At 33.3% G+C, this 144,179-nt stretch overlaps 4 protein-coding genes and 2 non-coding genes across 9 annotated transcripts; 2 read left to right on the top strand and 4 right to left on the bottom strand.

Annotated features, from left to right (window-relative positions):
- Nucleotides 1–25,524: 25,524 nt before the first annotated feature.
- LOC128041055 (uncharacterized) lies at nucleotides 25,525–27,291 on the bottom strand. The gene is made up of 2 exons (XM_052630357.1): nucleotides 26,139–27,291; nucleotides 25,525–25,817 (listed from the first exon to the last, which is right to left on the bottom strand). Exons 1-2 carry the CDS (start codon nucleotides 27,289–27,291, stop codon nucleotides 25,525–25,527), a joined length of 1,446 nt encoding a protein of 481 aa, XP_052486317.1.
- Nucleotides 27,292–54,563: 27,272 nt separating this feature from the next.
- Nucleotides 54,564–61,300, top strand: LOC105767011 (PTI1-like tyrosine-protein kinase 3). Its single transcript, XM_012586544.1, has 3 exons — nucleotides 54,564–54,682; nucleotides 54,772–54,848; nucleotides 61,017–61,300. The coding sequence occupies exons 1-3, from the start codon at nucleotides 54,564–54,566 to the stop codon at nucleotides 61,298–61,300; spliced, it is 480 nt and encodes a 159-aa protein (XP_012441998.1).
- Nucleotides 61,301–68,102: 6,802 nt separating this feature from the next.
- On the top strand, nucleotides 68,103–73,712 carry LOC105766009 (protein NSP-INTERACTING KINASE 3). 4 transcript variants are annotated; one of them, XR_008196308.1, is made up of 11 exons: nucleotides 68,103–68,945; nucleotides 69,269–69,401; nucleotides 69,489–69,560; nucleotides 69,707–69,850; nucleotides 69,952–70,023; nucleotides 70,162–70,221; nucleotides 70,309–70,406; nucleotides 70,497–70,643; nucleotides 71,497–71,838; nucleotides 72,454–72,971; nucleotides 73,113–73,253. XR_008196308.1 is itself a non-coding variant. In XM_012585305.2 (11 exons), the coding sequence occupies exons 1-11, from the start codon at nucleotides 68,843–68,845 to the stop codon at nucleotides 73,434–73,436; spliced, it is 1,878 nt and encodes a 625-aa protein (XP_012440759.1). In that variant the 5' UTR covers nucleotides 68,106–68,842; the 3' UTR covers nucleotides 73,437–73,712. The 4 variants fall into 4 exon arrangements, 3 of the variants coding, with proteins under 3 accessions (XP_012440759.1, XP_052487600.1, XP_012440758.1); XM_012585305.2 differs by having other exon boundaries at nucleotides 68,106–68,945; nucleotides 70,506–70,643; nucleotides 72,454–72,845; nucleotides 73,113–73,712; XM_052631640.1 differs by having other exon boundaries at nucleotides 68,107–68,930; nucleotides 72,454–72,845; nucleotides 73,113–73,712.
- An 11,812-nt stretch (nucleotides 73,713–85,524) lies between these two features.
- On the bottom strand, nucleotides 85,525–86,246 carry LOC105767010 (uncharacterized). Its single transcript, XM_012586543.1, has 2 exons — nucleotides 85,914–86,246; nucleotides 85,525–85,836 (listed from the first exon to the last, which is right to left on the bottom strand). Exons 1-2 carry the CDS (start codon nucleotides 86,244–86,246, stop codon nucleotides 85,525–85,527), a joined length of 645 nt encoding a protein of 214 aa, XP_012441997.1.
- Nucleotides 86,247–98,676: 12,430 nt separating this feature from the next.
- LOC128041454 (small nucleolar RNA R71) lies at nucleotides 98,677–98,783 on the bottom strand. Its single transcript, XR_008196476.1, has one exon. It is a non-coding gene; the product is annotated as a small nucleolar RNA R71 (small nucleolar RNA).
- Nucleotides 98,784–104,834: 6,051 nt separating this feature from the next.
- LOC128041438 (small nucleolar RNA R71) lies at nucleotides 104,835–104,940 on the bottom strand. Its single transcript, XR_008196460.1, has one exon. It is a non-coding gene; the product is annotated as a small nucleolar RNA R71 (small nucleolar RNA).
- Nucleotides 104,941–144,179: the final 39,239 nt, after the last annotated feature.

The following is a 144,179-nucleotide window of genomic DNA, read 5'->3' as shown; positions in this document are numbered from 1 at the left end:
TTTTTCTTCTCCTACTTTCAGCTAAAGAAGATGAAGGCTAATGTATTTTTTATGTTTTAATTAACATATATATTAATATTTAGCCATTTACTTAATTAACCTTGGTTTCTAAAAATATAATATATAAACATTAAGGTTAATTTAGTCCATAACCATCCACTATCTATATAGTGGGTTAATTTCACTTTTAAGCCTCCTAATTAAAAAGACAACCACAAATAGATGCTTTTAAATTAAAACCCTAAATTTTTATTTTGCGCGATTAAGTCCTTTTTATTAAATTGAGCACTCAAACGATCAAATTTTCATACGAAATTTTTACACATAGTAATTCACATACAGAAAATACCATAAATAATTTTAAAATATTTTTTGACTCGAATTTGTTGTCCCAAAACCACTTTGTCTGATTAGGGTCAAAATCGGGATGTTACACGAGTAACCTGATGTCAATTTAAAGGTTTAGCCTAGACAGGTAACATGACACAATTATACATATCTATTTTTAGCTTCAATGATAAATTGTTGTATCGAAGATACCTGTGACATAAGTTTAGCTCAGGCAAGTAACTTGATGTCAATTTAAAGGTTTAAACCAAACGGCTAACCTTATATACCTAAGCTCAAAGACAAGGATTAGTGGAAAAATCAAATAATTCCATTAATTCTCTTGATTCCCATAATTAAGTGCTCTTAATTTAATTTGGGTCTTATCATCTACAGTCGTCTAGTTCCATTTTAACTAAGTCTCAACTCAACTAACTATTTACCATACTTAAATAATAATCAAATCTAAACAGCTGCGAACTTACTAAGTTCGCCAAAACCATCTAAAATGGGCAAATACTAAACAGAAGAGTCCGCCAAACTACAGATTACGCCAAAACAAAATGTTTCCCATACGGTGAATACACACAGAGTTGTACACTTAATAAAAAAATGCTTTACTTACTCACATGTATCCCCATTTTACCAAAAAACATATCAAACAGTAACCAAATACAGAGACTTCACTAGGTGGGCTATTACATTTCTTTTTTACAAATAATATTGGAGCTCCCCAAGGTGATATATTGGGACATATAAAGCCTTAACCTAGAAGATCTTGTAATTGAAATTTTAGCTCTTTGAGCACTCTTGGCGCCATATGATAAGGAGCAATAGAGCTAGAGTTGTACTCAGGTAAACTTCAATTGCAAATTCAACCTTATTATCAGGAGATAATCTTGACAATTTTTTTGGAAACTCGCATGCTATTCTAATCTTAACTGTCTTGCTTTCATTCGAATTTGAGTTAATAACATAGGTCAAATATGCATTACAACCATAATTCAAAAGTCTATTAGCTCAGATCGATGAAATGATACGAGTAGAATCACTTGATTTTACGCCTTTAACTTCAATAATTTCACCTTTATGGATCAAAATAGAAAACTTATTCTCACATAAATCCAAGTTTACATTATGCTCGGTCAACTAATCCATTCCCAGAATTACATCAAAATCAACAAAAGACATGATTAACAGATCAATCAAGAATGACTTATTCTGAACCTCTAATGGACAACGCCTACACACTTGGTTAACGAGCACAAGTTGTCCTAAGGGACTTGGGAAAACTATTGTTACACTTGACAATTCAAATTTCAAATTTCTTGATTTCAAGAAACTAAAATTAACATATGAATGTGTAGAGCCTAGGTTAATTAAAGTATGAACGATTGTAGAACATAAAAGAAATACACTTGCTACAACATCATCAATAACACCAACCTCATCTCTGGTTTAGACCACATAGGCTAGAGCATGAGCTCTAACTTTGGAATGTTGTGCTACAGAATCAATTTCTTTTCTTTTACTACCCCTCACAACTAAGTCAACATAGGAATTTCCCCGAGCTCTAGTCGCAGGGGCAGATCTCTAAGTTGTAGCAAGAATATCATTAACATTTCTAAAGCAATTTCGAGCTAAATTCTCTAGGGATTCGCATCGAAAACATGCTCCTATCTTTTTCAAGCATCCATTTTTGTGCCTCTTACTTCAATGCTCACAGTTTGGGATATTGGCATCTCTTACTGGACCCTCAGTACTGCTCACTGATACTAATGGTTGTCTAACCCGGTCTTTCTCTAAGCCGACATTCTGTGGAGTTGATCTCTAAGACCCTCGAGACTCCCTAGCTCGCTTAGGCAGAAGTTGCGAACTAATGGTCCCAACATTTTTTTCTGAATTCACGAAAACTCTCAACTTTCTTATCCAAGCTCATAGCTTGCTCAACCATCTTTGCTCATTCAACTAGATCAACAAATAATTTAAGTGTATGTGAAACTAGTTGAACTAGAAGCTCATCTCTCATTTCTCAAAGGAATCGCTTGCAACTTTCTTCTTTAGTTGGTACCAGTTTGACAACATACTTGCTAAGTCACAAGATCTCTCATTTATAATCGGCTACCGACGTATCTCCTTATTTCAACATCATAAATTCCTACTTTTGAGCTTTCAGATACAGTTCACTAACGTATTTCTTTTTAAACTCGGACTGAAAGAATGTTCCAGTAATCTGGTTAGCTAGCACATGTCAGGTGATAGTTAGCCACCATTGATATGCCTCTTCATTTAAAAGAGATATTGTGTAGGTGACACACTTAGGCGGTGAACATTTTAACTACTATAGAACTCACCCTTTTGACTCCAACCAATTCCTAGTAAAGTAAACGTGAATGCCTTTCAATCCCTTAAGTTCAAGTGCTCTATGTTTTTACAACTCTTTTATCAGGGCTTAGCATATTGAAGCTATTGGTGTAGCTTGCGAGAGCACATTCCCTATTGTGCAAAGGAAATCCTCAATACCTCAAACCTCCTGGCGAGGTCTACTAGACTTGTTTTTGAGTCTAGTACTGGCCAAATCAACACATTGTGCCTCGATCTCTATTTGATTCTCTCACTCAATGAAGTGACTGCTACTGTTTACTTCTTCCTCAATAGCATCTCTTGATTCATCAAATGTATTTAACTATAAAACAAAACAATACATAATTAGCATCCAAATCTTGACTCAGACTCAACATCACATTGGCTTGTACCATTAGAAGGTGTACCATGATTTATAATATTCCAGTGTCGTGGGCATAGTCCACAAATTTCGTAAAAGAAGAAAGGAAGTTCCCTTACTCACCCTACTAGAATTTTTGTCAAATCAACACTTGCATTATGAGGTCAGGCCACTGAAGCAGAATGAGCTTTAAAATCATTCAACTAATTCAAGAGGTCATTTTCCCGACGACCATTTGGACTCAAATCTTGTAAGCAATATCGAAAGACATTTATAACTGAGACAATTTCTACCAACTCTAGTATATGCCCCCTCCTCAGTCATTCGTATTGTTCCTAGGCAACTTGGGAATCGACTGGCTGACTTTGTGCGCAGATGCTTTCCCAAGTAAGGAACCAACATGTACGAAAGTCGAACCCAGTATCAAGCTTGTAGATAACTCTCACATATTTGTCTTTCTTCAGATAAAGATTCAAACTCCAATTTTGGATTATGGGCTCACACCCTTGCATATGCTATAGTGGGCATTACCAATTGAAGTATCTTGTCTTTTTACTTTCAACTAATAAAACTTCTGCAATACGCCCAACATCGATGACTCATTGTGCATGCAACAATCAATGAAAATGGCCACCAAAGTCCACCACGATAAGGCCGATAGTTTCCCTGGTATGATACATACTCGTTGAGCACCATACTTGATAGACAACATATTAGTCTTTAAATTGGTTTGCTCATTTCTAATTAGACTAAGGATATGTTTAAGTTCGTCTACTAATACAAGTTGTCTTTCTATATTACAATCCGACCATGTAATACCTCTTAGTATTAGTTAAACATTAGCCAACTAGCAAGCAACATTTGCTTCCATTTTGCTTTGCATGCAAAAAACCATTTGAGGACAATAATATAAAGTATTAATGTAATTCATGAATAATTTTATTAACCAATCTGTTCAAAAAATTACAAGTGTTCTTAGACGAAAATACTACACTTAGGGCATCATATCCAACATTAATTTAATTATTACTTATGCTTGAATACAATTTGATATGTTAATGGAAATTGGCATACAAGACTATTGAATGAATTGGAATTTTGAAAAGAAGTGAGATATGCTTACTATGTTATAACACATTGTACGAGGTATGATATGTAATTTCAAATGGTTCTGAGGTATGATATGTAATTGAAAATGATTATAGGGCATGATATGTAATTGAGAATGATTACAAGGTATGATGTGTAACTATGAATGATTATAGGGTTGAATTTGCAAATACACATAGTTGATGCCTATGTGAACTTAGTAAAAGGTTAGGATACAATTGGCAAGCCAATAGGGTCTTATGTTCACTTGTATGGAATATGTGACTATACGAATATTACTACAAGTTATATTGAGATCCAACATCTGTTGCAAATCATTGAGTATTAATTGTCTCTAGACTTTTGTGTGGTGGAAGAATTTATTTAGAAATGTTTATACATTTGATACCTTGGTGTAGTGTAGCTTGAGCTCCTATGAGCTATCTAGTATGGTGTAGTTCACCCATGTATCCGAATCCATTTAATTAGGGTTCTATTGAGCGAAATTCTTAATTTGGATATTGCATTCGAAAAAGGGAAATGAACTAATTTGATATGTTACTATGATTGTGATTTAAATTGAAATGGCATGATTTTGTAATTTGATAAAGATATATATAAGTGAGATGGAATAGCATGATTTTGTCTGAATTAATGATATTCTTGATATGTTATAATGTCTAACCTATTTGGATGTCAATGTTGTCATCTGTCTAGTTATGACATTATGTGCCAAGGTTAACCAAATGTATACCAAAATTATGGTAGCTAATTTGCTTATATATGATCAAAGTAAGCCATGTATTTTCCATTTAAACTTACTAAGCATTTACATGCGTACTTTAGTTGTTTCTCCTACTTGTAGATCTTCAATTTACGGACTCTCAAATTCAGATATTTGCGTATGTCACACTATCAACGAAATAGTACAAATATGTTCATTTTGGTTCTAAAGGTTGTGGCATGAATATAGGGTCATTATGTTATGGAAATGAATTGGTCAATTTGATGTGTGTGATAAAGATGTAACTGTGGTTAACATCGAACTTGTTTGATAAGTTTGATGTATGGTTTTGGGTCATGTTTGGTGCCATTAAATGTGATGGTTGAGGCTTGCATAATTTGGATATATTATGGATTGCATAGTGAATTTTTTTAGTAAGTTAGGTTAGCAAATGGCTTCAAAATGGTTATGTTTTGGTCATGAACTTTATTCTATTAGAATGATCTTTTCCAAAGGTGATATTGACTTGATTTGGCCTGAATTGGCATGATTTTGAATTGGTAACATTGGCATTTGCATAAGTGAAATGGGATGTATTTGTTGGACACATGAAAATTGTACAACATGAGATTCTTATGAAAGCAGGGGTGACATCGCGACTACCTATCCCCAACGTTACGCATAGGTCAACGATGAGTGGATGTCAAGACTTTAAAGTCGCGACATAAGTCACTGAGGGATAATGTCATGACGAGAGAACTCTGATGTCGCAACATCAACTCGCAAGTTTTGAAAACTTTTCAATTAAGTAAATAACTGACCTTTATTTAGTAATAGAGCTTTTGTAAGCTCGAATAAGACCCCAAAATGATTTTACATCTTTTTAAAATGTGCTTTATACCTGAAAGCATGTTGAAATGATTAAAATGTATTGAAATTTGTTATAGTTGCTCCGGCAACAAATGTAACATCCATTAGCTTGGACCTAGCGATCTGGTCAGGAAAGGGGTGTTACATGTACTATTTTTCCCTTAAATGAGGTTTTGTCCAACTAGGCTTTCCTGATAAGATTTTTAATGAGACAGCATGTTATGTGTATTATAGATAAGTGTACTCTTTTTTCTTCACTAAGAATTTTTTTCCCACGAGGTTTTTATCTTATTAAGGTTTCAAAGAAGCATATTATCTACCAATGGTCATCCAAGGGGGAATGTTATAAATATTTTATTATTAAGTAGATGCCCATCAAGATAAGTTTGACGTACTTTAGGAATCTAATATTCATTAGAAGTAGACTTTTATTATATTTATAGTTATTGTGTCTATAAATATAGACCTTGGAGAAGTATTGTAAAACATCCTTATTGATGAATAAAACACAATCTCTTTTTCTCCAATTTCTCTAGTTTTTTTTTACTTTCTTTGTAATTTATTTGATAACACTTATTAATTTTCTTTTGATATATTAAATTGCATTTTAAGTAAATATATTTAAAATTTTATCCTAAATTGGCCCATAAACTCCAACAACACTCTTGAAAGAACACTTATGCTAATACTTTAAAAAAAATAAGTACTTTTAATTACCAAGTTTTCTAAAATATTATTTAATTTATATGTTTTCAACTTATGTGAATATAATCATTGATTAAATGATAAAGTTACATATTTTATGTAATTAAATTGGTTAATTTATGAGAATGCACCACTAATTTTGCCATATTTATTGAATTTTGTGCAGGAATGCAATTTGGGACTAAATAGAAGAAAAAGGAAACAATTGGGCTACATTGAAGAAAGAAGCAAAGAAGGAGCGCCAAAGAAGAATTTTTCCAAGATTAATTAGCTGAAATTGTTGACATAGTGGGAGATTATTTTAGGATATTTTTTATATTATGGAATATTTTCCTTGATTTTCTATACTAGTTGGCTCTTAATTTAGCAATGCCACTAGTATAAATAGAGGCTACATTGTTCATTTTATTCATCAATTCATAAATCAAGCTTTCAATTAAGTCTTTCATTAAGTGTTTTTCTTTCTTCAAGTATTTTTCATTTAGTTCATTTATCAAGTTTTTAATTACCAAGTTTTCTATCAAGTTTTGTAGCAAGTTCTTTTTAAGTTTTTCATCAAGCCTTTTCATAAAATTTTCCATCAAGTTTTTAATCATTTCATTTTTAAAATTAAGCTTTTATCTCTTGCAATTCAATCTTTCTTTCTTTTTTTTTGGTAGCAATTAATTTCCAACCTTGCGTCACCTTCACCACTCACTTTCATTTTTTTTCATTTATTCAGTCTTATTTAATTATTCCAATACCAACATGCCCCAAACCTTAGCCAACTAAACCCATTTTCAGCTTTAGGCCGAAATTAGCCTCATCAAAACCCGTGAGTTACGAACCCGAGCCATTTAAATCCTAAAATTTTAGTACTTATTACTTCTCCGGATTAAGAGTATGATTTTGTCAACTCACAAAGTCAGATCAACACTAAGTCAAAAAAGACGTCGTTTGATTTAGTGTGATTGGAGGTACAGTTGGAATTCCGAAAGGAACGTTTCCAATCAGTTTTCTGTGAACACATTGGCGTGCCAAGTGGAGATTGTTGTTTGGTTCCGTCAAGGGAAGTAGTAATCGAATTTAAATGTCCTACGCGGTTGAGGGTATTGGTTCGAGCTAGGCTCTTCTAGAACGCAAAGCTGCAAGAGTTCTAAATCACGAACGTTTCATAGTTGTTCGATCGGTAAGGGTTAGTTATTAGACGTCCCATAACTAATTTACACAAGGAAGAGTTGGTGTCCGAGGCGTCCTTGGTAGCTATAACTAGCTTATTGGAAAAGAGGAGTTCATCTATTTTTGAGGATCAGTTCAAAGACGAGAAAAATTCGTGCCTAAAGCTGAGTTTATTCTAATTAATTTTTTCTTAATATTTATTTCACTGTTTTTATTATTCTCTTTTCAACTTTTTCTTTTCACCCATTTTATTTATTTATTTTCAGGACTTCAAATTTTATCCCCCCAAATTTCTTGGGCACGACAGCTGCCCCGACATAAATCTGGTCAAGAGAGTAACAATTTACAGTAAACCAGTTTCTGAGGGATTGACCCTACTCCCTATACTGCATAATTTGCAATTTAAGGCGTAGGTTTATATTGGTGGATTCGACACCCATCAATTTTGGCGCCATTTCCGGGGACTGGCAACACTCACAATTGTTTAAATTATCTTCATGACCAGATCTTCATCCAGAGATCTCGAATACGACCCAGAGATCGAAAAATCAGCACGAGCACGACGAAATGAGACAGAAGCTCTTAAACGTGCAAGTAAAGCAGAAGTTGAGCTAGGACAAGGGCTCTTAGAAACCGACGTTGAAAAGTTGAGACTAGCAATTCCTGCAGAGGCAATTCGACGTGGGAAACAAGTCAAAGTGGTTGAACCTGAGACCGAACCACTTCCTGAAACAAAAGAAGCAGAAGACAACCTCGGTGAACCAGAAAGGATGGTTAACCTAACCATTGTCAACAAGCCGCTGCTCCCAACGAGCAAACACCGTTATGCATCAACTATCCAATCGGAGAAACCCTATTCGAGTTGAAGTCAGGCCTAATTCATATTTTGTACACTTTTCAAGGCTTGAAGAATGAAAATCCACACACTCACTTGAGATAATTCCACATGGTCTGCTCGAGCATGAAACCTCAGGGAGTAACCGAAGATGAGAAATTAAACTTCGGGCCTTTCCTTTTTCTTTAGTTGATACAACAAGAGAATGGTTATTTTACTTACCCCTCGGTTCTATTACAACGTGGGATGACTTATCTCGTGTTTTTCTTAATAGATTTTTCCCAGCATCGCGAGTAGCTGAACTTAGGAGAGACATAGTGGGAATTCGCCAAATGGAGAGTGAATCGCTCTACGACTATTAGGAACGGTACAAAAAACTGTGTGCAAGTTGTCCTCAACACGGTTTGACCAAACAATCACTTCTTCAATATTTCTACGAGGGTTTCCTCCCTATGGAAATGAAGATGATTGACGCTGCTAGTGGAGGGGCAGTTGTCAATATGACTCCTCAAAGGGCAAGAGAACTGATATCCACCATGGCGGCAAATTCTCAATAGTATCGGCCAAATTCAAAACCCACGAGACGGGTTAATGGGGTAAACGTTTCATCCTTAGAAGATAAATTGGATAAGCTTACTAGTATTGTTCAATCTATGCTTACAGAAAAGAAGAATCTGACCCAACTGTGTGGAATTTGTACTACATCTGAACATCCGATGGATTTGTGCCCAATCCTTAACGAAAATTCAACGGCACATGTTGACGCTGTCAAAGGCTTTCAGGGACCTCCACAAAGACGCTATGATCCTTTCTCTAACACCTACAATCCTGGGTGGAAGGATCATCCCAGCTTGAATTATGGAGCTAATCCCCGATATAATCAGTCATACCAACCGAGACCTTTGCAACCAACGCAACCGCCACCCAAGCCGAGCACATCTCTAGAAGCTATTGTGGAAAGACTTGCCGTCGATGCTGCAAAATATCAACAGAGGACAGATGCATCAATACAGGAGTTAACTAATCAAGTTAGTAAACTCTCGATGGCAGTTAATCGTTTAGAGTCTCAAGGTAAATTACCTTCCCAGACAGAGCCGAATCCTAGGCAGAATGTAAGTACAATAACTCTTCGTAGCAAAAAAATTATGGAACCAGTTCCCGACAAAAGTCATGGGCAAGACAAGAAACGGGAAAGGCAGATCTTTGATCCAAAAACCAGCCCGAAATTAAAAATTTAGAAACCAGTTGTGATGCCACCTCCTTTTCTAGGGAGGCTCGCAAAGGATAATAAAGAAAAAGAGGAAAAAGAAATCCTCGAAATGTTCAGAAAGGTGGAGTTAAATATCCTTTTGCTCGACGCTATCAAACAAATCCCTCGCTATGCAAAATTCCTCAAGGAACTGTGTACTAGCAAGAGGAGGTTAATAGGTAACGAAAGAGTACATGTAGGAGAAAATGTCTCGGCAGTACTGCAAAAGAAAGTTTCGCCCAAATACAAGGATCAAGGTATGTTTGCTATTTCTTGTGAGATAGGTAATCTAGGCATTAAGAAAGCCATGTGTGATTTAGGGGCTTCCATTAATGTTATGCCTTATCCTATTTATAAGTTGATTAACGCGGGTTCTATAAAAAAGACAGGAGTAATAATCCAGTTGGCGGGCAGGTCAGTCGTCTATCCCGAAGGATTGCTTGAAGACGTCCTAGCTAAAGTTAACGAATTAGTTTTCCCTGCAAATTTCTACATTATTAATATGGAGGACGATAACTCAACTAATTCATCTGACATTTTACTTGGAAGATCATTCTTAAGTACCGCAAGCACAAAAATTGACGTTCGGAGTAGGACACTGACAATGGAGTTTGATAGAGAAATCGTGAAATTCAATGTCTACGAAGCTATGGGTCATCCTAACTCACTATCAAATATTTCTAGCATTGATATTATAGATTGTTTAACTGAATCCTATTCTGAGTATCATGACTTTGTTGAGTTGGAAACTATCCTTTACAGAAGCATTGACATGGATGTTTTAAGTCGTCTAGAGGTAAACACTTGGAGATCCGTTGCGAGAAATTATCAAACACTTGGAGACGCAACCATCATTGACGAATCGAGGTAAACAATTTGAACTATTACCTTCCCAAACTACAATGTTGCCTTTGATTTTGCAGCAACCAATCTTGGAGCTTAAAGCATTACCAAACCACCTCAAGTACGTCTTTTTGGGAGAAAAAGACACCTTACTGGTAATAGTGTCAAACAAACTAACCAGAGACGAGGAGGAAAGTCTAGTTCGAGTTCTAAGGAATTATAAGGAGGCTATTGGTTGGACAATAGCCGACATAAAAGGGATAATTCCATCCACTTGTATGCATAAAATTTTCATCGAAGATAACACAAAACCAAAAATAGATGCTCAGAGACGCCTTAATCCACCCATGATGGAGGTAGTGAAGAAGGAGATCCAGAAACTATTGGATGCTGGAATGATATACCTGATCTCCAACAGTGATTGGGTTAGCCCAGTTCATGTCAAGCCCAAGAAAACTAGCGTGACAGTGGTGAAAAATTCGTCAGAAGAGCTAGTTCCTACCCGAGTCCAGAATGGATGGAGGGTTTGCATCGATTACAGAAAGTTGAATGCAACTACCCGAAAAGACCATTTTCCACTTCCCTTCATCGATCAAATGCTCAAGCGATTAGCAGCGGAAATTCAAAGCGAAGAAACCTGAAAGTGCTTTAAGGTCAATGGTCAACGATTGAAACCCTTTTACGAGAATTTTAAACACACACAGTTGGGGAGATTATTCTCGAGGAGCTCAGAGCTTGAATAACAGGTCGTCAAGCTAAATGACGTTAAACAAAGCGCTGTTGGGAGGCAACCCAAATTTTTTTCTCCCTTTATGCAAATAAATTTTTTGGTAAAATGGAAAATGAAAATGCATGTCGAAGATTAGTTCTGTCTAAGGAAAGACTTGGTACTTAAGTATGTCCATTGTGACTCACCTCTCTTTCTTGGGAACTTACTTGGCGCATTTATCACGACTATTTTACCAAATCTCGTAATCTTAGTTTTTAATAATTTATATCTCGAGTTTATAGCTTGGCTAATAAATTTTTAAAAAAATTATTTTTCCTATTATTATTATTTATTTTTCCTATTTTATTTTATTTTCATTTTTATTTTTGCAGGAAAACATTCCAAGACAAAATTAAATTCCACATGTCAACCCACAAAATTCTTTTTATTTCAGCCAAGGCCACTCTACCTACGAGACCACCCTCCACGACGTTGAAATACATGGGGAGTTTCTTTTTCTCTCTTTCTCCTACTTATCTTTACTTTTATTCTTTAAATTACATTGGGACAATGTAAAATAAGTAGGGGGAGGGAAATATAAATTGGTTCTAATTTGCTTATCTGTCATCGCTTTTTTTGCATATTTTCGGTAAAAGGTAAAATTTTTCTTTTGATGGTACACTTATGGTTTGAGCTATTTAGCTATTTAATTTTTCCACATGAAAATTTTTAATAACCTAGACTTAGTGGGTAGGAAATTTTTGGGAATTATGAGTTTGCTTGAATGCTTACCTTTTATCATATGTCAAATCTTTTCAACAAAAAAAACAAAAAAATAAGAAAAAGAAAAAATAAATATAAAAAAACTCCTCTGATACGAATGTTAAGAGTGAAAAATTGGGATTGTACATCGGGCTGAGTAATCGGAACGTGGTGCTTGGGTTGTCATCACATCTCACGTAAAAAGGTTAGTGTGGCTGCCCAATTTCTTTGCACTCACTCCGCTAACAAGTTATCATGAGTAGGGCGAAATAACCCACTTAGAGACGTCCGAATTGAGTAACCGGAACATGGTGCTTGGGTTGTCATCATGTCTCACGTCAAAAAATTCGAAAATGCCCTAAGTGCAAAAATAATAAAATGAAGGGTAAGTCTATCAAGCTCTAATAAATTCCAAAATATATTTACTTACTTCTTAGGCTAGGCTATTTGAGATGTTAATGTGCTAGGATTAAATTGTTGAATTGTGCAAACAATGGGGGTCAAGTCCTATTTTGGAGAAATTTTTTTTTTGCAGATACATACAAAATGCTCGAGGACTAGCATAAGCTAAATAGGGGGGATTTGATTAAATGCTAAAGTTACATATTTTATGTAATTAAATTGGTTAATTTATGAGAATGCACCACTAATTTTGCCATATTTATTGAATTTTGTGCAGGAATGCAATTTGGGGCTAAGTAGAAGAAAAAGGAAACAATTGGGCTAGATTGAAGAAAGAAGCAAAGAAGGAGGGCCAAAGAAGAATTTTTTCAAGATTAATTAGCTGAAATTGTTGACTTAGTGTGAGATTATTTTGGGATATTTTTTATATTATGGAATATTTTCCTTGATTTTCTATACTAGTTGGCTCTTAATTTAGCAAGGCCACAAGTATAAATAGAGGTTACATTGTTCATTTTAATCATCAATTCATAAATCAAGCTTTCAATTAAGTCTTTCATTAAGTGTTTTTCTTTCTTCAAGTATTTTTCATTTAGTTCTTTTATCAATTTTTAATTACCAACTTTTCTATCAAGTTTTGTAGCAAGTACTTTTTAAGTTTTTCATCAAGTCTTTTCATAAAATTTTCCATCAAGTTTTTAATCATTTCGTTTTTAAATTAAGTTGTTATCTCTTGCAATTCAATCTTTTCTTTCTTTTCTTTTGGTAGCAATTAATTTCCAACCTTGCGTCACCTTCACCACTCACTTTCATTTTTTTCATTTATTCAATCTTATTTAATTATTCCAATACCAACATGCCCCAAACCTTAGCCAACTAAACTCATTTTTAGCTTTAGGCCGAAATTAGCCTCGTCAAAACCCGTGAGTTACGAACCCGAGCCATTTAACTCCTAAAATTTCAGCACTTATTACTTCTCCGGATTAAGAGTATGATTTTGTCAACTCACAAAGTCAGATCAACACTAAGTCAAAAAAAGACGTCGTTTGATTTAGTGTGATTGGAGGTACAGTTGGAATTCCGAAAGGAACGTTTCCAATCGGTTTTCTGTGAACACATTGGCGTGCCAAGTGGAGATTGTTGTTTGGTTCCGTCAAGGGAAGTAGTAACCGGATTTAAATGTCCCATGCGGTTGAGGGCATTAGTTCGAGCTAGGCTCTTCTAGAACGCAAAGCTGCAGGAGTTCTAAATCACGAACGTTTCGTGGTTGTTCGATCGGTAAGGGTTAGTTATTGGACATTCCATAACTAATTTACACAAGGAAGAGTTGGCGTCCGAGGCGTCCTTGGTAGCTATAACTAGCTTATTGGAAAAAAGGAGTTCATCTAAAGACGAGGAAAATTCGTGCCTAAAGCTGAGCTTATTCTAATTAATTTTTTTTAATATTTATTTCACTATTTTTATTATTCTGTTTTCAATTTTTCTTTTCACGCATTTTATTTATTTATTTTCAGGACTTCAATTTTTATCCCCCCGAATTTCTTGGGCACGACAGCTGCCCCGACATAAATCTGGTCAAGAGAGCAACAATTTACTGTAAACCAGTCTCTGAGGGATCGACCCTACTCGCTATACTGCATAATTTGCAATTTAAGGTGTAGGTTTATATTGGTGGATTCGACACCCATCAATCATTCTATTTTTAAATGTTTTATATCAATATATAATAGTAAAAGCCTTTGGTATTGAAAAAGAAAAAGATATCATGTATGTTTGTCCTATAATGATCACAAAAATTATAAAAAAATTGCGTAAATTGTACCATTAACCATCCAACTAGTAACGTGTTTCTATTTTGGTCACCAAATTATTTTAAAAAATCAATTTTACTACTAATGTTTTAGATCATTTTGTTTTAGTCACTCTCTATTAAATGATTAATGGAAATGATGATGTGGCATTTTCTAATCGGTATAATAACACATTTAGTCATCGGTACTTACACATTCTATCAATTTAATCCTAATTCTAAATAGTTCAATAAATTTAACCCTTCACATTTACAACTTCTATCAATTTGATCCTTAAACATATATAATTAAATTATTATATATTATGAAAAATAAAATTTATAATATTATTTGTGTATATTTTAAGGAAATATTATATTATTTATATGGTTTCATTTACTCAAATTTTGAAACTTGTTTTTATTAAAATATTTTTTCCTTTGATTATCAAATATTAGGGCTTTTAATAATACACTTTCACATGAGAGCCCATAAATTTCCCTTCTTTGTACGTCTCCAAGTCTCCAAGTCTCCAAGTCGTAGTATGGAAGTTTCATTTCATTTTATTGATACCTTTTATTTATTTCTTTATTTTTGCATAATATATTCTCTTATATAGTTTTGTGGGGTTCATTTTAAAGTAGGTTTAACCTTTTTGTTTATTTATGGGGTTAATGGATTATAGATTTTGGTTCTTTTAAAGTGCAAAGTTTTAATTACTTTGGTTAGAGATTGGAGCTTTGAATTAATTTGTGGATGGGCACATTTTAGATTTTGATTTGGAGTCAAGAATTGGAAGGTGAATTTTTTGTTTGTGGATCCTTTTCTGTGATTTTAGGTGGGCTTTTAATGATAAAATCTGGGTTCTTGGTTGTTGAGTGTTTTTGTTGTGTCCTTTTGGTGGGGAGAATCGATTATTTATATGGCACGGTTACTGTTCATGGAATTGATGTTCTAGGTAGACTCCATGCATGTCGACACGTATGTTATCCTAGACTTAACACATATTCGTTGGTCAAGGTGTTCGGGGTCACACGGCCGTGTGACATAGCCTAGGCCATGAAACAATTGAACAAAGGGACACAAGGCCATGTCACAGCCAGTGTCTCCACCCGTGTAAATCACTAAGTTGGGTCACACGACCATGTCGCAGGCCATGTGCCAGACTGTGCAACTCTCTAACTTGCGACACACAGCCATGTGCAAGGTCGTGTAACTCACTGACTTAATATTCTAGGAATTTACAAATGACACACTGCCGTGTCGCCAGGCCGTGTATGTCACACGACTGTGTGAAAACCTGTGTCCTAGGCTATGTGACAGCCCGACTCCTAGGCCATGTGATCCATAAATTGACCCCAAATTCAAGCCATTTCAAGGCCACACTACATCTAACCAACCATTCCATTTCTACACACATTTAAGAGACTTAAACATCACTCAAACACTTATAAACATACCATTTCAAACATCCAATTTCACCTAACCAATATGCCATTCAAAGGCACCACATATGTATATCAAAACATCATTAACCAACAAATTAATATGACTATATTTCAAGAACAAAACCTAGTTGAATTATCTACCACATGATATCACAAATGACCATTTCCAAGCCATCACAAACATACCAAAAGAGTCCTATATACAAGCACTTAAGAATGGCCAAAATGACCAAACTTGACAAAGCATTAAAAGTCCATCAAACCAAACATAAACTTCAAAAGGATATACATACCAAATCAACCATTAACACATTCATGAACTAGCATTACAAAAGATCCTATACATGTCATTTATAACCTTGGCAAACGCTCAAAAACTACCGAAATGGTTGTTGGATAGTGTGATTGATCCCCGACAGGCGTCCAACCGATCGAGCTTCTGATAATCTACAAAACAAAAGAAAGTAATTACGTAAGCAACTAGTGCTTAATAAGCTCGTATGAACTCAAACATAACTTACCATTTTATTATCACAATTTATAGAATAAGCATAATATCATTAGCAACACCACAAGCTTAGTAAAAGCCTATACAAGCATCATCAACTTCTAAGTTAGTAAGTTAATCAATGATATATATGAATCCAATCATATAGTAAGTAGATTCCATATATACATCATTTAACTTACCATGAACCATTTCAATTGTATACTTACCATGTCATTTCCTTTACTTACCTTATCGAAACCATTTTTTTATTGAAAAACAAAAATTTTAGTTGTCGATAAAAAACGAAAAATTTGGGAGTCGCCACTGATCTTTTAAAGAGGTGTGATCGGGTCACCTTGAAAACTGTTTTAGGTCTACAAATTTTGAGAAAAAGGTTCAGGAGTCGGTTACGTACGAGGAAGGGTTAGCACCCTCGTAACGCCCAAAATTGGTACCGAGTTGATTGTTTAATGTCTTAGTGTTGAGAATTTGAAGAGATTTTAAAATACGATCCTTTCCTTTTTTATTAATGTTAATTTTATAAAAGATGCGTGGATAAATCGATGCAGCTACCAAAGACCTCCTTGTCTCAGAGTAATAAAATGACACACCCAATACATTAGGGCACGACATTTTTAGTCCTCGAGAATAAGTTTGTCTTTTGATTTTCAAAACTTGTGTGGTGAAGTTTAAAAAGGATAATCAATTGCTTTAAGTTAGATGAAAAATCGAAACCCAATACGTTAGGGTACGATTTCTCAAAATTCCGAGCATTGAATATTGCCCTTATTTTTTTTAAATCCTCATTTCGAGGAAACGACATGTCACATCCAATACATTAGAACACGACTTACCGAATTCCCGAGAATGATTTTTAATTTATGTATTTTGATTAAAGAAAACTTTTGATTATTTAGATTCAACGAGGAAAATTGGAACCCAATACATTTGGGCTCAATTCTCTCGAGGATTCCAAATGTCGAGTATATGTGTTATTTTGAAAGGCTTTTGTATAAAATGATTTTGATATTTAAATAATATGAAATGTAACCCTTTAAGCAAATAAAATGCGATTGAATGATAATGTACAACGTGAATTGATCATTCGTAAATTTAAATACACACTAATGAATACAAACAATCAAGAATAAATTTAAATGAGCGTAGCAATAATAATTTCATACATTATGTAAATATCAACCTTGGCTAATAAGAGGAAACTAATTGAAAATCAAGCAAAATAACACTAATGAAATATACAAATTTAAACATAATTTAAGAAATAAATATAATATGTATAAATTAAAAGGTTAAAATAAATTTGAATAAATTAACAATGTTGAAATAAGTTGAGATAAATTAAAATGTTAAAATATTGGAAAGAGATAAAATATCTATATAATAATATGAAATTAACATTAGGTTATGTATGTTTGGATAATGAAAATAATTTAATATGAAATATATACGATATAATATTATTATATAATAGCATTATATAAAAAATATTTACAAGTCTAAAAATATGTAATGAGTGAATTTAGAGGAAATATATTATAGAATAAAATATATTAAAATGTATATAAAACATATCAAATTTACATGAAAATATATATATATGTGAAAATTTAAATAATGATACATAATAAATTTTGAATAATAAAACATGGTAAATTTATATAATATTAATGTCAGATTCAAAATAATAATATATTATAATATTGAAATAGTATTGATAATGAAATTAAAAAATATATTAAACTTAAATAAGAAAGAGAGTTAGGTTTTATTGGACAAAATTGCATTAAATTCGAAATAAGAAGGAAAAGATGAAAATAAAGCAGAATTGATGACCAAAAAGGGCACGCGGGAATAACATGGGGGCTAAAGAGGAAAATATCCTCAGCTCCAAAATGTTGCGTTCGGCATGGACCAAAATGAAACCAACTACCAATTATGCTGCCCAAAATTAAAGAAATTTAAGGGATCGAATTGAAACACAGCGCAAAACAAGAAGGGCTTGGCGCGAAAATATCCCTCCCCATACCAAAACGCGCGGATCTAGCCGCGGTTGGATTGGGTCATCGGGTTGCTGGGCAATGGTCAATACGGCACCATTTTGGAGCCACTGATCAGGCTCTAAACAGTGTCGTTTCGTGCGTCATATGAGGGCCAAAACAAAACCTTAAACTGGCAGCATTCTAAACAGTTTCAGCAATTTAAAACAACTAAGCCCTCCCTTAGCCGTTTTAGGAACCAAGCCTCCGTCTGTCCGACCCCGATTCATGCAAAAGGGAAGAGAACTTCATCGGCGCCGATGACAAGGTAAGATCCCCTCTTTTCTTCCCTCTTTTTCGTATAGAAAATAGAAAGAAACAAGAAAAATAGTAAAGAAACGCAGAGAAAGAGAAAAAAGAAAAGAAAAGAGAACCACCTTAAAAAAAACTGATCTTTTCCTTTTTTCTGATTTCCTTGTATTGATCATGTATGTATGTAACCTTTACAAACGTTAAAAAAACCTTATCTAGCCGAATCGAAAAGAAAAGGAAAAAATAAATCAAAATACATATATTTTTTCTCTGCCATCTTTTCCTATTTTCTGTTTTTTGCTCCCTTTTGTTTTTTTCTCTTCGTTTTGCTGCTTGTTTGTGTGTCCTTCTTACAGGTACGGCGTACGGGGGCCTACGTGGAGGTACAGAGGTGGCCGTACGGAGGCACGCGTGGCGGTGCATGGCGACGCGTATGGGTGAAGGCAGCACTCGTGGCTAATGCGGCGCTGGATACTGTTAGGGTTTTCTGTTTCCACATTAGTTCGGCTAGGTTAATTGGGTTTTGTTTTGGGCTAGGTTAAATGGGTATTTGGGATCTGTTTGGGTTATTGGGCTATCTGTAAATGGACTTAGCTTGTATTTTGGGTTTGCTGGACTGATGGACTTTTAATAATTTTGTTTTTATTTTTATTTTTTATATATTTTTTGTTTATTTTTTGATTTGGGCCGGGCAAAATTAGGGTATTACAGCTACCCCTCATTGCTCGTTGTTGTGTAACGGGAACGGAGCAAAGACTAAGAATGACCAATTTGTCTGGTCGTGCTAGACCTTGGTAGTTTCATTCCAACCTACTGCATCTTCAGAGGTATAGGAATTGGTGCTTTGATACACTCCATCGTAACGTCAGAGAGATAGGATTTGTAACTCGAACTTTAAACTGTTTAACTGCAATGTCGGGGAAGCAAGATTCGTTGTTGTAGCTTCAATATGTTCCACTGCACCGACTTGGCAGTAAGATTCATTATTGCAGCTTCAATCTTTCTAACTGCAATGTTGGGGAAGCAAGATCCGCCCTTGTGGCTTTAATCTTCTCCACTACACCGCTTGGGAGATAAGTTCTGTAATTTCTTCGGTCTATTCCACTGTAATCTCAGGGAGATAAGACCTGATGCGATCTACTCTATTGTAAATTCAGAGAGATAAGATCCTTTATTTTGATCCGCTTCACTGTAATCTCAGGGAAATAGGATAACTGGCTTCGATCTGCTGCACTGTAAGATCTGTAATTCTTCGGTCTATTCCACTGTAATCTCAAGAAGATAAGACCTGATGCGATCTACTCTACTGTAACTTTAGAGAGATAAGATCCTTTATTTTAATCCGTTCCACTGTAATCTCAGGGAAATAAGATTACTGGCATCAATCTCCTCAGCTGTAATCTCAGTGAGAAAAGATCTGTAATTCTTCGGTCTATTCCACTGTAATCTCAGGGAGATAAGACCTGATGTGATCTACTCTACTGTAACTTCAGAGAGATAAGATCATTTATTTTAATCCGTTCCACTGTAATCTCAGGGAAATAGGATCATTGGCTTCAATCTGCTCCGCTGTAATTTTAGGGAGATAAGATCTGTAATTCTTCGGTCTATTCCACTGTAATCTCAGGGAGATAAGACCTGATGCGATCTACTCTACTGTAACTTCAGAGAGATAAGATCCTTTATTTTAATCCGTTCCACTGTAATCTCAGGGAAATAGGATTACTGGCTTCAATCTGCTCCGCTGTAATCTCAGGGAGATCAGATTCACCATTTTTTATTAGCTTCACTATTGCTTAGGGAAATAAGATCTGGAATTCTCTGATCTGTTCTCTGGGGAACATGACCTGTATAATGACCCTAATTATGCTTAATGATTAGGATGGCATGATCAAAATGAATCAAATGCTCCTAACTAGACATGTGTGAATGGTGTTTGCATTAATGCAGAATTTTATTTTTCTGAGAATGATTCCGCTTTGTCATTACTTGAGGTTTATTAAGGGTTTAACACTGACGTGCTTACAACGCCTTCTTGCTTAACCAGCTTTTCTGAAGAAACATCTAGCCAGGTTGCCCCTCCACTGTAAATCTCAAAGTTTAATCCATTAGGGCGCAAAAATTGTACCATCATTCTTGCACTGCAACCTGAGGGTAGAAATATATGTGGTTTTTATCACAATCCTCTCTTATCACAAATCAAGGATATAGGATCTAAAATTGTTTTGGTTCCCTACACCATTCCCAGGGTGTCGTACCAAAAACTTATGTGCAAATGAAGGCTCTCTTCTCCGAGGTAACCTCTTTCTCTTGCCAGATGATTATTGTTTGCTTGTTTATTTAAGCTTTGTCATTAACCGACATCCTATCATTTTGTTCAATCAATGCATTTGACAACAAAATCCAAAGAGAAAGTCCAAATTTAGACTATTCCTTCTCAAATTTCCAACCTTTAAATTTGGTGTGTTCTAAACAATAGTCCTGTTTCAGGTTCCTATATTATTTAGAAACTTTTCAGAGTAATATGCAAAACTTCCTTTATGAAAGTTTTATTAGTCCATTAATCACTATTCCAATGCAACATGCTTGCAAAAAATGGTCATAATAAAGGATAAGAATAAAGTTGGTTGTGGGCATAGCTCAAAATGAATAAATTATCACAAATAGTAAAGAAGGATAATAAAGAAATTGATTGGGAATGTATATCTTGGAAAAGAAAAAAAAAAGTATTCCAAGAACAACAAATTCAATATAAATAATAGGAGAATTGGGTGCCCCGGCTATCGCAGCTTCAACTTCTCTGAACAAACTTTCTGAAGACCATTTTGATTTTGACATGTGTTTAGGAGATCTACAGTGCTTTGTCGATGCCCCAAGATGTTGCCTACCCTTCCCTGTTGATTCAGGTATAACAAGATTACTACATGCCCAAAGATTCGAGTTGCTCTGATCGCTTCATGCCCCAATCTGATCAATATTTGAGCAGCCCTTTTTGGGTTTTCAACTCAAATCCCCTTTGGCCTAAGGTGCCCTTTGCGGGTTTTCTCCTTAGCCTCTCCATTTTTACTTTTTTATTTTTCATTTTTTTAGGAATCAAAGCGCCCTTTGCGGGTTTTCACTTTGGTCCCTTTCCTTCAAGTGAAGTATTTCTTGACTGAGTCTGAGTTTACAAGATTTGGCAAGTTTTTTCCATCCATCTCACTTAGACTTAAAGCTCCACCAGAAAAGGCCTTCTTTACAACATAAGGACCCTCCCAATTTGGCATCCATTTTCCTCTAAAGTCCTTTTGTATAGGAAGAATTTTCTTCAACACCAGATCCCCTTCGTGGAATTCTCTGGGACGAACCTTTTGTTATGACCATGTAGGCTTTTAACCTTTTCCCTTCTATTAAGTTCAACTGGTCGTATAGAGACTGAACCCATTCTGCTTCATCCAATTTCAATTCAGCTAATACCCGAAGAGAAGGAATCTCCACTTCAATGGGTAAAACAGCTTCCATCCCATAAACTAAAGAAGAGGGAGTTGCCCCAGTAGAGGTCCTAACAGATGTTCGGTAAGCTAAGAGAGCAAATGATAGCTTTTCATGCCAATCCTTGTAGGTTTCAGTCATTTTCCCCACAATTCTCTTAATATTCTTATTGGCCGCCTCCACTACACCATTCATTTTTGGGCGATATGGCGACGAGTTATGGTGACTGATCTTGAACTGACTACAAACTTCCGCTATTGTGCTATTATTCAAATTCAATGCATTGTCGGATATGATTTTTTCAGGCATTCCATATCGACAAATGATCCCCTTTTTCAAGAATTTACTAACCGCCGATTTCGTGACATTTGCATATGAAGCAGTTTCCACCCATTTGGTAAAGTAATCGATGACCACAAAGATGAAACGATGCCCATTCAAAGCCTTCGGTGATATTGGCCCAATAACATCCATGCCCCACATGGAGAATGGCTACGGAGCAGTCATGACGTGTAGAGGTGAGGGAGGTACACGTATCTTATCTCCACAAATTTGACATTTATGACACTTCTTGGCATAGCTAATGCAATCTCCTTCCATAGTAGACCAATAGTATCCAAATCTCATGATCTGTCTGGCCATTGTAAAACCATTTGCATGGGTTTCGCAAATGCCCTCATGGACTTCTTCCAGGATCTTTCTAGCCTCCACGGCATCTGCACATCTTAACAGCACTTGATATTTCCCTCTCTTGTACAACACTTCCCCATCTAAGACATATTCAAAGGCTATTCTTCTCAGTGTTCTCTTGTCATTTTCTGTCGCTTGATCAGGGTATTTTCGATTCTTCACATATTGTAGTATACTCTGATACCAAGGGTGATCATCTTTTCCCTCATCTTCAATATTGTAGCAATGAGCCAAAACTTCATATATGCTCATCTGAATAGGCTTCATGATTTCTAGTTTGTTCACCTTAATCATCGAGGCTAGAGTAGCCAGTGCGTCAGCCATCTGGTTTTCATCTCGTGGGAGATAACAGAAAGTGATGTCATCAAACTCATCAATCAATTCAAGAACCAGCTCTTTATAACTGATCAATTTAGGGTCTCTGGTTTCCCATTCTCCTTTAAGTTGGTATATCACCAATACGCAATCTCCATACACTTTTAGCACTTTGATTTTACGTTCAATGGCTGCACGAATACCAAGACTGCCCCAATTCCATTACCTATAGCATTTGAAGCGCCATCGAAATTTAACTTCCATATGTGGTCTATTCGAGGGTTTTCTTCAGTGTTTGCCACATACATTAAGTCCTCATTTGGAAAATTGAAGTTCAAAGACTCATAGTCCTCCAAGGCTCTGCTGGCTAGAAAATCAGCTATTGCACTTCCTTTTATAGCCTTCTGACTTACATATACTATGTCAAATTCAGAGAGCAGAATTTGCCATCTAGTCATTCTCCCATTTAAAGCAGTTGATTCTATCATGTACTTTAAAGGATCCAAATTTGAAATCAACCAAGTCGTATGATACAACATGTATTGCCTTAGTCTTCGAGTTGTCCAAATTAAAGCACAACACAACTTTTCAATGGACGAGTACCTCATTTCACAATCAGTGAATTTCTTGCTGAGATAGTATATTGCTCTTTCTTTCTTTCTTGTTTCGTCATGTTGGCCCAAGACGCATCCCATGGAATTGTCAAACACCGTTAGATACAATATCAATGGCCTATCTGGACTAGGCGGTGATAGTATTGGAGCATTAGCCAAGTATTGCTTTATCTTGTCAAAAGCTTTCTGACATTCCTCATCCCATTCTTCCGGATTATGTTTCTTCAGAAGAAGAAATACTGGATCGAATTTTTCAGTCAATTGTGAAATGAACCGAGCAATGTAGTTCAACCTTCCTAGGAAACCTCGGACCTCTTGCTAAGTTCTTGGAGGAAGCAGATCATGTATTGCTTTAACTTTATCCGGGTCAATCTCAGTCCCCTTCCTACTGACTATGAAGCCCAACAACTTTCCTGATCTGGCTCCAAATATGCATTTTGCTAGGTTGAGCTTGAGCTGAAATTTTCTAAATCTTAAGAATAATTTCCTCAAGACTCGGAGATGATCTTCTTCAGTTCTAGATTTTGCAATCATATCATCAACATAGATCTCAATTTCTTTATGCATAATGTCATGAAACAGGGTGACCATTGCCCTTTGATACGTTGCTCCTGCATTCTTCAATCCAAAGGGCATTACTTTGTAACAAAATGTTCCCCATAGGGTAATGAATGTGGTTTTCCCCATATCTTCAGGATGTATCTTTATTTGATTGTATCCAGAAAAGTCGTCCATGAAAGAAAATAATGAGTAGCCAGCTGTGTTATCTACAAAAGTATCAATATGTAGCAACGGAAAATTGTCTTTTGGACTGGCCTTGTTAAGTCCTGATAATCCACGCACATTCGTACCTTTCCATCCTTTTTGGGAACAGGGACGATGTTTTCTACCCATTCTGAATACTTGACCTCTTGTAAGAATCCAGCATCGAACTGCTTTTGACCTACTCTTTTATTTTCAACACAATATCAGGTCTCATTCTTTTGAGCTTCTGCTGAACTGGTTTACAATCTTCTTTTATAGGTAAACGATGTACCACAATGCTAGTATTTAGCCCTGGCATATCCTGGTATGACCATGCGAAAACATCTTTGAACTCACGGAGTAACTCGATGAGGTCATGTTTTGTCTTTACGGTAATATCAGTTCCAATTTTCACCTCTTTTCCTTCCTCTAGGCTCACAATTTCTAATGATTCCTTATGAGGTAGGATTTGTTTATCCTCTTGTTCCACCATTCTCAACAAGTCTGGAGATACACCACAGTCTTCGTCATTTTCAAAGTCATGAGATCCTTCCAAACACATGTCTTGCTCAAAAAGAGACTCCGTGTTTGAAACAACATCACTCATGTCATTGATATCTAAGGACCTATGGGGATACACCAAATAATATACAAAAATATATAAATTTATGAATAATTATTTGTAGAATCAGGTTTTAAATATAATGAAAAAATCATTTGGAAAATATTTACTTGCCTGGAAAGAATAAAAAAATAATTGCTCGAAATGAATGTAAAGATGTATTTTATTACAATAATGATATTCAGACTTAAGCCTATTTCACAAAGGATTTTTTATCATTCTTAGGCTAAAAACAACAAGAATGTTTTAAACATTACTCTGAATAAGCTCTAAAGACTACAGGTATTTCTTCCACAGTCCAATTATTTAGCTCACTCCCAGGATCGTAAGGGCAAATCTCCAGCAAGGTCCTTCTTTCCATTGTCTCTATAGCATTGATGTGAACATTTTCCAACATTTCTTTAATGCTTTCCCTTCTGGACACCCCTTGCTCAGGGTAAATAAACTCACCCGACACAAAGGATTTAGATATGTGAGGAAAGGTCAAAGGCTCCCATTGACTTCCTCTTCGCTCAAACGTGCCCTTCTTCTCTCCTGTCTTTTCTCTGCTTCTTTCCTCTTTTGTTTCATATCTGGCTTGTAACCCAGGCCAAAACGATCAAACTTTTCCTTCAGCATGGGTGCTTCAATCCTTCATTGAAGGTATTTTCCCAATCCTTTCCCTGGCGAAACTCCTCTTCCTACCATCAACTGTAGACCCATCTCGGTAGTCTTGGATATCTTTGGTACCGGAATTCTGTTTCCTTTAGTGATAAACGTTACGTTCACAAATTCCAAAGATCGGAAAGAACATTTCACTGCCTCATCATTGGTCTCTACATAAGGTGTATCACCCATTACCATCGCAATGATATCCTCCTCCGCACTTATTGTTACCAATCGGCCCTCTGATATTAGCTTCACCTTCTGATGTAATGATGAAGGTACTGCCCCTGCCGAATGTATCCATGGTCCCCCCAATAAACAGTTGTAGGAAGGCTTAATATCCATTACTAGAAAGTCCACTTCATAAGTAGTTGGGACAATCCTTCATGGTATTTCAATTCTTCCTATAACCCCTCTTTCCGTTCCATCAAATGCCCTTACTATATTTTGGTAGGCTTTCATATGTGAACTGTCCACAGGTAGTCGATTAAGAGTGGACAAAGGCAATACGTTCAATGCGGATCAATTATCGATCAAAACCCCCGGTAATGTGTCCCCCCGACATCGGGTAGTAATGTGTAGAGCTTTAGTAGAACCCCTACCTCCAGACGGTATTTCATCATCATTGAAGAAAATAAAATTGTCAGCACTTATATTATTGATCAACCGATCCAACTTATTGACTGAAATGTCATTGGCCACATATGTTTCATTTAGTACCTTCATCAGTGCATTTCGATGTACTTCTGAGCTTAAGAGCAAAGATAATACTGAAATACGGGCTGGCTGTTTGTACAGTTGCTCCACAACACTGTATTCGCTATGTTTCAAGAACTTCAAGAATTCATTTGCTTCTTCTTCTTTTATTGGTTCATTAACCAATGGCTCAGATTTCACTGCCTTCCCTTTCCTTTGTTCTACCATCAAAGTCTTTTCTCCTGGCAATTCTGCTTGAGTGTCATAACTCTTACCATTACGTGTATAAAAACCCCTTTCCTGATATTCTTTTGCCATATTGCCCTCAACTTTTTTTCCTGAGATTGTCACATTGCATCCGTAATTCCACGGGACCATTTTGTCATCCTTATATGTGAAACTTGACGGTTTCGTGATTACAATTTTTGGTGTTACCTGAAACCTAGCCTCATTACTCTTAGGGCGTGAGATAATGACCACAGGATGATTTATTTTCGGAGTCCCTGTTCCCAACTTTGTCGCACATATGCTCATCCTTTCTTCTGTATCTTCATAGAACCTCCTCTCCTTGTTATCCATCATGCTTTGAACTAAAGCCCTGAATCTTTCACATTCTTGGATTTCGTGCCCTGTTTTATGGTGGAATTCACAATAATTTCTCATCTCATACCCTTCCTCAAAATCTGAAATAACTAACCCTCTTTTTGCCATCTCTTTCCAGACCTGTTTCAATGGAGTTTTTACTTCAGCAATGTCAGTCTTGACTTCTTCCCCCATACCTTCGCTCAACATATTCACTCCCTTATCATTATGATTGAGCAACGGACTTTCTGTGTTGGGTGAGTCATCAAATTTGACAACACCCAATTTGATAAGTCCTTCCACTACCTTCTTGAAAGCAGTATAATTTTCTATTGAGTGTCCTGAAATTCCCGCATGATAGTCACAATGCGCGTTCGTGTCACACCATTTTGGATACGGGGGTTGTAGAGGATTCAAGTAACAAGGAGCAACAACATGTGCATTAAATAAATTCTGGTACAACTCTTTATATATCATTGGAATGGGCGTGAACTGGGGCTTCTCAGTATTTTACCTCATTCCTCATTCCTCATTCTTGCTTCGATGAGCCTTGTTGATTAGCAACCATCTTCCTTGGTTGAATCACTGTAATTGATTTGTTGTATGCATTCACATTGTTTACTTCACTTTCTCTTTTCTTTGGAACTGGCCTTCGATTATTCTCCCCACCATCTATTTTTCCACTTTTAATAGCATGTTCAATCATTTCTCCATTCATGATTATATCCGAGAAACTCTTTGAGGCACCTCCTAACATGTGCATGATAAACGGCGCCCTCAATGTGTTGATGAAAAGCATCGTCATTTCTTTTTCCAAAAGTGGTGGTTGAACTTGAACTGCAATCTCTCTCCACCTCTGTGCATACTGTCTAAAACTTTCGTTTAATTTCTTTTCCAAGTTCTACAAAGTGATTCTATCAGGCATTATTTCAGATACATGACTATACTATCTCATAAAAGCCTGCGCCAAATCCCTCCAAGTGCTGATTTTGGTTCGGCTCAATTGGCTATACCATTTAGATGCCGCCCCAATGAGGTTATCCTGAAAATAATGTATTAATAGCTGGTCATTCTTAATGTACCCAATCATTCTCCTACAGAACATTGTAATATGGGCTTCAGGGCAACTGGTCCCACTAGACTTCTCAAATTCTAGCATTTTGAACTTATATGGAAGCACTAAATCCAAGACCAGACTCAGATCTTTTGCATCTATTCCACGATAACTTTCAATGTTTTCTATTGCCTTAAACTTCACTTCAATCCATTTCCATTTCTCCTCAAACTGTTTCGGTAATTCTTCCTTTTCTTTATCCTTCTTAGCTACTTCATCAAAATCCGGGACAGCAAGATTAACCGGGTTCTCGCCAGGGTTAGAACCTGATCCAGCTTGGGAGTTCATCGGTATTAGAATATCAATTTGAAACCGCTGAGGCCTTATTGAAACAGAGGATCTACGCGGATGCGCCTCAGTCGGAACCTGTGCATGTGGAGGCATAAAGCCTGGAGGATAGGTGGGTCCATTCTTGTCTTCTTCGTCATCATTAATCATAGGACTTTTCCCCTTATTTATTCCTTTAGTCAGCAATTGCGTCAGCTCAGTCATCATGTCCTTTTGAGACTCTAGCATCCTTTTTGTCATGTCATGTTGAATTTTTTCCAATTGCTCCTTCATTTGCACCTGTAACTGATCCTGCATTTCTTTTTGAAGTCGCTCCAACTTTTCCAATCTTTGATCCATAATTTTTTACTTTGCACGGGTACCGTAGTGGTGCTTGGTTGATGAGTTTTTGTTGGTTTCCATATTAACTGTAATGATTTTAACCAATTAGGGTCTTTCGATGGACTTTAATGCATATGATGCAATGTAATGCAATGCATGAATGCAAAAAGGCGTCGATTCTGATTCAATTTCATTTAGAAAACTTTACTAGAAAACAAAATTCTTTACATAAAATAGGTTACATATATGCTCTTGCCCTAATGCTCAAAACTTTAATTTTCTTAAGTAATGAAGCTAATTCCTGTCATTGACTTGATTCCAGATCACACTTTACGCTCAGTGCAACGGCTTGTACCGCCAAAGTCTGTAGGTGATCAGCTACCTCCCGGATTTGAACCACGGCTTCTCCCATGATACGATCTCTATTTTCAACTTGATTCTGAAGATGGTAAAGTTGCTCACTCTAACGACTTTCATTGGTTTCCAAGTACTCAGTTCGGATCTCACAACTTCGCAATGCTGATTCCAACTCTTCTATTCTTCCTTTCATTTCTTCGATCTTGCCCAAGCTTGCCCTCAATTCCATCGCAGAATTTCGACTTTGATACTAATGAAGAGATCTTTCTAACTCAGCCACTCTATCTTTTAGTTCGCATTTTTCCTTTTGGGTTTCTGACAAACTCTTTTCTAAAGCTCGATTTCACGTCTGAACCTCTCGAAATATCTTTCTCATCCATCAGCCTTGATATTTTCTTCTCGAATCTCTTGACGCCATTATTCTGGAATTTTCCCTAGCCCAACAGTTCTTATTGATAACCTCAACTTCTTGTAGTCTGTCTTCAAACTGTCCAAGTCTTCCTCATCCTTGTTCTTTCCTTTTCTTAATTTCTCAGTCTCTAACTTTTGAAGATCCACATCTAATCCCAAGTGCATCTTTTCTTCTTCCAGCTTCTCGATCTTCTTTTCAAACTCTGTATTCCTCTTCTTAAAATCTTGCTTCATAATTTCCAATTCGGAGGGAACAACCCTCAAATGTTCTTCTATTGATTGACTATCTCCTTGACTTGGCCTTGGGATGTTATCATTGATTCTTCTAACCCACCATTCATTATATTCAGGAGTCATTGTGGGGCCTCCGGCTAATCTCTTCATCTGTCGAGTTTGGTCCCATGCACTAGTTATCTCTTGAATCTTCTTTTTATAGCCATTTTATTTATACGAGAATTCGAACTCAACTAAGCCTTGGGTTGCAGGTATAAACTGCCTTGACCTGTACTGTCTTAGCACCATCAATGGGGCATAACCAACAGCTCCCCAGATTCCAAGTAACGGGACCCAATCAAAATTACCACATCGGTACAAGATCTCATCCAGAAGCAACCATGGGGCTCTCCACTCGACGTCCTCCTCATGAAGATTTTGAAGAATGACCAACCATTTCTCTTCCGATAAGTCATCTCTCATTAGTGTAGCTGCTATCTCATTTAACGGTGAATAATTTTCAGAGAAGACTCGATGCGAAACCTTATCAATTTTCCAAAAATGACTGTGGAACCATGCAAGTAGAAGCTGCACACACCCGATGAATCTGCCTTCACCCGCCCTTCGACATGCATTCAATGACCTGAAGGTTTCTGCCAAAATTGCTAGAACTGGTGTAACCCTCTTATCAAGTCGGTCAAAGAGATCTGAGGTCACCTCATCTACGTGCCCTCGTGCCTTAGGGAAAATTACTAGCCCATAAATGCTCAGAGCAAAGGCATCGACCCTTTTCCTCTTATCAGGGTGCTCCAAAATCAGCCTTGTAGGCTTTTCCAAGGGATACATTTGCTTTCCCCCTTCTGCTTGATCCGTGCTGTGACCCACTACTCACTCATTCCAGTGATGTTCATAAACTTCTTTATAAAGGTTGGGACATTAACAGCTCTAGAGTAGACTTTATCAACTTGGATCTTTGGGCAACGTAGCAAAGCTATATATTCTTCTATAGTGGGCACCAAATCAACCCTTCCACAGGTAAAAGAATCATACGCGGGGTTCCAAAAATGAGTGATTGCCCGGAACAAATATACGTCTACCTTAATGTCGAGTAGATACGGTAAATCCCCATAACTAGAGTTGAACAATTGCTTAGTTTCGTCATTCCAATGGTCTCATATTACCTTTAATTCCTGAAGGCTATTTTGCGTTACACTGATACGGGTGTAGTCCCATAACTCCGACGTGTACCCCTCGGCTAGAATATCTCCTTTCCCTGATTGTGTTTTCTCTGACCACACACAGACAGCACAATTGTCCTCTACTTTATCAAGAAATCCGTTCTCCATGCCAAGCTTTCTAATTTAGTAATCGAACTTGAATCGACACTCTTTTGAATATGAAATGACATGCAAACATAACAAAAACACCATAACTTAGTTCAACAAAAAACGTAACTTTAAGTAAGTAAAAAAGAATCAAACACCTATCGGGGCAATCGCTAGGGTTTCCGCAGTACGATCAAGGATGGGCTCCTAGGTTTTTCTACATGCAACTCGGTTCTAAAGTTGAGGTACCCAAACTAGCAGATTCCTCGATCCTCGCCCATTATAGGCTCATACGGCTCGAGTTTGGTTCAGGGGAATACATTTCCCTATAGCTGCACGGAGATGAAAATCTCACGAAGACATAGGTACGGATGTATCCCAGAAGCGATCCACTATCCTGCACGGAGGTGAAAACCTCACGAAGGAATAGCTTCTCACTCCCACTTCAAGGGGTAAGACCAGAATAGCCTTTATGCAATATGATGCAAAGATATTAAAACTCAATTTACAGTAATCATACAAACAAATGCAAAGAGGATCGTAATTTTTCAAATCAAATTTTCAATTTTTGTCAATAAGACAAAAGACAATCAATTTTGCGGCTTGACTCTCTAAATGTCCCCAGCGGAGTCGGCAAGCTATCGAAACCATTTTTTATTGAAAAACAAAAATTTTAGTTCTCGACAAAAAATGAAAAATTTGGGAGTCGCCACCGATCTTTTAAAGAGGTGTGATCGGGTTTTAGGTCTACAAATTTTGAGAAAAAGGTTTGGGAGGCGGTTACGTACGAGGAAGGGTTAGCACCCTCGTAACGCCCAAAATTGGTACCGAGTTGATTGTTTAATGTCTTAGTGTTGAGAATTTGAAGAGATTTTAAAATACGATCCTTCCCTTTTTTATTAATGTTAATTTTATAAAAGATGCGTGGATAAATCGATGCGGATACCAAAGAACTCCTTGTCTCAGAGTAATAAAATGACACACCCAATACATTAGGGCACGACATTTTTAGTCCTCGAGAATAAGTTTGTCTTTTGATTTTCAAAACTTGCGTGGTGAAGTTTAAAAAGGATATTCAATTGCTTTAAGTCAGATGAAAAATCGAAACCCAATACGTTAGGGCACGATTTCTCAAAATTCCGAGCATTGAATATTGCCCTTATTTTTTTTTAAATCCTCATTTCGAGGAAACGACATGTCACATCCAATACATTAGGACACGACTTATCGAATTCCCGAGAATGAGTTTTAATTTATGTATTTTGATTAAAGAAAACTTTTGATTATTTAGATTCAATGAGGAAAATTGGAACCCAATATATTAGGGCTCAATTCTCTCAAGGATTCCAAATGTCGAGTATATGTGTTATTTTGAAAGGCTTTTGTATAAAATGATTTTGATATTTAAATAATATGAAACGCAACCCTTTAAGCAAATAAAATGCGATTGAATGATAATGTACAACATGAATTGTTCATTCGTAAATTTAAATATACACTAATGAATACAAACAATCAATAAATAAATTTAAATGAGCATAGCAATAATAATTTCGTACATTATGTAAATATCAACATTGGCTAATAAGAGGAAACTAATTGAAAATCAAGCAAAAATAACACTAATGAAATATACAAATTTAAACATAATTTAAGAAATAAATATAATATGTATAAATTAAAAGGTTAAAATAAATTTGAATAAATTAACAATGTTGAAATAAGTTGAGATAAATTAAAATGTTAAAATATTGGAAAGAGATAAAATATCTATACAATAATATGAAATTAAAATTAGATTATGTATGTTTGGATAATGAAAATAATTTAATATGAAATATGTATGCATATAATATTATTATATAATAGCATTATATAAAAATATATTTACAAGTCCGAAAATATGTAATGAGTGAATTTAGAGGAAATATATTATAGAATAAAATATATTAAAATGTATATAAAACATATCAAATTTACATGAAAATATATATATAAAAATGTGGAAATTTAAATAATGATACATAATAAATTTTGAATAATAAAACATGGTAAATTTATATAATATTAATGTCGATTCAAAATAATAATATATTATAATATTGAAATAGTATTGATAATGAAATTAAAAATATATTAAACTTAAATAAGAAAGAGAGTTAGGTTTTATTGGACGAAATTGTATTAAATTCGAAATAAGAAGGAAAAGACGAAAATAAAGCAGAATTGAGGACCAAAAAGGGCACGCGCGAATAACGTGGGGGCTAAAGAGGAAAATATCCTCAGCTCCAAAACGCTGCGTTCGGCATGGACCAAAATGAAACCAACGACAAATTATGCTGCCCAAAATTAAAGAAATTTCAGGGATCGAATTGAAACACAGCGCAAAACAAGAAGGGCTTGGTGCGAAAATATCCCTCCCCATACCAAAACGCGCGGATCTAGCCGCGGTTGGATCGGGTCATCGGGTTGCTGGGCAATGGTCAATACGGCACCGTTTTGGAGCCACTAATCAGACTCCAAACGGTGCCGTTTCGTGCGTCATATGAGGGCCAAAACAAAACCCTAAACTGGCAGCATTCTAAATAGTTTCAGCAGTTTAAAAAAACTAAGCCCTCTCTTAGCCGTTTCAGGAACCAAGCCTTCGTCCGTCCGACCCCAATTCATGCGAAAGGGAAGAGGACTTCATCGGCGCCGACAACAAGGTAAGATCCCCTCTTTTCTTCCCTCTTTTTCGTATAGAAAAGAGAAAGAAACAAAGAAAACAGTAAAGAAACGCAGAGAAAGAGAAAGAAAAAGAAAAGAGAACCACCTTAAAAAAAACTTATCTTTTCCTTTTTTGATTTCTTTGTATTGATTTTGTATGTATGTAACCCTTACAACCATTAAAAAAACCTTATATAGCCGAATCGAAAAGAAAAGAAAAAAATAAATCAAAATACATCTATTTTTTCTCTGCCATCTTTTCCTATTTTCTGTTTTTTGCTCCCTTTTGTTTTTTCTCTTCGTTTTGTTGCTTGTTTGTGTGTCCTTCTTATAGGTACGGCGTACGGGGACCTACGTGGAGGTACGGAGGTGGTCGTACGGAGGCACGCGTGGCGGTGCATGGCGACGCGCGTGGGTGAAGGCAGCACTCGTGGCTATTATATTTGGATCTTTATTAGGGTTTTCTGTTTCCACATTAGCTGGGCTAGGTTAATTGGGTTTTGGTTTGGGCTAGGTTAAGTGGGTATTTGGGATCTGTTTGGGTTATTGGGCTATCTGTAAATGGACTTAGCTTGTATTTTGGGTTTGCTGGATTGATGGACTTTTAATAATTTTGTTTTTATTTTTATTTTTTATATATTTTTTTGTTTATTTATTTGATATGGGCCAGGCAAAATTAGGTTATTACATACCTATTGAACCATCTAGAATTACATCGGACACTGGGGAATGTTCACACATAGTGTGCCTTTCCATATAACCATAACCTTTTATTTTCAATAGTGTTCACAGGAGCTGTGAAATCGACCTGCTCACACGAGTTGTGGGTCAAAATGTTAGCTACACGATGCTACTCACACAAGCTATGGAAAATCTGTAACAAATGCAGGACCTCAGCCATCGGAAGGTCATTCAAGACTAGCACCCGATACATGAAATCCCTAATGACATATCATTCGTATCCTATGAATTCTTAAGGTTCAAACGGGATTTGTTATTTGTCAATTACTAAAACGTCGATACAATAAAATTTTGAGTCTGTTTATATTAACACAACATAACAAATAATCAATTTAGCTATCATTAATACGATCATAATTCCTACGAACTTACCTCGATAACTATGGTCGTGGAAGTAGAATTTGAAACTAATCTGAAGCTTTCGCCTTTTCTCGATTTAAGTACGATTTTTGTTTACCTTGATCTAAATAGATAATTTCATTCAATTAAGTACTCAAGTATTCAATTCAATCCATAATTCATGTTTATATAAAATTATGAAATTACCCCTAATACTTTAACTTTTTTAAATATTAGCCCTTAAGCCCATAACTTGAATATAACTCATCTTAACCTAAATCCATATTAACCAATGCTACGAGGGACCTTGAAACAGCCCATAATTACCAACATTTCACAACAAAACCCATGGATTTACACTTTTAACAATTTAATCCCTATTTCAAAATTCATCAAAAATCACTTAACAAAACAAGTTTGTTTAACAACCAATATTAATAATCTATCAAATAACTTTGAAATATATTCAAACTCAACCATGGTAAGTCTCTCAACCTTTAACAATTTTGCAAATTAACCCCTGGGATAGCTAGATTAAGATAAAGTGATAACAAAAACATAAAAATAACTAAAAACGAAACTAAAATCACTTACATGCAAGCCCTTCACTTAGTCAAACCCCAAAGCTTAAAAATGGCTATTTTCTTGCCTTCAAAACTGATGAAGAAACTCAGTGATGAAGATGATACTTTTTGATTATATTAATTAAATGTTTATTTATTCAATTACACATTCAACCTTTAAAAACTATTAAAATTTCATTAAAACCTATCCATGCACATCCACTAGCATGCAATATGGTATATTTACCAACAACATCCTTCAATTTACCTTTTCATAGCTATTTAACCTTTTTAACTATTAGATACCCACTTTTGCAACCTTTACGATTTAGTTCTTTTTACTTAACTAATCATTTAAACTTTAAAATTTCTTAACAAAACTTTTATACGATCCTAATATAATCCCTTAGGTATTAAATAAATAATAAAATAATAACTCGCTCATCAAAATCATGGTCTCGAAACCACTCTTTCTGACACCACTAAAATTGGGCTATTACAGCTCTCCCTAAAGGATTTTCATCCCTAAAAATCTTACCAAAAAATAGGTTTGAGTATTGCACTTTCATAGCTTCTTCTGGCTCCATGGTAGTTTCATCGCTCCATGACGTTGCCAGACAACTTTAACTAAATTTATACGTTAATTCCTTAACTCTTTAATTTCTCAAGCTAAAATTCTGATCGATTCTTCGTTGTATGACATATCTGGCTGAATCTCAAAATCAACAGGTGAAACCACGTGTGAAGGGTCTGATCGATAACGTCGTAACAACAATACATAAAACACATTGTGAATTTTCTCTAATTTCAATGATAAAGCTAAACCGTAAGCTACCGGCCTAATTCTCTCGATGATTTCATACAGCCCGATGAATTGTGGACTAAGCTTCCCTTTTTGACCAAAATGGTGAAATTTTCTCCAAGGCAATACTTTTAAGAACACTCTGTTGCCAACTTGAAATTCAATGTCTTTTCTTTTCAAATCCGCATATGATTTCTGACGATCAGAAGTAGCTTTCAAACAATCACGTATTACTTTGACTTTTTCTTCAGTTTCTCGAATCAAATCAACACCAAATAGCTTTTTCTCACTCACTTCAGTCCAGTATAATTTAGTTCAACATTTCTGACCATACAAAGCTTTATAAAGAGCCATTTTAATACTCACATGATAACTATTATTATATGTCAAGTCAACCAATGGAAGAAATTTATCCCAACTACCCTCGAACTAAATACAACAATGGAGCATATCTTCGAGTACTTGTATCACTCGCTCAGACAGACCATCGATCTGTGGATGAAATGTTGTACTAAAATATAGTCGAGTACCCAGAGCTTCATGTAATTTACTCCAAAATCGAGAAGTGAACCGTGGATCTCTATCGGAGATAATAGACACTTGCACACCATGCAGTCTAACAATCTCAGAAACGTATAGTTCTACCAACTTCTCAAGTGAATAATCTGTACGTACTGGAATGAAATGTGCAGATTTAGTCAAGCGATCAACAAAAGCCCAGATAGCATCTTTCTTTTATTGAGACAAAGGTAATTCTAACTACCAGTACATTTGTTTCAAATCACCGTACATCTGTTTCAAATCACCAATACATATGTTTCAAATCACCGAACATTTTATAACTACCAGGGTGTATCAAAAACTTACTGCTGTGAGCTTCTTGTAAAATCTTTTGTATAACATTAGAATTCCTCGAAACACATATTCTATTTAAGAAATACAAAATACCATCTGGACTAGCATGAAAGTTTGAATCAGTTATCGTTTCAATCTACTCCTTCTTAGTAATAAACTCTGAGTCACTATTCTGAGCTTCACAAATCTGTTGTAGCAATGTCTATCTAGATTTTAATTCTGCTAAAATGGAACCATCATCAATCAATGACAACCGAGTGTTCAAAGCTCGCAAAGCAAATAAGGAATTTCTACTTAAAGCATCGACAACAACATTAGCTTTTCTTGGATGATAATCGATGATCAAATCATAATCTTTTAGCAACTCCAACCATCTACGTTGTCTCAAACTTAATTATTTCTGTGACATCAAATACTTCAGGCTTTTGTGATCCGTGAAGATATGACATTTTTCTCCGTATAAATAGTGCCGCCAGATCTTTAAAGCAAAGACAATAGCTGCAAGCTCTAAATCATGAGTCAGTAATATTTCTCGTGTGGTTTCAACTGACGAGAAGCATAAGCCACCACTTTATCTTCTTGCATCAAAACACAGCCTAAACCATTCAGTGAAGCATCACTATAAATCACAAATTCTTTTTCGGGTTTAGAATCAACACAGGGGCTTCGATTAATAACACTTTCAACTGATTAAAGCTTTGTGACACTTTTAAGACCATTCAAACTTGACTTCTTTCTGGAGTAGCTTTGCCAACGGTGTAGAAATCATCGAAAACTCTTTTACAAATCTTTGATCATATTCGGCTAGACCCAAGAAACTTATTATCTCTTAAACATTTCTCAGAGGTTTCTAGTCTACTATACCTGATATTTTACTCGGATCCACTCTAATACCACCTGGCAATACAATGTCTCCCAAAAATCCAACTTCTCGGAGCCAGAACTCACACTTCTTAAATTTAGCAAACAACTGTTCCTCGTGCAAAGCCTGTAAAATTATTCTCAAATGCTATGCATGCTCAATTTCATCTTGGCAATAGATCAGAATATTATCAATTAATACAACTACAAATCTGCCTAGATACGATCCGAATATTCTGTTCATCAAATCCATAAACACAGCAAGTGCATTGGTTAAACCAAATGGCATAACTAAAAATTCATAATGCATGTACCTGGTTCTAAAAGCAGTCTTCAGCACATCCGAATCTCTAACCCGTAACTGATAATATCCAAAATAGAGGTCAATCTTTGAAAATACTGTCCCACCTTTCAATTGATCAAACAAATTATCAATACGCGGTAAAAGATTTTTTTTATTGTGACTTTGTTAAGCTGCCTATAGTCGATACATAATCACATTGACCCATCATTTTTGTTAACAAACAATACAGGAGCACCCTAGGGAGAAAAATTAGGCCGAACAAAATCTCTATCTGTTCACTCTTACAACTACACTTTCAACTCTTCCAACTCTGTGGGTGTCATTCTATACAGAGCTATCGACATTGAAGAAGTTCTCGGTACTAACTCAATTGGAAATTCAAACTCTCTGACCGGTGGTGTAGCAACGTGCTTTTCAGAAGTCTCAAAAATAGTAGTTTTAGGGCCACAAATCCAGCAAGTACGTTCGTAAACATTATTATTTAATATTTACGAGTCAAATATGGTTTTAAAAATGTTTTTGATATGGTAACTTATATTATATGAATGATTAATTAGGTTCAAGTGGTAAAACCCTAAAGTTAAGTGGTTTTAGAAATTAAGGTATTGAGACCTCGTTTATAAACTAAACCGTAAATATTTTTATAAATATTTACGGAGGTGTTATTAAGGTTGTATTAAATTTTCGTTAATAAATTTTAATATTTGGATAGTTAATTAAGCAAAAATGACTAAACTGTAAAAGTTGAAAAGTCAATCGCTATTAGTTTAAAGGTGTTAATTGATTAAAGATTTATAATTTGAGGGCCTTAATGGATAAATAAACCATCCTTAAGATAGTGGGACAGTTTGATGCTTTAATTTCTTTTAATTTTAATTTTTATATGTTATTTTATTATTAAAATAAAATAATAATGTTAAAATTGGAAACATGAAAGTATTCTTTTTATTTTTCTTCTTTCTTCAACCGAACCCCATTGTTAAGGAGTCTAAAGCTTCGGTCTTGCTTTGTTTATTTCATGTAAGTCCATTCTTCATTTATTTCTTGTAATTTTTATGTTTTTAGGATCATTGGAACTAAGTCTAACTAGCTCGTACCTTTGTTTTCCAAACTGTTAAAGATTTCTAATGTTGCCATTGATGAATCCTTGTTGTTTTAGATGTTAAATGATGAATTTGAGGTATTAGTTGTTATTTATAAGTATTTTGTTAAGTGATTTTTGATGAATTTAACGATTAGGGATTAAATTGTTAAAATAGTAAAAATACAAGGACTTGGTGTGAAATTTTTACAAAAGTGGCTGTAATGGATGCTATTAACATTCAAAGGTATGAATTTTCAATAAAATTGGTTTATTTGCATGATAATGACATACGGACTAAATTGAATAAAAATGAAAAGTTGAGGATAATTTTATAAAAATGTCAAAAATGAATAAATTGCATAAAATGAATTTTCTTACTATATAAATTAATGAATTGAATGAAATTATTAATTTAGATCAAGAAAGAGGGAAAAATCGATAAGAAGAAAAAATTACCAAATAGCCCCTGTACTTAGTCATTTCTGCAATTTAGTCAGGTAAGTTCGTATGAACTATAATCACTTAAATTTTAATTAAATTGAATGTTTAATGTGTTTTTATAATGTAAATGAATCAATATATATATATGTTATTATGAAATTTACCATGTAAAGAAACGTTGGAAATCCAACAACGTTTCGACGACTATCAAGCCCCGTTTGAACCTTAGAAATGTATAGGATACAAATGACATGTCATTAGTGTTACCACGTTTCAGGTGCTGATCCTGAATGTCTTAACGATGGCTAAGTTTCGACATTTGTTGCGGATACTCCTCAGCTTGTGTGAGCAGCATCGTGTAGCTACATTCCGACCGTCAGCTTGTGTGAGCAAACCCATTTATGGCTCGAGTGAGCAATGATGTAAAAGAAAAGGAAAAGAAATGGTTTCAATCGTATGTTTAGCACACTTTGTGTGAGCTTTCCTGCGTATCCGATATTATTCTAAGTGGTTCAATGGGCATGTAAAGAGAAGGAACGGTAAGTGTTCCAATTGACTATGTTATGAAATTAAGGAAAGGTATGAAATGATATTGATCAAAGTATGTATAACTAAGTTTCATTAAAAGTATGATATCTTAAGGAAAATGATGAATTCAAAAGAATTAAGTTCATGTGTAATGACTTACCTATGTTAAATTCATGTGAATTATGTTTGAATATGCTAACATGTGTTGTTGTTGGTGCTTAGGCTTGTGCCAAGCTTAAGGTTGGATTATATCATGCTTAATCTTAATAATATACATTGAAATGGTAAGTGTCCTAATGTAAAAATGCTTATGCTCATGAGGTTGTATGAATCAAAAGAGAGTTATGTATAAATGCATTAACTTGTGTATTAATGATGGTGTTTATGCTTATGTCTTGTATTATGCAAAAGAAATGGGTAAGAAAAGGTAATGAAATGGTAAGTTCATAATTATGATGTAATATGATGAAAAAGGAACTGATGAGTTGAATGACGTACTTATATGTGACATATTTACATATGTTATAGATGAATTTACCTATGTCATGAATAAATACACTAATTCGAGAATTGATGTTTTTATTTAAGTTTATGCTAAGTAAATGGAATGGAAAGTAAGTAAAGGGAGTAGTTTATATTCTTATGCAAAGATTAATGATGGTGATAGACTTACTCATTTATAAGTTGATGGTTATGTAATTGATAAATCTTGTGGCATTGGTATAGGTGTATATTTACCGTATAAAGTTCATTGTTGAAATGGAATGTTATGTTTAAATTTTATATGATCTTACTAAGCATTTATTGCTTACGTAGTTATTTTCCTTTACTTTATAGATTATCGGAAGCTCGATCGATTTGGAAGTTCGTCGGAGATCTATCACACTATCCAGCATAAATTTTGGTAGTTTTTGATATTTTGATCAAGGTTATAATGGCATGTATAGGTGGACTTGTTATGTAAATTGTTTGAAAGTTAGTTGATGAGTTTAGCATGTATAAGTGGTTTTGGTTGGTATGATTTTGGTACTTTTGGTGCCTTATTAGTTTGTGAAAAGGTGGAAATGATTTGATGCATATTAGAATGGCTAAATTGGTATGTGATGAGTTAAACTCATTATGGTCATGATTTGGTAACTTTTGGAAATGGTATTGTACTATATGTGTATGATTCAAATGTGATAAAGTGCATATTTCTAAGTAAGTTTGTAAGTTTGCATTTGAGGTGCCTTATATGGCATATTGGGTGGATGGAATAATGGCTTAATGAATTGGTCTTATTATGCATATTTGGTATGTTTTGATGCCTTGGTTAAATATACAAATGGCTTGTAGGTACATGCTAGAAATGGGTTAAAGAAATGGCTTGATTTTGGCCAATTTCTTGTCCACACGGCCTAAGACACGGGCGTGTGTCTCAGCCGTGTGTGACACACGACCATACGACACGGTCGTGTATCCCCTATAGGATTTAAAGGTTTCTTTTTGAAAGTTACATGGCCTAGCACACAGCCTGGCACACGGGCGTGTGGCTTGGCCGTGTGGCCCAAGTCAAAGAGTTACACTGGCATAGACACAGGTTGGGACACGGTCGTGTGTCCCTATTTTGATTGTTACATGACTGAGACACAGGTGCGTGTCTCAGCCATGTGACCCCTACAGTTTTGAATTTTCTAACATTTTCCTTAATGTTTTAAATGTTCCTAATTTCGTCCTGACTTGTTTCTGAAGTGATTCTAAGGCCTCGAGGGATCGAATAAGGGACGATATGCATGTGTTTGGGTGGATTATGTTATGATTTCTGAAATGATTGGAAATGAATTATTTGAGTTATGTTTTTACGGTAATGCTTTGTAACCCTATTTCAGCGACAAATACGGGTTAGGGGTGTTACAGGTGATAACCCTGGTAACTCTTCTAGAAATACATCCAAAAATAAACAAATAGTTGGAACTGACTCTAACTTCAATTCTAAAGCTCTGGAATCAAATATATAGGCTAGATATGCCTCACAACCCTTTTTGACATAATTCTGAGCTAATATAGCTGAAATAATATTAGTCGTACTGTCAAAACTATCAGATTCAACCCAGACTATTTCACCATTCTGACATTTCAACAAATTTTACTTTCATCTACAATTGACAACACCACCATGCAAAGTCAACCAGCCCATACCAAGAATTACATCGATCTCATCAAATGGTAATAGCAGTAAGTTAGCTGACAATCCCGAATCATTAGAGGACAGTTTCTACAAACTTTATCAACTAACACATACTGACCTAAAGGATTCGTTCCTTTGATCACAAATTCAATTGACTCATAAGATATTTTCTTATCTGACGCTAAGGTTGTGCATATATATGAGTGCGTTGACCCCGAGTCAATCAAAGTATTAACATTCGTACCAAAGATAGAAATGTACCGATAATCACATCAGGTGCTGAAGCTTCCTCACAAGCTTAAATTGCATAAGCCCTAGCTGGCCCCCGAGCCTTAGATCTAACTGTAGAATCTTTCATTCCACTTCGACTATTCCCCGTATTACCACTATTTCTAAATGGTATCCCTCTCGCAGTCGTGTTACTTGAACAAGTGTTCTGAGCTTTCTTCCTATCAGATCTTTTAGGGCAGTCTGAGAGGATCACATGACCACATGCGGCCAAAGATAACTTGGGACTAGTTCTGTTAGGGTATAAAGAAGAACCAAAAAATTAATTCTATAGTTATTGTAGAATGAGGCCTTGTCCTTGGTTCTCACTGCCTTCGCCACATGTGGAAAGTCGTGCGAACCCTAACTTGCTTACTGCTACTGCTGATCTTAGAATTATCGGTGGAACAGGCAAGCTTGTGACAATGAAGACAGTTTGGAGGAGACTACTAGTTTGTCACGCAAAATCAGCGAATATATGGATGTACGAGCTTCTATTCTGGACATGCGCAAGAAGCGCAGGAGTAATACAAAGGCTGCTAATGTTGTGGTAAGTAGCGAGGTGGTAGAAGATAGTGCAAGATTATAACAGCGTTAGAAAAAGTGGTCGCCGCTTCTGTTTCCCTTGTGTGAGCTCCACCTCAGTCACTCATGTGAGCTCACCTGCGTTTGCCCATTAAGTTCATCACCTGTTGTTCCTTCTAACTCACCCTCTACGTATCCTGCTTCTTATCCCCCAACCATAGAGGGACCTTCAAATGAAAGCGTTTTTGGCACTATCGTAGAGCATGGTGTTGCTGGTGCACCCATAAAATTTGTCAAGATAGGTGGTGAGACTGGAGAACTGTTCCCTTGGTATAAGCACTTGACCACAATGGAGTTCCCTTATAGTTCCAATGATGTCACCAACCATCTAATAACCTCTTTTCCAGAAGCAGCTAAGGATCGCATGTGTTCAGCTAGTTCGTCTAGTGGTGTGAAGAAACCTTCTCTATAAGAACTAGCTTTGTCCCTACAAGTTCTCTTGGCTAAGGCTAATATGGCTGGTTTTGGTCTCAAGGAAGGCATAAGTAAAGCTGAAGCTAGCAAGAGGGAGCTTGATGGCTCTTACTAGAATGCTCTGTGATCCCTAAAGAGAGCCTGCGAGCTTCATTCCAAACTAAAGGAAGAAAACCAAGACTTGTGCGAGAAAAATAAAGACTTAGCTGAGCGTTTGGTGGTCGTTGAGGGCAAGGCAGAGAAATTACCTGGGGAGGTCGCAGTTGAAAGAGAAGATAAAGAAAGTTTATAAGTAAAGCCAGTTGGATGCTCATAAGCTTTCAATTGACTTAAAGCATCCAAATGGTTTTAGTTATGCGATCCTTAACCCATTTCAATTCAAAAAGACTTAAGTAACTTAGGTTGAGAGCTTAACTCAATTAGCCTTTAAACATTGGTTGGGGTGGAATAAATATTATTCTGGAGTAGCGAGCTTAACTCAGCTTACTCAAATAAATGAAGGTTGTGAGTATAATTTATCTAACCTTTAAACATTAGTTAGGAGCGCAGGTCCACGAGCTATGTTGAAGTTTATCAGTTGGAGCGTATGTTCGCGAGCTATTCTAGAATAGTGAGCTTAACTCAACTTACTTAAATAAGTGAAGGTTATGAGTATAACTCATCTGGCCTTTAAACATCAGCTGGTAACATAGGTCAGTGAGCTATCAACTGGGAGCGTAGGTCCGCAAGCTGTTCTGGAGTAGTGAGCTTAACTCAGGTTACTCAAATAAATGAAGGTTGTAAGTATAACTCCTCTAACCTTTAAACATCAGTTGGGAACGTAGGTATGCGAGCTGTTCCGGAGTAGCGAGCTTAGCTCGACTTACTCAAAAAAATGTTGTCAGTATAACTCATATAACAATAAACATAGGTCTACGATCTTTGTTGGAAGCATAGGTTTGCGATCTTTGTTGACGTTTATCAGCTGGGAGCCTAGGTCTGCTAGCTGTCAGTTGGGAGCATAGGTAGACGAGCTGTTACGAGTAGCGAGCTTCGCTCAACTTACTTAAAATAAATTAAGGTTGTGAGTATAACTCATCTATCATTTAAACATCAGCTGGGAACGTAGGCCCACGAGCCTTGTTGAAAAATAAATAACTTAAGTACATATATTTGTCAATAACATTCTTCATTAAAGGGTACAAAATTACACAGTATTTTTTTCATGTGTTGAGCATTCCAGGTTCGTGGCAAGACAGTGCCTTCCATTTTGGCCAACTTGTACACTCCATACCCTATTTTTTGCACAATTCTATAAGGTCCCTCCCAATTGGGGGACATCTTGCCTTGTTATGATGCAAGGAAACTTGCCTCAATATTTCTCAAGATCAGGTCACCGACTCGGAATTGCTTATTCTTAACTCTAGAATTGTAGATCGAGCCACATGTTGAGTATGTGCTACATTCCTAGCCTCTGCTTCTTCTCTAACTTTATTAATTAGATCGAGGTTAAACCTTAGGGCCTCTTGGTTGGAATCTTTATCAGAATGTAATGTTCCATGTGATCACATGCCAAATTCAGTAGGAATTACCAACTCTGCCCATAAACAAGAGAAAATGTAGTCTCCTTTGTTACTGTATGAGGTGAAGTTCGTAGAGCCCACATAATTCCTGGCAGTTCCTTCAACCAAGTACCCTTAGCCTCGTCCACCTTCATTTTCAAGGCTATTAAAATATTTTTGTTCATTACCTCGACTTTAAAGTTTGTTTGTGGGGGTTTTGGTAGAACTTTAAGCTAAGGCGATCTGTAGTCCTTGCAAAAATTCTTAAATTTTCCCTGAAATTATGTGTCATTATCCGTTATGATTAAGCATGATATGCCAAACCTGCAAACTATTGATTTACAAAGGAAAGATTCCATTTGTCTCTCTGTAATGGTCGCTGCAGCTTCAGCTTCGATCCACTTAGCGAAATAGTCTACAGCTACCACTATGAACTTCTTCTAAGCTGTAGTTTTTGGGAATGGACCAAGGATATCAATTCCCCAAGTCACAGATGACCAAAGACTCGACATGATTTGTAGAGGCTTTGCTGGTTGCCATTGCATCTGAGCATACCTCTGACAAATGGTAAACATCCTTCTGTACTATCAGCCAATAATATTTCTGTCTAGAGACTTTTTGTGCCAGTAACCTTCCACCCAAATGAATTTCTCGCATCATATATTTAGCCTCAAAAGGTGCTAGGCATCGCATTAACGAATGTGAATACCCCTTTCTATACAGTACACCCTCTACAAGGGTATACCTAGTAGTTGTATAATAAAATAAATTGTTTTAATTATTGTATAATTGAATAATTGCATAACTTGATTGTATTTTACTTAACCATCTATCTCATCAATTTGTAGTTAATTTGAGTATGCATAATGTGTAATGATGACATTCCTCGTAGCTTTGCGCTGTAATTTTGCAAGCTACTTCCTATCTATATGACTTTCCTCTCCCTGTAACGTGCGAATTATTGGATTCATCCACGTCTTTCTTGATCCAAGCTAAGAGTTTGTGAGATGTTGTAGCTTTGAGTGTCTCTATATTCTAACAAAATTTTTCCTCTTTGTTCAATGACAATAAAGGATGCCAGCTTAGTTAAAGTATTTGAATGAGTGTTATCCCTCCTTAAAAGTTGCTTTACATGTACCTTGTCGAATCCTGTGAGCAATTATGCCGCAATTGAATAATAATTCTTTAAAACTGACGTCTTGTCTCACGGCTTTAACATTCAACCTATGAACAATCACTTGAGGGTCTACTCCTGGCATATCTGCGGCTGACCAAGTGAAGACATCAGTGTTTGCCCTTAAGCACTAAATCAAACTATCTTTTTCCTCACCTGCCAATGTGGACAAAATCTTGACCACTCTATCTACATTTTCATGAAATAATTGTAAAGTTGCCAAAACCTCTACAGCCTCCTACTTTTTTTACTCTCTCCTCACATTTATTGTCCAAACTATCCCAATCCAGCAACTTACCATATGTACTTATTGGCTGTGAACTCTGTCCTTGCTGAACCTGCTCGTGTGTTTTCTTCACCGACAACATATGGCACTACCTAGCTATTCTTTGATCCGACAACATGTACCTTACTCCCGTTCACGTAGGGAATTTTATCTTTATACAAAAAATTGCCACCATCATCTTCGTCATTCTCATAATGGGCCACCCAAAGATACCGTTGTAAGCCATAAGGTGATCCACTACGAAAAGTTAGACTTACTCCATCGTAGTATGATCACCATCTCCTAAGGTAACTGGCAAAGTAATGCAACCCTTTACCTCGACAGGGTGGTTCGCAAAATCGTACAACAGATTTGCCTTATTCAATGCTTGCACATTTAGCCCTAACTTTTGATATGCTTCCCATATCAGTACCTCAATACACTTCCAATGTTTACAAGTATTATTTTTGTCACAGCCCAATTTCGACCCTACTCAGACATAGTGGTTTCGGGACCACAAATCTAAGTCTGAAAAATATTTCAATATTATTTTCTGTGTTAATTATGTGTGAAATTATATGTGTGAAAGTTTCGTGAAATAATTTCATTTTGAGTGATTAATTTGAGAAAATGGCTTAATCGTGTAAAAATGAAAATTTAGGGGTTAAATCTAAAATCACCTAATTGTTGTTGTCTTTTTAAATGGGAGGTTTAAAGATTAAATAAGACCAAAATTCAAGAGAGTGGGTGGCAATGGATAACTTTATCCTTATGTTATATGAAATATAAACTATTTATTTAAAGGTTAAAAAGGTAAACTAATAATACCTTCATATGTGTTAATTAAAAAAAACAAAGCAAAATTCAATGGTTGTCATCTTCATTAGGCCAAAACTAGCTAGGGAGAAAACCATTAAAACAAACTTAAGATTTGGCAAGTTACAAGCTTGATTCAAGGTAAGTTTTGTTTCTGTTTTTGATAATTTTTACATTTTTTGAGATCGTTGCTTTGTGTACTACAAGACCCATGCTTTAATTTTAGAATTTGATGGTGATTTTGAGATATTCCATTGATTAATGTTTGAGATTTTTGATAGTTGATGATGAAATATGAAAGATATGTGAAAGATTAACATGTTTTGTCTTTGAATTTTTGGTGAAATTGAGTAATTAGGGCTAAATTATGAAAATAAATTTTTGAAGGACTAAAATGTGAAATAAATGAAATGTGTGGACTTGTATAAACACTAGGAACATTCGGCCCTAGCATGGTGTGTTTAAATTTTTTGTATTTTGTGTTTTGTGCAAAAAGGACTAAATTGCAAAAAGTGTAAAATGTCAGGGGAAAAATGGTAATTTTCCCATTTATGTATTTTTGGATTTAATTGAATGATTTGATGAATAAAAAGGCTAAATTTGAATATGTTTAGATTAAGAAACGAAGAAAACAGAATTGGATCGGGGAAAAACGAAAGTAATCGAGTAGTCGATCGTGTCCGTCGATGCCCGAGGTAAGTCAATTAGCAATTAAATGCTATCTAAATTGAATATATATATTTATCATACATATGGTAAGTTGGAACTTAAAATATGTAAATTGAATAAAACTTTGTAATTTTCCTATTTGATAGCCGAATATAGAATTGATCTTGGTAGGTTGATTTTAATGATACAAATTACATGTATGTTAGCTACAGATGCTTTAAGTTTAATGATATGAAATTAATAGTAGAATATATATATACATAGACATGTAATTCAATGTAAGGCTTAATTTCTTTGGGTTGAATTTAAAGTTATGAGTTATAAATATATGGTTCGAAAGTATATTACAAGTTCTTGAGCTAAAATTTAATATTATGAATTACATATATTTATATGCAAGTGGCTCGAACATACATATATACATATATTCAATTTCTTGAGTTGGAGAAGTGATGTATGAATTTTATATACATAAGGAGGTTCGAACATAGGTTACAAAATACTTTAAGCTGAATTTAATGTTTTTGAGTTATATCTATATGGTTTGAATGCATGTTTACTATGAAGAATTGAATATAATTCAATATTGTGGATATACGGTTATTGAGTAAAACTTATGTAAATATAAAGAACTATACGAAAGAATCATCTTTGTATCTGAGATTTTCAGGCTTGTGCCTAGCAGGCTTAATGCCAGTGAAACATTTCAGACTATCCGTCTAACAGGCTTAATGCTGGTGTACTGGATCAGGCTTAAAGCCTAGCAGGCTATGTGCCGGTGAATTTGTTCAAAACATGTGTTTAAAAAGTTCTTGTCAATGTAATATTAAATGTAGTTGGACATGTGAATGAATTTTATCTGTAAGTATGTATTAGTTAAATGAATGAAAGGAAATGAGGTAAGTTGGCTATTTGAGATGAAATATTATAAGTGATTATAATATTGTAAGTTATCATGTTTATTTATAGGTGTAAATCGGCTTAGTTGATAACTAAGTTACCATAATGAAGGCTTTTATATATACATATGTGTTAAGGTATGTTTGGATTAATAGAAAAGTATATGAAATTAAAATTATAACCAAGAGATGTATATTGTCTTTATAAAATAAGTTAATTGTCCTTTTATTTTATTAGTTAAATTTTATCTATGCTATTGACTTACTAAGCTCTCAACGGCTTACTGTATGTGTTTGTGTCTATTTCTTGTTGTCTTATAGATTTTGAGGTTGTTACAAGCTCGGGGATCGTCAGTAAAGCTCATCACACTATCAAATAATCACAGTATATTTTAAGCTGAAATTTCTTTTGAAACGATGGCATGTATAGGTAGCCTTGGTTTTAGTTTAAAATTCGAAAGAGTCTGTATTAAAGCCATACGAAAATGGCTTAAGTTCCTTGTCTATATTCGGTTTTAATTGAATTATGGTTTAAGTATATTTTAATCATTTAAGCCTAAATGGATAGTACTTATAAGGTATATATATATAAATATGCATTTGATGGTGTTTTTGTTTAAAAGATTAAGCAAACAAAGTATATGGAGAAAATATGCTTAATGTATGAGTTATAATAAATAAGGATAGGTTATGTATTATTAACTAAGTGATATATAAATTAAATATACGGTAAGTAATGATTTAGAAATTAGGTAAGAATAAGTTACAAATTTATAAATTGAAATATGCTTATAATTTAATTACCACATGTATTTGGTTTGTGAATTATGTCATATAAATGAATGTTATGTGCAATTGTTTGATTTAGTTATAATTTGAATATATATATTCGAATACATCTAGATCAATTAAATTTGGTTGAGTTAATAAGTAATGCAACCTTGTTTTAATAGAAATGGTTCAATATGTGCATTTAGCATTTGAAGTAAAACAATGCAAATTTGACATAATATAATTTTGTATTGTGCATTTAAATATTAAATGTGATCAAAACATTTTGTGCATTGCATTGTGATAACTAAAATATGTATATGACATATCATGATGTTACTTATAAGATTAAATTTATAAGTTGTACTTGTATTATTTTTGAATTCGAAAAATATAGAATATGTTTTATTGTTTATATGCAAGATGTTTAAATAAGTGTATAAAAATTTATTTATTTAAAACTGTTTGTAAATTATGATTTTGTATTTAATTGTGTTCAATTATGCTATGTTTGGTAATGCCTCGTAACCCCAATCTGGCGACGAACATGGGTTAGGGGTGTTATAATTTTTACCTCAAAACTTGAAATTACTACAAAAACAACCATGGGATATTCCCTTCCTTATCACACCCCAACTCTTCATCCTCGTTGCTAAATTCAACACTCCACTTCTTTCACAACCCATTTTTAGTGATATCAGAAATAGTGGTTTCAGGATTACAATTTCGATGAGTAAGTTATTATTTTATTATTTATTTAGTGTTTAAAAGATTATATTAAGGTCGTATTAAAATTTTGTTAAGAAATTTTAAAGTTTACATAGTTATTTAAGCAAAAAGGACTAAATCATAAAAGATGTAAAAGTTGAGTTCTATTAGTTAAAAGGGCTAAAATACTATGGAAAGGAAATCTAATGGACTTAAATGGTAATTATACCATTTATTTAATTAGTGGATAGTTATGAATATGGTTTTGATGAAATTATGATAGATTTTAAAGGTTAAAATAGTAATTTGGTAAACAAAGTTAAAATAACTAAAGAATTAATGTTCATCTTCTTCATTTCTCACAAATCCACCAAAATTTCACCATTGAAACAAGCTAGGACATCCAGTCAAGCTCTTTAGTTTGCATGTAAGTGTATTCAAGCCCCGTTTTTAATTATTTTTATGTTTTTGAGCTCGTTTTAGCTTAATCTAGCTAACCCGAAGGTTAATTTGCAAAAATTTTAAAGGTTGAGGGACTTACCATGAATTCTTTGGATTGATTTTTTATGTTAATTGATAGATTATCTTTGTAGAAAAATAAACAAGTTTTGTTAAGTGATTTTTGATGAATTTTAGAATTAGGAATTAAATTGTTAAAGGTGTAACTTTATAGGTTTTATTGTGAAATGATGGTAAATATGGATATTTTCAAGGTCCTTTGCATCTATGGTTAACATGGATTTAGGTTAAAATGGTTAGATTTTAAATTATGAGCTTAAGGACTAAATTGTGAAAAGTTAAAATGTTAGGGGAAATTGGTAATTTTGCATAAATATGAAATATAGATTAAATTGAATACTAGAAGTATTTAATTGATTGAAACTATCTATATAGATCAAGATAAACCACTTTCGGACTTAGATCGAAGAAAAGCTATAGCTTCAGATTAGCTCGATCTTACTTCTACACCCTAATTATCGAGGTAAGTTCATATGTACTGTAATCGCTTAAATGTTGTTTAAATTGAATGTTTATTATGTTGCTTTGATGTAAATGAATCAATATACCAATGTATCAATGCTTTGATGAACTGACAGATATCAAGTCCCAGTTGAACTTTAAGAATTCTTAGGATACAAATGACATGTCATTAGTGATTTCATGTTTCGGGTGCTGGTCTTGAATGTCCTAACGATGGCTGAGATCCTACATTTGCTGTGGATTCTCCATAGCTCATGTAAGCAGCATCGTGTAATTTACATTTTGACCCACAACTCGTGTGAGCATGCCCATTTCACGGCTCATGTGAGCATCAATGTAAAGGAAAGGATATGATTATATGTAAAGGCGCACTATGTGTGAGCTTTCTCAAGTATCCAATGTAGTTTTAGATGGGTCAATGGGTAAGAAAAGGAAATTAAATGGTAAGTGTGCAAATGGAATGAATCATAATCTCATGAAGATATTGATGAGTTAAATGATATGTTTACATATGGAAACTACTTATCTTATGGTTGAATTTATTTGTATCATGGAAAGTATATTAACTTGTGAGCTGGTGATGTTGTATAGGCTTATACTAAACTTATGGTATTGGTATTAACTTATATTTATTCTATGAATTGTATAAATGAAATGGTAAGTTATGTTTTGGTTTATATGAGCTTACTAAGCACTCGTTGCTTACGTAGTTGTTTTCCTTTGTTTTATAGATTATCGGAAGCTCGATTTGGTTGGAAGCTCTTCGGAGACCTATCACACTATCCAACAGTCAATTTGGTATTCTTTGAGTATTTTGGCCAATGTTTATAATGTCATGTATAATGTGTTTTGAAATGATATTTTGGTGAATGTTAATGGTGTTTTGGCATGTATAAGTTTTGAAAGTTTTGTTGATTTGGTACCATTTGATGCCTTATCAAATTATGTCATTTTGGTTACATTATTGTGCATGTTTATAAGGCTCTTTATGGTATGCTTTGAATGGTTTGAAAATGGTTATATGTGGTATGTTTTGGTACCTAGTTGAAATAGGGTGTCATGCATAAAATAAGGCAATATTGTCATGTTTTGATAGTTGTTGTTTTGACATAATTGTGGTGCCTTTGAGTGGCATATTGGTTAGTTGAGTTAGGGTCTTGAAATGACATCTTCATGGGTTTGGTTGATGTTTAGGTCCCTTCAAAGTGTGCACAAATGTATTGAATGTTTATGCATGGTTTGGTTATGAAATGGCTTGATTTTAGGTGAATTTTGGGTTCACACGGCCTGAGACACAGGCTGTCACACTGCCATGTGAGGCACGCGGTCTGGTGATACAGTCGTGTGTCATCTGAGGATATTCCTAGGGTTCAAGTTAGTGAGTTACATGGCCTAGCACACGAATTGGCACACGGACGTGTAGGGCAACTCAAAGAGTTACACGGCCTAGCACATGGCCGTGTGACCCTACTCAGTGAGTTATACGGGTGAGGACACAAGCTGGGACATGGCTGTGTGTCCCTTGTTCGAAAGTTACACGGCTTGGCCACACAGTCGTATGACCCCTGTTTCCAATTTTTGCTACTTTTTCCTTAACTTTCCATTTTGTGTCAAATTAGTCTCGAATTGCTTCTAAGCTATTTCTAGGGCCTCGAAGGCTTGATTTGGGGACAAAATATATAAGAATGAAAGGTTTATGATATATTTAAAATGTTATGATGTTTAAATATTTTCGATTGTTTGGTAAAGTTCTCGTAACCCTAATCTGGCGACAGAGAAGGGTTAGGGTTGTTACATTTAGTGGTGGAAATTGTCTACGCAGGATGCATTAACTGACTTTACACTCCTCATATGAGCCTTCTTCTTTGCGTTGGGGTCACCCAATCCTCATATGTACCCATAATTACATGTACTGTACCATACACCTTCTGTTTGCCCTTGGTGTCAGCACGTGAACTTTGGCCCTGCTGGGTAGTATCCTGAGCCACAAATTCTATGAGCTCACCATTTCTCAGTGTCTCTTCAATGGGGTCCTTTAAAGAAAAACAATCTTTAGTTTTGTGTCCCCCATCATTATGGAAAGCACATCTATCTCTTGACTTTGATCGTCTTGCGCTTTGCCTCATAGGGGAAAGGGTAGGGAGGATACCCAAACTTTTTACCTGATTTAGAATCAAGTAGCATTTAGGGGGTATAAACTTCAAACCTACCCTAGGGGATGTACCTCCTTGTGCGCTCTGGTTGGGCTCTCTAAGATGCCCTATGTGGTCATTTTGTGATTGCGATCTTTGTTGCCTCTCATTGTGTACACGCAAAGACTGATGAGGTGGCCCCTGTCTGTTGTGAGCCCCATCTCTATTTCTAAACTATTTATCTTCCCTCTACACTATGCCATGTGCCGCTCTTTTTATCTCTTCTGCCTCTGCGAACTTGTGGGCCCTCTTATACAAATCTGCTAAACTCTAAGGTCTATTGTCAGTGAAGGCAAATTGTACGTGTCGTTCTGTAAAAACATCAATGGCACACTAATCTTCAAGGTTATTTGTGTTCAGCGTTGCCACGTGGAAACGTTTTACGTAATCTTACAAGGACCCTCCTTCCCTCTACTTCATAAACATTAAACTCATGAGACTGTTCATGATTGTCCTATGCATTCTGAACCGTCCCAAAAACATCTGACCTAGATGAGAAAAACTTCGAATAGATCCCTAGAGAGAGACAAGTACCAATCCTTCGCACTCCCCTTAAGCGTCATAGAGAAAGCCTTACACTTTGAAGGATCTGAAGCACCCAACATATTCATGTAATCATTATACTGCATGAGATGAGCTCGAGGATCCCTCCTTTATTCAAACATGTCCTTCGGGACCTTGAAATCAGCTAGTAAACCTACTACTGCTACTTCTAGAGCTAGAGGATTGTTAGAGAAAAAAAGCCAATACAGGTCTTAAGACTTAGGATGTAAAGCCCTCACATCTCGTCGCAATGCATCCATCTCACGTTGTCATTCCTTTCTATGCATGGCTGGTACTTTTTTTTGTACGACCACATTATCTTGAAAATCGGAGTTATCAGATTGTACCTTTCTCTTGAGCTCCTCGTTCTGCTTTAAGAGTTCCTGTTAAAAAATTTGTTGTCGCTCAAATCTTGCATTTTGTAAGGCCATTTGATCATTCATCAACCTCATCTGTTCTTGAAGAGCCAAGAACTGTTGTTGTGACACTTCTTGACATAGGAAAATGGTAACCCCTGAAAGGAAATCTATTGATCGGAAGTCTATCCACGCTCACCGCACCAAATTGTTGAGTGTTTTTACTGTATCTTTTTGGTGGGAAGAATCAAGTATTTATATGGCATGGTACTGTTCATGGAATTGACGTTCTAGGTAGGCTCCATGCATGTCAACATGTATGCTATCCTAGACTTAACACGTGTGCGTTGGTCCAGGTGTTCGTCAGCTCACTCGTTTAGTTTTGTACCTTGTGCTTGCGAACACCTAGAGACATACGAACTGAGCTCGCGAGGTGAGCTCATAAGCCCCTTGACGTATCCACATGGTGGAGTCTAAACTTGGGTCGCAGGTCGGTAGCCTGGGTTCTATCCGGGCTTCGAGTTGGCAATCGAATATACCATAACACTGGTCAATTCTTTAATGGGTTATATAGATTTTGTTCTAGAAAAATGAGCTAGAAAATATAACTACTTATATATTTTTTAAGGAAATATAATAATCCTTTAATTATAAGTATTTGATGATCAAATTGATAGAATTTGTAAATATGAAGGGTTAAATTTTCAAAAAAGTACAGAATTTGTGAATATGAAGGGTTAAATTTTCAAAAAGTACAAAACTTGTGGCAAATTTTTAACATTTTTGTTTTTGTATATGGTGACCTGGTTGTTTTGTTTTTGCCTCTCACAAATTCACAATGTTTGAAAGTTTACTTCGATGTGTATGAATAAAAATAATGAGTGCTTTTGTTAGATCATTTGTTGGTAAGGATCAGGATCGACCCAACATTCGTTGTCCTTTGCGGCGTTTTTCCATCGTTTGCGGAACATTTGCTTTTCGATCAACCACCATCTTCTTAGTTGCAAGTAGTAAAGTGATATCGGATCCGTTTAGTTGGATTTTTTCTCTAACTTTTAATCTTTAATTATGATTGGATTCGGTTTGTTTTTCGGTTTTTATATCAGTATTTTTATCTTAAGTTTTTAGATTTAGTTTGATGAAATAAATTTTATTTTAAGGATTTTGAATATTATTTGATAAAATTTTAAGTTTTTTTTTATAAATGTTTGTAAAAATAATAATTTTTCAATTATTTTTAATATAAAATATTTAATTTTATATCATAAAAATTCAAATTAATTATATATTAAATAAAATAGAATTGATTCAATTTGAATAATTATACTTTTTAAACCTACATTCTAAAAATCATTCAAATACTTCCATTCAAGTTTATTTTCGATTTCTATTATTTAACCCTACCTGTAAACATTTTACATGCATCCGTACTAGAGGTGCTCATGGGCCGGGCGGGTTGGGCGGGCTCAAAAAATTCGGCCGGGTCCTAGGCTCGGCCTGCCTTCCCTTGAATATGGGCCTAAGATTTTGCCCAGCCGCCCGAAAAAATCATAAGCCGGGCCCGGCCCGACCCATTTTATTTTAAAATTTTAAAAATTAAAAAGTATTTTAAAAATATTTTAAAATATTTTAAAATTAAAAAATTAAAAAAAGTATTTTAAAAATATTTTAAAAATATTTTAAAATTAAAAAATTAAAAAAGTATTTTAAAAATATTTTAAAATTTAAAAAAATTAAAAAAGTATGTAAAAAATATTTTAAAATTAAAAAAATAAATATATTTATTATATCGGGCCGGGTTTTTTTGTCCAAGCCCATATTTCGGGCCTATATTTTTACCCAAACCCTCCCATATTTCGGGCGAGCCGTCGGGCCGGGCCGGGCCGCCCAGCCCATGAGCACCTCTAATCCGTACATAAGTGGAAATAAGTAATTAATGTTTTTAATAATATTTAATTACTAAATAACAAACAGATACGCATCTTATTTCACCGAGTTCTTTGGTGACAGTATATGATGGATTGTCACAAATGTACATTCCGTGGCTGAAATTAACAAACATAATTATTAAAAATAAAGGGTTGTTATATATTTTTATTAATTTTATGTTTTAATAAATTATTATTTTATAAAATTAAATTTTTAGTGTTTTTAATTTTTTATATATTTAATTTTTTATAATTTTAATAAATTTAAATGACTTTTATAATTTTTAAATATTTTATAGCTATACACTCATCTATAATGACTTTAAACAATTAATTGTCCATGTTTATTCTAAATGTATATATATTTTTATTGATTTAATTTTTTTAATATTTATTTTTTAAAATGTTGATGTAGCATGCCGCATCAGTGTTGTTTGCCGCATCATCACTATTAACGATTAAACCAATCAACTGATAGTTTCCACCAACAAAAGGGTTTAATTAATTTTTTTTTCAACCCTTAAATCAAAGGAATTACACACTCAAGCGCATTTGAGCCCAAATCCTTTTAATTGTTAGAATAATAACAATGCCAATTGAACTAAAGCTCAAACATCATTTATAATTTGCTTATTAACTCTATGTTTTAACTTATGTGTATAAGTTTAATATTAATGTATAACTACCTACCAACAACCTCTTGGCATAGTGACAAGAGTATTATGTTGTAGGCATGAGAGCTTGAGTTCAATCCCAAGCAATCCTATTCACTACGCCAAATTATCAAAAAAAAAAATATTAATACATGGCTATACTATTATTTACCCATGATTGACCAAGCCAATCAGACACAAATTCAGTTAGAGAAATTATAAAAATAACCTTTTGTATCTATACTATTATTTAAACTCTTGACGGAGTTTTCAAAATCACCAAATCAATGTTTTTTTTTTCTATTATGATGTTTTACATTTTAATTGTATTATGCATGCTTTATTACTTTCATCAATGGTATATATTGACAATGTTGTTGATTGAATTGATTTCACAAGTTAACTCTACATTAACTCAAGATTGATGACAACGCAATGATAAACAATTATAATGTATTAGGTATTCTTAATATGATGTACTTGCGTGTTTAAATTTCTTTTTACTCACAATTTATTTTTTGCATTTTAATATCCTACATATTTTATGTGTTATTATTAATTAATTTCAAACCATATGTTTCATTATTTATTATATGTTATATTTAAACACAACTCCATATTTTAAATACGTAGTTTTCCACACACATACATGTGCTATAAAATTTTAGTTAATGTTAATACTATTTAAAAATTATTTTAATATTACATATATTTGAATGTATTTTTGTCAAATTTTATTTTAATTCCTCATATTATTTGTAAATTAGTTAAACTTAAAATAATAATAAGAAGAATTAATTTAATATATTTTAATTTTTAAATACAATAATTTCGTGCATCACACGAGAATGAAAATAATAAAGAGCTAATTGGGTTGGTGTCAACCATCAACCGAGTCCTAACTCAATTAGAAATTTACCAAAATTTGTATTTTTTATTTTTACAAAATAATAAATATTATTTTAAAATTATTTATATCTTTTATATTTTGATAAATTTAAAAATTAGATCCACATAATAAAAATTATGGGATTTCAACCTAACTTAACATGCTTTTCACTATTTTAACTAAAATTATATTTGGGTTTTCTATTAAATTTTTTATATAAATGTTTTTACACTCATTTTGGGTATATATGTATGGTTGATATTCTCAAGCAATCCGGTGATGTGCACCTAATTCAAAAGGCCAACACCTTTTCTTTTTTCTTTTTCGAAAAATGAAAGAAAAAACACAGAGAACCACAAATATGGAAGTAGGAGGACCCTTCTGCTCCCTGCCTTATTTCAATCATATCATTCGAATAATTGCAATGTTATCTCATGATTTTCCTTTGAAATGATAACTACTGTTTCTTTTCTTTTTTTTTTTTGTTCCTTTTTATCTTTTACCTTTTTTTAGGTAAATGTGTACTATATTTGTAATCTTTTTCACTTTACGTCCTTATAATTAAAACTTTTATTAAATAAATTGAAATTTTAAGTACAGAACTTTTAGTATAAAATTTTATAAGTGTTAAGTTTATTGTATAAAACTAATTATTATATTAATAAAAATTAAGTACTAAATATTATTATATTTTTAATGATAAGATTTTGAAATGTAATGGAATAGAGTTGTAATATAATAGAACTGTAATGAAATAGAGTTGTAATCAATAATTCAATTGTTTGGTTGAATGGAATAATGTTGTAATAATGAAGAAAAAAAATTGAAATAACCCCTTAATGTAATTTATTTTAGGTAAATGATTATTGTTATTATTATTAAATTTTAATAGGATTATTATTAAAATAATTTAATCATATTTTAATATAATTATTATTAAATATAATTTAATAAAAATTTTAATATAATTATTTTATATTAAAATATTTAAAATATTGTATTTTTATATTTTTAAGTCCAAGTTTTAAGGATTAATATGGAAATTAATTTTTTGTTATACAATGTTGCATGGAATAATCATTGTGATACCAAAAATAGCTATTATGAGAAGACAAATAATAGGAAATAATGATCATACTATTAAATGAGTATTACATTCGACCAAACAAAAAAATAATTTACCATTCAATAAATAAAGGGGGAATGCTATTTCATTGTCCAACTAAACATGGTGTAAGTAACGAGAATCTAATTCTCCATGTTTTGAAGATGATGGGCACACTTGTTACCTTCGTGTACATGTACGACCTAACCCGCGTTGATCAACGTATAATAGTCCTTCGTCATAGTGCTTAAAGGGTTATTTAGACATTTAACCATCATCTTCACATTCAACTCAATAATTTATTCCCAACTCCTTAGCCAACTACAGTCCCTCTCCAACTGCTCAAAACTCCGCTTGTAAACTATCAGTTCCGCCAATTTTAAGCAAAACCCACTCACCATTCCAATCACGAATGAATCCCCTGACGGAAGCAATGCCAGTGTTACCTCGGACCGCTCCATTAGTGTTGAGTATATATAGATTCCATTTGGAGGCTTAGACTTGGTCCAATCGCGATCCTCACTACTATAGAATGCATAGCTTTACATTAACCCACAGCTAATTGCTTGGCATAAGACAGTGTAGCTACTGTCGATATACAGATGCCCTGAATATTCTCTTATTTCGATGCTTCCACGAGCTTCATAAAAGGATAGAGAATATTTCAAAATATTTGAATAATTTAGATAAAAATTAAATATAATAATTTGAATATTTCATTTATTGAAAGAATTAAGAGGATAATTTTTTTAATCCTATCTTTTTCTAAAAATAAAATTAACCTTTTTTTCAACATGGTCTTATTTGATAATCTATTCAAAATAAAATTAATATTTTCACTGACCTTATTTTTAAGTACATATGATAATTCATAATAAACAACAAATGATGGAATTTTTCAAAAGAAATTGTAGAAAATAGTAAGTAGATAAAAAAGCTACTTATGGAGAAGCTTTTCAGTTATTTTTATTTTATTTTTTAACATTATCCTTAAATACTTCACCTTTTAAAATTTTAAAAATTATTTAATATTTAATTTTCAATCTATCAAACAACTCTTAAATGTTAATTATTCTATTCAGCAATGTATTTTCGTTAGAAAATTTAAAACCAAGTGAAAATTTTATTATTGTTATCAAATATATTTAAATACTGAATTATTTTCAATAATATATTAAGCACACCCTAAATATGTAATAATTGTGGAAGTGGTATTAAAATTTTGTAAAGCAGTAAATGTAATCCTCAGCAAGTTGTGTTTAAAAGTCAGACTATTAGTTGGCATGAGAAGTTTGATTATGTGTCAAGTCTAATAGGGTCAATTTCATATCTTGAACAAAAGATATCCAATATTTGATTCCATCTAGCTCCTCTCTATTATTATAGTAAAATAAGTTGTCGACCAAACCTGTGCCTAACCTGAGCCCTGCTTGGGTTAAAGGACACCCGAACTTAGATAAGCTTTTCATTATTTCATATCAATCTTAACCACCCTAAATTATGATTTAATAATAATGATGTTTTGTTTCATAATCTAATGAAAAGATTTGAATTTAATGTAAATATTACTTTTTTAGTGATTTAAATTTGGGTAAACTACCAAAGTAGTCATTTTTATTTACCTTAGATTACATTTTAGTCACTTATATTTGAAATGTTACATTTTAGTCACTTACATTATCGTGTTGTAACATTTTAATCACTGAGCTATTAATTTCCGTTAACGATGTAACGGAAAGTTAACGTGGCATGTTAAATCATAATTTCAAATGAAAATTGTAGGTTAAATTATACAATTGGTCTCTATATTTTTTCACTTTGAGAAATTTAATTTTTTTTCTTTTATGTTATTTTAACTTTCCCTTCTTTTTTTTATTCTCTTCTGCATCTCCTTCTGTTTCCCTCCCTTCTCCATTTCTTTTAATGTAATTTTTCTATATTTTTCATTTGTTAAAACATCCCTGCATATAGGCTAAACTCTTTAGTTTGACCTTTTTAATTTGTTTCTTGCTTTTGGGAATCACAGAAAGGAAAGGAGTTCAAGGGGCACAGGCAGGTTCGGTTCTTGACTGGATGCAGAGGGTAAGAATTGCAGTTGATGTGGCAAGGGGTTTGGAATATTTGCACGAGAAGGTTCAAGTTTCGATTATCCACAGAGATATCAGATCTAGCAATGGCCTTTTTGAAGACTTCAAAGCAAAGATTGTAGATTTTAACCTCTCAAACCAGACTCCCGATACGGTTGCTCATCTTTATTCTACTCGTGTTTTGGGAACCTTCGGCATCATGCACCTAAGTATGCTATCTTAAGCTATTTTATATCATTGTTTATTTCTTTTCTGAACTAACCAGTCATTGCCAGTTGTTGACATAAATAATTGAAGGGAGGAAAACATAATGAGAAGTAGAAGAGAATGGAAAAAAGAAGAAGAAAAAAGGAAAGTTAAAATAACATAAAAGAAAAAAATTAAATTGCTCAAAATGAAAAATATAGGGACCAGTTGTATAATTTAACCTAAAATTTTCTTTTGAAATTATGATTTAATATGCCACGTCAACTTCCCGTTACACTGTTAATGAAAATTAATGGCTCGGTGACTAAAATGTTACAACACAATAATGTAAGTGACTAAAACATAACATTTCAAACATAAGTGACTAAAATGTAATCTGAGGTAAACAAAATTGACTATTTTGATAGTTTCCCTTTAAAATTTTAAGCATGTGTGGTAATTCATAATAAAAAAAAAAAGTAAAGGTTAAATGCTTAAAATGGGCCTAATTTTTTTAAGGTTGTTCACGTAAAGATCAAATCTTTCAAAATGGTTAAACAAGGGCCTAACATTTATTAAAATTCTCTAATGAAGATCAAACCTTTTCAAAATGTTCAAATAAAGGCCTAACATTTTTGAAAGTGATCAAATAAGGGACAAAACTTTTCAAAATTGCTCAAATAATGACTTCTTAATTATCATATATTAGGCTTCAAATTATGTTCTGATTGTTTTCTTTTCTTTTCAAGCAATATTTGATCTGAGCGTTATATGTTTTATTCTAAACACGTTAGCATTTACTTAACTTTTTTCTACAAATTGAGCTCAAGTACATGAAAAATTCTTATTTGAACACTTTTGTAAATGTTTGGCCCTTATTTGATCATTTTGAAATGTTTGACTTTTATGTGAGCAACCTTTAAAAGGTTGAGCCCCATTTGAGCATTTACCCAAAAATAAATGATAGATTTTTTTCAATGAAATGTGAGAAAAAAATCACAAGTAAATAATGAGCACTTTATCATTCAATGTATTTTTTTTTTCAAATTTTTTATTTTGTTTCTTTTAATAATATCCTTTGAATACTTTACTATTAAATTTTAAAAATTATATTTATCAAACAACACTTAATTTTAAAGAATATATTAAAATATTTTATAATTTAAATTCATAACTTAAATTTCAGTACTTAACTTTATATTTTATAAAATCTCTATAAAAACTTATAATATAATTCTTATTATTTTAAATAGTAAATTTGTCCCACAATCCTCATTCAAATGTGTGATTTGAATAAAATAAGAAAATCTTACACGAGCCGTACTTTGGATAGTTGGATAGAGATTTTTCAATTCTGACCAATCCAACCTTAGGTTTAAATTAATTAATAAACATATTTTATTTTAATTATAAAATAATGCAGAAATATTTTATATTTAAACAATATTTTTTAAAACAAATGTATGCAATGTTATTTGAATTTGATTAGATTGATGGATTAGATTGATTAAATCGAGAATCGGTTGTTATATTAATCTGAATATAAAATTTAGATTGACCTTTGAGCGAATTGTTCAAACTAATAACAAATAGAATAAAATTGATTGTTGAACTGGTTCTATAATTTTTTAACTTCTTAAATAAATAATTATTTATTTATTTATTATTAAATTAACCATAAAATCAATTGAATCAATTAAATTAAGGATGTGTTTACCATTAAGATTGTAAAGCACTTTTCAACTCAAATCATGATTTCAAATAAAAATTTTGGTAAAGAATTAACTTTTCAAACCAAACCATAATTTTAAATTGAGATTTTAACCAAAACCAAAAATTAAAATTTTTAGCTTTTGACTTTTGGAAAAGTGCTTTCTAATGAAGTTACCTTTTACCTTCATTAAGTATTAGTTTGGATGGGTGGTATGTTACGTTTAACTTATTTTTATTTCACATTACAATATTTAATTTCATCGTTATCGCTATTTTTACATTAATCGTAATTAAACGCATCACCTATCTAAATCTACTATAAATCTTTTAGTTTACAACATTTTAAAATTACTATTTTATCTTCTAAAAACACCCTTTTATGATAATGATAAACACTATCAAAATTTTTAAAATCACTTTTTTTTTTTCGCATCACTTTTCACTCTTAAATCTGATTTTTGATTCGTGTATATACGTATGCTGGAGATCCATCTAATCTTATATAAGAGTTTCCTACGTCACCCGAACAAGTGAGGTAGTAGATGCCTACGTTAGTTGGGGTTGGGACCAACCCCAAAAGCGACCAAAATGCCTTTCTTTTCCCATCAAATGTTTGGTTAAAAAATATATATTACTTTTATATAAAATAAGAATCTTTTGCTCGTGAACTTGTTGGGTAAATTTTTCTATATAATTTTAATTATATTATAATTATTTATAAAATATTTATTAAGTTTTAATATATTTTTATTTATATGATTATAATGATTAAAATTATTTATTTACTAACTAAAATTTAAATAAAAACAATTTATATATTTTTAAAATATTATCAACTTTTTTATTAAATCAAATCACGATAGATTGCTTTATATTAAATTTTAATTATGATTTCTTTACCATATTTAAATTTAGTAGCTATATATATTTTTGAAATAATTTAAATTAATTAATATTATTATAAAATTAAAAATTAAAATATATCGAATTAAATCATTGTGAGGAAATAAAAGATAAAACTGAAATCTCTTCATTTTGCTTATAACGACTTAAAAAACATGATAAATGTCATGTAGGCTTTAAGCCTTCATTATATATTTTACCCTTTTAAGGATTCATATATAGCATGCATTAATTAAAATATATTTTAAATTAAAACGTTTCGCTTAAAAGTATTTAATAACATCAACTTTTATTCATTAGTTTAAAATTAATAATCATATATTCATAAAAGATAAAAATAATATTGTGACATGAAATAGATAAAAGTTTAAGTTAAATAAACAATGTGATGCCATTCTTTCGTTTATTCTTTTGATTGATTGCTTCAATTTTATTAAATATGAAAAGAATTAAAATAAATGTGTACTAAATACGTATTAATTATTATTTTTATTCTTAACCCGACTCCGATTTCAATTAAATAATTTCAAAATATTTTATTTAAATTTATTTAAAATATAAATATAAATTTTATTTTTAATATTTTAAATTATTAAAATAAAATAAAAGTACAAAATTTTATTTTAGCAATGATTACACAATTAATTATTTTAGCTAAAATGAAGTAAAATAATATATTTGATTTTTAAAAATAAATTTAATTAACATAATATTTAAATTATTATATTTATTAATTAATATAATTTAGGTAAATTATCAAAATCGTCACTTTTGTTTCCCTCAGGTTACATTTTAGTCACTTATGTTTGAAGTGTTATGTTTTAGTCACTTTCGTTAACATGTTGTAATATTTTAGTTATTGGGTCATTAATTGTCGTTAATAGTGTAAGGGTAAGCTGAGGTGGCACATTAAATCACTATTTCAAACAAAAATTTTAGGTTAAATTATATTATTGATCCCCATATTTTTTTGTTTTGAGCAATTTATTTTTTCTTTTATGCTCTTTTAAATTTCCTTTTTTTCTTTTCTTTTTTCCATTCTCTTCTTCTTCTCCCTCTATTTTCCTTCATTCTCCTTCTCTTTTTAATGTCAAAGAAAAAAAATTAAATTGCTCAAAGTGAAAAAATACAGGGACCAATTGTATAATTTAACCTAAAAATTTTGTTTGAAATGATGATTTAACGTGCCACGTCAGCTTATCGTTACACCGTTAATTGCAATTAACATTCAGTAACTAAAATGTTACAACATGACAACGTAAGTGACTAAAATGTAACATTTCAAACATAAGTGACTAAAATGTAACATCAGAGAAACAAAAGTGACTAAAATGTAACACCAGAGAAACAAAAGTGACTATTTTGGTAGTTTATCCTATAGTTTATTATTTACACTTAATTCTAAAATGGGACTCAATTTAAATATAACTAAAAAATGAAGTATTTTGAAATTCAAAAACTAACTTAGAACTCAATGTTTCCATATAAATTTCCATTCACTCTTTTATATTATTAACTTCTAATATCGCATCGTTATACATGATTTTAAGTGTTTAATATTTAATTAATATTTTAAATATTATATTTTAATTACAATAGTTAACGTAAAATGATATTTTTTATTAAAATTATTACATATAAATTAATAAATATTAACTTATCAAATCAAATATTATGATAGAAAATTTTAAATCATAATTAAAACATGTTTACTTTATGGAGTTAATGCAAAGTAACATTATTCAAAATAATAACTAACTAACATAATTGATTTTAATATTAATTTAGTAATAGTTAATATGGTTATAATTCTATTGAAGTAATACATCAATAAATTTATCAAAATTTTAAAAAATAAAATTAGCAGTTCTTTTCCTTCAAAATTTTTAACTAAAATTATAATTACATTATAATTGACAATTTTTCTCTATATTTCATGCTTAGAGTTCTATTTAAGTAATAATTTTATTTTAAATTAGTAAAATAATTTTAACTAATAATTGTAAATTAAATTATAATTATTTTTAAATGTGTAATTTTCAGAACTTCTATCTCACTTCAAGTTTTTTTTAAATGTGAATTTAATAATAAGATAAAAATAAAGAGCGTTCTCACCAGTTCAAAAGTTTTTCTAAATTAGTGCTTATATGTATGTGTGTTTGATAAAGAAATAAAGCAATATTTAACCTATAAACTTATTAACTTTTTCAAATTGATTCCTAAATATTTTTATCTACATTAGTTTCAAAAGTAGGTAACTTTTTTTCAAAATTGATCCATAAACTTGAATTCCATTAAATTGTGATGATGTGACACTCTGAATTGTACCATGTCATCACTTGAAAATTTTAAAAATTATGTAAAATTTAGAAAATATAAAATTATAGAGAAATTTAAAAAAATTCAAGTGATAACATGATTCAAATCGTCACACTTTAATAAATCCAAGTACAAGGATCAATTTAGAAAAAATTGTCACGTTCTAAAACAAATGTGGACCCAAAAATCTAGGGACTAGGAATGAAAAAATTACAAAATTCAAGGAATAAATGTCACTTTATCTCTTAAAATAAACAATTTATATATCACCAAAAATAAATAATTTACATTTAAAAAATATTACCTATATTATATTTAAGATTTTGACGAAATTGGTGTTACTCATCAACCAATTCCTACTTAATCGAAAAGTTACTAAAAGCTCGTTATTTTAACAAAACTATATATGTTTATTTTGAGAGTAATTTTATCTTTTATATAAAATCTGAAAAATACTTACACATAATAAAATTTAAACTGAAAACATTATAATGTTAAATATTTTAATTTTACCATTTCAACTAAAATTATGTTGAATTGGTATGAATATTTTTAAAATTTTATCTATATTTAAATATTAATAATTATATTTAAAGTTGTGTATTAAGGGAGTGATTAAGTAAGTGTGATCCATCAATTAACTTGAAATAACCAAATACTCGGTTTTATAAAATAATAAATATTGAAAAGTTTTCACCGTACGCCTAGTGTTAATTAATTAAAGTTTTTTAAATGAATGAAATTGGTTTTGCGAAGGTAGAGGTAGCTCTAGTGAACACATACTCTCACTCTCCTAAAAATACTAATAATTAAATGAGAGAATATTCAATTTTCCCAATGCGACAAATATGCTTTTGGGTTTTTACTTTTACCTTACTTCAAGGCATTCATATTATAATAACAACAGTAAACTTTATGGCGCAATTTTACTTTTCACTTTATCCCAATGAAGTTCAACTTCGTGTTCTACTGACGTAAATAAAGTTTTACATTAATATTTATAATAATTGATTTTCATAATTTGTACCTTAATTCTTTTAATTTGCTAGTTAAATTTTTAAGTATGAATCTAAAATATTTATTTGGCATAATAATAAATATAGTTCTTAATATTTATTTACTTTTATTATTTTAGCCCTTATTCTTTTTTGTCATTTTGGCCTTCAGTATTTAAAATTTAGTTAAATTGTTTGTTTTAGACGAAAAATTATTGAATTGTTAAAATTTTAATGGCATTGATGTGGCAACTCGTGTGATAATTCACGCATAATTCAAAAAATTAATAAAAAGTTAAAAAATTTATAAAAATTTTAAAAATGTATTCATATTATCAGTGAAATATGCATAAAATACCATGTGAACTGCGGAGTCAAAATGATAAAAAAAGAAGATTAAAATCAAAATAACAAAATAAATAAATATTAAAAGCTAAGTTTACTTTTATGTCTAGTTCAAATTATGTCCCTCTCGCTTCTGCCAATATTTTATAAAAGAAAAAATTGAATTGTGTTTTGAACAACTTAATTGAAAACATTTTATTTTTACTTGTGAAAATTAATAAAATGGTATTTGAACAACAACAACAAAAAATCTAAAAACTCACACAATCCCTAATTTCGATTAAATTGAACATTCTTTTTAAAACATTCTGCACATTGTAGCGAGGTGGCCGATGTGTGCAGAACTTTAACAGAAAAAAATTACAGTAAATTAATAAAAAAATGAATTTAATCCGAAAACCAACAAAGTTGAGGACAATCCAAGCACGTGATCTGTGATTCAGTCCAATCACCGATTTTTAAACAATCAATCCCTCTAAAAAGAATCCAAAATTCATATTTTTCTTTTATGTAGAATTTCACCGTTTTAAAAGTGGCAAAAAGAAAACAGTGTTTTTTTTTATTTTCATAAGGTGTCTGCATCTGAAAGTGTGTCGACTTTGGCCTTTTGTTTTGGCCTTTGCTTGTTTGGTTCTTTCTTTGTTTCATTGATCTTTTTATGCTTTGTGTTTTTAAATTCAATTTTTAAAGAAAGAGAAAAGTGAAAGCAAAAGGATTGCTTAAAGAGAATGGTTTTTTTTTCTTTTTTTGAATCAATAAGTGAAAAGAGCATGGGAAAGCTAGAAACCAGAGAGTAAAAAACCGCTTGCAATTTGTGGGGATAAATCAAAACATATAGAATATCAAACACTAGCATTTTCAGATCTCTAGGATCTCAGAATTTCAGTGGGGATAAATCAGGAACTTGTTGCTTGTTTCTCGAGAAAATTCTCTTTTTCTCTTTTAGCTCTTTTGTCTTAGCTCATCCGCTTCTTCATTCTGTTACTTTTACTTACCTTTCGATTCATATTTGTATGAAAACAAATCATTTTTAGGATCTGGATATTGATCAAAAACAACAAGTTTTGATTTTGTTTTTCAAGTGAAAAAGGTTAAAAAGGCAAGGAATTTCCTTTAAAAGTAATGGTGGTTTCAGTTCTTGTGGTACTGAAAGGGACACCTTTTGCTGGGATAAGGGTAGAAAAAAGACTTTAGCTTCATGTGAAAGATGGTGGCAGGTCATTGTTGTGCTGATCAGTGGGCATTGATTTTTTCAGAGAAAGTAGAGTTTGAATGAACTGAGAGACTGTAAGAGTTTTAACAGTATGGAAATAAAGAATTTGATGCTGTTTAGACTGGGGTTACTGATTTTGGCATTGAATGGGGTTTCCTCTGCAACTCTTTCTCCTACTGGTATAAATTATGAGGGTTAGTTTCCTTTTTAAAGCTTTTCTTTTTGTCACTTACCTCTAAACTTGAATTTTTGAGGTATCATTTCTGTTGTTTCTCAAGTAGTGTAGTGGAATTCATCAACCAGTTCTGAGTTTTCTTGTTTGAAATGATTCACAGTTTCCAATTTCTTTGCTCTTTTAATTTTTGCTTTGATGGACTTGAAGAATGTATGAACTACTTAGTAGCACATTTTCAGTTCGTGTCCTTGTTTTCATTAGTTTTACCACAATTTTGCTTGATAAGAAACCAGGTTTCGCTCACCTATTTTTCCTTCCATTTATGATGAATTTCTTGATCAGTGGTTGCTTTAATGGCCATAAAATCGAATCTACACGATCCATATAATGTTCTCGAAAATTGGGATTCGAATTCGGTTGATCCATGTAGTTGGAGGATGGTTACTTGCACTGCAGATGGATATGTTTCTGCCTTGTAAGTTTTTCATAGTAACTTGAAATTAACCGAGATTGTTGGTGGTTGTTAGTAATGTAAACTCCTTTTTGTTCCTTACTTGAACAGGGGACTTCCTAGTCAGAGCTTATCCGGGTCCTTATCAACATCGATAGGTAACCTTAGCTACTTGCAATCAGTGTAAGTTATTGTCTCTTCGGTAACTACACTTGCTTATAACCTATCAAGCTTTAATCCATGTAGTTTGTCGGGTTTTCCTCATTTCGCGACCCAAAGTTCATGGAAAGCTCATGCTGTTATTGTTTATTTGTTTGACGTTATTGTAGGTTGCTTCAGAATAATGCTATTTCAGGTTCCATTCCAGCTACCATCGGGAAGTTAGAGAAGCTTGTAACTCTCGATCTCTCCAACAATACTTTCAGTGGTGAAATACCTGCCTCCTTGGGGGACCTGAAAAACTTAAACTATTTGTAGGTTTTGTAACTTTTACTGCATTGCATATCGAAGCTCCTCTCTGAGTTTCTTTCTAGTGGATCTGTTTCTTATGTTTATGCTTCTTGAATGTGCTCAGGCGGTTAAACAACAATAGCCTTACTGGAGCCTGCCCCGATTCTTTGTCAAAAATCGGAGGTCTCACTCTTGTGTATGCACCTCAACTTGTGAATTTTATCTTTTGATGGACTTGAACTGGCTATTTGAAAAACCTTAAAATCTATATGATATCTTGTTACATTATCCGGCATGTAACTCACTTTTTGGTTGAATATAAAACCTGTAACAGGGACCTATCTTACAATAATCTGAGTGGTTCCCTTCCAAAAATATCGGCAAGGACTTTCAAGTGAGCAATTCCTTCTCTTGTTATAAGATGTTTATAATGCATGTTATTGCGCGGTGTATTTAATTGCAGTTCTGTTTTTACTTCCAGAGTTGTTGGAAACCCTTTAATTTGTGGACCTAAAGCAAGCAACAATTGTTCTGCTTTCTTTCCCGAGCCTCTTTCTCTCCCACCTGATGGTCTAAAAGGTGACTAATACTGCTTTTGATATTCCAACATTGTTTTCCCATGTTACTGTTTGATTAAATGTTTTGTGAATTTATGGATCTTTTTCTTAGCTCAATCAGACTCCGGATCGAAAGGTCATCATGTAGCTGTTGCTTTTGGTGCTAGCTTTGGTGCGGCTTTTTTCATCATACTGTTTTTGGGGTTACTAGTTTGGTGGAGATATAGACGCAACCAGCAGATTTTCTTTGATGTTAATGGTTAGCTCCGTAAACTTTCCAAATCCTATTATTGTACTGTCGTATAAATATTGGAACTTGTGGAACCTACAATGTTATGTTAAACAACGTCATCATCAAGGGGTTGTAATTCACATGTATATGCGGCTTCCATGAAGCTCCAATCTCCTACGATCACTGCCATCAATTTTTACGAGCACTGCCAGCAGGGACACAAAAGTTTCTCGGCATGTTGCATTTTCTTCCTTTGAAAAGGTTTTACAGTAGGGAAAGCTTTGCTTAAATGTTCCCATGCATTGTCAATGTTTTCTCCGAAAACCAATCATGTAGTCATGAATCTTTGCATTGTTTGCAATGAAACATGTTTTTAGATAAAATTATGGTTTTTGATGTTTGTTAAGCTTACAAATTTGAGTAATTACTTTTATTTCTAAGCTTTTGATGTGCATTGTGTCCTAGAAGCATCATTTGCAAATATATATGAAGTTAAAGGTTTCATCATTTAAATTTGATGAATGTACATGGTAAGATGAAACAAAGATGATTTTAAGAACTTATTTGTTGCGGCCTTTTGTTTTTATTTGAAGTATCCATGTGTGACTCATGCATCCGGCACATTTTCGGACATGGGTATGGGGATATGAGTCATGACCTTCCAAATATGGGAAAATCATATCCGTGTTTGATATATACCCGTATCTGGTACTTACACCCGAGTTCGAAAAACATGGTTAAAGAAGAGGTAGACATGAATTTTTTAAGCACAAATGAGCACTTTGTGTCGTATCTCAATTGATGTGTAACGAATAAGTTTTTCCTTTGATTTCTTTCCATGTTATCCTCTAATTCCTATCCCTTCCATGTTGAATGGCAGAACAATATGTCCTGGAAGTATGCTTGGGCCATTTGAAAAGGTATACATTTAAGGAGCTTAGGGCTGCAACTGACCATTTCAACTCGAAAAATATTCTCGGGAGAGGTGGATTCGGGATAGTGTACAAGGGTTTGTTGAGTGACGGGACTTTGGTGGCCGTTAAAAGGCTGAAGGACTACAATATAGCTGGCGGCGAGATTCAATTTCAGACAGAAGTAGAGACAATAAGTTTAGCTGTGCATCGCAATCTTCTCAGACTTTCTGGATTCTGCACGACTGAGAATGAACGGCTCCTGGTTTACCCCTATATGCCAAATGGAAGTGTAGCATCTAGACTAAGAGGTTAGTCTACCGAAGTCCTGTAGTAATTACGATTCCTGTTTTTATTAGGATCTTAGTATATGCTACTATATTGAAAGCTATGGCTGGTAGCAATGGGGCATCAATTTTACTGGCAGAACTACTGTTTTTGAGTCACTATAACAGCCACAGGTGTCGTGTCATATCAACATGATGCATGAAAGCCACTCTGTCCGTCTTTGGGCAGCGTATAGATTTGGGTGACATCTAAGGTCATCTTCATTTGAATTGGATGCGTAAATGCTCAATTTTTTCCATATATTTAGATTTCACTCATATCTTAAATATCTTAAATATTTAGATATCATATTTAGATATCACCTATATCACTATTTAGTTGATCTTTCGGCAACCAAAAATGTGTCTGTAACTAAACATCCTGATCATCCTATGTTAAACTTTGATCTCAGGGAATAGAATTTTAAAACCATCCAGTGTTTTAATCATCTCTCTGGTAGTTGTCAATATTTTGGACCATATTCGATTTTCTTTCAGCATTTATGGAAGAGTTATTCAATTTGGATATTAAATGAATATCAGAATTACTTTTTGAAGTTATAAACTTCTTTTTCTTTTCATATTCGGTTTCCCAATCAGACAATATTCATGGTCGGCCTGCTTTAGACTGGACAATGCGGAAGAGGATAGCCTTAGGTACTGCTAGGGGGCTTGTATACTTGCATGAACAGTGTGACCCAAAAATCATTCATCGGGATGTCAAAGCTGCCAACATCTTGTTGGACGAAGACTTTGAGGCCGTTGTTGGAGATTTTGGGTTGGCAAAGCTTTTAGACCACCGAGATTCTCATGTAACGACTGCAGTCCGTGGTACAGTTGGTCACATTGCTCCAGAGTATTTATCAACAGGTCAGTCATCAGAAAAGACAGATGTATTTGGGTTCGGGATCCTGCTCCTCGAGCTAATCACTGGTCAGAAGGCCTTGGATTTCGGACGAGCAGCAAATCAGAAGGGTGTAATGCTCGATTGGGTACTCTCTCTTTCTCTCCCCCTCTATGTGCTTGCAGAGTGCTGTTAACCGAGGAAAGCATGAAAACATGAATCAACATCGAATAAACCTCCATAGATTACTTGGCAGTTAAGAATTGTTGCAAATGTTAGTGCAGATGATTCATTTAACTGCATATGATGTGCGTCTTTGGATTACTATATCGACACTTGTCGCCCTCAACCATGTAGGGGATATTTTTCTTCTTTCAATGAAATTTGAGGTTAAAATTTCTGACCTTTCTTGCAGGTAAAGAAGCTACATCAGGATGGTAAACTGAGCCTGCTGGTGGATAAAGATCTAAAGGGAAATTTTGATAGGATTGAGTTGGAAGAAATGGTTCAAGTTGCCCTATTGTGCACTCAATTCAATCCGTTACACCGTCCGAGGATGTCTGAAGTATTAAGGATGCTAGAAGGTGATGGTTTAGCTGAGAAATGGGAAGCATCACAAATGATAAAGACGCTGAAGCTCCGATCATGCGATAACGATAACCCTCCACAACGGTACTCGGATTTTATAGAAGAATCATCACTTGTGCTCGAAGCCATGGAGCTTTCTGGTCCTAGGTGACATAATGTTTGCCTTGAGTACTATGGTCCCGACTCTATTGCAGAGCTCTGAAATGTGAAAAATATGTGATTGCTGTTGATAGTTGTTGAATGCTTGTATTCATCTGTAAAAATTAAAAAAGGAAAATCATGCAAGAGTTCGAGTTTGATTGAGCTTTGGTCAAGGAAATTTTGAAAAAATATGTTTAGGAAAATTTAGTATGTAGTTTCTTTATACAGGTAGTGTTGTAAGAATTGAAATCTTGGGGAATTGAAGGGTATGTTTGTTTTGTGAAAATCGATTACAAAAAGGAAAATATGAAATTGAAATTTTGATTTCAAAGTTAAATCAATACTAATTTAATTTTGAAATTGAAATTAAATTTTAATGTTGAAATAAGGACCATATCGAATTCCTTCACAAAATCTAAGGATATTTAAATCGAATTTTGTTTGGAAATTGAATTAAATTAGAATTGTATTTATTCTTAATTTCAATTGATTTGAGACTAATTCTAAATCAATACTAATTTCATTTAATTTGATTCAAGATTTGGCATGAGGAGAAAATATTTGGATATCCACATTTTTTCTGAAAAAATAAAATTATTTTTGTAATTTTTTAGAAAATAATATAAAATCATCATCTCTTTTAAATTTCGGTTTTATTAAAAAATTGTTCCTTAGACAACTTTGTTTTAAATAAATGTCATTTTGGATTTATTTTAAAATGCTTTTACTTTTTTTTTATATATAGGCCTATGTTGAGGCCCAAGTGTTTTGGTTTTATCAAAATTAACTCATGTCTGGTTTAAGGAATTTGGGTTGAAGCCCAAATTGATTTTAGGTTTACTTCTAAGCCTAAATTGAGTCCACCTTTGTCGTTGTTAGAAACAAAATCATTATTTCAACCAATTGCATTCCAGCAAAAATAACAGTTTGCATAAATGGAATTTGAAATGAGTTTGGAACAAAAAATAGATTGAATTAGAGACTAAACATAAAATTTGTTAGTCTAATTTGGTTTTACTGACCCTGCAAAAAAACTAAGAGAGATTAGAGACTCTATTAGAAACCTTAAAAAATAGAATATAAAAGATCACCGAAAAAGGGAAAGTAGCCATTGTTTCTTTTTCTTCTTCACTATTTTTATTTTAAGTTTGCATGCACATACCATAAATGGAAAGGGGGCTTCAATGAACGTGGTTTCATTGAACTTTTAATCGTAAACCATATGGATTCCTCAAAATCTAGATCTACTTAGAAATAAACAAAATAACAAAAAAAGAACAATTTCTTCGTTCTTGTTTCTTTCTTATTTCGTTTCTTTTTTGCTTTTCTTTTTCCTTTCTTTGTTTTTTCTTGAAAGGAATATGAGGGCTCCGATGAAGTGGCATCCTTAGGTTGTAAAACCCTAACCACGAGGTTCTCCATCACTATATCTAAAAGAAAATATCTAAAAATTTCAGATCTATGACACGTAATATCTAGATAGAATTCTCGCAATGAGGAGGAAGAAATATAGAGAAATTGAGTTGAAAAGAGAAGAGAGAAAAGAGAAAGAAAATCAGTCTGTATTCATACTTAACTTCCTTTTTCCCATTGCGACTAATAAAAAGAAAGGAAAATAACAAATTAAAACGATCTAGGCCAGCTACAATACCTATCCCTGAAACTCATCATTTCATTAACGGTACTAAACGCGTTGTTTTGAGAGTCTGTATACATCCCAGACCTTTCGACGTACCATTTCATTAAAACATTAAATAAAATGTTGCATTTTACAATAAAAAGGAATAGAACAAAACAACAGAATTAACTACATTCAAACTAGTCAACTGTTATTTCATCTTCAGTCCATAAGAATTACTCCCTTTTTTAAAATGATCATTGTCCTCAAGGATCAAATGTAGGAAATTGTTGTTGGAGTTGCTGCAAGTCTTCCCAGGTGGAGTTCTCTGGAAAGGTGTTTTCCCACTCGAGCAAAACCTCTGTAGCAGCCTGGTTCCCCTTGCGTACCATTATCTTTCCAACACCCTAACTGGTACCTTGGCTAAAGTCCCATCAGTTCCCACCAAAGGCGGCAGATCAGTTTGACTAGGAACCTTACCAATATGCCTCTTAAGCTGAGATACGTCGAAGGTGGGATGGATTCAAGAGCCTTTAGGTAGCTTCAGCCTATAAGCTATTTTCCTGATCTTGGCTTCCACTGCTTATAACCCAAAATACTTAGAAGACAACTTTTGATTCTTGAATTTCCTCATAGAATGCTTCTTGTAGGGTTGGAGTTTCAGGTACACATGATCACCTACCTAGAACTCCCTTTCAGATCTCTTACGATTGACCACTTGCTTCGTCTGGTCTTGAGCCCTTTTCATGTGGAATTTGAGAAGCTGCCTTTCTGCTTTATGGTGTTACAGGCTTCAATCTACAGTAGCTACCTTAGAAGAACCTGCTAGATGGGCAGATGAATGGAAGGGTCTTGGCCATAAAGAGCTTCATATGGTGAGGTTTGAATGGTAGAATGATAAGTAGTGTTGCACCACCATTTCGCCAAAGGAAGCTAAAAAAACCCAATCACTCGGTCTTTCTCCAGTCATATAGCAAAGATACCCTTCCAAATAACGATTGAGCACCTATGTCTGCCCATCAATCTCAAAATGGTAGGCAGTGGAAAGATGAAGGCGAGTTCCTAATTTTTCGAATAGCTTCTGCCAAAAAATACTTATGAATACCTTATCTTGATAAGATACAATAGTCTCTGGTGTCCCATATAACTTGTACACATTGGCAAAGTACTCCTCGCTCACTATAATGGCAGTAAAGGGATGCGGCAATGCCATAAAATTACCATACTTTGTTAATCTATCCACCACTATTAAAATAGTGTCTTTCCCCTTTGATGCTGGTAGCCCCTCGATGAAATCTAGACTGATTGTTGACCAAGCTCGAGTTGGTATTAGGAGTGGTTGTAGGAGTCTAGGGTGTGCTGAGTGTTCCCCTTTACATTTCTAACAAATCAGACACTTCTTCATCCACCTTTTCACATCCTTAGAAAGTCCTTTCCAGTATAAAATACTAGTGAGCCTATGCTTTGTGGCATGAATGCCAGAGTTCCCCCTAACAACCTCTTAATGGAAGTAATCGAATGGGTCTCTTCTAAGGCTATCATTGCTTCCCACCACCACTTTGACTTTTGTCTTGAGCACCTGACTATCCCAAGTGTATTTTGGGTGCTGTTGTGGTTGTTGCGGCACCTTTTGACATACCTATTGCAGTTTGGAATCTACTAGGCAAGAACCTACTATTCGAGGCCATATTTCTAACCAATGAGTATGATCTGCCACAAATCATAGTGGCAAATTAAGTACTTTTTGACACTTAACGAGCTTTTTTTAGTCATTTTAATATATTTTATTGTATTTCCTCATTTCTTAATTTATATTCAAAATATTGCAAAATAAGCATTTTTATGCATTATTTCGAGTTAGTTGACCATTGGGCCAATATCGACCTTAAGGTGGTTTTAACACTTTAATTGAGTGTGCAAGATACTCATCTTGAGGCCCAAAAGCATTAGGAACAACAACTGAGTCGCAACACATGCTTTCGGTGTCGCAACACAATAGGATGAACACAATATTTTATATTCGAAGTTGTGTGTCGCAACACGCATAAGGCTGTGTCGTGACACAAGTGTAAAGATGGGTAGAAATTAAGCGAGGGTGTTTTCACCTGCAAAAATCATATTTTATGTGATTAAGGCTTGTATTTGACCTAATTAGGGCTGCTAAAATCTGTCTACAAATAGTTAAGTTGAGGCAAAACTTAGAGAGCTTTTTGCCAAGCTATTTTAGAGTTTTAGTTAGTAGTTTAGGTTTTTTTATTTATTTAGTTGTAGTTTATTTTCAAAAACAATTATTTTCTTGTTCTTCAACTTGGATTTGATTTGAATCCAACTCTTCATTATTAAGTATTTCAGTATTTTTCTTTCGTTTCTTGTTTGCAATCGATGATATCTTAATCATTGTTAAAGGATTTCATGATTCCGAGCGCATCAAGTTCATCAAATGAACAATTTATATCTCTTTCTCTTTTACGTTAATTTGTGTTATTGCATGATTAATCTAACTGTGGAAAAGATTATTGTTAAGGCGATGAGTGGCTAGATCCTTAGGGAGATTAACGAGTGGATGTGGGAGTGATTAACGAAGGAATTAGGGTTTTCCAATAAAGTTAGTTGGTATAAATTTATGTGTGTTTAAACCCTAGGACTGACGATCCTAGAAAGTAATCTAGGATAAATGAGGTCGAGAGATAAGTTTATCGAGTAAATTGTGAATTTATCCTAGTCAGGAAAGTGAGGTCGAAAGATAAGCGTGTACTGGTCGATTAGTTAAATAGTAGAAGCCGGGAGGTAATATTGATTATTAACAACTAATTTCCTCATAAAACCCAAATTCTGGAGTTAATTGCAACAACTGAAGTGAGTTAATCTTCTACTTGTTAATTGAGAGATTTTCGGTTGTTAACTTTGTTTTTAGTAGTTAGTTTTTATTTTATAATCTTAATCCTTAATTTTAATTATTGTAATATGACTTTTTGTGATTACTGTTTAGACATGCTAGTGTAGATAATATATTTAGATTTAATTCGACCTCTCTTGGGTACGATCCTCGAAATACTTACTGGTATTTTGTTGTAACACTAAACTATATTACAATTTGACATCTTCGCTTGCAGAGAACACACTTATTTTATGTATTTTTATTTGCACGATTTTTATTCTAAACGTTCACATATTTGGAGGTGGTCAAGTTGTTAGCGCCATTGCCGAGCATGTTTCAATATTAAACCTAATTTTAATTTCTGCAATTAGTAGGATAAATAGGAAAATTAAAAATTATAGATATGATTTTTATTTTATTTTATCTTTTCCATTTTTTAGTTACTAATTTTTGTCTTTTCTGTCTCTGATTTCAGTTTATGACTCGAAGTGTAAGCATTCTAATCGGGCCATATCTTGACCCGGAACGAATTCTGAGACGCAATCGTCACTTGATGCAAAACGATCACCCATGGTAGTTGATTTGCCTTAGGATAATCCACTGTTTGATGATCCACTTGAACCATAAGCATAAATTCGTGGAGAGCTACTGATGGCTCAAAGGACGTTGCATTAGTACACACTACCAACACTAGATAGCGTGCAAGGTAGTATTGAACGACTGATAATCAATGCCAATAATTTTGAGATCAAGACAACAATGATCCAAAATACCTTGAAATTCTGAGGAAATTTGATGGAGGATCCAAATAAACACCTAAAGCAGTTCCTCCAGTTGTGTGACACTTTCAAATATAACAGGGTAACTGATGATGCTGTTCGTCTTTTGTTATTTCCATTTTTCTTATGTGACCACGTGTAAACTCGAAATTATATAGGGTTTTTCTATATATTTTTATCGCTTAGTAATTTTAGACATGAATTTAGAATATGTGAAATTATGCATAATTACATGATTTTCATGCATATTTTATATTAATTTATGTTAATTTATTAATGTATGTATTTTTCACTATGTAAGAGGTCCATTGGAGACATGATTTAAATAAATAAAATATGGACATGTACAAGTTATCCATGAGGATGGCAAGACCATACAATTTAGGGCATGAAGTTGACTACTTGACCCAATAAAGAATGTGATGAAAGATGGACATGTCTATTAAGTTTTTGGACTGGAGAATCGTCCAACAAGGGGAACTAAAAGCCCATATTCAACACTTAAAGGTGGCTGCCCAAAATATGTGTTGGGATAATTAATTGAAGGTACTTATAGTTGGAAAATAATCAAAATTCAACCCAACAACTTCTCTATTGAAACCATGCACTCTATAGCTATTTTTAGCTTGAATTTGAAATTCAAATGGATAAGACTTGGTCATCCCTTGTTCCTCGAAGCATGGCCGACCACATGAGAGAGGGAAGGAAGGAAGCTTAAACCTATTTTTAGTAAACTCAAACACTTACCTTCAGTTATAAATACCTTGCCATCTTTCATTCATCCCTCAACATTCTTTTCTCACTCTCACTAGTTTTCATTTCAATTCTTTTTCCCTTTTTCCCTTGCATAGTTGTTCATCCCTCCTCCACTCTTTAGCCTCAAAAGCTTTGCCAAAGGGACTCCTTAGCCGACTACGCCTTAAACACTTAGCAAATGAAGCATCAATTAGAACGGAGGAGTGCCTCAGTCAGAATAGATCTGAAAGGTTGCTAAACTGAGTCAGTCAGAATAGATTCGGAAGGCTGCTGAATTGAATAGAGTTTACTCTTTTCTCATGTTATGTATTTTAATAATGTTTTTTTTATTTTATTGTTTTTGACATCAACTATGAAGTTTTAAATCCTATTTGCTAGGATGATCATGTTAATTCAATAAGATATATTTTATTCATGTTTTACATGTTTAGGTATCAGTTAATCATGTTTTCAATTAATATCATGATGCATTTCATTCATACATGATTGGCTGCACTTAGATTAGTTGAGCGATCCTAGCCAGACGACTAGGAGACACATAATTGAAAAGTGCAATACTCAATTTAGATCCTTAAACCCGACTTAGTTGAGCTTCGTAATATCTTTAGTTAGCTTTATTGCCTTGAATAGTTTTTAGGTTTATGCAATTAAACTGTTGTAAACGTAAATGTCCCTGTGACCTTACATAAATGCTAAGGAACCCTTAGTTAATATGATCAGTAAAATGCATATCTAATTTAGTAAAAGACTCTAAAAGGACTTAATTTGGTTTCCAAACTCATGAAAGATCGAGTTGCCGTGGAAGTATTTCCGAACATTGTTAAGCATGATAAAGTAAATTGAATTGATTAATATAATTATCCTAGCCCATTTAATGTTGATTTTTTTTGTTGCTAAAGCCATTCATTCATACATTTAGGTAAACTGCATCTAGATTAGAATTTCATGGGGATCAATCTTTGCATCTAGTTAATTTACTTAGTTTAATCATCACCATCCAAATTATTGAATTTTTAGATCAAATTGTAAAATTATAATTCTACAAATATTTGGTTAAGCTTATTGTAACAGCCCGATTCTGGGCCTAGTCGGAATAGTGGTTTCGGGACCACAAATCGACGAGGGAAAATATGGTTATTATTATATTTTTAATGTCTACAATTTCACGGAAAATTTTCGTAAAAATTTCGTTCGAAAATTTCGACGTTTGGGCACTCAATTTAGTCAAAAGGACTAAATTGTAAATAGTGCAAAAGTTGAGTTCTACATCTTAGAGGTGTCTAATTGTTATGAAATTTTAAATTGGAGGTCTTTATGTGGTAATTAGACCATTAGTTAGTTGATGGACAAAAATAGACATAAGAAATGTGTGAAATAGATTTTTTTTAAATGGGGCATTTTAGTCATTTGGTTATTAAATAGAATTAAATGGGAAAAAGATGGCAAAATATGCTCATCTTCTTCATGGTGAACGAAATCAGCAAGGGGAAGCCATATTTAGGGTTTTAAGCTTTCAAGCTCCATAGTAAGTGATTCTAAGCCCGCTTTTAATGTTCTTCGTATTTTGGAGTCCAGTAACTTGGTTTAGCTTATTCTACCATTAATTAGTGTTAGGGTTCATATTTGGAAAAATATCCATAGGTGAAATGTGTTTATTTTGCTGTTTTATGGTGGAATATGAAGCTAGAGATTTTGTTAAACAACTTTTGCTAAGCAATTTTAAGCAAAAGCAGGTAAATAGACATAATCGGTAAAAATAATTAATATTCAAAAGTATGTGTTGGAGTGGGAATTTGATGTTGCCATAGAAGGAAAAATGTTCAGCATGTTATAAAACTTAAGAATAAGTGATGAAGTTTAATTTCCGAGCTTAGGGACAAAAGTGTAATTATGCAAAAGTTTGGGGCAAAATTGTAATTTTCAAAAAGTTGGGTGGTGGATTATTTTAATAAATGTGAATATTAAACGAGTTAAATTTGCTATTATAGATCAAGAAAGACGTGAAGAGTATATCAAACGGGAAAAGGAAAGATAGTGGAGTAAAGTGCAAAATTACGATATTTTGCACCGAGGTAAGTAAACACGTGACTTAATGTAATATTTTGATATTATTTGATATATGTTGAGATTTATTTGGAATTAAAATAAATGTTTGGCAATATCCTAAAAATGTTGTTAAATCGGAAAGGTGATAAAGGGTTGTAATATATGGGTTATGGGTTGAACACTCGGAATAAGCCGTAGTATGTTGTATATAAAAGGGGTTCTTGTGTCTGATTCCCGATTTATGGGTGGTGCTATGTGCGTGATCCACCATATCTTTGAAATGTGAAAGGGGTTGCTATGTGCTGATTCCCAGGGGTTGCTAAGTCTTGATTCCCGATTCATTGGTGGTGCTAAGTGCGATATCCACCATATCTTTGAAATAAACAGGGGTTGCTATGTCTTTGATTCCCAGGGGTTGCTAAGTCTGATTCCCGATTCAGTGGTGGTGCTAAGTCGGGATCCACCAATAACGGCTAACATTCCAGTGTTCAACGAAAAAGTGTGGAAGATGAATATTGCCATATGGTGGAAAATTTTATGGGGTAAATATTGAGTTGAATACTAAATCGACCCATGTATGAGATGGGAGAAAATATCAAAACGCATAAAAGGAACGATTTAATTATAAACTGTGTTGAACAACAGCAATTGGGTAACTTTGAAAAATCACCATAAATGGTGGAAAATGAATGGGAAGCTGAATAATATATGAAATTGAAGTTGAATGTATCTATTCTCATATGAAAGAAATAGAATAAGCAAAGGAGTTGTATTTTGGAGATATCTGAATTTTACTGAAACAGGGCTGGATTGACTTCGAGATCCCCTGTTCTAACTTTGGAAAATTACCAAAAATTGTAAAAAAATAATTATGGCATGAAATTTATATCCCTGGAATCCTTATTGAGTCTATTTTTATTAGAAACAAGTGAAACCGTTTTTCAAATTTTGTACAGAGAGTTAAGTAAATTTTAGTGAGGAAGGGTCAGAACCGTTGGGCAGTGAAACAGGGGAAGGTTTAATGAATAAACTGTACTAATTGGCTGGGTTAAAAATTCTGAAATTTTTATGGTGAAATGTTATATGAGTCTAGTTTCAGGGAAAATTTACGGAACTCAATTTGGAGCCCTGTAGCTCCAGATAAAAATAAATTAGCGACTATGACGCAGAAAAACAGCTTGCTGGAAATTGCCTAAACAATAAAGTTATTCATGAATAAGTTTATATTTTGGTGTAGTTATGGGAGTAATTACTTATTTATCATGTGTTTACTTACTAAGCTATATGCTTACTCGATTTTATTTTTCTCTTGGTTATAGTGACTTCCAACAACTCGGAAATTGGGCGAAGTCGGACAATCATCTACACTATCCTTCACATTTGGGGTATTTTACTACTAGTGTTCAAATTTTATGGCATGTATAGACACTTTATGTAATGTGGGATCATCATGTAAATATATGTTATGGTTCCCTTTTAAATGTAGTGTTTATTAATAGTTAAACTATATGTGTGTTTATACAAATGAAATTGGTTGGTATATTGGAATGTGTTCTAAATTTGCAGGAGGTTTAAGCAAAAATAAGTAGGAATGCTGTCGAAATTTTTTAAAAATTTAGTAATACCTCATACTCTGTTCCGGTAAGGAATACGGGTAAGGGGTGTTACACTTATACAGTCCCTGTGGAGACAATAACTCATTTTACATATTACTTGAACGGTTGTGTACACTTACACAAACCCTATTACACCACGTTGCTGACTGGTTGGATGCACTAGATATAGGTTCTGGTAAGTGATGGCAAACAAAAAAGGGATGTCCGATGGTGCTCACGTCGGTGTGCTTCGGACTTGGTTGGCTGCACAACGGTGATGCAAAAATAAGGGCGACATCAAAGGGCTGCTGTTGTGGATCATGTGGTGTCAAGACACCAAGGGTTGCTATCGAAATTGCAAGGGTTACAAAGTCCTTGAAAGTTTATCACTTTAACAGTTTAATCCTTAAAAGTTAAAATCATAAAAAAATACTTTCAAAATAGTCTTAACTAACAACCAAACTCAATAATCTTCCATCAAACTTTAAAAACAACCCAAACACATCAATGGAATAATCTAAAATGTTTGAAAATTTTACAAATTAGTCCTCGGGTTAGTTAAATTAAGCTAATACGAGCTCAGAAACATAAAAATTACTATAAATGAGTATCAGATACCAACCGAATATAAGAACCCTAACCAGTTGAAGCTCTGCTCTCCTTAAACAATAGTTTTCGATTTAGGAAGTGTGAATGGAAGAAGATGACTAGAAATTTCTACCTTATTTTGTTTTTAATTTCATTTATAACCTAATTACTATTGTACCCTTATTATTTCCATTATATTATCAACAAGTATATGCCATTTACCGTCCACTATGAAGAATAATGGTTTAATTACCATCCTAGACCTTTAGTTCACCACTTTATAACTATTTGACCACTTTAATTTATAGCAATAAACTTTATCAGTTTTTACGATTTAGTCATTTTTACTTAATTAACTATCTAAACGATAAAATTTATTAACCAAAATTTAATATGACACTAATGACCTCATAAATATTAAATAATTAATATTTATGGATTGACATTTGGAGTTGTGGTCCCAAAACCATTATTTTCTGACATCACTAAAAAATGGGCTATTAGAGAAGAAATCCGTTTCAATGACGATTAGTGCGCGAAAGCCGAATTTCCTTTAACAATCACGGATATAATCATGATTGTAATTGAAAACCAAAGAGAAATAAATAAAAACTACTTAACTAAAGTCTTGGATCGAAATCAAATCCAAGTTAAACAAAGAACAAAATTTGTTTAGGACTAAATTGAAATAAAATAAAAAATAAAAATAAAAACCTAAACCTAAACTAAGTGGCTCACTTCGCCAAGCCTCCTAAAGTGAGACTAAACACACCTAGTTATAGCAAAAAATTTCTGATCTAATTAGGTTAATTACAACCTTCAAAACTGATAATTATTTATTGTGCAGATTAAAACACCCTTGATTAAATTATGTTGATTCGTTGCGCGATGTCGCGAAACCACATGATTGGTGTCGCGACACTGTCGTCATCTTTTGTATTTTCAGCCCGAAATTAGAGTTTTGCTTGCTTGAGTAGTTCATTAGTTCATCCCTAGGCCCGTATTGGCCTATTAGGTCACCATATTTCTAAAAATTGCATAAAAGCTCGTTAAGTGCTAAAAGACTTTAATTTGCCACAACGAATTGTGGTAGATCTCATGTAGCGACATTTGTTTCGGGATTCAAAGAAAGGCACGATGATGATTTGATAAGGTAGGGACGGTGGCAGTTGGACAGGTTGGGATGATAGCAGGCTGTTAAAAAATAAAAACAAATAAAAACAAAAAGCACAAAGAGGGAAAAATGTAATAGTAATATAAAAGTAAACCCCTAATTCTACTTAGGTTAAAAATTAACTTACCCTCCTATTAATTAGGAAATTCTTTTTATTAAATTTTTATTTAATTATTATTTATTTACGGGCTGCTCATAAGATTTTTTTTATTACAATTAATAGTCATCTATCACCAAAACTTCTTATGGATCGAACAAATTGAGCGAAGCATTATTCAACTCTACTTTTTTGCTCCAAATATGTTTCAAACATTGCCAGTTTACCCTAAACTTACCTCCATATGGGAAGACTTGATTGATAGTGGAAGGTCTTGGCCATTGAAGTTTAAATTTACTTGGATCAAATACCTGAGATTGGGTTAATCTCCACTAAGCCTCGATAATTGAAATTAATTTGGTAGTGGTAAATGATCCTAACAACCGAGACTTGAGTTTGACTAGATCAAATACTCGAGATTGGGTCAATCTCCTTTGCCCTTCAATGGTCTCCTTTTCATCTAGAAATATCTTGTGTGTAAAAAAAGGACTATTATATATGCAATATTCCACGCGATGCCTTTCTTGTGCCTTTTCAAAATTCCCAGGTAACTCTATTTCCTAGACTTCAATCAAAACTAGAAATGCTAACTCCAATGGGAATTAGTTTCCAATAAGGCCAGACTTTCATCCTCTTGTTGTCACATAGCGGGTCAGATGCTAAGATACGCTGCAATGGACCGTTTACTGAATTGAGGTCCCATTCTGCAGAGACCAATGACTTTATCTCAGACATAGCAAGATATTCCTCACTTGTATTAGGAAACCTCATGGATTTGAATACATTAAAGGTTACCTGATCATCTTGTACTCGTATGGTGAGTTCCCCTTTCTGGACATCTATCAATGTTCTCCCGTTGCCAAGAAAGGCCTTCCCAAGCTAATAGGGACGCCTTTATCTAATTCAAAATCCCAAATAAGAAAATCAACAATAAAAATAAATTTTTCAACACGTACTAGAACATATTCAATTTTCCCTTCAGGATATGCTATCGATCTATCTGCCAGTTGTAGTGTAACCGTTGTTGGTCTAACCTCACCAATACCCAATTGCTTAAACATAGACATGGACGTCAAGTTTATACTCTCTCCCAAATCGCATAAAGGCAATCCACAATAAGAGCCTCCAATGTAACATGGGATGGTAAAACTCCCCGTATCCTTCATTTTTGGCAACAATTTGTATTGCAAGAATGCGATACATTCTTTTGTCAAAGCGGTTGTCTCAAATTCCCCCAACCTCCTCTTCTTGGAGAGGATGTCCTTTATGAATTTGGCATAATTTGACATTTTCTCCAGAGCTTCCACAAAAGGTATGTTGATATGTATCTATTTTAGCACATCTAAAGAATTTCTTAAACTTTACCTCTTGATTTTTCTTCTACAATCTTTGCGGATAAGGAAGTGGTGGACTTTTAACCTTAACTAGCAACTTTTCTGAGGTGTCTTTGCTATGGGTGCTAAACCTTTAGGACTATTCTTCTTTGCTTGTATTTTAGTAGGGGTCACAGGGACAAGTTTCTACACTATGGGAATTGCAACATCTGATTGAACTTCCTCTTGATTTTAAGCACTAATAGTTCCATCTTCAACTTCAACAACCTTGGGTTCCAATGCCTTTCCACTCCTCAAGATCAGAGCTTTACACTATTGTTTTCCTATATTCATCGGATTTTCAGTGTCACTTGGCAAAACACCTTAGGGTCGACTTTTGAGCTCGTTGGCTAGTTGTCCCATTTGGTTCTCCAAAATCTTCAATGTCACTGCTTGGCTTTGGATTAGGGCATCATTCTTTGCGATGTATGCCTTAAGCAAATTCTAAAGGCTTTGCAAAGGTTTAGTGGGTGGAGGTTTCTAAATTTGTTGAGGAAACCTTGACAATTGGTTTGGTCAGGATTGTATATAGGTGTTGCTAGGACCGACCCCTTGATTGCTCTATGAGAAATTCAGATGATTTCACCATGAAAGACTGTAGTAATTTGATTGCGATTCTGAACCACTTATATTTTGATTTTGGTTAGCTATGTAGTAGATGAATTCTGGGTTTGGTGGGCAATTTTCAAACATATGACCATCTCCACAGTATACGCAGGAGATACTCTCAAACTAACTTGATTGCTGACTTGACATGTTAACAGTAAAACCATTTGCAGTAATATTCTTAAGAATGGAAGTCATAGAAGATACCTAGGCTACTAAAGACATAAGTGCATCAACTTCATGAACTCCGACCACTCTTTTTCCTGTGGCTACTCGATTAGTCGAACAGTAATAATTACTGCTAGAAATCTTTTCAAGAGTCTCATATGCTTCATTGTACGATTTCAAAAGAATAGCTCTTTTGGCTGAAGCTTCTACCACCATTCTTGTATGTGCATAAGTTCTTTTGAACTTATAAAATTGTTGCTTGAATGCAGGATTGGGTGAGGGTATGGGCCTCAAAGGGAGGGATCGAGCCAAAGTCTGCTAGGATAAGTGGCGCACCGTAATTGTTCACATATATAATGGGGTGCCTATCGAGGGCTTGCCTCCAGGTTTAAGTTAATTTGGTCCATTTTCGGATGTAGAACCAAATATTTTAATTAAATGGTGGAGTTAGGATTGAAAGAATTACCCACCAGTTGTGCATGAGTTTTTGTATTATTTAGGTTATCAAAATTATGAGTTATTAAAGTATGAAATTAAATCTGAAATAGAAGTACCATTTTAGTTGGTTGGGTTAGAGTAACACCCTGGTACCCGAATTTGGTGATTAGGTCGGGTATAGGGTGTTACAAGAATAGATTATTGTGCTTTATTTATATTTTGCATGATTCTAATAATAAACTACTTTATTTCTTAAGGGATTCTGTATTCGAACTTGGATGTTTATTCAATAGTGCTTAGTATATTAGGGAGTGATGCCCCTGATAGAATATCGAGACAAGTGATACTGGAAGGGTATCCTATTGTGTATAACTTATGCCGAACGATGAGTTTGGAAGGGTGACTTAAGTGGTAATCCTTAGTGAAGATGAACCAGGAGGGTAGTCCTAGGTAAAGGTGATAAATAATTTGATTTAGGATAATTAATTATTTAATTAGATAATTAGAGATTTAATCGATAATAGGCTAGAGGTTCACATTGTTGACACTAGGAATAGAGAGTCTATTAGGTTACTTTATGTTTTTTAATTTAATTAGTTTAATTAAAATATTAATTTGGATTCACACTGCTAATTCATGACTCGATGAGACTAGTAATTATTATTTTTAGTTAATTTAATATTAATTTCTCCAATATGCAATCTCTCGGGTACGATCCTCTAAATACTTGCCAGTGTTTCGTTGTAAACTTTACTATATTACAATTTGACCCGTATGCTTGCGGACACCGCCGATTTAGTTTTATATATTTTTGGTGTTATATTTTACTATAAACGATAACTCGTTTATAGGTGGTCAGTTACCAATTTAAGCTAAACCTTTATTGCCACAATGAAAGCCTGACTAATGCAATATATACATGTAAGGTTACTGTCCAGGTTAAACCTTTAAAACAACTTCAGATACCAGTTAAGGCTAAATCTGTGCCAAATGTATTTTCGAGTTCGCAAAAAATGCTGGATCTCTAAATCATCATGAAATAACATGTAACCATGTGTATGAGTCTGTTACTAAGTTCATCAGGACACTTTCATTTTTGTAATTTCACTCACATTCCTTCATAACATAATTCAATATTTCTCCTCTATGTATTTAATAGCCCAAATCTAACTTACCAAATTTTCAATTATACAATTTAAGAACATATTGTATGAACTTACCTGGCAGAATGATAGCTTGCCACAATAGAGTCTAATAAACAACTTTTCCTTTCCCACGACATTTTCTTGATGGGTTTAAATCCTGATGTATTACATAATTTAATTCAATTTTTATCAACCAACATCATTAATTAGATTATAAAACATATAAGTTAGTTGAATTCTATCACCCAAGATTCCCTTAAGCCGAACGCGTTATACAATTGAACTCTTTTATAACAAAGTTTATAGAAATCTCAAACTAGTTTTGAAATGTCTATACTTAAGCCTATATATTCAGAACTAACAAATATTCATTTTATCAAGTTATCCTTTTTCATAGATTCACTTCTAATCTAATCATTTAACACTACAATTTCAAGTATTGAAAATGGTAATCTCATGAAATGAACACCACGTTAGCTAGATTTACCATGCAAGAGCACAAAGCTTGACTGACTTTCTTAGATCAACGGAGAAGAAAAATGGCGATGGAGAGGATGAAGGAAAAAAAACAAACTGCCTCTTTCCATCCACTATGATACGATATATACACATGTCTAATCTAATTATTAGTTAATATTAACATCATTATAAGTAATGCCAACACCTGTCTGACCACTATATATAAAAATAACTAAATTATCGTTTTAGTCCTTAATCGATCAACTTATTATCATTAGCAAAAGAAATCTATAATGGTAACTTCTACCACCTTTACGATTTCATCCCTGTACAACGATCAACATTCTAATCAATCAGATTACGAATCCAGGTTTTCATATAACAATATAATAGGCTAATAATTATTAAATTTTAAAACTTACGGACTCAATCATTGTTAAATGGGGTTCTAAAACCACTATTTTCAATATCACTAAAAACAGGTTGTTACAACTCTCAACCTTTAGAAAATTTCATCCTCAAAATTTCTTACTTGAAAATAGGTTTGGGTACTAAGATTTTATTGAATCTTCTGTTTCCTACATAGCTTCCTCGATACCGTGTCTAGCCACAAAACATTCACTTACGTTACTCTTTTGTTTCGAAGTTCTTTTACTTCTAGTGCTAATATCTTTATCGGCTCTTTTGAATATGATAAATAAGGTTGCAACTCAATCTCACCAGGAGTAATTATATGAGAAGGATCTGACCTATACCGATGTAGCCTTGAAACATAGAACACATTATGATTTTTCTCAAGCTCTGAAGTTAAATCTAATTTATATGCCACTTGTCTGATTCGGTTAAGGATCTCATACGGTCCTATAAATCTCAGACTAATCTTTTCTTTTCTAACAAACCACATAGCTTTTTCCAAGGTGAGACCTTCAAAAATACCTTGTCACCAATCTAGAACTTGTTATCTTTCCTTTTTTCTTATGGCTTTTTTTTTGATCGAAAACAACTTTCAAATAGTCCCTGACAATGTAACACCCTATACTCGGCCTGGTTGCCAAGCCCGAATATCAGGATGCCACACCACCGTCTCATGTCATACTTATAGCAAATTGTCACATTTTTAAGAAATCACACTCTTTATCAGTCATCTTATAAATATTTAGTCAAACATATATCAATCATCATTAGAACACGCCAAACGTGCTTTAAATAAACTCATAGTAATAATTGAACATGCATAAGGATCACTTAGCAAAATTTCTAAGACAATCACGTAGGTATCGATACTGTAACAGAGGTATCGATAATTATCTCAAGTGGTATCAATATCGCTTGGAAAATCGATACAAAAACTGCTTATTGTTTCTCGCTCTAAAAAACCCAAACCTTAAAAATAATCGGTACCTTTGCCAAAGTCTCGATATTTCTACCTCGAGTATCAATACTCGTGATAGGGTATCGATACCAAATTACAAGTCTTACTTCTTACACATTTCAAATCACAGAGGTATCGTTTTTACAACATGAATATCGATACCTCTGCTTTAGACTAGAAAAATACAACATACAAAAGTCATTCCAACAGGTACCAGTTCATCAAGCTATCATATCATCATCAAATAAACGTCAAAACGATTGTAATACAAGTCTCAAACATCGGAAGTAAGTCCAAGCAATAATTAACGTAATACGAAACGAATATCATAAACTTATGAACAAATAATCTATGGAGGCATCCAAAACATAATGGAAAATATTAGTAAAATTTACCACATTGCATTATCGTCAAAACGTAAACAAATAACGATAACACCTACGGAACCACAGAAATGGACTTGCTTGGATCACCCCTTGGAACCACACCGCTCACACCGACACACTACTAATCTGCAATGGTTGAAAAAGGGAGTGGGTGAGCATAACAAGCTTAGTGAATGCCTAGAATAACTACCATGCTAACAATTCATCAAGCATTAACGAAACAACCATATAGCACAACTTCAACAGTTCAAACTCTAGTGTCATATTATATTCACTCATGCATTATTTATTAGTTCATTTAAATGGTAATCACATTCACTTTTAAGCATATATCACATTACACATATAATCACATAACATTTAAGCATATATCACAATACTCATTTAATCACATAACATTCAAGCATATATCACAATACTCAGAAACATGTTTATAGATAAATTGCATAATGATTACATGTCATATAAACACATATCACAATACACACATATTCATAATTTAAGATAATTTGACACTTAAGCTATGAAACATAAAAGTGAGCTCTATTATCACTCATCGGATACACAGATCTCCAACACACCACATAGACTCATAGAGACAAACATGTCCCACAAGTGAAGCATAAAGCTAACACTCTCCTTATTTCCCCTCACATGTCCCGTTGAATAGAGCTTAGCTTACATTCCCTTATCCCTCCAACATGTCTCAGGGTCTCAACGCCCAAAATCACTATAGATATAGGTGAGTACTGACAGTCCTATAGCATGCCAACTATATCTAACGATTTCAAGATCACAAGGTCAAAATATCTGAAATCAAACACATATAACTTACTGATTATCTATGCACTATCATTGCATACTTGCATTTTTAGCAAAACACTAGCACTAACATTTAACATATACATAACATGTACACATTTAAACTTTCACAATGGTTAACATAACCACATATCACATGTTATATCATCTAATCTCAATTCACATATTCACGTAGTTCACAAGATAACGTAGGTATGAGAAAGCTTACACTCGGAATTTAGAGTAGTGGTTTAGGCTACTACTAAATTCCCTAATAACGCATTGAATCATGTCCACAAGAAATTATTCCAAACACTCACCAATTACGCTTTCGTTGAAAAGTCGAAAGCTCAAACTAGCGTTTCCTTGCCTTTATCTCTACTCGTAGAAGGTCCTATCGAATCCAAAACTTCAACACAACACTTCACACAACAATGCATTCAATAATCAGCTAAGAACTTACCACAAGCAATAAAAAACATAAGCTAAACTAAGTTCTCACGTAATTGAAACCTTAAACATAGCCAACTTAAAACTCAAATATCTCGGTCTATACTCAATATTTTCGCCTAAAACCAATTCCGTTCATCTTATAATTCACCCATGACTAATTTCCAATATTTAAACTATAATATAATACTCAATTCATAGTATCAACTTTTTCGACATGTTTTATGGCTATTTTCTAAAAATTCATTAAAACTCAAGAATTATTTAATGAAACGTAAAACTAAGTTAAGAGACCTTTTAACTGCATCAAAACTAATTAAAAAACACTTTGAAACCACGTTTTTACCCAAAATCTTGAAATCCACCATTAACGAGCCAATTTTTGGCTTTTATTCAAAACATGCATTTTAATGGATTTTATTCAAAAAATCCAAACATGAACAAGATGATGAAGTCTATGGAACTTTGAGTGTTTTCTTGAAGATTTATAAAGGTAATTGACTTGGGAAATGATAGAAATCAAAAGATTGAAGCTTTAACAAAGAAAATTAGATGAGGGATTTGGGAGAGCAAAGGGACGACAACATACACAATGAAAAAGAAAATAACGTGAAAATAAACTAGGAATGGGGGTTTATTAGGTTCAATTTTAAAATTTGGTCTGATTGCCTCTTAAAATATCACAATTTTGATTGTATTACAAATTAGTCATTTTTCTAAAATTAAAGGTTTCTAAAATACTTTTTTCATAAATTGATTTAATTTTCTAAAAACCATAGTAAAAAACATTACCGATGAACCATGTCACAAAATTCTGAACACTCTAAGTCTAAAATTCCTAAAATACACCTAAAACTCTTAGGCCTCATTTTAGGGTGTTACAGATAACTCTAACTTTTTCTCTTGTCTCACAAACTAAATTAGTTCATATAAACTTCTTTTCACTTAACTCGAACCAATTTAATGGGTTTATGCATTTTCTTCCATACAAAGCTTCATTTGGTTCCATTTTGATACTCTACTGATAGTCGTTGTTTGTGAATTCTACTAGCAGTAAGTATTTCTCCCAGTTGCCCTCAAATTCCATAACATATCAGCAAAATATATCCTCAAGTATCTGTATCACCCTCTCAGATTGTTTATGTCTGTGGATGAAATGCTGCACTAAAATTTAGTTTCATAACCCAAAGCTTCATGTAACTTATCCTAAAATCTGGAAGTCAATCGTGAATCCTGATATGAAATAATGGACAATGGTACACCATGTAATCTAGCAATTTTAGCCATATACAATTCACCTGGCTTATCAAGTAAGAAGTCGGTTTGGACTGGAATGAAATGAGAGGACTTGGTTAATCTATCAAGAATTACCAATATCACATCTTTCCTTTTTGATGTCACGAGTAAGCCTAATACGATATTTATGGTAACACGTTCCCATTTGCATTTAGGAATCGTTCTGGTTGAAGCAAGCCAGATGGAACTTGGTGTTCAGATTTTACCTGCTGACATACTTGACCACGAACTTAGAGATTTCACGCTTCATTCTTTGCCACCAATACATTTGTTTCAGATCACAATACATTTTTGTACTATTTGGATGAATCGAATAAGTATTGCTATGAGCTTCCTGTAGAATATTTCTTTTAACTTTAGAGTCATTCAACACACATATTCAATTTCTATAATACAATCTGTCATCTCTACCAATGTTAAAATCTATGGTCTGACCATTCTGAATTTGTTCTTGTTTAGTCATCAAACTTGGATCATCCCTTTGTAACTCCTGAATTCTTTGAAGGAACAATTATTTAACCTTTAATTCAATGATAATAGAACCATCCCGTTTCAAACTCATCTGAGCATTCATTTCCCTTAATGCAAATAAAGACTTCTGACTCAAGGCATCGACTACAACATTTGTTTTTCCCCGGTGGTAATCAATCACTAGATTGTAATCCTTCAACAAATCAAGCCACTGGTGTTGCCTCAAGTCCAACTCCTTCTGACTCATCAAAAATGTTTTGTGGTTAATAAATGCCAACTCAAGATCATGTGTTGGATAATTTTTCTTGTGTGGTTTCAACTTTTGAAAGGCATAGGCTAGTACTTTGCCTTCTTGCATTAGAACAGAACTTAAACCATTGAGTGAAGCATCACTATTTTTAGCTAGTCAAAACTTTATTGACACTTTTTAGACCAAACAAAATTAACTTCCTTCTGTAATAGCTTAGTCAATGACAATGCAATCATTGAAAATCCCTTGATAAACCATCTACAGTATCCAACTAAACCCAGAAAGCGCCTCACTTCACGGACATTCGTTGGAGGTTTGCATTTCAAAAATACACAAAGTTTGTTTGGATCAATATGGATACCACCCGCCAAGATTATATGACCAAGGAATCAAACTTCTCAGAGCGAAAATTCACATTTACTAAACTTCTCGCAATGTCATCAATAAACACAACCACAAATTGATCTGAGTATGGTTGAAATACATTGTTCATTAGATTCATAAACATAATAAGGGGCGTTATTCAAACCAAAAGGCATTACTAAAATTTCATAATGTCTATACCGAGTTCGAAAAGTAGTTTTTGATACATATTATTCTTTGAATCGCATCTATAATATCCTGACCGGAGATCAATTTTTGAAAATATGTTGGCTCCCTTCAATTTATAAAACAAATCATCAATGCACGATAATACGTATTTATTTTTTTAGGGCGACCTTGTTCAACTGTTGATAGTTACTACACAATCTCATTGACGAATCTTTCTTTTTAACAAATAAAATTGGTGCACCACAATGTAATACAATTGGCCTATAATAAATCTGTGATCGATCAATTCCTGCAACTGAGCTTTCAACTCTTTTAATTTAGTCAAAGCCAATCTGTATGGAGCAATTGAAATTGAAACAGTTCTAGGCATTAATTCAATTGCAAATTCCACTTTTCGGTGACAACCACGGTAATTTTTCTAAAAGTACATCTACAAATTCACGCACAGTCGGGTGATCTACCGTAATTCAATGCAGTAGATTAAACTAGTTTTCACATTTAAGGAGCTTGAATACAAGCATTTTCATTATGTTTTTATTTCGATTTCTTTAGTTTTTTTTACATTCAATAAAATGTGCACATCGAGTCTTTTATTAACCTTAAGGGCCAAATGAGGCCTAAGGGAGACCTAACGTACTTTGTAAGTGTGCAGGAGACCATTAGAGGGCATTTTGGGTCAATACTGGATGCTATGTCACAACATGGGGGATCCAATGTCGCAACATAGGGAGTAGAATAGAGAAAGTGAGACTGGATGCTATGTCGCAACATGGGGGATCCAATGTCGCAACATAGAGAGCAGAATAGAGAAAGTGAGACTGGATGCTATGTCGCAACATGGGGGATCCAATGTCGTAACATAGAGAGGAGAATAGAGAAAGTGAGAAATTATCTTCAATGTCGCGACACAGGTCAAGGGTGTCGTGACATACCCTTAAAGATGGCTGCAGAGAAACATGCTGGTTGCTACGTGATAACTCTTAAAAAGAATTATATTTCATGCCTTTAGACCTAGTCAATTGCTTGTACTTAGGTACATTTAGTAGCATTTTAAGGCATTTCATTAGCATTTTTATCACTACATTAGGAGCTTGGACTGTGTTTAAATATTAGGTACTTTTAATTACTTTTGGTAGGGCTGTGTTTGGTGGTTTGGCAGGTGCAGGTTGATGAACAAGAAATAAAGGAGTGAAGGTTTGCCGGGGAAAAATTTTGGACATTTTGTTAGTACGAATGATGTGGCAATTCCAGGAAGACTGAGTCAATAGTCAACGCATACCAGTTTTAGCCCAACTATACTTGTACTAGAAAAATCTGCCTAAAAAAGAGGAGAAGATAATCTTGGGCTGTTGGTTTTTATCCTAGAAAAAATAATTTAAAAAGAGAAGAAGATAATCTTGGGTTGTAGAAAATAGAATTTTAAAAAGGAAAAGATAAACTTGGGTTGTTGGGTTTACCTTAGGGAAAAAGCTTATAAAAAGCCAAAGGAGGAAACCCTAAAGGACGAACAAAAAAAGAAGAGATCCTTAGGCACAAATAGAGGGTAGCAGCTGAGTAGAGATGGAAAGAGGAAGACGAAAGTAGTCCCTCTCAGCCATCGCAGGACATTATGCTGCTAGAGTGTGAACTGGACACACGAAAGCTATCTTCACGAAGTCTACTGTATTTCTTACTTTGTTCTTCCGTGAACTGAATTATGAAAATGGTGTTGAATGTTATTTTGGTTTTGAATTTTGTGTGCCAACCCATGAGCTAAATCTCATCGGGTTGGGATTAAATGATGAAACTTTGTTTTCTTTAATAATCGAAGCATATATCTAATTCAATTTACTGTTTCATTCAATTGTTTTATTTCTGAGTTGTATGCGTGCAATCCCTAGACATAGATGACTATGCACCATGCCTATAAACTAATTTAATTCTGAAAAGGTTAGATTAGTTGGATCGATATTGAATGATATAAACAAGTACTCGACCTGTAACAACCTGTTTTCAGTTAAATTAGAATAGTAATTTGAGACCACAAATTTGAGTCTGGAAGGAAAATTAATTTAATATTATTTCATGATCTACATTATGATAGGAATATCATATGAAAAATTAAGTAAAGAAATTTTACCGATTACATGTTTAATTTAATGAAAGGACCAAATTCCATAAAGTACAAAAGTTGGATTCTAGTAGCTATAGGTATCAAATAGCTATAGAATTCAAAATTAGAGGTCTTTATATGGCAAATAGACCATTAAGTGGAGTTAGTAGATAAACATGATTAGTCATCATGGGAAAATCTAATAAAGAAAAGGACTAAATTGGAAAGTAGAAATAATAAAAGATTATAAATGATTAAAAAACAAAATATCATCCTTTTCATCATCTTTCCCAAATTATTTTGCATGGAAACCTTAGTTAGAAGAGCTTGAAGGTAGCAAACTTATTTGGCGCAATTAGGTGAGTATTCAAATCCTGTTTTTATTGATCACACGGCCTGGCATACGGGTGTGTGGCTTGGCCATATAACCCCTGCACCTATTTAATTAAAATTAATATGTTCACACGGCCTAGCACACAGGTGTGTGACTTGGCAATCTGACCTAAGTTAGAGAGTTACACGAGTATGAACACGGGTTGGGACATAGTTGTGTGTGCTACTTCAAATGCCCACACAGCCTGAGACACGGACGTGTCTCTTGGACGTGTGAGCCACACAGCTTAGTCACACGGGCGTGTGTCCCCTGTTCCATGGAAAATTTTGAGATTTTGCAAAAAAAAATTCTAGGTACCTGGTTTAGTCCCGACTTGAGCAAGGTAACTTGAGGTTTTTGCTCTCAAAAGAAGTAGACCATTTTAGAATTCTTTTGAGCAGTGAACTGAGTATGATTTTGCTGAGGCATGTTTGACAGTAAAGGTAGATTCTTAGTAATCCCAACCTTCCAAATCAATGTCATATATCCTTTATTCTTTGTCGCCGTATCTTTGCCGTATCAGTCTTAGTTATTTACTTGATTGTGTACATAAAATTCCCGTACTAATTCTCATGATTGCCATTACATTTATACTCTCGTTTTGCCATAGCATTTCCAAGTATCATTAATTCCACATACATCACTATTCCTTTAATTCCCACTGCATACTTACCATAGCTTTACCATAACATTAATCACATTTTATTATAATAACTTGACCACTTTTGTGCCTCAATCCGATCCTCATGGGAATGATACTCACTCACCATTTTATTACTTGATTCGACGTGTATACTTGCACAATTCACATATCATATTCACACGCGATAAGGTTTTGGCGCCATTGCCAAGGATCGAAAATTTGGTGTAATTTGGTTTGGTTATTTTACTTAATTTCATTTGTTTTATTTAACTTAGTTTAATTTAATTTCTACAGGTTTGCCAACAATGTATGAGAATAGGCATTCCTGCTAATAAAGAGTAACCTTTTGACCCAGAGATTGAGTGAACTTTGTGAAGAAGGCAAAAAAACTGAGAAAAATGGCTAGAAACAGGAATAAACCCAGTCTAAAAAATAATCAAAATGGTCAGAATGTTAATCCTCTTATTCGTCAGGTGATAGATGACCAAGACAAACCCATTCGAGTGCATGTTGTTCCAATTTTGGATGATTTGAATCCAGGGATAGTTAAACCAACCATATAGGGTCAATAATTTGAACTGAAACCAGTAATGTTTCAAATGTTGCAAATAGTAAGACAGTTTGGTGGACTACCTACTGAAGTTCTGAGACTACATTTAAGACTTTTTCTAGAAGTCTGTGACTCATTTAGACAACAGGGTGTGCCTGAAGACACCCTAAGACTTCAACTGTTTCCATATTATTTAAGAGATCATGCGAGAGCATGGTTGAATGCTTTGTCATTCGAAATAGTGGCATCATGGAATGATCTTTGCTAGAGGTTTTTGATACGGTATAATCATCTTGGCATAGAAATGACATCACATATTTTCGGCAATTGGAGGATGAAACGCTATATAAAGCTTGGGAGCGATTTAAAGACTTAATTCAGAAGTGTCTGATGCATGGTCAACACTGGGCTCAGATGGAAATATTCTATAATGGGATGAATGCGCATATGAGGATGGTAGTTGATGCCTCCGCCAATGGTACATTGATGGATAAATCCTATAATGAAGCATATGAGATTTTGGAACAGATAGCCAACAATGATGATCAATATCCTACCATGAGAGTTTGGTTGGGTAAGAAAGCTGATAATACAATGGAGCTTGATGTAATCACTTCATTGATCACCCAGGTATCTTCTTTAGCTAATGATCAAAACAATAAAGAGACCACTTAGAGTTCAGGAATCGTATGTTTATTACGGTGAAGATCATGTGTTTGATGAATGCCCATCAAGTCCAGCATTTGTGTGCTACATGGGTAATTCCAATTGGAATAATAATCTATATTCCAACACCTATAATCCAGGGTGGAAGCAATATCCACACTTTGGTTGGAATAATCAAGGTGCAGAGAGTTCACACAATGTTGCAAGTCAAAATATCCATAATGCACCACCCGATTATGATCATCCTATGCCGTGGTAAAATGCCCAACAAGGTCAGGTATCATCTTCTAATTCCATTGAATCTTTGTTGAAGGAGTATATATGACCAAAAATGATGTTGTGATTCAGAGTCAAGCTGCGTCTCTCTGAGCTCTTGAAAATCAAGTGGGGCAAATAGCAAACTCTCTAAATTCAAGGCCACAAGGAGCATTGCCAAGTGATACTAAAAATTCGAGAACCCAAGGGATGGAGGTGTGCAAGGCAATCACTCTTAGAAGTGGGACTCAATTGGATGAAGTTGTTCAAGATGCCATGACAGAGGAAGACAAATCTAGCCGCAATCAGGAAAAGATCTTAGAACCTATTGAACGACAGACAACACTTGAAAATGGTACACAGAGAAATGTTGAGACAAAATCAGATCATGTTGCCAACACAAATGGCACAGCAAAACAATATCAACAACCTGAAGGATGACCACCTTTACTGTTTCCTCAGTGAATCAATAATACTAAACATGATATTCAATTTAAAATGGTTTTAGATGTTTTGAAGCAAATCCACATCAACATACCATTAGTTGAAGCTTTGGATTAGATGCCCAATTATGTGAAATTTATGAAAGAGATATTGTCAAAGAAGCGCTGATTGAGAGAATTTGAGACTGTTGCTCTCACTGAAGGGTGCACAATAATGTTGACGAATAAATCACCTCCAAAGTTGAAGGACCCAAGGATTTTCACTATCTCATGTTCTATTGGAAATCATTATGTTGGTAAGGTGTTATGTGATTTAGGAGCAAATATAAATCTAATGCCTATGTCTATTTTCAGGAAGCTAGGAGTTGGGAAAGCAAGACCTATTACAGTTACGTTGCAATTGGCTGATTGATCCTACGCCCATTCGGAAGGTAAAATTAAAGACGTGCTGGTAAAATAGATAAGTTTATTTTTCCAGCTGATTTTCTTATTTTAGAATTTGAAGCTGATCAAAAAGTGCCAATTATTCGTGGAAAACATTTTCTTGCTATAGGTAGAACTTTAATTGATGTGCAGAAAGGTGAACTAACAATGAGGATGAATGATCAATAGATCACGTTCAATGTATTTAATGCACTGAAATATGCCGATGAGAATGAAGAATGTTGTGCCATTGACTTGATAGGAGCAACAGTGGAGGAAGAGTTCACAAGATTTTGCCTCAGTAATTCTGATAGTGATAAAGATTCATTTGAGTGGAGACCCTTGTGCACTTTGTTGGAGCAATTCAATTCTGATGAAAAATGCTTGGTAGCTCATGTAGATCCACATGTAGCTATTGATGTCAAGGACATCAAAATGAGGGACACATTTAAAGTTAATGGATAACAGTTGAAGCACTACTCGGGTGCTCATGTAGAGTGAGACAAACAATACATTGATCTTCGAGATGCTTAACTTCAACATCTTGAAAATTGTTTTTATTTTTATTTTAGGAATGATATAACGTTCAAGGTGCCATAACCCAGTTATGGTCTTTTCATTAAAATGGCATAGCCCAGCTATGTTCTTACATTCAAACATTTCCATGGTCCAACCATGGTTTTATCCTTCAATTCATCTTGTGTCACGGAACGATCGTACTCAATCCTGCGTTCCACTTAATTTGAACTTTTCAATTCAATTTTCATATATTTCCAATCATCATATTTCAATAACAAAATTTGAAATAATACATTATATCATTCCTAAAATAAAAATTAATCATGAAATTTCAACCATATGAACTTACGGACTAATTTGTAGAATTTGTTGTAATTTAGGGACTATTAAGCTAATTTCCCTTTTCATGATTTTCTTCGAGTTCTTGATCTATAATATAAAATTATTCATTCATTAGCATCTAATTCAATTCTTATTCACTTCACAATTTATACCCTTCAATTTTAAAAATTACACATTTACCCTAACTTTTACAATTTTTACAATTTAGTCCATTATCAATTTTTCCACCAAATAAGCTAATTTTCTCAATTAACACTTTATCTAAATATTCTAAGCTATTACATAGCTTTTGATAAACACAATTTAATACTAAACCCTAAGATTCAATCTTTTCATAATTTGGTCCTAATAATCAATTTCTATTGAAATCACTTGATAAATTCACCATATAATAAAACTTAAAGCTTCAAATCCATGTTAATTCATCATAAACTTCCAGAACTCATCAATGGTAACTTTCAAAATCACCCATGAAATCAAAAACTAATGAATTAAATAGTTGGATCTAATTGTAAAAGTCTCAAAAATAAAAAAAATTCAAGAAAAGAGAAAGAATTGAGCTCACATGTAGTAAAAATATGAAAAACAAGCTTTTGGAGGACCTCCTATGGCTGTTTTTGGCTGAAGATTGATGAAGAAATGTCCAAATTCAATTTGGTCACTTATTTTTATTTTTACTTTAATTTCCAAATGACCATTTTGCCCCTAAGTCATAAAATTTCAAATTTTATAAAAATATTTACGGTTCAGTTAATGAAATTGAGGTCTCGATTCCTCGTTTTCAACCTAATTTTTCTAATAAATTCTTTTAAATCACAAATTTACTAATTTAAAAGTTTCCTAAAGTCATACTTGACTCATAAATAATAATTAAATATTAAAAATTTCAAGCTCACTTGTCGAATTTAGTGGTCTCTAACCACAGTTTCTGATACCGCCGAAAATTGTGTTGTTACAACTCTCCCCCTTTAGGAAATTTCGTCCTTGAAATTTGTTACCTGAGAATAAGTTCGAATACTGTGATCTCATTGATTCTTCTGTTTCCCAGGTTGCCTCCTCCAAACCATGATGATGCCATAACACTTTAACTAATGGCACCCATTTAGTCCGTAGCTCTTTAACCTCTTGAGCTAAAATCTTCATCGGTTCTTTTGAATACATTATATCCGGTCGTATCTCAATTTAACTATGAGGAGTCACGTATGAAGGATCTGATCTGTGCCGTCTTAACATAGACACATGAAACACGTTATGAATCTTCTCAAGTTCTGGAGGCAGAGCTAACCGATAAGCCATAGGGCCAATTCTTTCAACAATTTCATATGGTCCAATAAATCTTGGACTCAGTTTCCCTTTTCTGCCAAACTGTAATACTTTCTTCCACGGTGACACTTTTAAGAACACTCGATCGCCAACCGAAAATTCTATATCTCTTCTTTTCAAATCTGCATATGACTTCTGATGGTCTGAAGCAACTTTTAAACTGTCCCTGATAATTCAAACTTTTTCTTCAGTTTCTCAGATCAAATCAACTCCCACTAACTTGGATTCACTCAATTCGGACCAATACAATGGAGTCTTACATTTTCTTCCGTAAAGAGCTTCAAATGGTGCCATTTTTTTATGCTGGACTGATAACTGTTATTATATGGAAATTCAGCCAGGGGTAAATACCTTTCCCAACTATCTCCAAACTCAAGTATACAACATCTCAACATGTATTCTAGAATCTGAATCACTCGTTCTGATTGCCCGTCAGTCTGAGGATGAAATGTTGTGCTTAAATTTAGTTTAGTACCTAGGGTTTCTTGTAGTTTACTCCAAAGCCTCAATGTAAACCTTGGATCTCGATCCGAAATAATAGATTTTGGAACCCCATGTAGTCTTACAATCTTAGACATATATAATTCTGCTAACTTCTCAAGTGAAAAGTCTTTTCTAATCGGAATAAAATATGCTGACTTAGTCAATCTATCCACAATCACCCAAATCGAATCTTTCTTTCTCGGAGTCATAGGTAACCCAGATACAAAATCCATCGTGACATGCTCTCATTTCCACTAAGGAATCATAACAGGTTGTAACAAACCCGTTGGTACCTGATGTTCCATTTTAACTTGTTGACAAATCAGACTTTTTGTTACAAATTCATAGATTTCCTGTTTCATACTTGGCCACCAATACATCCGTTTCAAATCACAATAAATTTTTGTACTACCCGAATGAATGGAGGACATGCTATTATGAGCTTCAGAAAGAATATCATTTTTCAAGTCTGAATTATTTGTAACACAAATTCTGTTATGATAATACAACATACCGCTATCATCAATGCTAAACTCTGAACTCAGATTGTCTTGTACCATCTGTCGTTTCAACACTAACTTCGGATCTTCATCTTGCAACTCTTGAATCTGCTGTAGGAATACAGGTTTTTCTTTTAACTCTGCTAATACAGAATCATCTTCATTAAGAGATAAATAAGCGTTCATCGCTTGAAGTGCAAATAATGACGATTTTCGACTAAGTGCATCTGCAACAACATTAGCTTTCTTCAGGTGGTTGTCAATAATCAGATCATAATCTTTTAGTAACTCTAACCACTGTCTTTGTCTTAAATTCAGTTCTTTTTGAGTCATCAAATGCTTTAAACTCTTATGATCTGTATACACATAACACTTCTCACCGTATAATTAATGTCTCCAAATTTTTAAAGAAAAAATGATTGCAGCCAATTCAAGATCATGTGTAGGATAATTCTTCTCGTGTGGTTTTAATTGTCAAGAAGCATAAGCTACAAATTTTCCTGACTACATCAATACACAACCCAAACCATTTAGAGATGCGTCACTATAAACAACATACGGTACACCCGGTTTGGCTGAGTCAAAACTGGAGCCTCTGTCAACATCTTTTTCAACTGATCAAAGCTCTGTTGACACTCATCAGAACAAAAAAACTAAACATTTTTCTGTAGTAGTCGAGTCATCAGCAATGCAATCATCGAAAAGTTCTTGATAAAACAACGGTAATATCCTACTAAACCTAGAAAACTTCCCACTTCTGTTATATTCTTTAGAATTTTTCAATTCACCACTGAAGATACTTTGCTCAGATCTACTCGAATCCTTTCAGCTGACACAATATGACCCAAAAATCTGACCTCATGTAGCTAGAATTCACATTTATTAAACTTTGCATATAATTGTTTCTCCCTCAAAATCTGTAACACAATTCTCAAATGTTGTGCATTCTCGGATTCTCTCTTAGAATAGATCAGTATATCATCAATAAACACAACTACAAATATATCCAAATATGGTTGAAAAATTCGATTTATTAAATCCATAAAAGCAGTAGGAGCATTAGTCAAACCAAAAGGCATTACCAAAAACTCATAATGGTAAATGTGTTTCCGATACCACTGAAAATTGGGCTGTTACAGCTATAGTTACTTGTAAACATGTATATGGCTCGAAATGAGAGAAGTTTAGGGGACTATTCTATGCCAAGTTTAGATATGGTTCATGAAAGGATAACGACACCGGCGATTACAACTAATAATCGAACTTATAAGTATGAAAAAGGATCCTAATCAATATTTGAAATGGTTTCTTCAACTTTGTGATGGGTTTAAGTATAACGGGGTCACTGATGACACTGTTCATTTTCGGTTGTTCCCCGTTTCCCTGATTGATAACGCCTTTTCTTGGTTAGACTCGCAGGCTCCAGGATCAATCATGACTTGGGGCGAACTTGCTGGAAAATTCTTACAGAAGTTTTTCCTGATTAGTAAATCAGTCCAATTAAGAAGAGAGATTGCTATCTTTAGATAGATGGAAGGAAAAAACTTCTATGAGGTGTGGGAATGCTTCAAAATGTTGATTTAAAAATGCCCGTACAATGAATTTCCTGATTGGAGAAGATTGCAAATATGTATAATGGGTTGGATGCAAACACAATATTTGGATTAGATAGAGCAGCAGTAAGGGCCCTTATGAATAGGATGTACGAGGATTTGTATGAAATTATTGAAAATATGGCATTAAAATCTTGTCAGTGGCCAACTGAAAGGTTCACATATTACCAAAAACCCACTACGATGAAAGCTATTCAAGAGGATGATAAATATTAGCAACTAGTGGTTAGACTCAACTGTATTGAATTTGCTTCTACATCGTCTATGCATGGAGGAGACAAGCCACTCTTCCATTATATCAATAATCCTGTTAAGGATATAAATTACATTGGGAATAGGGGTTGAAACCCTTATTCAAGCATATACAATCCTAGCTGGAGAGGTCATTCGAACTTGAGATGGGGAGGAAACCAATGAGGAGGTAACAATTCAAGTCAAGTTAAAAATACTAATTACCAGCCTCCTTACTTGTAGAAACCTTAGGACAGAACCAACCCAAGTGACCATACGACATGTGGTCAACGCCTTAATAGAATTGAGGGAGAGATGCAGTCAATGAGAACAGATGTCAAGCAGGTGCAGTCTGGATGCACCAACTCAATAAGAACATTGAATAAGCTTGAGGATCAAATGAATCAATTGATGAGCATGATGGGTGATATCAAAAGATAAATTGGCTTAAGCGTTCCCAGTAACACATAAGATAAATCATGGAGGGAAGGTAAAGAGCATGTGAAAGCTATAACACTCTTATCAGGTAAGGTACTGAATACCCCAAAAATAACTATCTCAAAGGTAACTATGGATAATATTGATGAACCCCAAGATAATTCTGTAGAAGTAAAAGATGGTGCTGAACTAGGTGAGGAGAATGCACTAACGACTAAGACTGGAAAAGAGGCACCTAAAGATGTCGAAATCACCAACGTCCCACTTCCATCAAGATTAGAAGAAAGAATAAAGCAGGACGAGGATAAATTTGTAAGTTTTTTAAATTTGTTTAAAATCTTAAATGTTTACCTACTCTTGATCGAGTTAATTGATAAGGTTCCCAAGTACGCCAAGTTTTTAAAGGAGATGATGGCAAGGAATAAGAAAATCAAGGTAGGAGACCAGGTTAATTTAAGTGCTTCCTATAGTGTAATTATTTTTAGATTAGTACTATGAAAAGTGAAAGACCCAGACAGTTTTACCATTCCCATAGAAATAGGGAGTATTCACTTTAATAGAACCCTATGCGATTTAAGAGCTAGCATTATTTTAATGCCCTTGTTAATTTTTGAAAAACTCGGGTTAGGGAATCTTAAAGCAACTCAAATAACATTACAATTGGCTGATAGGTCTTTAGTACACTAGAAGGGGGTACTAGAAGATGTGTTAGTCCAGGTGCGAAGCTTTATTATTCCTACCGATTTTGTAGTACTTGACTTTGAGGAAGATCGTGAGATACCAATCTTACTAGGAAGACCTTTCCTGGCCACTTCTAGATCCACCATTAATTTAGAGAAAAATGAGTTGACAATGAAAAATAATGGTGAGACTAAAACCTTCAAGTGTGGTTATCAGCTGTACGAGGAAAATAGGCAAAAATTAAGAGAGCATTGCAAAAACTTATCTATTTCTAGCATTCCCAAATCAAGGGAATGTTTCCTTTTATGAATACAGAAAGAATAAATAGGTTCAAGGAATGGGAAAAATGAGCAAGGGTGGAATGGCAAGACAGACAGTGGACCAATATTGATAGAATAAAAAAATCATCCATGGGTGAATTGACAATACTGCTGGATAAATCTGGTAGTATAGCTTAAAATTTGTGAATGGCTACATAATATTTGTAAATTACTGTATACTTACTAACCACATAGTTTCGATTTTAACTTTTACTTGTTGTAGGTTTATACTTAGATCGAACATCCTTAAGATGGAGTTTTGGGCCGAAACAGAGTCGTTTTTGTGACATCACAATAACAAGTCGCGATGTAGCAGTCAGTCCCTAAGAATCTCCAAACTGGCGGATGTGTTGTAACAGCCCGTTCTTCAATGGTATTAGAAACAGTGGTTTCGGGGCCACAAATTTGACAAGTAAGTTCATAAATATTACTATTTAACATGTACGAGTCAAATATGGTATTAAAATAAATTTTGAATTGACAGTTTATGTTATTCAAATGAATAATTAAGTTTAGGTGGTAAAACCCTAAAGTAAAGTAGTTTTAGAAAATGAGGTATCGGGACCTAGTTTCTATAAACCGAGCCATAAATATTTTTATAAATATTTACGAATGTTATTAAGGTTGTATTAAAGTTTCGTTAAGAAATTTTAATGTTTAGATAGTTAATTAAACAAAAGGGTCTAAATCGTAATAGTTGAAAAAGTCAATCGCTATTAGTTTAAAGGTGTTAATTGATTAAAGAAACATAATTGGATGGCCTTAATGGATAAATTACTCACTCTTAAGATGGTGGACGATGTAAGCTTTAAATTCTTTTAATTTTATATGTTTATATATTATTTTTTATTATTAAAATAAAGTAATAAGGTTAAAAAAAAGAAAACATGATGTTTTCTTCTTCATTTGTTTTGTGCATCACCAAACCCCATGGAAACATACTCAAGGTTTGACCATGGTTATATGTTTTCATGATCAAGAACGAGTGGAAAATCAAGGAGAAGAGAAAATTACCAAATAGCCTCTGTACTTAGTCATTGTCGCAATTTAGTCAAGCATGTTCGTATGAACTATACTCGGTATAATGTTATTTAAATTGAATGCTTATTGTGTTGTTTTAATTTAAATCCATTAATATACAAATGTAACGAGGCAATGATGAATTGACGGATGTCGAGTTCTGGTTGAACCTTAGGAATTCGTAGGATACAAATGACATGTCATTAGGGTTACCATGTTTTGGGTACTGGTCTTAAATGTACTACTGATGGCTGAGGTCCTTCATTTTTTGTGGATACTCAACAGCTTGTGTGAGCAGCATTGCGTAGCTTACATTCTGACTGTCAGTTTGTGGGAGCATGCCCATTTCACGGCTCGTATGAGCAATGATGTAAAGGAAAAAAAAAGGAAAGGGTATATGTTTAGCACACTTTGTGTGAGCTTTCTTGCGTATCCGACGTTATTCTAAGTGGTTTAATTGGAATGAAATGGTAAGGAACAATAAGTGTTCAAATAAACTATGTTATGAAACTATGAAAAGGATTGTAAAGGAAAGCTATGAAAATGATTGTAAAGGACCTGCTTAATAAAAGTATACCTATGTTCATGAAAATGATAATTTCAAATGAAGTTGTTCATGTATGATGACTTACTGTTGATTCAAGTGAACTATGAGTTGATGCACTAACATGTGTTGTTGATGGTGCTTAGGCTTGTGCCAAGCCTAGGGTTGGATTATATCATGCTTATTCTTAACGATATACATTGAAATGGTAAGTGACCAAATGTAAATATACTTATGTTTATGAAAAGGTTGTATGAGTCAAAAGATATATTTTCTTATGAAATGGCTTACCATGTGGTTGATCCAAAAAGAGATATGTACAAATGCACTAACCTGTCTATTGATGATGATATTTAGGTTTGTGTCAAGCTTGTGTAATTGGTTGATGTTTATGCTTATGTCTAGTATTATGCAAATGATACGGGTAAGAAAAGGTAATGAAATGGTAAGTTCATAATTGAGATGTAATATGATGATATAAAAGGATCGATGAGTTAATGACTTACTTATATGTGAGAAATTTACTTATGCTATAGATGAATTTATCTATGTCATGAATAAACACATTAATTGGTGAATTGATAATGTTATTTAAGCTTATGCTAAGTAAATGGAATGGTAAGTAAAAGGAGATGTTCATAGTCTTATGAAAAGGTTAATGAATGTGCAATATGTCTTATAAATCCTATTATGTTAGGAATGAAAAATATATGTGATGTTGATGGACTTACTCATTTGTGAGTTGATGGTTATATAGTTTGATAAATCTTGTGGCATTGGTATAGGATTATGTATACCCTATAAAGTTCATTATTGAAATGGAATGTTATGTTTAAAGTTCATACGAACTTACTAAGCATTATAGGCTTACGCAGTTTTCTTTCCTATGTTTTTTAGATAATCGAAAGCTCGATCAGTTTGGAAGCTTGTCGGAGATCTATCACACTATCTAGTGATTATATCAGTAGTTTTGATGTGTTGGTCAAGGTTATAATGTCATGTATAGGTGGAATTTTGTTTGAATGTTATTTGATGAATTTGGCATGTATATGTTATTTTGGATTGATGTACTTTTGGTATGATGCCCTGTTGGAATGTGTTAATATGGCTAAGTTTTGATGCATGTTTTAATGGCTAATATGCTATATGATGGAATAGTTGCAAAATAGTCAAGAAAGGTTATGTTTTGGAAAGATATTGGACATGATGTGCATGATTGAAATGTGGTATGTTTACATGTTTAGGTAAAATATGAATGAATTCATTTGTGGTACCTTGTAGGGTATATTGGTTGTATGGATTTGTTCTTTTGGATTGGTCATTTCATGCATGTTTTGGTAAGGTTTTGAAGCCTTGAAGTGGTGCACAAAATGCTTGTAGGTACATGTTTGGGTTGGTGATGGAAATGGTTTGGTTTTGGCCAATTTCATGTTCATACGCCCTGAGACATGGGCGTGTGACTTAGCCGTGTGTCACACACGGCCATGCCACACAACCATGTATCCCCTATACGTTTCAAGGTTTACAAGTCAGGTAGTTACGCGGCCTGACACATGGGCGTGTGAGGCCATTTTGAGAGTTACATGGCTTGGCACATAGGCGTGTGGCTTAGCCATGTAACCCAACTTCGAAAGTTACACAGGCACGGACACGGGCTTGGACACGATTGTGTGTCCCTATTTTGAGTGTTACATGGCCTGAGACACAGGCGTGTGTCTCAACCATGTGAGGCATACAACCTGGCCACACGGCCGTGTGACCCCTGTGGTTCAAATTTTTCTAACTTTTTCATGAAATTTCTGATTGTTTCCGATTTAGTCCTGAATTGTTTCTAAAGTGTTTTTAGGGCCTCGAAGGCTCGAATAAGGGATGATAGACATGTGATTGAATGATTTATATTATGCTTATATTGATGTATGAGATGTATGTTTTTATGTTATGTTTATACGGTAATGCTCCGTAACCTTATTCAGGCGACGGATACGGGTTAGGGGTGTTACAAACATAGAAAAATTTGCTTCAAATTTTTACATTTTCTTTTGATTTTTCTTGTCTTTTGTGTGCTTAAGCTTGTATAAATACAAGTGATTGGTTAGGAGTATGTAAACGGAAAATATATAAGATTTTTCCTATATAATTCATCACATTTTTACTTAAAATTGTTGTTAAAACCAAGTAATTGTTTAATAAATTAATGAAATATGTGAAAATATGAAATTAGGACATAAAAATTATTAAAATGTGCTTTTATGTTTTATTATATAGTTTTCATACATAAAATGACTTATTTTATATTAATTTAAGTATATTATATTTTAAGCTATGAAGTGGGCCATGAATGATTAATTAAATAATAAAATATAATGTTATATTTTAATAATTCATTTTAAATATTTCATTAAAAAAATTGTGTTTAATTAATTAAATAAATTGATTAATTGAAGTTGTTAAATTAATTTATTGGTCCTCTAAACTATCTGCTATTTTTGACAGGTCTAAGGATTTTCTTCTAATTGCAAAACCGTCCAAGTTAGGACCAAGTCAACCCAATTTTCGGCTGCACATGGCTGATTATAAAGAAACTTTTGGTTTAATTATACAAGGTCCTCGAAGAGTTGTAGAAATTAGAGATTTACCCGAAGATTTGCACTTGAACGAGTCTCAGTCCTGAATTTATGTGGCATCCAAACTGACCAAAAATCAAGAAAAAATCAGCTTGATTTGCTTGATTTATGGCTGGCCAACCATGGGAGATTCTTCAAAGGATGAACACCCCTATTTTTAGTAAACTATCCCCCTCTCCTCACCTATAAATAATACCCTCTCATTCATTCTTCAATCATCCCTCATCTTATCATCCCTCACTTCTCATCATTCTTTCCTCTCTCAATTCTCTCAACTCTCTTAGCTCTCACGACTATCATCATCCTTGCATAAAGGATTTCAGCAAATTAGCCTCTTAAAGAGCCCTTGGTTGACCATCTTAGAGAGTCATCAGCAAAGGAGCAAAGCAAAGGAGCGAAGGAGCCTCGTCAGTCAAAGTCTTGGGTGACAGCCACTCTGAATTGGGTTTAATAATTTCTCTTCTTTAATTTAATTTTAAGATGTTTGCTATGAGTTCTTTGTTCTTGTTTACAACAATGATAGCTTAATTTTATTTAAGCTAGGATGATTATTTTAATTAAATAATATTTATTTGATTCATGCTTATAATGTTTGTGCCTCAATCGATCATGTTTTTAATTAAAATCAAGTATGTATTTTGTTCATACATGATTGAAATGCACCTGAATTAGCTGAGCGATCCTAACCAGATGATGGCTAATGGACGCATAATTGAAATGTGCATGCTCAATTTAGATCCTAACCCGATTAAATTGTAGGTTGCATAACAACCCTAACCAGGCTCTGTTATTTGCATAGTTTTTAGATTTGTGTGATTAAAGTGTTTCAAACCTAACACGTCCCTATTACCTCACATGATTGCTAAGAAACCTTTTGTAAATAAGGATCAATGAAATGCATATTTACTAAGTAAAGGATTCCGAAAGGACCTAATTTGGTTTTCAAACTCATGAAAGATCGAGTTGCCATGGAATGCTTTTCTGAATATTATTAAGTATGATGATAATAAATTAAGTTTAATTAAAGTAATTGTCCTAGTTTATTTATGTTATAATTGTTGCAAGTTGTGTTTAATTTTGCTAAAATCTACTTCATTCATATAGTCTGCATACTTAGGAAAACTTGCATTAGGGATCACTGCATTTAATTTAATTTAGACACCACTTCTCAACTATATTGTGTTTTTCTTTTTTCAAATTGTTAATATAATTTTACAAGTTAAGTGACTTAGCACAAATACAATCCTTGTGGAGACGATAACTCGATACTTACTTATTACCTGATAACGACTGTGTACACTTGCACAAACTCGAGCATTACAGTATGTACATAGGTTGCTTGTGTTTATGAATAAATTTGGCATGATGATAGGAGATTTTAAATTTCTTATTAGTAAACTGCTAAAGTTCTATAAGTTACATTGTAAATAGGTATTAACCTATCATCTGTACCAAGGAAACAAGCATGCTAGTGTGAATGATAAATGGTTGAATTTGTGTTTGTTTGGTTGATTAAATTTATGCATGTTGAGATATTTAGGGATGACCTAAGGCATTGTTTGGAACACATCTAGAGAAAAAAAGATGTTCTATCTATACTTCACCTTTAGTACCAATTTTGAGTCTTTTGACACTTCTTGATGAACCGCAGTACAAAACTCGAGCCTAAAAATGTTAATTTGTATATGCCCTTTTTCTTTGGTCCTTTACCTCACGATTATAGACGTCTAGCCATACGTATTGAGGGTTAAGTAGATACATAATGATGAAGTTTGTAAAAATAGTGTGAAATATGAAAGATTGGTGTGATATAGGAAATATAATTTAGCCTAATGTGCGAAAAAAAATCCAAATAAAAGAAGAGAATTGGTACGAGTAGAAAAAGTCTTAAACTAGCAAAAAATCATTCATGGCTGAGATGTATTGAAAAAGAGAAAAGTCACAAAGTCACAAAAGAAAGAAAAACCCGTTCATTAGTGCACAAAAGATCGTAAGGCTAGCCATAGGTACTCTGTCATGCTATGATTTCCTATATATGAGAGACAATGAAGGTGAGAGAAGGAGAAATAAGGCGGTGAGTAGGTAAGGGTCACTAAAGAGAGAAGAATAGGGATCAATATGGTGTGCCAAACTATTTTCATGTTTGTAACCTTTTGATGCTTACTATTTTTGAATTCCATACCTGTCCTAAGCCTCAGAATGTTACAAGCTGAAAAGCCCTATGTGACTTAAATATCCTTATACATGAATGGACATCATATTGAACATTCACATAGACTACCATTTGTATTATGCTTGGGTAATCAAAGTACTTGTATGATTTGTTGATGGATTTCTATTGGTGAAATCCTTAATACTTGGATATTTTGTAACATACTGAACTGAGAAGTTTGTGATCAAAAGTGGTAAGTCAACTACTCATCATGTTGAAATTGTTAGTAAACGTGCAATGCCTAAGTCATATGTTTCGAAATCAATACTTGAACCATACTTTCTCAAGTGTCGTCATTTTTCATTTTGTTTATGTTTCTTGAGGACAAGTAATGACTTAAGTGTGAAGGAGTTTGGTCTGTCGTAATTCACTGCAGTAGATTAAACTAGTTTTCACATTAATGTGCTTGAATACAAGCATTTTCATTATGTTTTTAATTTAGTATCTTTAGTTTTGTTTATATTCAATAAAATGTGTACATCAAGTCTTTTATTAACCTTAAGGGCCGAGTGAGGCCTAAGGGAGAGCTAACGTACTTTGTGAGTGTGCAAGAGACCATTAGAGGGAATTTTGGGTCAATACTGGACGCTATGTCGCAACATGGGGATCCAATGGTGCAACATAGATAGTAGAATAGAGAAAGTGAGAAACTGCCTTCAATGTCGTGACACAGGCCGAGGGTGTCACTACATAACCCTGAAGATGGCTACAAAAGAACATGTTAGTTGCTACGTCTCGACACAGGTCCAGGTGTGTCGTGACATCGACTCTATGACGAGAATAAAATACGAAGCAGGGGAATTTTGGTTTGCACAATCAAAATTTAAGGTTGGGAACGTCACCTAACCTAGGGTTAAGGACGACAACCACCTGAAGGCTATAAATAAGCCCCTTTAGCACATGTAAAACACATTTTAGTTTTAACCTAGTTTTCTTCTATTAAATTTAGTCTTGTTTTCGTTCCTTCTTATCTTTTCCTAGTTTTAGTTATTTGCTTTCTTCAAGAGATCTGAATGTAAATGAGATCAACTTCTGTGAATTCGTGCTTATTATCAATATCAATCAAGCTTTTCTGAGGAACTAATTCCCAATGGTTAATGCTTCCATTTATTCCATGTTGTTTATGAAATTCATGAGGAACTAATACTTCTATGGGGAATTACAGAGTGGAAGCATGATCTCTTAACTATTTTATAGGGTTACTCAATGGATAAATTATTTGGGAAAAGAAGAACGTGAAATAAACCGTAGGCCTGACAACCCCAGGAAGTTATCAAGGTGGGAATTAACCTAAAATTTGTATTGCCCATTTGTGAAAACCTTGATCCCAAACCAGTCTGGACTATGAGGTCGGAAGATAAGTAGTTCTTGCTGACTCATTATGTTGGTGGAAAATCGGAAGATCTTACTAGTGTAATGACTAGTTGATTGACGAAAAACCTGAGACAATAGTTGATTTAGATTGCTGAAGCAAGCTAATCACCCATCTTCAGGTTTGATTCACTTTATTTCTCTCCATCTTTTGCAATTTAACTCTTTTATGTTATTTTATTTCCATAGTTTAAGAAACCCTAAAATTATCTCTTATTTTACTTTCATACTATAACTAACTTAAAGTATTAATTAGATATTTAATTGTTTAGGTTAAGATTGATTTAGTACTCGCTTCCCTTGGGTACGATCCTCAGCGTACTCACCTACTTCGTTGTAGAATCTATATTAGAACTCGACCCATATACTTGTAGATACTGCCTTGTAATTCTTCATTCTATAGTAGTATTCACACTCTGGATGTTAGTACGCCTAGAGGCGATCATTGGGACTTGCTCAATTGTTGATCCTATCACTCTTGTGCAACACATAAACTATATGCTTCATATCCTTTTCTGACAAGATTTTGGCCCGTCAAAGCTGTTATAATATTGGTAACACAATCCACCCATTTAGTTTCAACATCAACCAATTCACCATTTAGACATTTTAACACAATCCGCTTCTGTCTACAATAATCAATGGTGTCCTGTATGGTCAACCAATCCATACCAGGAATGACATCTAACTCATCAAATGGTAATAACGTCAAATCCACAGGAAATTCATAACTCCGTGTTTTCAGAGGACAACTCCTACATATCTTGTTAACTATGACACACTATCTTAGAGGGTTCGATACTCTAACATCACACTCAGTCAATTTTACTGGAATATTTTTCTCAGTTACTAATGTTGTGCATATATATATGAATGTGTTGATCTAGGATCAATTAAAGCATAAACAATAACATAAAAAAGTTAGAATGAACTAGTAATCACATAAGGGGAAACAACTTCTTCTCTGTTCAGTGCTCGTCATTTAGACTTCGTAGTCATCTCGCATGTGGCACTGCGACTAATTCCCGTGTTACTTCCATGTGCCTATTTTCTACCTCATTGAGAGGTGGTTGATGCTTTAAAGATCTACTCAGAGCTAATTTCAATTTTATGTAGATAATCTTTCAGAAAGTGGTCTGCCGATCCATATTAAAACAGGCTCCAATCTTCAATTGAGATTCACCAAAATGGTTTTTACCTTTATGATCACATACTGGCTTATTCGAGTTGCGAACACGACCCACACTTGTAATAACCCGATTTTTTAGTGGTGTCAGAATAGATGGTTTTGGAACCCATTTTTTATGTTCGAGTCCATAAATATTATTATGCAATAGTTACGAGGTTAGTATGAAATTTAACTAAAATTTGGCTCTTTAATTTTGTTAATTGAAGAGTTAACTAAGGTAACGTGTAATGACCCTAAAGTCAGTGGTGTTGGAAAATAAGATATCGGGACCTCGTTTCTGTAAACTGAGCTCGTAAATATATATTTTTTAAATATTTATAGAGTAATTGAATAGGTGAATTTAATTTTGGATAGGTAATTTTGCCGAACTAGTGATTAATTATGATTCAAGGACTAAATCATAAAAGTGGTAAAAGTTAATCGCTATGAATTTTTAATTAATTGAAGGACCAATTGAGGAAATTGGCCCTTTTTAGTGTAATGAACGGTTATGGTGGACAACTATTATCCACCAATTTAATTAATCAAGGTTAATATTAGTTAACTATTAGTTAATTAAGTTAAGATTAATTAATTAATTAATTATTAAACTAAATATATAATTTAAAAATTATGTAAAAGTAAACCATTCTTCATGTCACCTCTTCTCCAACTGAACATAAAAAAGAGAATAGGGTTCTTAAGGTCTTAAGTATTCGATCCTTTTAGCTAGCATGTGTACCAATTTGTAAAAATATTAAAGTTTTCAAATGTTACCATTATTGAATCTTGAAGCTTTTGGTGATAAATTGTTCATTTTTAGCTTAAAATTAAAAAGGACTAGTTTGTAAAGTTTAATTATTAGTTTTTGAAGATAGGGACTAAAGTGAAAATATTTTAAAATTAACATTAAATTTCTATAATTATTGATAATAGAGGGTTTTGAAGGATGAAATTGAATTTTGATTGTATAATGAATCTTAAATTTGAAAGTTATAACAATTTTGGTTTTAGGGACTAAATTGAATAAAATGAAAAACTTTAGGAACTTTTGTAAAGTGAAATTTAATTTTCATATGCATCAAATAGGTTATTAAAATATGCTTAGAATTGATCAATTACAATGAATTATTATAGATCGAGATTTGAACCAATAGGAAGATAATCGAGGAAAAGGAAAATTGTAGATTAGTCTTTGACATCTAGTTTGTCATTGTTTTTACCGTAAGTTCATATGAGACTTAATTTATTAATTGGTGATATGTTGTGTTATATTTTTTCTTCAGTAGTTGAATTTTTATATATATAATGCTTTTGGCGTCAAAAGGAATAAATCGAAAGATATGAAATTGAATAGATACATAGTATCGAATGAATGTGAAATTGTTATCTGAATGGATGATATGTACATGAAGATGTTATAATTTCTAAAAGGTATAAGGATTGGTATTGAAATATGAAAAGTGTATACAGTTATAGAGATTTAAATGGTATGAATACAAAATAAGTCATGTAAGAAATTTAGTAAACGATTAAAATATGAAATGGCAAGCCAATAGGGTTAAAAAAGAAATCGATTGTTTGAATAGAAATTATTCTTTATCGATGGCTGGGATCCAACATATGTTGTGGATTCTCGATAGCTTGAGTGAGCAACATTAAATTATTCTTTATCGATGACTGTGATCCAACATGTATTGCGAATTCCCGACAGCTTGAGTGAGCATAATCAAATTATGAATAAGTAAACTAGATGTACAATTGTGAGAGCAAACCCAAATGATACAAACCGGGTACTAGTCAGGGATTTAGTTATCGATGGCTGAGATCCAACATATGTTGTGGATTCTCTATAACTTGAGTGAGCAGCATTGAATAACAATTATATGAAGAATCTCGACCTACAGCTTGTGTGAGCAGACCTGAGTTATACAACCTGTGTGAGCAAATTAGTCTCATATATTCGAGTTCAATATACTTTAGTTCCCCGAGCAAAAATAGAAAGTGAAACGAAAAAAGAAATGGATGAAATAGTGGCACATGAATAAAATAAATATACATGTATGTGTTTGAAAATGAGTTATGAAATTACTATTAAATGTTATGAAATGAGTTGTTAAACATGTATTTGATTATGTTATAAATTCAGTTAATGTAAATGAACTAACCTCTAAATGTACTTATTGATGTACATGTGAAAGTAACAGGATGCCAAAGGACTTCCATGTTAGTCTCATTATGTCTTAATTGTTGATTGGTCAAGGTAAGTTAAGCAAAATTTTATATGGACTTACTAAGCATTCGAAATGCTTACCGACATTTTCCTTCTCTTGTAGATAGTTGACTTATGGAGTGTGTCTATTGGATCACCTCAGAGTTACACTATCCCTTTATCAACTCGATAGAATTTTGCTCAATTAAGCTCGGTATTGTGGCATGAACCTAAGTGGTTATATATGTGACATTTTGTTAATGGATGGTTTTGGTTTAAACTTCGGTTAAAGTTTATTTAGGATGTTAATGTCTAATATGCATAAATGTATGTTTGTGCCATATAATAAGCCTTATATGTATGTGATTATAAATGACCATTTTGAATATGAAAATTAATGTTGTGTATAAGTATGTATATGTTATGGTAAGGTGAAAAACTAGATATATGACCATTATATTACTAAGATGAATTTGAAATGGCATGGTTAAGTGTTAGTTGGGATGGTTTAAAAGCATGTAAAGTAAGTTGAATAGAAGTAAGTTGTTTTGGTTTGATTTGATGCCAACCTGTGACGTATTGGTTTGAATGATGTGGAAATGGTTAATTGCATTGTTTTGGGATGAAATTTGGTCAATTTTGTGCAGGTTTGGATGTTCAATTATGCACCAAATTGGTTAATGGTATAGTTGGCTTGAAATAGGTACCAAATGTCTTGATTTTCACCAAAAATAGAGTCCTTGTCCCGAAAAACACATTTCCTCATAGCAACGTCAGATGGACAGTATGTGACATCGACTCTAGATTTTTAAAACTTTACAATTTAGTCATATTTCACGCTTGGGTCAACAAAAAAGCTTCCATAAGCTCGATGAAGACTTGAATTTAATTGTATAACATAATATTTGAGTGTTTATGACATGATTGATTATTTAAAGGATTTATTTATGATATAATTTATCTGAAATTTTGAAAATGTTACAAATTATTCCTTGTTGCAAATTAGACACAAGAAAGGTTGTATTTGGTGATTATGAATTGAATTTACTATGATTGTATGATTTATGTTTAATTTTAATGTTAAATGTTTGTATTTCCTCCCACAATGATTGCAACATCTCGTAACTCAAACCAGATGATCGAGTCGAGTGATGGGTGTTACAACACTCTCGACTAATGTGGCCTAGGGTCTTGGACTTTCATGTCGAGAATGATCTCTCCTTGAATATCTCGAAGGAGGCGTGAACCTATTTGAAACATCTATGAACCTTTTTGGTGGAGGGGGAAGGATCTATACGTACTTGTCTTGCTTGAATCCCATTGTTTCATTTCAACTCGCTTTTGGTGCTACATATATCCTCTATTTTCTATGCTCTAACCACTAAAGTAACTTCAAGAGCTCTAACCAACATTTGAATTTCTTCTTTCAAACCCCATCAAAGCAAGTGCACATTTCAGCTTCAGTGGGAACTATTTTTCTAGCATTTTTACTGAGTCGAACAAATTTTAGCTTCAGTGGGAACTATTCTTCTTTTCTAGATATCACGAACTGATATATTTTTTTCCTAAATTTAATCTGGAAGAATTCCCAGTCTACTCTCTCCTTTCGAACCACTACGGTTAGCGTAGTCCACCACTGATATGCCTTATATTTCAATAACGAGATAGTACAACTCAAACAATCATTTGGTGGACACATTAACTCATCAAGAACCCATTATGTATTTTCTAGCCAATATTCATCTTTAGCTGGGTCATCATCTCATTTCCCCTGAAATTTCTTAGCTTCACATTTTTGAATTTTATCGATCGAAGGTCTATGAACATTTATCGAGTTTAAACTTGGAGGATACGTGGTTGTTGGGGGAGGCACATTAAGGGGTGGAGGTTGCGCAACCATTGGATGAGTTCGCAAGAACTTTGCATACCACTCATTCAACATTTAGAAGAAGGAACCACTTGCCTCACTTCCATGCCCTTGAGTCGAGGGCACACCTAGAGTAGCTCATTGCTCAGGAGTTGGTACATTACTATCTACCTCATCAGGTGCAGCATGATTAAACTCAGAAGACATCTTTTATCTATATTAAAAACCAAAATCAGATCGGATCAGAAGCCATCACACTATCATTGGATACAAGTGGCATGTATTTCTAGAGTCATACGCGCTATGTTTCAGTCCTAGAATCGACTAAAATTTAGCTCTGATAGCATTAAATATAACATCCCTTGTCCGGTTCGATCATTTGACCTAATCTACAAGAGGTTACCACATGAAGCTCACATAACATTTGCATACTTTAGCATACATGATGGACCATGCCTTGTACTAATAGGTGGTGGATCGATCAACTATGCATTTAAATTTAGATGGATAAACTGCAGATTATTTCGCAGACACAACTATTGCAAAAAGTAAGATGGACATCTAATTTAGGATATCTCCTACGGATAGCCAAAAATGATGGACTGTTCCGCGGATACTCCATACTATGATAGGTCTCACGGAACTTAAAACACGAAACATAACGAAACTGAATTTCATTTTTATTATCATACATCATGAAAATTCAAAGTAATCACCTTCAAAGTTGAACAAGTTTGTTTACAAATAACCAAATGACTATATATAGGCCACTTAGATTGACTTAAATAAATTAGGAATCTACCACAACTTTGGGTGGATAGTGTGAAATTCTTGCTGATCCGACTAACGAGCTCTGAACATTGAAAATCTACAATATTAAAGTAATCTAGTCATAAGTATTAAGAATACTTAGCAAGCTAATACAAATTCGATAGTTAACTTACCTCACACAATAATTATAGGATAATTTAACTCATAAACACAATTTACCTATCAGCCAACACAATTCGTCAATAAGGCAAATGCGTATACTTCATCCCATAGAATATATCGAGTATGCAACATGATTCAATAACACTTCAAACAAAATTCATTTCCATACCTTTCACTGGTGTAGACTCCATTATAGTAGGCAATTATCTCATTTCCCCTTATTTCTTAACTTGTCAATTTCACATTACACATTTTTTATATTACCCGATGAACATCATAAAAGAACTCAAAATACATGTACATTTCACATTAGAGGCTTTTCCAAGCTAATCACATATAGAGGTGTCAGGTTACTCGTCCGGGCTAAACCATTATCGTCATAATGAAAGCCTGACCAAGGTTATATATACATGTAACAACCCGCCTGACGAAGTCCCTGTATTGGGTTACTATTTGATATGTTTTTGGTCAAATAAAGATAGATGTGAGTAAGTAACGTGCTTGTTTTGACTAAGTATAGTGGTAATTTGGTTAGTTAAATTGAGATTTAGTTAGAATGGAACTGAACTACTGTAGATGATAAGACCTAAATTAAATTAAGAGCACTTAATCATAGGAATCAAGAGAGTTAGTGGAATTATCTGATTTTCCACTAATCATTGTCTGTGAGCTTAACTATATAAGGTTAGTAGTGGTTTCTATGAACTTTACATTTTCTTCTTCTATCTCATTTTTTTTCTCTACAACTCTTTGAAAACTTAAGTTCAGAAAATCTCTTAGAAGTAAGGTTCGCAGTATCTAGCTAACTTATAGGTTTGCACCAAATTATTTCGCAAGAAGATAACGAGGGTCCAAGTGATAAGGGTAAGGGACCTGCTTTATAGATTTGTGTTAGATTTTTTGGTGAGTTCTTTCTTACTTTCATGTGTTGTAGTTTCTTTATTTTATATTTCGTGTAGTGTAAGTATTCTTCTTCTATAAATGATGAAAGGTGTGTGAGTGAGTAATGGATGAAAAATATTTGTATAAGTAATGATTGTCTGAAGTCATCAGTTTTAGTGCAGTTTGTCTAAGATATGAAGTAAGCGTCATTTTTCATGCTTAAGCCACTACCACCTGCTTCTGATATGTATGAAATGATACAATATGATATGTGATGAAGGAGAAGTAGAGATATGTTTCTGTTGCCTCTGGTAGGGTAGATATACGATGAATCGGATGGGCAGATCACGATAAAACATATTGTTCTAAATGAAACTACATAAATAGTTTAGGGTAGAATGAATGTGAACAAGTCTAAAAGATATTTTTTTATTCTGTATTTTAGGTACGTGGCTGGCATGAAGAGATGGATTTGTATGAGTTATGTTAAGTTGTCTACAATATATGCCAAAGTAAGATGAGTTAGTGTAACTAAGTCTGTCTGTGTTTTGTATACGCTAGTGGGTGTAGTCTGTGTAATACGTGAGTGATCTTTAAAACGTTTTAGTTAATGTTCTAAGTATTGTATTGTATGATTTTTCTTTGGAACTCAGTAAGTTCAAATAAAGTTTCTTTGTTATTCATTTTTCATTCTCAAGAATTATTGATAGAAGGAAGACTTTATTCAAGACTATATCAGAGAGCTGTTAGGATTGTGAGCTAACTATTTTGTGTCTGTATCATGTATGTCTAATGGGGGTAGCACTTAAGTGTATTCTGAAAATGATGTATATAAATAAATTCTTTTTATTAAGACACTGTTAAATGAGAATTTTATAAAGCCACCATATTTGAGTTTATATACCATTTGACTTGTATATTAATTTTAAAGTGATGGTATTTCTTTCACTTAGAAAAATAGTAGTAAAAATATGTTTTACATCTATAAATTGTAAGAATTATTCAAAGCTTCTGCTGAAATAATTTTAAGTTAGTTTGTTTATAAGTAGTAATACACCATTCTTGGATCCTAATATAGGGTCAAGTTTGGCATGTTACAAGTTTTGGTATCAGAGCCCATGTTTAAGTTAATTCTCAAAAAGTTAAAGACTATGTCACACCCCATCATACATGATACACCTTTGGCTTAATCCTTATTATTTTAACTAGTTTAAATTTTTATGTAGTAATACAAGAAAGACGTCAGACGGATGAAGGTAAGCCAACGGAGAGGAAATAGAAAGTCATATGCCTCTTATTGTAGAAGAGTAGATTTCACAAATAGTATGGGCACTACTGGAAATGCCTTCAAAAATGTTTTCTTCACAATAATGGCGTAGATGTTTGATCAGTTTATGGGGAATGCTCAAGTGCCCCAGTCATAATAACCTCAGCAACCATAGCTTGAAGTGGTTCGCCCAGCACAACCTGCTCCACTAGTGCCTATTGTAACTTCATCTAGAGTTGATCTTTTGAAAGAAATGAAAAAAAGGTGCTAAAGTATTTCTTGGAGATAAAAGTGATGATATCATTGTGGCTAAATAGTGATTGTCTCGTGTATACAGAGAGATAAAAGAATTGAAGTGTACACCAGAAGACAGCCTCTTGTGTGTCATATATTTGTTAGAAGGAGAGCTTATCAATGGTGGGAAATGCTGATTAGTGTGACCTCTGAATAGATAATTGACTGAGACTTCTTTTAGGAAAAGTTTAGAGAAAGATATGTGAATCAAATGTATGTTGAGAAAATGAAGAAAGAATTTTTGTATTTGAAATAAGGAAGAATGTCATTGATGAAGTATGAGCGAGAATTTGTTAGACTTAGCCATTATGCTAAAAACATGTTTCAAACAGGGAAAGAAATGTGTGATAAGTTTGAATAGGGGCTGAGATATGAAATTCATGCCTTGGTAGCAACTTTAGAATGTAAGAGTTTAACAGCCATGACAGCTAAATCTCATAAGATGGAAACCATTGTTAAAGACAGAAGCAGAAATTTTTAAAGAGAAAAGATGAAGAGGGGAATGACTAGTCTTCCACCTCCAACAAGTTTTAAGAAACCTAGTGATAAAAAATTTCAACTTCAAGGAGAGATTCACAGTCTGCAAGTTTTAGGCGTAAAGGATTTAATAGACCAACTATTTCAATGGCAAGTTCTAATGTGAACACTATGGTAGGAACTATGGGGGTGAATGTTAGAGGTGTTCAGGGGCATGTTTTGGATGTGGATCCAAGGATCATATAAGCAAAGATTTTCCTTCAAAGACAGAAGCAACCATAGAGCATTTTGTTTGAAAACCCCAGAAGTTTTAGGAAGAAACCAGATTTGGAACTGCAACAAAATATGGTTTAGTTCAAGGAGCCCTAAGGAAAAATTTTAGTTACTTAAGTTCTAGAGTGTCAGCTTGAGTAAATATAGAATAAAAACAAAGGAGGATGTTGATTTGCTAGAGGTTATAACGGGTAAATTCTCTTTTCTTGGAAACAATATTTATGCTTTAGTAGATCTAGGGTCCACTCACTCATATATTTGTACTAAGGTCGTAGAAGGTCCAAGTCTTGAAGTGGTATATTCAAAAACGAATGTGTTGTAACTAATCCACTCAGTCAGTGTACTATGGTGAATAGAATGATAAATAATTGTCCATTAGTGTTTTGTAAGCACACATTTTTGGCAGACTTGTTGTTACTATGTTTTCTTGAATTTGATGCTATATTGGGGTTAGGCTGGCTAACATAATGCTATGGTAGACTATCATGCTAGAGGTGTACATCTAATAACTGTTGAGAGTAATGAAGTATTGATGCCTAACATATAGACTGGTTTGGCGAACAAAATAATTTCTGCTATATCCGCTAGAAAGTTGATTGTTAAGAGCACATACGCTTATTTGGAATACATTATGGATTCATTTGAGTCAAGAAAGAAATTTATTCAAGTTCCTGTGGTCAAAGAATTTTCAAATGTGTTTCTAGGAGAGTTTCCAAGAATGCCACCTGAGAGAGAGGTAGAGTTTTCAATTAAAATGGAACTTGGAACAACACCTATCTATTATACTCCCTACAGAATGGGACCATTAGAATTAAAAGAGCTAAAAGCACAGTTTAAAGATCTGTTAGATAAAGGGTTTATAAGACCAAGTATGTCACCATGGGGTGCGTCAATTCTATTTGTAAAGAAGAAAGATGGAACAATGTGCCAGTGTATAGATTATTGTTAGTTGAACAAGGTAACGATAAAGAATAAGTATCCTTTGTCTAGAATTGAGGATTTGTTTGATCAGCAATGTGGGGTTACAATTTTCTCTAAAATTGATTTGAGGTCTAGTTATTACTAAGTGAAAATTAAATGTGTTGATGTGCCTAAGATTTCCTTTCAATCGATGTATGGTCACTATGAATTTCTAGTAACGCCCTTTTGTTTGACTAATATGCCTATAGTGTTCATGGATTTAATGAACATAGTGTTTCAACCATATTTAGATCAGTTTGTGGTGGTCATTATTGATGATATTTTGGTATACTCTAAGAACGGAACTGATCATGAGGAACATTTGAGAATTGTGTTGAGAACCTTGTGCGATAACCAGTTACATGTTAAATTTAGAAAATGTGAATTTTGGCTGAGAGAAGTACATTTTCTAGGCCATGTGATCTCTGCTTGAGGTATTAAGGTAGATCCTGATAAGGTAAAAGTAGTACTTGAATAGAACCTGCCCAAAAATGTATTTGGAGTTAGTAGTTTTCTAGGGCTAGTAGACTATTACAGAAGGTTTATGAAGGGTTTTTCAATGATTGCAACACTTCTTACTCGACTGTTGAAAAAGAAATAAAATTTTAAATGGACAAATGAGTGTCAGCAAAGTTTCAAAAAGTTGAAAGCAATTCTAACTAAAGCTCTAGTTTTAGCACAACTAGAGTCTAGTGTAGAGTATACAATTTATACGAGTGTATCTTTGAATGGGCTTGGATGTGTGCATATGGAGAGGAATAAGGTTATAGGTTATGCATTACATCAACTAAATCTCTTGAGAAGAATTATCCAACTCATGATTTGGAATTGACATTTGTGGTATTGGCATTGAAGATATGAAGGCATTATTTGTATGGTGAAAAGTGTCGTGTTCTCTGATCATAAAATTTTGAAGTACTTGATGACTCACAAAGATTTGAATCTACGTCAAAGGCATTGGATGGAATTGTTTAAGGACTATGATTTGTATATTGAATACCATCCTGGTAAAGAAAATGTTGTGGTTGATGCTTTAAGTACTAAAATAGTGGCAGCATTAACATCACTACGAGCAAGGGTGGGTATGGTTAATGACAGATCAATATTGGTAGAATTAACTATTAAACCAATATTTCTTTCTTAAATTCTGGATAAGTAGATGAAAGATGCACAGTATGATGTCTGACAAAGCAACAAATTTCAATTTGGGTAAGGATGGTGAATTGAGATTCATGGAAAGAAAGTTTGTACCAACTGGAAATGGTTTGAGGAAAGATTTGCTAAGAGAAGCTCATTAGGGAACCTTCTCACTCCATCTAAGGAGTATCAAGATATAGAGAGATGTCATATCCTAAAACCGGGTTGGTTGAAATTGGGTTAGTGAGCCAAGAGTGGTCATGTCCTATTTTTGAATAAATGTTGTAGGAATCGTGTTAATTTAATTGATCTCGTTTAGTGGTTAAGTGTTCTAGATTGTGTGCTTGAGGTTCTGAGTTTGATTCCTTTCCCTTAAATTTTAAGTATTTTTGTCCCTATATCTAGCTTTCCCCATCTAAATTATCTTTTGTTTTCGGTGAGTTGTTAGCAAGAATGAGCCTGCTCGTTTAATGGTAAGGCTTTTAGCTTACCCTTAGGTTCCAAGTTCAAATCTTGTTATGTGCAAAAGGAAACTTAATTTTGCTTCTCTTTGATGTGCCGGCCATGCTCAGAATTTGGGTCAAAATCAAATTCCAACAACTTGATTTAGATAATATTAGGATAAGAATTAGTGGTGGTTTTATTTTTATTTAAAAAAGGGGTTTTTCTCCAAAAATTTCTCCCTAATTTTTTGTCCCCTATTTCCTCAATTCCCACGCTCAAGTTCTTTCTTTTTCTTTTTGTTCATTTTTGTGATAATAGTTTTCTCTTTTGCAAAATTTTACTTGTTTCCCTTCTTGGACTTCTATTCTTTTCATTCCTTCCGTTGATTCTCCCATATTGCAATTAACACCTTTCTAATTCTTCTCCTTGATGTTCTTTTCTTCGTCTTGTTGTCGTCCATGTGATTCTGTGCGACTATTTTTGTGATTTAGTGTTGGCTGTTTGCGATCAAAAGAGATTTAACACTACGTTTTCATCCTTTTTTAAGTACTTTCCACATTTCTTAAGGGTGGCTGATTCGTTTTAATTTCATGTTTAAAGGCGGTAGTTGTTGCGTTGGTTGATCAGTGTAAGTTTGTGAAGTTTGATCACCTTGTGTTTCTGTTTATGTGAGATGTGTATGGAAAATAAATCTTCAGTTGATTAAGAGTCTGTAAACCACTCTTCTTTGGGTAAGTGGCTAATTACTCAGTTGAATTTGGTTTAATTCCCTGATTGTTTAGGGGTCGAATACATAGTTCAATTTCGAGTATATTTTGTATTAATTGATTCTGTTGCAAATGTTGACTACAGATTTTAGAGTTGTTGTAGTGTTAACATCTTAGGATTAATTAGGTGTGTGGCTCTAACTCGAAACTTTGTAAAATAGGGAAAAATTGAAACTGTCGACGCCACACGGCTATGTGTCAGGCCGTCTAATCCACATGGTCGTGTGTCATGCCCTGTGCCAGACCATGTGAGCCACACGAGCGTGTGCCAGGTTTTGTGGGCCACAAGGGCTATGCTAGATAAGGTGTGTGGACCACATGGGATGTGCTAGGTAGGGTGTGTAGGCCACACAAGCGTGTGGACCTATTTTTAGTAGGTTTAGTTAGGGCCAAGTTTTGGATTATGTATTCGAGGTTAGCGATTTCATAGACTCTGATGAATGATATTTTTTATTGTCCGGTCAATGTCATCTGTTCTTTCTGTTGTGTGTGCATATTTTCTGCATGAACTATATATGTATGTGATCTGTTAATCTGATAATATAGTTAGCAGGTTTCTGGTTTGAAAACCTTATAAATGAGCATGTTTAGTCTGAATGTTCCAGTATATGTGTAATGTCGTTGCATGTGACATTATGGAAAACCTAATTTGTTATTATTGGATTTGACTCATCCGTTCTGTAAGGCATGAAATTTGATCTGTCGTAATTTGGTGCAGCATATGAAACTAGTTTTCGCATTTAAGGAGCCTGAATACAAGCATATCTATTATATTCTAGTTAAGATTCTTTACTTTTACTTATATTTAATAAATGTGTGAATTGAGTCTTTTATTAACCTCAAGGGCCGAATGAGACCTAAGGGAGAGCTAACGTACTTTGTGAGTCTGCAGGAGACCATTAGAAGGTATTTTAACATGGGAGGTGAGATGTTGCAACATAGAGAGCAAAATGGATAAAGTTAGAGACCATTAGAATGAGGGTGTCGCAACATACCCCTAAAGACATCCCAAGGAGGAGCATATTGACTTCTTTATCGCGACACAGGTCCTGGTGTGTCGTGACATCAACTCTCAGACAAAAAATAACCACGAAGTAAGGGCATTTTAGTCCATACAATCAAACTTAAGCTCAGGAATGTCAGCTAACCTAGGGTTAAGGACGACGGCCACTTGAGGCTATAAATAGGCTTTTTTGGCACATGTTATGAACACCATTCCATTAGCTTAGATTCTTTCTTTAGATTTAGTTTTGTTCTCTTGCTTTCTTTGGTTTTCTAGAGTTTAGTTTATCTGTCTTTGTTTTGTTTCAAGAAATCTGAATTGTGAAGGAGATCAACTTCTATGGATTCAAAATTATTATCAATATCAATCAGGCTTTCTTAAACTCTTCAATTCAATCATTATGACTAATTCTTCTATCAATTCTATGTTGTTTATGAAAGTCATGAGGAACTAATCCCTTTGTGGGAGATTAGCGAGTGGAGGTATGATCTATTAATTGTTTTGTAGGGTCACTCAATGAATCAACTATTTTGGAAAGGCAGAATGTGAAACAAACCTTAGGCCTGACAACCCCAGGAAGTCATCAAGGTGGGAATTAACCAAAAATTGGTATTTCCCATTTGTGAACACCTTCACCCCAAGCCAGTTTGGACTGTAAGGTCGGAAGATAAGTAGTTCTTGCTTACTCGTTGTGTTAGTGGAAGATCGGAAGATCCTACTAAGGTGGCGACTAGTTGATGGTTGAGAAACTTGAAGTTACAGTTGATGGGGATTACGGAAGTGAGCTAATTACCCATAATTGATATTTGATTTACTCTACTACTTTATCACTTAAGTTTTATTTATTTAATGTTATTTTAGTATTTTTTATAAAATCCATAAAAAAAACCCTTATTTTGCTCTTGTATTAAATTTATTTAAAAATACTAATTAGATCTTTTAGTGTTTAGGTCAGAATAGATCTAGCACTCGCCTCCCATGGGTACGATCCTCAGAGTACTCGCTTACTTCTTTGTAAAACTATATTACAACTCAACCTGTATACTTGCAGATGAAAGAAAAAACCAAGATAGAGTTACTCATCTATGGTCTTCGTCTTTCCCCTATCCTACGAAGTCTCGACAATGCCCTTAGCTTGAGAATTTTGGATTAACAATGGCTTAGAAAACTCTCAATTGCATGAAGAAGACGATGAATCTTTTCACTCTCCCACTAACTTAAGATATATACTAGGATTGGTGATATAATTAAAGCATAATTAGCTTAAAATGGATCACCTTGATTTAACAATTATCATCTAGGTGGAAATGGATGGATGAGATCTTCTCATCCAACTAACCAAGTGATAATAATGGTTAAATAACCATTAGGTCCCTTGTTTATTTGATAACTAAGCCCACTTGCATTTTCTAAATTAAAACTCAATATCAATTACACTTTTACAATTTAGTAATTGTACTATAATTAATGACATTTTCGATTTAATTACTCGACAATCCAATAATATAATCTTTTACTAAATACGTAAATCCTTCTATTCATAATTTCAACTTAATTTATGAAATCCGACTTCAAAACCACTAACTTAAGCTTGAGAATTTTGGATCTACAATGGCTTAGAAAACTCTCAATTTTTTCTTTCTTTCTTAAGCTATGAATGGCAATAACATGAATAAGACGATGAATCTTTTCTCTCTCCCACTAACTTAAGATATATACCAGGATTGGTAATATAATTACGCATAATTAGCTTAACATGGATCACCTTGATTTAACAATTATCATCTAGGTGGAAATGGATGGATGAGATCTTCTCATCCAACTAACCAAGTGCTAATAATGGTTAAAAAACCATTAGTTTCCTTGTGTATTTTCTAAATAAGCCCACTTTCATTTTCTAAATTAAAACTCAATAGCGATTGCACTTTTACAATTTAGTCCTTGTACTATAATTAATGACTTTTTCGATTTAATGACTCGACAATCCAATAATATAATCTTTTACTAAATACATAAATCCTTCTATTCATAATTTTAACTTGATTTATGAAATTCGACTTCAAAATTGTAACACCCTTAACCCGTAACCGTTACCGAAATAGGGTTACGAAGCATTACCGTAAAAACGTAAATTAAAACAATCATTTCCAAACATTAGATAAATCATAGCATAATTCATTCAAACACATGCATATAGTCCCTTATTCAAGCCCTCGAGGCCTTAGAAAAACTTTAGAAATGATTCTAGACTAAATCGAGAACATATGAAACCTTAAGGAAAAAGTTGGAAAAATTCACACTACAAGGGGTCACACGGCCGTGTGCCTCACACAGCTGAGACACAAGCCCATGTCTTAGGCTGTCTAACATTCGAAATAGGGACACATGACCGTGTCCCAGCCCGTGTCCATGCCCATGTAACTCTCTGAATTGGGTCACACGGCCAAGCCACACGCCCGTGTGCCAGGCCGTGTAACTCTCGAAATGGCCTCACACACCCGTGTCTCAGGCCTTGTGCTAGGCCGTGTAATTGCCTGACTTGTATCTATTTAAAACCTACAGGGGACATACAGCCTGTCGCATGGCCGTGTGTCACACACAGCTAAGACAAATGCCCATGTCTGTGACCGTGTAGACTAGAAATAGGCCAAAATCAAGTCATTTCTTTCACCCAATTCAAGCATGAACCTACAACACATTTGCACATATAACCAAGGCCCTAAATCATATCCAAAACATGCAAAATAAGACCAATTCAAGAGGCTATTTATTCATCTAACCAATATGCGATATAGGCGCCTCAAACACAACCATCAAACATGTCTAAGAAAATACATATTTAATCACATTGCTACCATTTCAAAACATACATTGCTTGACCTAAACCATGTTAATATAAACTTACCATTTGGACCATTACTCACATGCATCAAAATCATATAAGTGACATAAACCAACCATTTCCAAATGGTACCCAACAACCAACATATATATATACCATATTTCAATCATGTGCACATCCAATTCAAAAGCTTTCCAAAGCATACCATAACTTGACCATGTTGAAGTCAATTCATCACATACCATCTTGGCCATTCAAACATGCATTAACAAATTGTCAAAATAACACACATGAACAAGGCATCAAAAGTACCAAGGTTACATCAACCAAAATGACATATACATGCCAGACTCATCAACTAACATAAACCACAAGCCCACCTATACATGCCATTATAACCTTGATCAAAACATCAAAATCTACCAATATTCATTGGATAGTGTGATAGGTCTCCGACAAGCTTCCAAACCAATCAAGCTTCCGATAATCTGTAAAGTAAGAGAAAGATGACTACATAAGCAATGAATTCTTAGTAAGCTCGTATAAACTTAAACATAACATTTCAATTCAATAACAAACTTTATAGGTGAATATAAACCTATACTAATGCTACAAGATTTATCAAACCATAATCATCAACTCAAAAATTAGCAAGTCCATCAATATCACATATATTTTCATTCCTAACATCATAGGATTTATAAGACATATTACACAATCATTAACCTTTTCATAAACTGTACCACTTCATTTACTTTCTTACCATTCCATTTACTTACTTTCCATTTCATTTACTTAACATAAACTTAAATAACAACATGAACTCACTAATTATTATATTTTTCATGAACTAGGTAAATTCATCCATAGCATACTAAATTTATCATATATAAGTACATCTTTCAACTCATCAATCCCTTTTTCATCACATTACATCTCAAATTTGAACTTCTTGTTTCATTTTCATAATACAAGAGATAAGCATAAACATCAACCACATGATAAACCATTTCATTAGAAAATACATACTTTGATTCTTACCACCCTTTCGTGAACATAAGCATATTTTCATTTGGACAATTGCCATTTCAATGCATAACTTTAAAATTAAACATTATACAATCCAACCAATAGCTTGGCACAAGCCTAAGCATCATCGACAACACATGTTAGTGCATCAATACACAATTCACTTGAATTAACATAAGATAAGTCATTAAACATGAATAATCTCTCTTGAAAAAATCAATTTTATGAACAAAGATTTATTTTCATTTAACATCCGTTCCTTCCCTTTTCATGCCAGTTCAACCACTTAGAAATAATATTGGATACACGGGAAAGCTCATACAAAGTGTGCTAAACATATGGTCAAAATATTCATTTTCATCATTGCTCACTCGAGCCATAAATGAGTCTGCTCACACAAGCTGACAGTCAGAATGTAGCTACACAATGCCACTCACACAAGTTGACGAGTAGGGGTGAGCAAAACTCGATTCGACTCAAAAAAATAGAAAAAAATTTGAATTTCGAGTTAAACGAATCGAGTTATTCGAGTTAATCGAGTTATTCGAATCAACTTGAATTTTTTTCAAATTTCGAGTTCGAATCGAGTTGAGTTTTCAAATTCGAATAACTCGAATAATTTGAATAATTCGAATATCAAACTATAATATTTTACATTTCTACCCCAAACTCCCAAACCTTTTTACTTTTCCCTCAAAACTTTTACTCCTTCCCACTTTCCCCCCAAAACTTTTACACCCCTCCCCTCCCAACCCCCCAATCTACCCAAAATCATTTCCCACCAAAATTTTACTCTCCCATTTATTTTTTCTCAAAATTTTACTCCCCAAAACCCTCAAAACCTTTTATTTTCCCCAAATTTTACTCCTCCAACTTTTCCCTAAAACTTTTATTCCTTCCCATCCCACCTCCCATCTATCCCAAACCCTCCCTCCAAAATTTTTTAATATTTTCCTCCAAAATTTTACTCCCCTATTTACTTTCCTCAAACTTTTATTCCCCAAAACTTTTTATTTTTCCCTAAACTTTTACTTCTCACCCTTTACTCTCAAATAAAAATCAAAATTATCCAAAAAATCACTACACATAAATAATAATAATTTTATTTATATATACTATTTATATTATTAAATTAAATTTCACATTTTATATTATTTATATTATTGAATTGTTTAGTCATATTGAATATTTATATTAAAATTGAATTATTAATTATGCCATAAAATATTCGTGTTAAAATTTTATATTGGCATCAATTTCACATTTTATTTTTAAAATAACTTTTATTAAAAATCACATTTTACATTTAATACATTTTTAATTCTAAAATACACAGTGACAAGAATCAAGATAATTGAAACAACTAAGCAAGCAAAGAAGCTAACCAATATATAAAAATTAATAAATAAATTATGAAGTGATGAAAGTTAATAAAAATTTGATTAAGGTGGATAAAATTTATTACGATGGGTGACAATGGTTACAAGGACCCAAAATTATTTTTTAAAATTTAACTCGAACAAATATATTCGATTCGATTCGATTCGATTCAAATTCCATCTCACTCGACTAGATTCAAGAAAACTTCAAATAAAGTTAGGATGATAAAATGAGATTCGAAAACTCGATTAACTTGAAAATTTTCGATTCAATTCGATTCGATTCGATCGAATGCTCACCCCTATGCCACTCACACAAGTTGACGAGTATCTGCAACAAATGTCAGAACTCAGTCATCGATAGGACAGGACTAACACCCAAAACATGGTAACCTGGGTCTATTCACACAAGCTGACGGTCGGAATGTAAGCTACACGATGCCGTTCACACAAGCTAATGAGTATCCATAACAAATGTCGGGCCTTAGCCATTGGTAGAACATTCAGGTTCAACACTCGAAACATGAAAACCCTAATAACATGTCATTTGTATCCTATATGTTCTTAAGGTTCAAACAAGGTTCGATAATCGTCGAAATATCGTTGGATTTCCATAATTTCTTTACATGATAAATTGCAGAATAACATATATATATATTGATTCATTTACACTAGAACAACACAATAAACATTCAATTTAATCAACATTTAAGTGATTATAGTTCATATGAACTTACTGGCTAAATTGCGGAATTGACTAATTATAGGGGCTATTTGGTAATTTTCCCTTTTCCTCGATTTTCCACTCGTTCTTGATCTAAATTAATAATTTTATTAAATTCCTTAATTTAGATAGTAAAACTAATTCATTTTATACAATTTATTCATTTTTACTTTTTTACAAAATTTCCCCAACATTTTACATTTCTTCAATTTAGTCCCTAAGCTTAAAACATGCAAATTAACCATTTTTATTATGCCATCCGAGTATTCATAGCTTCCATTTCAGCCCATTTTTCAAAAATTTCACATCAAGTCCTTGAACTATTGATATTTCAACAATTTAGTCCCTAATCGTTAAATTTATCAAAAATCATTTAACAAAATACTTATAAATAACAAATAATATTTAAAATTCATCATTTAACATCTAAAGTCACATATATTTATCAATGGAAACATTCAAAATCTTTAACAGTTTCAAAAACGAATGTACGAGCTAGTTGGACTTAGTGGCAACGATCTCAAAAACATAAAAATTATAAAAAAATGGATGAAATCATCCAAAATAAAACCGAAGCTTGAAGCTTTTCAATTTCCATTTCCACGGTGACATTCGGTGGTAGAGAAGAAATGAAAAAGATGGTATTTTTTCTTTACTTATTTTATGTTTAATTATTATTTATATTAATTTAATTATAAACTTTTAATTTAAATCACTAAAATCACTCGCTTACCATCCAACATAATAGAACATGGCATAATTGTAATTTAAATCCTTCCATAAATCTATTTGACTCATTTAGTTAATAAAATTTAACTTTTATAGCTTTTACAATTTAGTCCTTTTCAATTAATTAACTATCTAAACATTACAATTTTTAATGAAACTTTAATACAACCTTAATAACACTCCATAAATATTTATTAAAATATTTACGGCTCAGTTTATAGAAATGAGGTCCCAATACCTCATTTTCTAAAATCACTTGACTTTAGGGTCATACCACTTAACCTAGTTAATTATACATATAACATAAATTATCATATCAAAAACCTTTTTAAAACCATATTTGACTCGTAAATATTAAATAATAATATTTAAAAACTTACTCATTGGATTTGTGACCCCAAAACCACTATTTTTGACACCACTAAAAAACGGACTGATACAAAAACCACTAACTTAAGCTTGAGAATTTTGGATCGGCAATGGCTTAGAAAACTCTCAATTTTTTTCTTTCTTAAGCTATGAATGGAAATAACATGAATAAGACGATGGATATTTTCTCTCTCCCACTTACTTAAGATATATACTAGGAATAGTGATATAATTAAAGCATAATTAGATTAAAATGGATCACCTTGATTTAACAATTATCATCTAGGTGGAAATGGATGGATGAGATCTTCTCATCCAACTAACCAAGTGATAATAATAGGTAAATAACCATTAGGTCCCTTGTGTATTTTCTAACTAAGCCCACTTTCATTTTCTAAATTAAAACTCAATAGCGATTGCACTTTTACAATTTAGTCCTTGTACTATAATTAATGACTTTTTCGATTTAATTACTCGACAATCCAATAATATAATCTTTTACTAAATATGTAAATCCTTCTATTCATAATTTCAACGTGATTTATGAAATTCGACTTCAAAACCACATTTTTTGACATCGGCTAAAATCAGGTTGTTACAATGGATTTAAACACCAAATGTGTTAAACTTCACAGAAGCTTAGTAAGTACTTGTATTAATTCTTTACTTAAAAAATTATTTAATATAAATTTTATTAATCTATTAATTTACCATAAACATATTTATTATGTTATGTCTTATTTTAGAGATTTCACTAATGATATATTAGCTCTTAATGCATGAGACATATTATAATTCTAATTTTCACTTAACACATATTTTACTTACTAAATTCAGTTTAAGAACTTACTCACTTCACATAATACTTTTACTTCGGTTAGCCCTTAGTAAGCGTTGGAGAACCAAAAAGTATATGCGAAATAACATTAGGTATAGGAGCATCGGAGTGCTAAATACAAAAGTGCGATAAAGGGATTCCTATGACATGCCAATTATATCCCTTTAGTTCCATTTTGTTTACTAGGGCCTTTGCACATTCTTATTCACTTGTAAACATTTCTTATATTCTCATCACATTTGCTCTTTAAATCCACTTATACACTTTAATACTTATTCAAGAAATTTACTCACTATTACTTATATATTTACTTATTCTTACTTTTTGTCACTTAATATTTTCACTTCACTAATTAGTGTAGTCACTTGTTACATAATAATTTCTATCACAAAATCACTTGTAAGCATTTCTTTTAATTAGCGTCACATTTTACACTTTTATAACATATTCATCCATGCAAATATTTTATTTTCAGAAATAAGGGTTGTGTTTTATAAGTTCAATTCATTCACAAAGACCTTTTTTTTAAATTAGAACTCATGTGTAGAGTAATTTAAAAATTTCAGCCTTTCAAAACAAGGTTGCATTCACTAAATAATTTATATATTGACTTAAAATTCAAAATTAATATACATCCTTTTTTTTATAACTAGAATCAATTTCCTTTTTACCATAAAATTTTTTGGAATTTAACTCAAAACAAGCTAATGCCAATGTTTTTTTTTAAAGTCAATCTAGGAGATGTTGCATGGCAGGTTCAGTCTTCTTCACTAAATTCTAATTTTCTCTCAACACAAAATTTTAAATATGATTCTGTTTGTTTCATATAAAACGAGACCCATTAAGCATTCCGAGCATATATAGATCTCTTTCTTATTTACTTTATAAAAGTTTTGGAAAATTTTAAAGTTGGACTAGTGCAACTATTTTCCCATAACAATTTGCATATTCTTAAAAGAATTTTCTTTGTCAAATTCCACAACTAAGTATTAATCACTAACACTTTAGTCTATGATTTTTACCACATACAAATACACTTATTTTCATATCTCATTATGCATTTGAATATTATTCACTTTAGTTCCTCTATTTAACACTTTATGTTCACATTCAATAGTTTGCACTTTCATTTAACATATCGCATATTATATAAATTTCTTCACTTTAATTCTTGAAATTTCCAAATATCACTTCTCATGAATTATTTCATACTAATATTGTTTTAAATTTAATTCACATCCGCTACACTAAACTTATCATATCACTTCAATCCTTTGAAAAATAAATATAATTAATAGGAGTACTTAACTATTTTTGCTAGATTTCACTTCCTTTGCTACACTATCTTTCCTTTTCACACTTTTGCCAATTCCTTTCCTTTGTTCGCAACACTTTCATCTCTTTTTTTCTCTTTCTTTTCATGAACACAACATGAACATAATCAAGATTTGTACCAAAATCACTTTCTCTTGTTTCTAATTCAACAAGATATAAATCACTTGCATTCTTACCTTGTCACCTTGATTTCTTCACACTTTCTTTCACATCCATCCATGAACTCATGAACACTAACATGAAAATTAAGCTTTTGATATTTCTAGACAATTGATTTCACTTGGAAATTTGCTTAGAAATCAAAGGTTTTGATTTGAAATTTGCTTGTTAGATGGAAGAGGAACTAATTGAATGAAAAGCAAACTTTCCTCTCTTCTCTCTTCATGGACGTTGAATCTTCACATTTCCTTTAATAGTTATCTAATTAAAAGAATAAAATATCTTATTATAATTATAATCATTTCAATCTAATGTTCATAATTCAATCTGATTTTCTATCAAAATGGAAGGGATCGTATTGTGCCAACATTTCATGAATTAATAATCATATTAAATATATTAAACCCTTCGTCATAAAGCAAATCTAATGGCTCAAATCCAACACAAATGTCTAAAGGTATTTGGGTAAATTTACCAAAATTATCTCACTTGAAAAATGATTATTTTTCCCTAACAATTTTAATATTTATAATTGAGTTATTCCCACTTTTGGTATAATTGAAAATTTGGTTCTTCAACTTTTCCAAATTTTCATTTTAATCTCTTAACTTTTGAATATTTATTATTTAACCTTTCACTTTTCACTTATATACAATTTAGTCTATGCTTTGGATTAATATCTTACAATATATCACTTATTTCAATTTCCTTCGGTATCCAACACCCCTCTATACTATCATTGATATATCACATTTCATTAAACCAAGAAATCTACTATGTTGTGCTCAATATGGCACCACTTGTATCATTGTGGTTTTAAGGGGTGTTACAAGCACCAATTATAAATGTGCACAAGTGTTAATCTTTCTCTATCATAAACAAACCCTATGACAAGTTAATTATACCCGAATAATTTCCAACATTATATAATAGGGCGCTTATTATTAAAGCATGTCTCATAAACGTAAAACTTCACAAATTATCATCTTATAACTTGTATATCAATTTCATATTTTCATAACAAACCATTAACAAGGAAATAACATGCTTCCTCATGAATTCACCACAAAAGCAAAGTTTAAAACGTTAATTCAATATAGTCATAGATCAAACATTATCAAACATATAACTAGCCATGAAGCATCATCATTAAGTCCTAATCTAGATTACTTAATAAATTCAATAATATGAAAATGAATTAAGTTAGCACAAACTGAAACTGTCACACCTCAACAACCGTTTCCTTCCCCCTTGGCTTTTGATGATTCAACCATTTCCTTAACTGCAAACTATAATCAAAACAAGAAAACAATATTAGAGAAGAATAATCAAACATTAAATCCACCTAAAACTATCAATTAGATACATTTTTGATATAGTAAAACATTTTTTCGCTCTTATCAACAACTGAAGATAACTCTAATCTTGTAACACCCCGACCCGAGTCCGTCGCCGGATTAGAGTTACGAGGCATTACCAATCAAAATCCGACCCAAAATTATTATTACCAAAATTAGTCAACAATTTATTTACAAAATTGGACCAGATATTAAAACATTAATAGACACAACAATCCCACTTTTGGACAGAAATAATCCTCCTTCTAACGGCAACATTTAACAACTAAAATACAATAAGTGTCTTAAATAGGACAACCAATGATTCACATCACAACCTTAGCATATTAATTATCTAAATACCATAATTATGCCCTAATTTGGACAATCAATGCTTCATAATATAACAACAGACATATTAATTAGCTAATAACTTGTCTTAAGTTCAACTTTAACTCCTCATGCAAGTACAAACCGAACAACATGTAAGTTAACTTCAATTTTTTTATATATACATCAAAATCAATAATGAATGGACATCAAACTAAATAAAATTTTAAAGTATGGAGTTCAGATTAAATAACACTTACTTATCTATCATAGCTTATACTATAATCAAATATGTATAATTAAAATCTCCATTGTAATGACCTTTAAAACTATATGCATAGACACCAAAATAGGTCAAAACAAAGTAAGCCATTTTCGCATGGCTCATATTCACATATCCCAAAATTAAACATATTAACTAGACTATACATGCCATAGGTTCGAATTCAAAATATATAAAATACCAAAGACGGTTGATAGTGTGATAGACTATGCTGACGATCCCCGAGCTCGTAACGTGACTTCAAAATCTACAAAACAGAGGTAAACAAATACAACACACGTTAAGCTATTTAAGCTTAGTAAATCATGAGAAAAAATTCATATATATATATACTTATACTTATTCCATCATTAAGTTAAAATAAACCAAAATCATTTATATATTTATATATATATCAAATGCATATAATCACTTAATTTAACATATTCAGATCACCGGCACTTAGCCTGCTAGGTTTATAACCTGATTCATATCACCGGCATTTAGCCTACTAGGCTTATAGCCTGATTCAGATCACCGGCACTTAGCCTGCTAGGCTTATAGCCTGATTCAGATCACCGGCACTTAGCCTGCTAGGCTTATAGCCCGATTGATCACCAATTCCAAACTTGATAATTCAATGATTTAACCGAAGACATTTATTATATATATATCTTTATATTATAGATTCAACTACTACCATCATAATATTTAACTTCCATTATACTTAAATAATATATATTTCACATTCGAACATATTAAAATAATCTAAGCTAATAACTTCGATCCTTTGATTCAGATCACCGGCACTTAGCCTGCTAGGCTTATAGCCTGATTCAGATCACAAATTTCAATTTCACATATACAAAATATTTCCTCAAATAATTCTTTATAACAAACACATGTTCATTGTAGTTCATGTCCAATCAATTAAAAGTTTATAAATCATGTCTTCAATTCAATTCAAACACTTATAAATTTATAAACACACATATATATTTATATATTATTACTTGACTAAATTCAATACAAGAACTTAACATATATATATATATATATATATATCCACCTATTCAAAATAACTTTTACATGTATATCCGTACATATGCAAGTACTACCCATATATATATTTAACATTCACACCTTGAAATATGTTCAAAACCTATTCAAACATATATATGTATAGGTTTCAACTCACACTTATATATATATACTTATTCGAAATTATCTATGCAAATGCAATATACATACTTTTAATCAAACTCAAAGATTATACATGAATGTACATATATATTCAATTTTGTGTTTACATTTATAATCCTCATATCATCAAATATTTTCAATAACATAAACATATTGATACATGTTTAATATTCAAACAATGTATATATATTTTTCTATATACCATTCATACTTACAATTAATTCAAAGACTTATATAGGCATATATTCATATATTCAAATATGGTATATACATATATACCATTTATATTTCAAACTTATTCAATCAAATTATTTTTAATTATAGATCAACAAAAATAAAATAGATATACATACATATATACTGATTTAAATACGTTAAATAACTAGTAGACTTACCTCGGACGATTATTCGACTAATTTGGCTTTTCCCCGATCTAACTCCGATTTCTTTGGTTCTCGATCTAAATATATTCAAAATAAGATAATTTATATATTAACACATTCAATTTTATCCAAAAACACATAATTTGGAAAATTACTATTTTGCCCCTAATATTTACACTTTTTACAATTTACTCCCTATTGCATAAAACACAATTTACACAAAATTTGCCCATACCACACAAGGGCCGAATATTCATGGTTCTCATACAAGTCCACACATTGCATTTATTTCACATTTTAGTCCCCCAAAAATTTAATTTCACAATTTAGCCCTATTTACTCAATTTCACTAAATATTCCAATACAAAACATATTAATCTATCACATATCTTTCATTTTTCATCATCAACTATCACAAAGTCCAAGCATTCATCAATGGCACATTTCAAAATCATCAACAATTCACAAAATTAAAACATGGATTTTGAAGAACACAAAGCAACGATCTCAAAAACGTGAAAATTATTAAAAACCGAACAAAGAACTAACCTCAATCAAGCTTTTATATGACCGAATGCAACTAGGTTTTCTTTCTTTTTCTTTTGTTTACTTTCGGCTAGTGAAGAAGATGATAACCTTGAATTTTTCTTTGTTTTTAATTAACATATATTAGTTTGTTTTATTTATTTACCTTATTAACCTTTAATAAATAATTTATATTTCATATAACATAAGGATATAATTGTCCATAGCCACCCACTATCATTTCAAATGGTTTAATTGACATTTAAGACCCCATTTTAAAAGACAACATCAATTAGGTATTTTAGATTTAACCCTAAATTTTCATTTTACTTAATTAAACCCTTTTATCAAATTGAACATTCAAACGATTAAATTTCCACACTAATTTTTCACACCTATAACTTAACATATAATAGACACTAAAACTAATATTAAAATATTTTTTAATTGATTTGTGGTCCCAAAACCACTATTCGATTAGGGTCAAAATCGGGTTGTTACAACTCTCCCCTTTAGGATTTTCTTCCCAAAATTCTTACGGTGAATAGGTTTGGATAATGCTCTTTCATAGTATCTTCTGACTCCCAAGTTGCTTCTTCAACTCCGTGTTTATGCCACAATACTTTAACTAACGAAATTTTCTTATTTCGTAATTCTTTGATCTCACGAGCCAGAATGCTAATCGGTTCTTCTTCATATGACATATCAGAGTTAATTTCAATCTCCGTCGGACTAATTACATGTGAATGATCAGATCGGTATCTACGGAGCATCGAAACAATGAATACATTATGAATCTTTTCTAACTCAGGCGGTAACATCAATCTATAAGCAACTGGTCCAACACGCTCTATAATCTCATACGGTCCAATGAATCTCGGACTCAATTTGCCTTTACAACCGAATCTGAGTATTTTCTTCCACGGTGAGACTTTCAAAAACACTTTATCCCCGATCTGAAATTCTATATCCTTTCTTTTCAAACCCGCATAAGATTTCTGACGATCCAATGCTGATTTTAGACTATCCCGAATCACTTTCACTTTTTGTTTAGTCTCTTTAATCAAATCAACCCCATGTATCTTATTTTCACTGAGCTCGGTCCAATACAATGGTGTACGAGATTTACGATCGTACAAAGCCTCGTAAGGTGCCATTTGGATACTAGATTGAAAGCTATTATTATAAGCAAATTCAATCAAAGGTAAGTATCGTTCCCACATACCTTCAAACTCGAGAATGCAACATCTCAACATATCCTCAAGTATCTAAATGATTCATTCGGATTGACCATCTATCTGTGGATGGAAAGCTGTGCTAAAATGTAGTTTCGTACCTAAAGCATTTTGTAGTTTCTTCCAAAATCGCGATGTGAATCTCGGATCTCTGTCTGAAACAATAGAAATAGGCACACCATGCAATCTCACAATTTGAGAAACATACAATTCAGCAAGTTTATCGAGTGGGAAATCCGTGTGAATCGGAATAAAGTGTGCCGATTTTGTCAACCTATCAACAATAACCCAGATTGCATCTTTCTTGCTCGGTGTCAATTGTAAACCGATACAAAATCCATCGTAACTCGGTCTCATTTCCATTCAGGTATCATGATCGGCTGAAGCAATCCAGATGGTACTTGACGCTCGACTTTTACTTGCTGACATATTAAACATTTCGAAACAAAGTTAGAAATGTCTCGTTTCATACCATGCCACCAATAGTGCTGTTTCAGATCGTTATACATTTCCGTGCTATCCGGATGAACAGAAAATCGACTATTATGAGCTTCATTCAAAATTATTTGAATTAACTCTGAATTTTTCGGAACACATAATCGGTTTCTGAATCTCAAACAATCCTCAGCATCAACTAGAAACTCTGAATCAACATTTAAGTCACACTGAGCTCATTTTGCAATTAAATCATTATCGACTTTCTGAGCTTTACAAATCTGTTGAACAATTAACGGTTTTGCTTTCAACTCAGCTACTATCGCACCATCATCAGACATAGCCATATGCGCGTTCATTGCATGCAAAGCAAATAGTGATTTTCGACTTAGGGCATCAGTAACAACATTAGCCTTTCCCGGATGATAGCCAATCACAAGCTCGTAATCTTTTAGCAATTCTAACCATTGGCGCTGTCTCAAATTCAGATCTTTCTGAGTCATCCAATACTTCAGGCTTTTGTGATCGGAATAAACATGACATTTTTCACCAAATAGATAGTGGCGCCATATTTTCAATGCAAATACAATAGCGGCCAATTCCAGATCGTGTGTTGGATAGTTCTTTTCGTGCAGCTTTAACTGGCTCGAGGCATAGGCTACAACTTTGCCTTCCTGCATCAAAACACAGCCCTAAACCATTTAAGGATGCATCACTATAGATAACAAACTCTTTACCCGATTCTAGTTGAACTAAGACTGGAGCTTCGGTCAAAAGAACTTTCAACTGATCAAAGCTTTCTTGACACTTTTCTGACCACTCAAACTTAACGTCTTTTTGTAATAACTTTGTCATCGGGGTCGCAATCATAGAGAACCCTTTCACGAACCGTTTATAATAACCAGCGAGCCCCAGAAAGCTTCAAACTTCTGAGACATTTTTCGAAGGTTTCCAATCAAGTATAGCTGAAATTTTACTCGGATCAACCCGA

This window comes from Gossypium raimondii, chromosome 5 (assembly GCF_025698545.1).
Source record: "Gossypium raimondii isolate GPD5lz chromosome 5, ASM2569854v1, whole genome shotgun sequence".
Lineage (NCBI taxonomy): Eukaryota > Viridiplantae > Streptophyta > Magnoliopsida > Malvales > Malvaceae > Gossypium > Gossypium raimondii.
This window is presented reverse-complemented; position numbering and strand designations above follow the sequence as displayed.

What these genes read in the sequence shown, in the direction of transcription:
- LOC105767011 (XM_012586544.1), top strand. Translation starts at nt 54,564, where the DNA reads ATGGTAACCCCTGAAAGGAAATCTATTGATCGGAAGTCTATCCACGCT. An exon ending in TCAAGTATTTATATGGCATG is followed by an intron (nt 54,683 to 54,771) that starts GTACTGTTCATG and finishes GCGTTGGTCCAG; the next exon opens with GTGTTCGTCAGCTCACTCGT. An exon ending in ATACGAACTGAGCTCGCGAG is followed by an intron (nt 54,849 to 61,016) that starts GTGAGCTCATAA and finishes TGGGAATCACAG; the next exon opens with AAAGGAAAGGAGTTCAAGGG.
- LOC105767010 (XM_012586543.1), bottom strand. Translation starts at nt 86,246, where the DNA reads ATGTCAAATTATGCCAAATTCATAAAGGACATCCTCTCCAAGAAGAGG. An exon ending in GGAAAATTGAATATGTTCTA is followed by an intron (nt 85,837 to 85,913) that starts GTACGTGTTGAA and finishes CGTCCCTATTAG; the next exon opens with CTTGGGAAGGCCTTTCTTGG.
- LOC105766009 (XM_012585304.2), top strand. Translation starts at nt 68,843, where the DNA reads ATGGAAATAAAGAATTTGATGCTGTTTAGACTGGGGTTACTGATTTTG. An exon ending in CTGAAAAACTTAAACTATTT is followed by an intron (nt 69,851 to 69,951) that starts GTAGGTTTTGTA and finishes GAATGTGCTCAG; the next exon opens with GCGGTTAAACAACAATAGCC. An exon ending in GATTTTCTTTGATGTTAATG is followed by an intron (nt 70,644 to 71,496) that starts GTTAGCTCCGTA and finishes GTTGAATGGCAG; the next exon opens with AACAATATGTCCTGGAAGTA.
- LOC128041055 (XM_052630357.1), bottom strand. Translation starts at nt 27,291, where the DNA reads ATGATATATAAAGAGTTGTACCAGAATTTATTTAATGCACATGTTGTT. An exon ending in TGATGAAATACCGTCTGGAG is followed by an intron (nt 25,818 to 26,138) that starts GTAGGGGTTCTA and finishes CGGCAGGGGCAG; the next exon opens with TACCTTCATCATTACATCAG.